Consider the following 144,179-nt stretch of genomic DNA (forward strand, 5'->3'; position numbering starts at 1 on the left):
TTGGACGATTTAGTAACTCTATCTCTCAATTCGGTGCTCTTGGCTGACTCCAGACATATTACAGACAGTTCTAAATATACATCACTGGTAAAATTTCCTTCTATTGCTTCTAAAGTGGGAGACGATATATCCGCGTCCACGGCTTCAATTACTGTTACTGCCTCACCTATTCGTCAACCGACCATTGCCGAACTTAGAGAAGAAATAAGAGCTTATATTGAATTATATATAAAGCAAAACACCCTAGCAACAAGAACCTCAGACTCTGCTCAAGAAAGAATACTGACCCGTGTGATAATGTTCTGATGTTACCTTCAGGAATTAGCAATGTGATACCGGCAGTAGCTCCTAAACCCAAGGTCACTCGCATGACAGTTCCAACCGTCAACTTGGTCCCACAAGATACTAATTACCAGTCCGCGAAAAATACTTGTTCATTGCTGCGAACTCAGTCTCCCCTAGAAACTATTCTAAATGCATTGCTACAAGTGCCATCAACTAGTCAGAGACATGGCCAACAGCAGGAACTCAGAGACGTTATAAAATTATCCATCGACTCATACATTGCACAAACTCGTGATAAGAACCGATTTTGTACGGATGCTCGTAATTCCATCTTTCCTGACGTCAGTTTAAAATCACAAAATTCTGTTAAAGTGTTCAGTTCAGACAGGCCTCATCAGGAGGCCAATACAGTTCATCCTAGCATTTCTAGTCATGCCTATCCTCCACCTATGGATATCCATGAACAACATCTTCTCAATAGTGGCCCTTTAAATCAACGCAAAACTGCCCATTGTTTAGTTTTAAAATGTCGAGATTCACTGTGTAAGAAATATGTTCTGAACAGAGCCAGCATTTTGAACATATGTGGGGAGATACCGACGTTGCGGAATTTAGCTACAACTGATATTGATTTAGTAGAATTTACCAACAAGGATGATCCATCGGAAGCCAAGATATACATGCGTCTCTCATTCGTTTCCTTTAGAAATTAGTGATATTCTACATTGCATTGGCAGCTTAAGTCATTCTCGAGCGACAGGGCCTGATGGGCTGCATAATGGAATGTTAAAAAATCATCCACAAGAATGGGCCCAAATTCTAGTCCAAATATTTAAGCACATATTCACAGTAGGCATGATTCCTGCGTCTTGGAAGCAATCAATAGTATTGCCCATTTTTAAAAAGGTCAACAGGGACGAACCCAAATCATATCACCCCATTGCATTGTCAGACTGCCCTGGGAAGTTATTTGGGCATCTAGTTTTAGCCCAATTTAATTCCTGGTTTTCATCTGAAAAGTTAAACGATCCATTCCAAATGGGTTTCATGCCAGGTCTTGGAACAGCTATTAACATCATCTCTCTTAACAGTATCATACACCAAGCTCGGCAACGTCATCAGGCCTTATATATTGCATTCATTGACTTTCGCATGGCGTTTGACGCTGTGCCTCGCGAATTGCTATATAAGAAACTGATGGACAAAAACTGTCCATGGTTTATCTTGAAATGGATAATTGATTTGCATACTGGGACTACTATTCAAGTGAGATTAAGCAGTGATGGATTACTCACGACCCCATTTCAAACTGCTCGTGGCTTAAAACAAGGCTGCCTTTTGGCATCTGTCTTGTTTATTTTTTTCATTTCTGACATTGGTAATTACTTTGAGAAGCTTTTAACCGATTCACCCAAGGTAAATGGTATACAAGTTAAATATTTACTTTATGCAGATGATATGGTCCTGTCTTCCAAGACCCCCAAACGATTAAGAATCGTATTAGGTACCCTTGAACTTTATACTCAAAAAAATGATATATCAATGAATATTTCAAAGACTAAAGTCATGCAATTCGGGAATATAAAGCAACACACTAGGGCATATAAGTGGCCATTACAGGGATCAATATTGAGATCAATTACATCATACATTTATTTAGGCACCATAGTAACCAATCAAGTAGGTCATAGTTGTCAAGACCATCATCTTAAACTGAAATTACTTACAGCTAAATTTCAGGCCTGTGTAATTAAAGCCAAATTTTGCAAATTTTCTATCATTCCCATTATAGCCTACTACAAGCAAAAATGTACACCAGTAATTCTGTATGGCTCAGAGGCAACACCAGGGAAACCATACGAATACTGGGCGTGACTAGAAGGGATTTATTGGAAACAAGTGTTGAATTTACCAGCATCAGAACTTATATGTTTAGTGAGACATGAACTGGGCCTGTTATCGTTGTATGCCGTTTTCAAGTAGTAGTTGTGTTTGCTTTACCATAAATGTATCTTGGCATTCGGCACAACAGGAATATTATGTCTTATTTCAAATAATCTTTTAAACTCCATGGATTTCTTTGCGGAGACATGGCAAGCGAAAGCGCAAAGAGTCCTTCATAATTCGTCCATTTCATTGAAACTGCTACTGGAGAATCCTGATAAAGCTAAAAAGCAGTTGTGGGACTATGATTGGATAAAAACAAGAACTGCATGTTACACATACTATAACTTTGTGCATTATCCTTTGCCTTGAAACGACATGGCCGGGCTGAAAGCTATTTATACCTGTTTCCTATTTCCCGCCAACGGGGTGACTATTTGCGCATTCGCCGTAATCTATGGCCCACAAAAGAAGTCCTGTATAATCGTAGGCAAGTGACATCTAAAGATTCACGCTGTCGTTTTTGTAAAATAGCTCCCAAAACAATCAAACATCTATTTGTTGAATGTCCCAACTTGTTATCACAAAGAATCAATTGTTTCAAGCTGTTTTTTTTTTTATTATATGAAGTTGTTTTAATCAAGAAACTTGATTTTTCAACAAATACCATAAATAATACTTTTGAAAACAATTAGCAAGAAACAAGATATTAAAACAAAAGGAGAAATCAAGAAATTGTAGTAATAACTTACAAGAATTTCAGAATATTCACAAAGACATTAATAACAATAGGAAATTCAATAGTTGATAACATTTTTAAGAAGAAATCATATCATACACGATTATTACCATGAAATTACAAAAATTGTCAAACTATTAACAAGAACCTAAATTGGTAGTTCGCTAAATATATTCACAATTTACTATGATTTGATCTTTTATCTTGAAGTTTTAAGCTATAAAGATAGTTCAAAATAGCGTACTTGATTAGCTGAGTATTGGAGTGAAACAATAGCTCCCACAATTTTTCAGTTGTTGTTATGACATAATCTTGCAATAGAGGTTTAAAATGCAAAAGTCTCTGCCTGAGGAGTGATGGGCATTCTGCACATAAGTGTTTCATAGATTAAATGGCTACTCTGCAGAACCTACATGGAAGCTCGTCCTCAGTTATTAATTTACGATTATACAATATTTCATGTGTCGGCCATGAATTTAAGCGAAAGCGTAGGAAATCATTTCGCAATCGAGAATCAGGGAAAATCATCAAATATTTTTCAGTAGATCCATAACGTTTAACATTAAAGGGATTATTGGCAAATGAGCGGTATTGATTACACGCTCTTCTGGTTTGTATCCAATCAAACTTCCATAAGCGCACCTTGGCTTTGTTTGGATTAGCTATCAAAAGAGATGTAGAAATGCCTGCATTAGTAATGATTTCCTGCGCCTGCGTTCTCCAAGTAAGAGGAAATACATCTTTTGAGGTTAAGAGATACCTTGCAATGATGTTAGTGAGGCCATTTTTGTTCCAGGCCATCAGGCAATTTCTGTAGAGAGTACACATTTTCCACTTGTGCATGGCATGTAAGGACAATAAACCCAATTCATGCCTTACGATACATATTGGCTGAGATAACGGGAGACCTAGCACTCGTTTCCAATAGCAGCCCTCAAGTAATGACCAATGATGGTATGATTTTTTTAGGGCAGCTTCCGTACCATACATTATAACTGGAACACATTTTTGCTTATAATACGTTATAATGGGACTTATTGAAAATTTGCAATATTTGATGTTAATTAAACGTGCCTGTGACACCGCTGTCAGTACTTTTTGCTTAGTTCTTAATTCATCAGGATTTTAGCTGCAGTTTTGCATGACAAGGGTGCCTAAGTAGATGTAAGATGGCACTATGCTTACAGTTGTTAGTTGAAGGGGCCATTGTTGTTTGATGCAACGTTGTCTAGATGTTCCGAATTATATGACTTTAGTTTTAGATATATTAACAGTTAGACAGTTTGCTACTGTGTATTTATCCAAGATTTGCAATAAGATGCGAAGGCCATTCGCAGTCTTTGAAAGAAGCACCATGGCATCTGCATATAGCAAGTGTTTGACGTGGGTGTTGTTGATTTTTGGCGAATCTGTAATAGCAGTTTCAAAGTCCTCTCTTATGTCCGAGATAAAGAAATTAAATATTGCTGATGCCAATAGACAGCCTTGCTTTAAGCCGCATGCAGTAATTATTGGCTCAGATAGTAGGCCTTTGTGGTTCAATCTAATTTGTATGGATGTACCGGTGTGCAGTTGAATAATCCACTTCAAAACATGGCAGGGGCAACCTCTGTCCATGAGTTTTTTTAATAACATTTCACGAGGTATGGCATCATAGGCCATACGAAAGTCTATGAACGCCATGCTTGTTTTCGCTGGCGAGCTTGATGGATAATTGAGTTCAGAGTGATGACAATAACTGATGTTCCTAAACCTGGTAAAAATCCGGTCTGAAATGGATCATGCAACTTGCACACATCCAACCATATGTTGAATTGTTTCAATACCAAGCGGCGAAAATTTTACCCGGACAATCAAGGAGGGCAATGGGGCGGTATGCTGAAGGGTCCGCTCTATTGCCCTTCTTGAAAATGGGGACTATGATAGAACATTTCCATGAATCTGGTATACTGCTCATTGCAAAAATGTGAGAAAATAAATTGTAATGAGTATGGAGGACCACTCGTAGGGGTGATCCTGAAGCATGCCATTGTGCAAGCCATCTGGGCCAACGGCTCTCGATCGACTTAGATTTTTAATGCATAGAAGAATGTCTGCAAATACAAGTGGGAAGGCATGCGATGTTACCATATTCAGTGGACTCAGATTAAAGTCTGGGAACGGGGATTGGTACAAGGTATTGAAGTGGTCACACCATTTATCATTGGTTACAGCAGATGTAAGTATAGCTGCTTGCGATTTGAAGGTAGCAACGTTCAGACAATTCCAGACACCACTAGTTGATTTAGTATCTGTTTTAGCATTTCTTCTCCGTTCTTTTGATAATGAAGGGCTCTCTCACTTTTTAACCAGCACCTATAAATTGCTTTTAATTGTCTTTTAAGTGCAGATCTATTGCTAAAGATATTTTGGCAGTAAGAAAATACCGCAAAGCCCCAAATATCCACAAAATACCCAACAGTCCCCAGGACATCACGCACCTGTGTGCAGGTCTTGCTACCATTCAAACATGCATGACATTCACCTACTGGGAACCCTTCCAAGAACAAATTTGTCTTGCTGCCCCCCTCCAACCTCACAGCTGCACTGGTTACTCATACCAGCTTGGATTGTTAAACATGTCTGTTTTAGCTACAAGGATACCTCAGCTGGGACACCACCTTACCTGGCAGCTAGATTAATTGTTTCCAGTGGCTCATAACATATACACAGTATGCCTATTGCCACATATGATATTAGACAGGTCGGCAAAGAGAAAACTAGGAAACAGTCCTTCCCCTGATATTCTCAGGTCTTGTGGAATTCCATCCCAGTAGCAATTTGGACCACCCCTTTGTCCTGTTCAAGAAAGAGCTGAAAACCTGTATAATTCACTCACACCTTCACTGTATAATTCACCATTACCTTCACTCTGATGCTACTCACCAGCCACAGGGTGACTATCTGCAACTCAAAACATAGCTACCCTGTAATTGTTTTCTGTGCACACACTGTGATAATTCATCGGAACTTATCGCTTCTCCCCAGATGGGAACCCTTACCTATGAGGCTAGAGAGATGAAGCTGCTGCCCAATAGTCCCACTTGCGGTGTTAAAAAGTGGGAGAACAAAGTTAAGGGACACACTACTTGTTTGTTTTTAACTTCAATTATTAAGAAGAATTAAGTGAGCTTCAGGTGAGCCAGGTAGGTACCCGGCTACAGGGACAAACATAGGTCTTCAATACTCCAAGAAATACCCAGGCACTCCTATGAGGATGCCCCAAAAAGAAAAAGATTCTAATGTGTGTTTTATATTGAATTCTGTGTCTTTTTCTTTGGATTCACTCAACACAATTTTGCAATAAACTCAATACAGTCTAACAATAAGATATTCTAGTAATAGAAAGATTGATAAAATGGTATTTATGTTGTAACTTTATACAATATGACAGTGTATATCATGCAAGAGTGTTGCTTCAACTGAGATGGAGATGGGCTGCCCAATGTCTTCTTGCGAATACTAGGCATCTTGGGATTAATGTTTCCCTTCTTCAGGTAAGTACATCCTTTATTCCTATGAAATATGCTGATTGGTAGCAGAGACTTGTAAAAAAATCTGCAGTTCATTTGTGGATCCACAGAAAGGGCCTCATTACAACCTTGGTGCTAAGTGCACCAACTTTACCACCATGGTGTAAACTACGTTTACACCATGGTGGATGGCGGATTTACCGCCCCATTCCAAGGTGAGTGGGGCGGTAAATCCCCATTTCCCATTTTCCCTTCCCCATTCCCATTTTTGCCCCATAGGGCATAATGGGAGTGGGGAAGGCGCTAATTACGCCGCCGTAAATTACGGCGGCGTAATTAGCACCATGGCGGGTTAGCGCCATGGATTTTATCGCCTGCTAAAAGCAGGCGTTAAAATCAGAATCAGGCGTTAAGGGTAACGGTGGCGTTAACCCTTAACGCCTGAGTTGTAATGAGGCCCAAAGTATCTATCTTCCAAGAAGAGTCACTTATGAATCAATCATGTATGTTGGTAAATTACTGTTTATCTACTGACTTCCTTGGAGTGCCAATCTTCACAAATAATTACTCCTCAATTATCCTGCTGCCATCAAGACCCAGCCTACACCCGGGAGGACCTCATTGGGAGAGACTCCCCTCATGGGGATAAAGACTCCCAGCCTGTGAAAGAATGACCTAAACCCTCATTCACAGAAGCCATGGCCATGGCCCAATTGACTCCTTTTCCCCTCACAACCTGAAACTACTACTGTGTAGTATTGTGATGTCTCTACTATCTAATCTGCAAGCCCAGGTAGGACTGAGACAAAGAAGAACCAAAGAAACACACAGAACAACAGCATATGAGACTACCAAATAACTGTGACAAGGTGGCCACTAGGAGGCATGAAGATAACTTCAAAGGCATTGATGACAAACATTGAAGCTATGCTGGGCAGGGTCCACCAATATAAAATAAAGACAGAAGAAGGTCTAGGGGCGCTCAGGAGTAGGAAGAGCAGCGATGGAAGCTCAGGTCCACCCTGCAGGGCCCAGGAAATTCAAACCTGTGCTGCCCAAAGCATCGAGAGACAGTCGGTCTCAGAAGCAGATGATGAAGGGAACCACGCAAGCAGCATTAAATCGTACTCGCTGCATAAGCAGTAAGAATCCACCGGTGGCATGGCCTCCCAGGGCTTGACCGTGTGGTCCATAAAAGAAGCTGAGACTGCTTTGCAAACAGCTCAATGGAGCCACACCAACCAATGAGGAGGAAAGCAGGAATATGCGCTAAATGCATGCAGAACCAACTGAGATCTGAGATCCTGGGAAGAACCGGTAGAGCTTCCCAATTAGATACTGGTAATGGGAGTTGCAGGAAAGCCGGATGGGGTCCAGGGTTGGACTGGAAACCAAAAGTGGCCCTGGAAATTCTTTTCAAAGTGGCCCCATATTTCACCGAATGAGCGAGCACAGCTTGGAGCTCAACCCTTCTATGAAGGATTGGGAGTATCCCTCAAGAATATGTTGAATACAATTAGTCAAAATGAGTGCATTTAAATCATGCTTTAAACATACATTCATTAAACAGTAATGTTTTAAATAAGTTCATGATCGTTCAAAGTAGATCTTAAATGATAGAGGGACCTGGGATATTACACATTTTGTAGATGAGAAACATTAATTTTTCCTGTATGAAAGGTGCCCAGACAACGTGCATCCCTAGTCCATTTCATCCTATTGTAGTGTTGGGAAGGGCACACAGATAAAAAGCATTCTTAAATGAGCATTGGCAATGCCAACAGTTTGGTCTTTTGTGTAGGCATGGAAAAGACATTTGCCAGCCACTGCCGTAGTGGTATTAACTGGATTGTAGCAGCTGCAAAGTGGTGCGAGTACCACTGTAAATAATAGCAGTGCCTGGTGAATGCCTAATATTGATACACAAGCTTAACCTGTTGGCTTTGCCAATGCTTGTTTTTAACAGGTCTTAAGTGAAGGACATGAATAGTGCTTTTAAATCCAGTGGCTGAAGACAGACCTGGTTAACATTTGTATTACATGAGTAGCGCTTTTACAGTTCCAATTCAGTCATTAACTCTCAGAAGACTGCTTTGAGAAAAAAATGGCAGAGATCATGAGCACAAAGTTTGATGGTATGGCTTAACAAAGCTAGCTCAAAGAGTTCCCAGTAGGACGTGTTTTGGGTGGAGAGGGGCAGAAAGCCGGTGGAAATGTCCAGAAGGATTAGCATGGCCATAGACAGTCAATGAGTGGGCAAATAAACAAACAACACGTAAAAGCTTTGTGTCCCACCTCATATGATATTTCTCCCTAGCTGTACTCAAATGCAATAGTTTGAGCTTATAGGTGGCAGTTTAGCCAAAACTAACAAAAAGGTTGACTTGGTAGGAAATCATTGACTTATGCCAATGAATCACACGCAGTGTCCCGACAAAATGTCTCAGCTCCTGTGCGTTCAACCATTGTGGTGCTTTTATCACTGGCTCCAATTTGCCATTGACAATGTATCTGCATGTTGCACTTTTTGTTAAGGTGAAATCTGTATTCAGAGTTTGGGGCCTCTTTCAGCACAATACATCCAAAATATCAAAACATGGGGTGGGTATGTAGTCACAGTACAGATTCACAGTCCATCTGTGTGCCAGAAAATAAAAGATCAGAATTCTGTGTTCAGAGCTTACCCACATTTCGTATATATCAGAAAACGAAATTGCATATAATTCAGACAGTCCATTTTGACAGCCCTTCCTCTCCAATTCAGAGTACTATTCATTGCCGGCCAAGAAACCTGTTATCAGTGACTATTGACAGGTGGCAGAGAGAGTGCATCCACATGAGTTTTGACTGCTTCACCTCTCTCACCAATGCCTCTAAACTGCAAGGTTGCCAAGGCATACAAGCCAACAAATAAATACACTGACAAAAAAAGTGATGCAGAATGAAGGAAATATGCTTTGGCAAAAGCAAACAAAATAGCTTGGCAGTGCTGGTCCACTTAAAATGACCGTACAGGTTTCAAGAGGACTCAGTGTCAGGTTCCTAGACAAGGCGTTTAACAGCAGTATGAAACTTGCTTAACAGGTAACAAAGTGGACTAATTATGATAACATACAAGTTACAACATGCAGCAGCAGCCGACAATTAAGAATACTAGAGCGTTACCCCCTTGTCAAGGATTATAGATGCTCTTGTGCTGGGGTCATGAACCCTCTTTGCCCTTTTCCCCACAGCGCTGCTGGAGGGGGAGGCTACAGTAGTGTGACAACGCGCAGTGGTTGAAGTGCAGTGCTGAAGTGTAGTGCTGTTTCGCTGGTCTCCGCTGCTCCCTGCTTCTTTCTTGCCACAGCCAACGGATACAGACTTTGACACTAACATTGGGACCTTGCCTGGAAACTTTCTACTGTGTCATTGGCTCGCTTTCATTGGCTACCCCACATTGGTACGGACACGCTTGCTGCTATTAGCTGCAAAACAATGTTTTAAGGGGTGTAGCCCATTACGTAACACCTTCCTTCCCTGTTACGCCTTGGCGAGAGATTCTAATATTTTTCCTTGTCTCCTTGTTTTCTCAGAGGCTTGAGCCCGCCCCTCTTTCCAGTACCCAATATCACCATCAAGCACGCGCATTGGCGCGCGCGCAGTGGTGGAAGTGCAGTGCTGAAGTGTAGTGCTGTTTCGCTGTTTAGCTGACTAGCAGGCGATAAGGACGACCCTAATAGACTGTTATATTTGTTTAGTCTTTTCCCCGATAGTGCTCCAGGCATTTTAATGGTGACTCAAAAGTTCACCCTTAAAACAGGCATGCCAAATGTGCCTCCTGTACAACCGGTATCGATAGCCCAACTCAAGATGGCGGCGTCCAAAGTGGCTTCCAGACCATCTTGTCCTGCCAGTAGAGGCGCCCTGCCCGGCGCCGGTTTTCCCAAGACCAAATCCACTCGATCAGCTTCTGTCTCCCTAGATAATCGTACCTTTTATTCTAAAAAACACACTAACAAGAGCGAAAGCAAAACGGAAGTGCTGCCAGGTGCTTGTTCAAATCATTCCCCCACCCAGGCAACAAACTCCAGTGAGAATCCTACTAACCTTGAAGATCCACAGGTGACAATTACTATGACACTGACCTCACCGAAATCCAGCCATGACATAATGCAAGTAAGTTCCCACCTTAATTTGATACCTAACTCATTGAATGGCGAAGTAACGGATACCACTCTTGAGTCTGCATGTCTGGCTGGGGAACTGCAGTTCACCATTGAGCCGCCTAATATAAGGTCTCCCAATTGAAGTAAACTATTGGAGCCTGTGCGATGTTCAGTACCCGCCCAACAACGACTTCGCAAGGCACACGCTATGTTAACTATGGCTGGAGAAATTGACGATGATGCGAGAGATTTTATGGATATATCCAGCAAATCCGATTCACCGTCTCAGGAGATTCAATACATCTGCTCAAATTCTGGTGACTTAATACAGTTACAGGAACATTACACATTTAATAATGCTTCCACTTAACTTGAGCGGGAGTCAATGAACATTACATTTCATCATATACAAAATTCAGTTGCCCTCACACCCCCAGTACTCCAGAACAAGACCCATATTCATTTTGTCGATGAATCTCCATCATTCATAGCACCTACTCCAAGACATTCCTGTTTTCAGGAAGCAGCTCAAGAACCAGAATATTTCATTCACAAGAACCAATCCAAACGTTTTTCATTTCCAGAAGCCCCTGCACTCAATAATACATTGAGTGCCATGAACACAGCCCTTCCGGCTGTGGCTAAACTCTATGAGATACTGGATACCAAAATGAATCACCAAACCTCACTCTTAGAACATCTTGTTGATCATGTTAATTCCCTGGGGTCATCTATTAACTGCACCAAAAAAAAAATGTGCTGCTCAAGCAACCAGTAGATGTAGAGGTCCCACCTAGTAATGCTCCACTGCCTACTCAGGATAACAGTCTCCTCTTGAAAAATTATCCAGCTATTTCCGTAATGGATCCAATGATATTACAGCCCATCATACGTCGTCCTCATAATTCCTCTAATGTGATCGAGATGAGTGTTCCAGTGGGGCAGGATGTGTCACATGATAATCCCTTAATCCCCAATTTGCCCAACATGATGCGATTACAAAAACAAATGTTTTTGATCTCTTTGCCTCAGTCTCTAATAAGATAGCAGATCAGAGGGTATCACATTCCATATCACACTCAGATTTGAAACAATCACATAAGGCGACAAGAAAAAGTCGCAGTCGACCACTTAAAAGCAAAGCGAAAAAATATGTAAAGATTCATAGTAAGATAGATAAATTACAGGATAATGCATGTGTAAAAGTGAGCTCTCTAGCACCAAAAGCCTATAAGCCATTGGACGATTTAGTAACTCTATCTCTCAATTCGGTGCCCTTGGCTGACTCCAGACATATTACAGACAGTTCTAAATATACATCACTGGTAAAATTTCCTTCTATTGCTTCTAAAGTGGGAGACGATATATCCGCGTCCACGGCTTCAATTACTGTTACTGCCTCACCTATTCGTCAACCGACCATTGCCGAACTTAGAGAAGAAATAAGAGCTTATATTGAATTATATATAAAGCAAAACACCCTAGCAACAAGAACCTCAGACTCTGCTCAAGAAAGAATCACTGACCCGTGTGATAATGTTCTGATGTTACCTTCAGGAATTAGCAATGTGATACCGGCAGTAGCTCCTAAACCCAAGGTCACTCGCATGACAGTTCCAACCGTCAACTTGGTCCCACAAGATACTAATTACCAGTCCGCGAAAAATACTTGTTCATTGCTGCGAACTCAGTCTCCCATAGAAACTATTCTAAATGCATTGCTACAAGTGCCATCAACTAGTCAGAGACATGGCCAACAGCAGGAACTCAGAGACGTTATAAAATTATCCATCGACTCATACATTGCACAAACTCGTGATAAGAACCGATTTTGTACGGATGCTCGTAATTCCATCTTTCCTGACGTCAGTTTAAAATCACAAAATTCTGTTAAAGTGTTCAGTTCAGACAGGCCTCATCAGGAGGCCAATACAGTTCATCCTAGCATTTCTAGTCATGCCTATCGTCCACCTATGGATATCCATGAACAACATCTTCTCAATAGTGGCCCTTTAAATCAACGCAAAACTGCCCATTGTTTAGTTTTAAAATGTCGAGATTCACTGTGTAAGAAATATGTTCTGAACAGAGCCAGCATTTTGAACATATGTGGGGAGATACCGACGTTGCGGAATTTAGCTACAACTGATATTGATTTAGTAGAATTTACCAACAAGGATGATCCATCGGAAGCCAAGATATACATGCGTCTCTCATTCGTTTCCTTTAGAAATTAGTGATATTCTACATTGCATTGGCAGCTTAAGTCATTCGCGAGCGACAGGGCCTGATGGGCTGCATAATGGAATGTTAAAAAATCATCCACAAGAATGGGCCCAAATTCTAGTCCAAATATTTAAGCACATATTCACAGTAGGCATGATTCCTGCGTCTTGGAAGCAATCAATAGTATTGCCCATTTTTAAAAAGGTCAACAGGGACGAACCCAAATCATATCACCCCATTGCATTGTCAGACTGCCCTGGGAAGTTATTTGGGCATCTAGTTTTAGCCCAATTTAATTCCTGGTTTTCATCTGAAAAGTTAAACGATCCATTCCAAATGGGTTTCATGCCAGGTCTTGGAACAGCTATTAACATCATCTCTCTTAACAGTATCATACACCAAGCTCGGCAACGTCATCAGGCCTTATATATTGCATTCATTGACTTTCGCATGGCGTTTGACGCTGTGCCTCGCGAATTGCTATATAAGAAACTGATGGACAAAAACTGTCCATGGTTTATCTTGAAATGGATAATTGATTTGCATACTGGGACTACTATTCAAGTGAGATTAAGCAGTGATGGATTACTCACGACCCCATTTCAAACTGCTCGTGGCTTAAAACAAGGCTGCCTTTTGGCATCTGTCTTGTTTATTTTTTTCATTTCTGACATTGGTAATTACTTTGAGAAGCTTTTAACCGATTCACCCAAGGTAAATGGTATACAAGTTAAATATTTACTTTATGCAGATGATATGGTCCTGTCTTCCAAGACCCCCAAACGATTAAGAATCTTATTAGGTACCCTTGAACTTTATACTCAAAAAAATGATATATCAATGAATATTTCAAAGACTAAAGTCATGCAATTCGGGAATATAAAGCAACGCACTAGGGCATATAAGTGGCCATTACAGGGATCAATATTGAGATCAATTACATCATACATTTATTTAGGCACCATAGTAACCAATCAAGTAGGTCATAGTTGTCAAGACCATCATCTTAAACTGAAATTACTTACAGCTAAATTTCAGGCCTGTGTAATTAAAGCCAAATTTTGCAAATGTTCTATCATTCCCATCATAGCCTACTACAAGCAAAAATGTACACCAGTAATTCTGTATGGCTCGGAGGCAACACCAGGGAAACCATACGAATACTGGGCGTGACTAGAAGGGATTTATTGGAAACAAGTGTTGAATTTACCAGCATCAGAACTTATATGTTTAGTGAGACTTGAACTGGGCCTGTTATCGTTGTATGCCGTTTTCAAGTAGTAGTTGTGTTTGCTTTACCATAAATGTATCTTGGCATTCGGCACAACAGGAATATTATGTCTTATTTCAAATAATCTTTTAAACTCCATGGATTTCTTTGCGGAGACATGGCAAGCGAAAGCGCAAAGAGTCCTTCATAATTCGTCCATTTCATTGAAACTGCTACTGGAGAATCCTGATAAAGCTAAAAAGCAGTTGTGGGACTATGATTGGATAAAAACAAGAACTGCATGTTACGCATACTATAACTTTGTGCATTATCCTTTGCCTTGAAACGACATGGCCGGGCTGAAAGCTATTTATACCTGTTTCCTAATTCACGCCAACGTGGTGACTATTTGCGCTTTCGCCGTAATCTATGGCCCACAAAAGAAGTCCTGTATAATCGTAGGCAAGTGACATCTAAAGATTCACGCTGTCGTTTTTGTAAAATAGCTCCCAAAACAATCAAACATCTATTTGTTGAATGTCCCAACTTGTTATCACAAAGAATCAATTGTTTCAAGCTGTTTTTTTTTTATTATATGAAGTTGTTTTAATCAAGAAACTTGATTTTTCAACAAATACCATAAATAATACTTTTGAAAACAATTAGCAAGAAACAAGATATTAAAACAAAAGGAGAAATCAAGAAATTGTAGTAATAACTTACAAGAATTTCAGAATATTCACAAAGACATTAATAACAATAGGAAATTCAATAGTTGATAACATTTTTAAGAAGAAATCATATCATACACGATTATTACCATGAAATTACAAAAATTGTCAAACTATTAACAAGAACCTAAATTGGTAGTTCGCTAAATATATTCACAATTTACTATGATTTGATCTTTTATCTTGAAGTTTTAAGCTATAAAGATAGTTCAAAATAGCGTACTTGATTAGCTGAGTATTGGAGTGAAACAATAGCTCCCACAATTTTTCAGTTGTTGTTATGACATAATCTTGCAATAGAGGTTTAAAATGCAAAAGTCTCTGCCTGAGGAGTGATGGGCATTCTGCACATAAGTGTTTCATAGATTAAATGGCTACTCTCCAGAACCTACATGGAAGCTCGTCCTCAGTTATTAATTTACGATTATACAATATTTCATGTGTCGGCCATAAATTTAAGCGAAAGCGTAGGAAATCATTTCGCAATCGAGAATCAGGGAATATCATCAAATATTTTTCAGTAGATCCTTAACGTTTAACATTAAAGGGATTATTGGCAAATGAGCGGTATTGATTACACGCTCTTCTGGTTTGTATCCAATCAAACTCCCATAAGCGCACCTTGGCTTTGTTTGGATTAGCTATCAAAAGAGATGTATAAATGCCTGCATTAGTAATGATTTCCTGCGCCTGCGTTCTCCAAATAAGAGGAAATACATCTTTTGAGGTTGAGAGATACCTTGCAATGATGTTAGTGAGGCCATTTTTGTTCCAGGCCATCAGGCAATTTCTGTAGAGAGTACACATTTTCCACTTGTGCATGGCATGTAAGGACAATAAACCCAATTCATGCCTTACGATACATATTGGCTGAGATAACGGGAGACCTAGCACTCGTTTCCAATAGCAGCCCTCAAGTAATGACCAAAGATGGTATGATTTTTTTAGAGCAGCTTCCGTACCATACATTATAATTGGAACACATTTTTGCTTATAATAAGTTATAATGGGACTTATTGAAAATTTGCATTATTTGATTTTAATTAAACGTGCCTGTGACACCGCTGTCAGTACTTTTTGCTTAGTTCTTAATTCATCAGGATTTGAGCTGCAGTTTTGCGTGACAAGGGTGCCTAAGTAGATGTAAGATGGCACTATGCTTACAGTTGTTAGTTGAAGGGGCCATTGTTGTTTGATGCAAAGTTGTCTAGATGTTCCGAATTGTATGACTTTAGTTTTAGATATATTAACAGTTAGTCAGTTTGCTACTGTGTATTTATCCAAGATTTGCAATAAGATGCGAAGGCCATTCGCAGTCTTTGAAAGAAGACCCATGTCATCTGCATATAGCAAGTGTTTGACGTGGGTGTTGTTGATTTTTGGCGAATCTGTAATAGCAGTTTCAAAATCCTCTCTTATGTCCGAGATAAAGAAATTAAATATCGCTGATGCCAATAGACAGCCTTGCTTTAAGCCGCATGCAGTAAATTTTGGCTCAGATAGTAGGCCTTTGTGGTTCAATCTAATTTGTATGGATGTACCGGTGTGCAGTTGAATAATCCACTTCAAAACATGGCAGGGGCAACCTCTGTCCATGAGTTTTTTGAATAACATTTCACGAGGTATGGCATCAAAGGCCATACGAAAGTCTATGAACGCCATATATAATGCTTGTTTTCGCTGTCGAGCTTGATGGATAATTGAGTTCAGAGTGATGACATTGACTGATGTACCTAAACCTGGTAAAAATCCGGTCTGAAATGGATCATGCAACTTGCACACATCCAACCATATGTTGAATTGTTTCAATACCAAGCGGGCAAAAATGTTACCCGGACAATCAAGGAGGGCAATGGGGCGGTATGCTGAAGGGTCCGCTCTATTGCCCTTCTTGAAAATGGGGACTATGATAGAACGTTTCCATGAATCTGGTATACTGCCCATTGCAAAAATGTGAGAAAAAAATTGTAATGAGTATGGAGGACCACTCGTAGGGGTGATCCTTAAGCATGCCATTGTGCAAGCCATCTGGGCCAATGTCTCTCGATCGACTTAGATTTTTAATGCATAGAAGAATGTCTGCAAATACAAGTGGGAAGGCATGCAATGTTACCATATTCAGTGGACTCAGATTAAAGTCTGGGAACGGGGATTGGTACAAGGTATTGAAGTGGTCACACCATTATCATTGGTTACAGCAGATGTAAGTATAGCTGCTTGCGATTTGAAGGTAGCAACGTTCAGACAATTCCAGACACCACTAGTTGATTTAGTATCTGTTTTAACATTTCTTCATCGTTCTTTTGATCATGAAGGGCTCTCTCACTTTTTGACCAGCACCTATAAATTGCTTTTAATTGTCTTTTAAGTGCAGATCTATTGGCCAGAGGTTCAAACTTTAGATTGCGTATATCTTGTCTAAGTTTTTTTTTTTTTTTGCTGAAGAACTGGTTTATATGTGTGTTGATGCTTATATCTGATAGTGTGATCTGGCAATCTGATCTGCTTAAAGAGCTGGATCATGCTAACATAGGACTTGGGGGAATTATCAGTTGAAGAATTGAAACAAGTAGCCAAAAGTAGATTATAGTAGATTAATTTCTCAGGGTTCCATTGTAAGCGAGAGCCACTATTATTCACGTATACGGAGGATAAATGGATGGATTTATAGATGGGACGCTGGCCAGATGGTAATTTGAGCAGCATGATAAGTTTATGATGGTCGCTGGCAGGAGACGGTACTACATGTAGAGATTCAACCTGGGGAAAGTAATTTTTGCTGATATAAATGTAGTCTAAAGTGGCATGACGCAATAAATACGCCCAGGTCGAGCAGCCAGGTACAACACCAGGCACAGAGTTGTTAACCATGATAAGCCCTCTTTCTCGCATGGTGTCAGACCACATTAATTCTTCAGGCATATATTTGTTATTATCAAATGGCAGGATGTGTAAATTTAAGTCACCAAGAATAATGGAGCATGTGATGCTAGCATCGGCAGCTATAATGTCAAGATGAGCTGAAAGGCAGGTAAAAAAGGAATTGACTGATAGGTTTTGTCTACTCCAATATATATTTACAATGGCTAAATTCAACTCACCTCGAGTCAGTTTCACGCTCTGAAAGTAGGGAGATAGAGAGGGATATTGTGTAATGCTGAAGCCACAATCATGCTTAATGGCTATAAGTAGGCCGCCAGAAGGGCGCCCCATTAATTTCTTAAGTGCAGGTGTTGAAACAATTGCATGTGAGGCCCAGCATGGGGTCTCTGTAAGCCATGTTTCTTGTAGGATCAGTAAGTCATATTGGTCCATATTGCCATCTATTGAATTTATAAAATGACCATGACCTCTAGTGTTCCAGCAGAGAAAGGCAATTGTGCCTAAATCATTTTCTAGTTATGAATGTATGCCGTGGTCTTGTGCACTTGGAATTCTTGAGACTTGGGAAAAAGATGTAATTTTAGTTCCATAATTTTGTCGGGACTGATAGATGGGAATTTGCGATTTCTCAATTTTATGAGCACTCGGTTTGGATTCCTGAGATAAAATGAAACCCATATCGAAGAAGGCCATCCTTGCTTGCCAGAGTAGATCAAACACCAGACCTGAGCGGACATATATTCTAACTTCCGCTAGGTCGTTTAAATTCGTGAATTCCACTAAATCGATGTCAGTAGTAGAGAGTTCTTTCAGCTGTGGTACATCAGAACAAATGTTCAAAAAGCTTGTCCTGTTGAGAACATAGCTAGGAAATGGTGATGGGCGACACTTTAAATTAAGGGAGTGAAGTCGCAGTTTATCTGGAGCATGCAAATCTTGCGAGTTTGTCATTCCTTTGCGGGCTTGCGGGTCGCCAGTCCTATTTATATTTTGCTGGTGGACCTGTTGTTTGTTTGTAATACTAAATTCTTGTGGTACAGTGCACATTTTGGGCAAATTAGCCACTAAGGGGACTCTATAGTCTCTATCACAGGATTTAAGTTCATTCATATATTGGTCGATGGATGATTTAATATAATCTTGTACCTCTTGTGACGAGGCTGTAAGTATAGGATTTGGTTCATTTTGGATATGGGTGACGCCATTAAAAGCCGCCTCAGAGGTTACTTGCGCCTGTGGCCGGTCTAAAGAGCTGTTATTTGAGGACCATTATTTTTTTAACAAGTGAGAAACTCTGGGAGTTTCTATATCATACCACTATTAAAGCAGTAAGGTATGGCATTCTTAATTTTTTATACAGCATAGGCATGCCAAGAAAAGCAATGATTGAAAGCAAACTGTAACCATTTTACATAACGACTTGTCATTAGACCCATAATGTAACAAGCTTGGTGTGCTATATTTTAGATATACTGAAATTCAAGCAAATACTCATATCAACAATGCTATGTATTGATTGAAAATTCTGAATATTGTATATCATTATGTAGAATTCCCTTTTATGATGTTTTGATTGTTTTTATTTTTCCTTTTCATCTTTTAATATGGTTTGTAAGTTGAAACAATCAAGCCTAATCTCTTGATTAAAACAATAAAAAAATAAAAAAAATAAAAACGGTTGTGTGACAACCGCACACCCGCACACCCATTGTGCACCAACACTCCAGGAGGCAGATTTCCCCAAGCATGTCTCCAACAGGCCCTAGCAACACCCCCACCCATGTACCACTCCTCAGGCGCCAGGCCTCCACTGCAGCCTCTCCGAGCTCCAGGCTCGTCGCCTCTAACAACCCCACCCACTGAGCAAATGATAACCTATTTGCAGTCGCACCTGCTGAAATCAAACTTGAAGCCTTGAGCTCAGCCTCAGAGGAGGGATATTTAGCATTTGATCATAGAGGGTGGGAGAGCACCTGACCCCGCAATTGAAGGAGGAATGAGGGGCATATTCTCATGGTGAGTGTGTAAGTACCTGTATATGGGCAGAGAAGGGAGGAGGGGGAACCAGAGAAGTGCCTCACAGGCACAGCATCAAGTTGGAGAGAAGCAGGCATGCCTGACCCCGGGGGTGGGGGCTGCTCTTGACTGTCGTCCATGATGTGGGTCACAAAATGCAGTGCCACGGGGAGGGCCATGGCTGGCATGAGAGTGAGAGGATGCCATTGCCAAATAAGGGAAGCAGACCTGTGACAATAACTTACTTGCATGAGAGCAGAAATCTTCAGGCAGCTAGTCCTCTGCTGCTAGTGGCATTGAAAGGGTTGTCAATCTCCACGCCCTAGTAACTCCCCCACCCATAATCTATCCTATTGTAACTTCCACCACCGCAGCCTCTCTGAGCCCCCTCCAGGACCTAACAACCCTGCCCACCGAACAGCAGTCTATTTGAACGCAACTGAAATCGTTATGCTTAGGTGAGCAGTGAGCACCTTGTTCACCTTCTCAGTTTCCACCAGTCACCCGACAGTCGTCGCCATCAGACAGTCGAAGCACTAGGTCTCAGCAGAGTCAGCAGCCAGCAGGTCCCCCGCTGCACAGCCTGCACCTGCGCAATGTGCATCATGTGATGCAAGCAGTCTAGGGCTTCAGGGCACCAACGGTTCCCAGGCAGTGCCCCTCAAAATGCGCACCCACAAGCCTGTCCTGGGCCCAGCCCGTTGCCAGCCTGTGTAGAAAAGAAAGGCAGCTGCTAGTTTGATGCAAACCACTTATGCAGGCCTGGATGTTCATTGATGATGTATGTATCCTTCTGCCAAGACCCCAAAGAGTACCTATGCCCGAGACCTGCCGGGGAAAATTCTAGTGATCTCAGTGGGCCAGTCCAGCACTGCTGGGGTCCAGGGAGTCAACTATTCCTCGGGAGTGATCTCCCTCGTCACAGTAGTGATACCCAAAGAACCAAGAGTCATTGGTGACACGAGAAACCATAAATCTCAGGAGTGAATTTGTCACAGTGGGAAACCCAATATATGTGAAAGATGACAAAAAGACCAAGAACTGTCAGGCAGTAATCTCTCAAATAAGACAAGATATAAAAAGTCCTGACAAAGCGCCAACAATTAGAATAATGGATACAGTCAAGAACGTGTAATGAGGAGGACTGGTGGAACCTCTTAATTGAGGGAGATAACAGCAGTCACGTAATAGCGGTCTCCCAGTTCTTCATGAACTTGAAACTCTAAGAGTACAAGGCGGAATCATTTGGGGGTTGGGACTTGAAAAAGACCTGTCTATGGACTATTTGAAACTATTGATGTAATTTGACAGATGAAGTGATGGGATAGCTGGAGTTGAGAATTGTACTATATTCTCTTTTTCTTTTCTTGTAAATTTTTTTTGTAAATTGTAACAAGTAAAATAAAAAAAATAAAAACATACAGTTTTAACTATGTTGTTCGCAGTGCCTTGGGAGTAAGTAACGAGATTTGTAAAGACTTGTAAAAAGGACTATTAAATAACAGTCTCCAAAACTCTTCCAGACAGACCAGGAGAAGGGAGTCATTCTCCTGGTCTAGATGTATTTGGTAAATCAGACCCTAGAACTATAGACTGCTGTTAAGACAGTCAAAGACTGGATTGTTTCACCAGGAGAAGGGAGCCATTCTCTTGGTTGCTGTTAGGCAAAGTTTGCATGCAGTACCCTTTGGGTGGACTAAACACAACTCTGACTACAGGTATATGAAACCCAACATTTGGTATCAGCTTGTACTACACAGTTTTGGTAGCGTGTTGAGCAGCTAGGCTTATCTCAAGAGGGGTCAATGTGAGATGTATGGGGAGTTACACAGAGATTCACAGTGCCAAGTATTCAAATAAACACTTATACCCAAGGTTTATTGAATAAATATGTATTAATTTATTTATCAGTCAGTTATAATAAGCCTTCTTCAGAAGGGAGCAATTTAAAAGGAACACACAAATACACCTCAATACTGTACACTCTTTCTAAACCAGTAAAGACCCTTTTGGGATGGCCCACAAACACAACCTACACTCTCAGGTGACTTCAATAGCTAGGGTGCTGGGGACATTAATATCTTACTGGTTGCATTTAGAATACTCTTAGCGGTTGGCAAAAGGAAAAGGTTATTAGAACAACAAGAAACCACAAATATTTTTAAGCAGGCAAATACTTTTGGTTCCCCTAAGCAGAGACATTCAGTATAAAAGGCTTAGCCAAAGTCAATGGGTGAAAGTCTTATATAGGATGAAGCACTTCTGATAGGTAAGTAGAAAGGTATTTTCACAATGTTTTAAAAGTCTTTGAAGACAAGAAGAATCAAATGTAGGGCCTCAAGCCGATTAGACTTGTGAGAAGTAGAAGATGCAAGCAACTCTACAATGAGAGGTAAGTTGTCTCAGACTTTACAGTGCCTTTGTATTGAAGAAAAAGTGCAGAAGATGACTTCTGTTCCTGTGCAGCTCTGCAGATCTCACTGCTCCTGAGCCTCAGTCGTGGGGACAAGAGGGAGGAATTCTGAGGTCTCCTGCTCTGTAATGGGACGGTCACCACTCGCAACCGGCAATCTTTCCAACAAGTGGCACTTCAGTGTTTCTGCTCCTCGGGACTACCGCAAATAGCAACACCACGGTTTATGGCTGTCGAGATGGACTTTCCTTGCTTTAGGGGTCCTGCACTCTGTTGAGGGGACTCAGGCTGAGTCAGTCCTGCTACCTGGGAGTCCGGATGATCTTCCTGGAGCTCTTGGCCAACTTAAAAGCAACACACACAATCTAGTGTTCCTCTCCCTGGCTATTCGGTTTCCAGCAGCAACTCTGTGGAAATTCAACTAGCTCCAAGAAGGATGTCCAGGTGGCTTACTTTGGAGTTGATTGATCCCACCAACTCAAGGGGAGAAGTCGTCCTTGCAGGGGCTTCTCTGTTGATACAAATTTAGAGTTTCAGCACAGCATAAGGGCTTCATCGGGCAAACCAATGGTCCAGGAGTTGCAGCAGGCGTCCTCTTCAAGTTCTTCTTCGGTTCCTCCGTACAGTGGTCGACTCTGCCTTCCAAGCCAAAAGCCCTGCCTTTTATTCAGTTCTCCCCCATTCAGTCCAGCCTAGATGTCAGTCACCCAGCAGGGTGGCTGTCCTTGCCGGACAGTCAGCTGGCCAATCACAACAGAGTGCATTTGGGTCTCCTAAGAGACTAAGCACAGGGAGATTTGGGCACCTCCCTCCCTTCCTGCCCACCCCAGACACCCTGCGGCCAGAGGCTGGCTTCACTCGTGAATCCTGCCAAAGGCAAAGTGAACAATGGGACGAAACCTAGTTGGGCATGCAGAGTAAATCTCAAGAAGGACATTTCCACAAAGAAATGCCGAAAAAAGAAGACTGGGGCCATTTTGAAAATGTTTTAACCTTGGGTGCTTTACTGCAGCTGCGAACGCAGCCCGCGGTAAATGCACACCACGGTAGTTAAAACAAAACCACTGCCACCAGCCATTCAGTGAGAAAAGGTTAAGATAAAAATGATACATGAGAAGCTAGACAATGGGCATACTAGGTAACCCCTCCAGCACCCTATTGTAAGATAGTGTAGGCTGGGTCTAGAAAGTTACAAATGTAAGTAAAGTCAATTTCACTTCACTGTTCTGGGGAACAGAAGTTTATGCATAAGAAGGTATTTAATTCTTTGGGAAATCTGAAATACTTCACTGTGCCACTGCACTGAAGGTGCTGTGTGACACAATGTAAAAGATGATGCCTATGGAGTTTGTCAGTCTCCACAACCAAAAAGGAATCACATTTAAATACTTGAGAGAGTGGGAAAAAGAGTCTCACTCTCCCCAGGTTAAAAAAAAATCAAGTCCTTAAAATCCAGCAAAGTTGCTTGGGTTCTCTAATGTGGAGGGAATTATCACATTTCTGAGAGTTCTCCCTAACAGTGGCTTGGATAAGAGGTTCATTGAAACCTTTTCTTCCTTGGTTTATTTGTTACTGGTAGGGATACAGTAGCTGGTTTAGACAGAGGACGGTATGTTGTTTTTCTTTAACTTACATGAGTTGTTCTGTGTTGAGTTAGGAAAAACCCTCCTAGAAAAAGAGAGAAGCAGGTTTGCTTCTTTAGCTGAATAAAAGTCTATAGCCAAAATTATACCACCATGTCAGCCTCCTTAGCCATCATGACACAACAGACACAACCACCATACTGCATCACTTTCTGACCCTGAACAATTTTGATTTCAATGTTACTCAAACCCTGCTGTACAGCAATCTGCTGCTTCCAAGACATGTTTTACAATATAGATGTAATACTACTACTACTATTACTACTAATACTAATACTAATACTAATACTAATACTAATACTAATACTAATACTAATAATAATAATAAGTCATTTCAACAAGCGAAGGTAATGATTATGATGTGACCCTTGTTCTTTTAATGTTAGAGTAAAGCGTCTGACATTATGGGCCTCATTACGACCCAGGCGGTAATCGTCAGTCATTACCGCCATGGCGTAATGAGCGTTTACGCCATGGGCCGATGGCGTAAAGAGCGCCACATTACGACCCATCGCGCACGAGCATTACGCCATGGCGGTAATGCAATTAACGCCATGGCGGAAAAGGCCCCTAACGGCATCGTAAAGCGAGCAAGGTGCACTTCCACCACCGTAAGTAGCGGCCACCGTAAGTAGCGGCCACCGTAATTTGCGGCGGCCGTAAAAAGCAGAACCGGAAATAGCGTCATCGCGCCGGAACGGGAAACAGCCCATCGGCCATCTTTAAAAACACAATCCATTGCCATCCTACCGAACAACACCAGACCCAACCCTGACACCTGTCCCAACCTATCACCCACCCATCCAAGTACCCGAAAATGCCTAAATCTGTGAAAAAGGCATGTGACCGCCAGCGCCAGGAGAGATTCAGCCGGGAGGAACTCTGCATGCTTGCGGAGACCCTGCAAGACAACGCAGGTGTTGTTTTCTCCCCGGAAATGACCAGGACAGCGATAGGGAGGAAGAAGGCCATCTGGGCCCTGGTGGCTGAGCGCGTCAGCGCGGTGGGGACCGTACCCCGCACCCCACAGCAGTGCAGGAAGCGCTGGGATGACCTACGCATACGGGTCAGAGCCGTCATCTCAGCAAACCGCAACCTTGCCCTGGGTACCGGTGGAGGGTCGGAATCCCCCCTAAAACTCCAACCGTGGGAGGAGATCTGTGCAACCACGATTGGCATGGAATCCATTGAAGGCGTCGGAGGGATGGAAAGGGGAGCTCCGACATCAGGCGAAGAAGGTAGGTGCCTCAAACAAGACATGCCATAGTCACTGCAGTCCAATCATGTGTAGCACAAGGTTGCCCTAGAGTGTAAATGCAACACATATCAACACTGCCCATAGCCACATGCAAGCACCACCCTGTATACACTGCTGGCACCCGCATACCTGCATCCACATTCCACACTGAAAGGAGACAACCTGCATGGCACTGCCTGAAATCTGCCTCATCTACTGACCAGAATAATGTCAATATCGTGAGGGATGCCATGCAGGCCATGTCCAGGGACATCTGTGCGGAACTTGCCGCCTTGCGTCGTGCGCTCACTGAGCACACCCACACCTCACAGGACGTGCATGCACAGGGGCAGCCAGGGACATCCTCCACTGCCAGTTCTCTACAGAGCAGCCCCGTGCGACGTTCCGGACGTAACCTGCGCTCCACAGCCAGGGGTGCCCCGGGGTCCGGGAGAGCGGGCTTGTGACAGCCTGTGGCCACTGTCACAGGCATCTGTTGACACCTAGAGGGGGTGTGTTGGGGTGTGCAGGGGGGAGGTGGTAGGGGGTGTGTTGGGGTGTGCAGGGGGGAGGTGGGAGGGGGTGTGTTGGGGTGTGCAGGGGGGAGGTGGTAGGGGGTGTGTTGGGGTGTGCAGGGGGGAGGTGGGAGGGTGTGTGTTGGGGTGTGCAGGGGGGAGGTGGTAGGGGGTGTGTTGGGGTGTGCAGGGGGGAGATGGGAGGGGGTGTGACACGACATTTCATAGTTTCAATACACTTTTTTCTTTCCAAAAAAGTAATGTGTGGACATTTTCATTGTGTATGTGTGCTTTATTGGTCTACAGTCCACAGTGTGCATGTCCCAGAGACACACAGTGCCCCAAGTGCAGTCTCCATGTGATAAACACCAGCCGTGTGTGCTAGAAGCAGTGGTCGATGATGCTTTGGTGCATTGCACGCCCCTCCTGTGCATCGCCTCCTCCATGGGGTGCCGCCCCATCTGCACCCTCCTCATCCTCATCGTCAGGTGGTTGCAGTTCTGCGTCAGGGGGCAGGGGCACATTCCGTCTGATGCACATATTGTGTAGCATGACACATGCCATGACGATCTTTGCCACCTTCTCATGGCCATACAGGAGTGCCCCACCAGACCTGCTGAGGCTTCGGAACCGTGCCTTCAATAGGCCAAATGTCTGCTCTATGACCACACGAGTACGTGTATGTGCACGGTTGAAGTCCTCCTCGTGCTGGTTCTGCGGGTTCCGGACTGGTGTAAGGAGCCACCTCTTCAGGGGATAGCCTGCATCACCTGTATGTAGGCGAGAATGTATGTGTCAGTCATGTCGTCTGATCAGGAACATGATGTTCCACCATGGCTCGCATCCAACTGTTACTTTGGCTCACTTCTACATGCACTGATTGATTCACACAATGCAACCAGTATATGCTCATGGCTCCCATGGCCTGTTTTGCATGCCATCACCCAATGTATGCAGAGGGGTTGTGTGCATTGTGAGTGCCCATCCTCTGTCTCCGTTCTCTGTGTTACTCACAGCCAGGTGGAGTATGCATCACCCCCCCCCCTTTCTGCCAGGTGGAGTATGCATCACCCCCCCCCCCCTTCTGCCAGGTGGAGTATGCATCACCCCCCCCTTTCTGCCAGGTGGAGTATGCATCGGTACGTCATTCACCTGCCCACTTCCATGACATTGGACTCACCGAGTAGCCAGGATCTTGGCCCTGCATGTCGCTCCATGTAGCGTGGTATTGTGGAGTTCCTCAGGACCATAGTATCATGGGTTGATCCGGGGAATCGGGCACAACAATGTGTGATGATCTTGTTGGAGTCACAGACCATTTGCACGTTGATTGAGTGGAACTGTTTCCGGTTGCGGTACGGTACCTCCATGGCACGTGGAACCACCAATTCCACATGGGTGCAGTCGATGGCACCAATGCAACCGGGTATGCCGGCTAGTGCATGGAAACCCACTTTGGTGTTTGCAATCTCCTGGGCAGTCCGTGGTAATGAGATGTGGTCATCTGTGTGCTTGAGGAGGGCATCGAGCACTTGGATGAGTGTTCGTGAGAATAATGGTTGTGAAATGCCATGCAGTTGCCCCACTATGTGCTGGTAGGTGCCTGTGGCCAGGAAGTGGAGTACAGACACTACCTTCAGTAGGGGGGGGTGGCGGTTGGACTTTCTATCATGCTGACAATGTCGTTGTGTGTCATGTCTACGATGGCGGTGATGGTGTCCCGGTCCAAACGGTACAGGGTGTGGATCTGCTCAGCAGTGAGGTTGAATGGATTGGCTCTGATGCGTGGGATTGGGGGCTGCCTGCGTGGTGGCACTGGCTGTGCTGGTGGGGCTTGCTGGGCCTGCCTTGCCCTCCTTCTCCTCTTGCGTCTCCTCTGTGCTGCCTGTTGTTGTTGTTGCTGTTGTAGCACATGCATTGCTATCAGGTCCTCCAGCCCCAACATTGCTAGTCGTATTGGTATCATTGTGGAGTGTGACTGGGTGTGGGAAGGGGTGGGGTGTGCTCTTTTTGTACTTCCTGAGTCTGTATTGCCTTCACCTGTGCTGTTTCTGTGCACCTGTGGCAGCTGCATTCACTTAACATGGCCCTTTACGGTTGGTTCGCGATGGCGTTATTAGCGCCATGGCGGTAAGGTACTTAACAGGCTGGGTGATGGCGTTAGGTGCATGTCCGCTTGGGTCGGCATTTGCGTACCTTTCCGCCATGGTGCTAAGTACGGTGTGGGCAGTCGCATGCGCGCACCCTTAGCGCAGTTAGCGGCAGCGTTAACTACGATGCCGCTAATGGCATCGTAGTTAACGGTCACGGGTCATGATCGGACCTGGCGGAAAACGATGGCCGTAACCATTTACCGCCATCGTTTTTCACTTAGCGCCAGGGTCGTAATGAGGCCCTATATCTCATACATTCCATGTAACATCATTTGTATGATTTCTGATCAGCTCCTGGTTCATCAGTACCTGTTGCCTGGGTGAGGCTGGTTGGGAATGGGACAGATCACCATAGTGAACAAAGGCTATAGACCGGAGGAGAGGTGATTACCTGAACCACCTAGGAGGACAAGCTATCAGACTCACCTCCTCCCCCTGTCCAAAGTGATAAGGAAGAAGCCCTGGTCTTGGGTGGAGAGATACATCTTCATACCCTGGAAGAGCAAAATGAAGAGGTATACATAACAGGGATTCAGGTAACTCCTCCCCTCCCCACCACCCACATCTCCAAACACTGATGGTTCTTCTCACTAGAGGCTGTAGAATGTGACCTTGAATTTAGAAGAGGTGTCATGGAAGAACATAACATGACATGATATTTGAAAAGGTAAAATAACCCAAAGGAGGATAGGCAGTGGAACAATGGGGAAGGGACTACCAAGATAATATAAGTTAGTAAGCTCTCTATGAGAATACAATCTCCTGCTGTCCCTAACTCAGCATAAACTTACTTGATGGGACAGATGGTAGAATCTGCAAAGAATACCTGAAGCAAACGTCTTAAGGACCTAGTGTGTCTGTTGCTCAGACGGTGCACTGTGGGGTCTGTAGCATTTTGAGTATGACTACTGGAAGTGATGCATTTTCACTTCTGGCTTCGTATACTCTACATCATAGTCCCTTGCCTGGCGCTTTCTCGTGTAGGCGCAATCATGGGTACAGGCACCAGGCAACTTGATGACAGAGACGCTGCGGTGGAATTGGGAATATACAAGGAAATCATCAAGATTGATGACTTCAAAATTGTTTAGGAATAATTGAAATGATGATGGGGCATTACAAAGACCAAAAGGCATTACCATATATTAAAAATGCCCACCCCTGGTCCGAAACACTGTCTTCCATTCATTGCCTGGAAACATTCAAACTAAGTTATATGCTCCAGTCAAGTCTAGTTTGGTGTATTATGTGCCCCCTGTACCTGGTCGATAAGCACAGGAATCAGGCAAATGGTGTTGGCTTTTTTCTGTTATTTTGTTCATTTGTTGATAGTTTATGCAGTCTTAATTCCGAATAATCCATGTTTAAGAATAAAAAAAAAATAGGAGCACCGGCTGGGGATGTTGAGGGTCCTATGAACCCTTTTGCTTCAAGGAATTAGGTTTCTTTTGGGGTCAAGGCATACATCTTTCCATAGTGTGATGGGGTGGTAATACATCGGCTTCCTTGGGGTCAAACACAGAATTGTAATCTTTGTATTCTGCAGGTAATCCATTTACCAATGCAATTAGATTATATGGGGTATTGGTTCTGATGTCAGAAATAAGGGATTGCAATTTTTGGCCCAATGGGTGAATTTAAAAGTAGCAACCCCTTGACTCAAATCTATTAGGGTGTTGTGTTTGATCACTGATGACATACCCAAAAATATCTGGAAATGGCGGGTGTCAATCGTATCGAAGGTGATATTCTCATGGTGATAAACTCAAAAGAGCAACCGTGCTTTAATATGTGATAGGCCCTGAGGTTAGTACAAAGCCATTGGTAGAGTGTCTGGCCTCAGTATGCTTTTTTGGGAACTCAGTCACCCCATGCTGTACCGAAAATGGTTTGTCCATGAAGGTCTGTGTGGCTCCACAGTCAATTAATGTCCCAGTTTCAATGGGTGGATCATCTCCGTGTAACAAGGTAATTTCCACATACATTTGGCTGACCACAGTCGTAAATGGGAGGGGGATATCCAATAAAGGTTTAGTGGAGCCTAATAGTCCGCCTTGTTTTCCGGTGGCCCCTGTCGGTTTCCTGGTCTTTTGGGACAGGCTCTGATGAAATTACCCGCTAGTCCACACTAAAAACAGAGGTTGAGTTTACTTCTTTGCTCTCTATCATCAGGGGCTACTGAGCTACTGGTACTCACAATTTGCATCAGTTCTGGTTTATCTCCTACTAGTTTGATGGCTTTTGGGCTCAGGGCCTGCCTAAATTCGAATCTCTTCTTTTCCCCTTTCCTTTCCCCCTGTCTTTGGTCTATTTGCAAAGACAATTTGATTAAATCATCAATAATGGAGGGAGGTGGAATCACTTGAACAATGACATCCTTAATCTCATCTCAGAGTCCATGGTAAAAAACAGTGGCTTAGACATCTTTGTCCCAAACCCCTTCAGAAACTAAACATTTGTACCTGGCTATATAAGAAATACGTTTTTTATTTACTAGCTGGATGTCAAGGAGTTCTTTTCCTAAGGAACTTTTAGAGAGATTCTTTGGAAAACATGTTTTAAATACGGACAAGAATTCATCATAATCATTCAGAATTGAATCCTGATTATTAATCCATGTAAGAAGATTCAATTCAACACTACAGCTAAGTCAATGCCTAGTCTGGTATACTTAATGGAAACCCTTATTGATATATCTTTATGTCCAGTTTATGAGTTCTGGATGACTACCCCTATATAACACCCCTCTCTTAGAATCCCCCTGACGCCACTGAGCCAAGAAGTAGTTCTGTTTTGCAAGTTTAAAAGGTTTATTTGAGAAATAAGACAAAATATAGATACCACGCTTTTATAATAAATTAATAATCGATATCGCCCTTATAAATATAATGTTAATCAACAATGGGTAATCTGACACTTGCACACTTCTTTATAATCAATGAGGAGTTAGTATAGGATGGATCAAGTAGCAAAAATACTTTTATGATTTCAAGGGAAAAGCAATGAGGAATAAAATGCAGTACAGAAATACTTGAGATGATTTTAGCAAAAGATAATATAATCACTTTTTCTCTGGCAATTCACCCCCCTCCCCTATGCAATGTAAGACATGGAAGTAGAGGGAAAGAGGAGCACACAGTTCTCAGGAATGCAATCAAATACAATACGAAATGCAGTTCCCCCCCAGCAAGCTTAGAGAAAACCGGTATGTGTTTTAAAACACAGGCCCAAGTGCTTTGAATGTGGTGGCAATGAAGTGAGAAATATGCTGAAAATGCTTTTAATTCCCTTTAGGAGGTTCAGGGTGAGTGAGAGATACTTGGGATGAGTTCAGGCTCACTTTAGCAATGATACAGAGATGGTGATTAAGAGGCAAACAAATTTTTAGCAAGGAAAGAAATGACTGCTGATGGTTACGCGTGGCTGGATTTTTAACCAAATCACAAATCGCGGTAAAATTCGCGAGTGCGTGAATCGTGATTACGGCAAAAGTATAAGGAGTACCAAGTCGGTTCTAGGTTCGTTGGAAAGCTGGAATTCTAAGCTTCCGTTCCTATCCCAAACGGTTCCAGAGATACGGACGATTAAATAAAGGTCGTTTTTTGGATTTAAAATAAACTCAATAAACTCAAAATGACAGGTGACAGCTTGCAGCTTCAGAATTGACAGGTGACAGTTGTGCAGCTTTACAAATGACAGATGACACGATTTCTAGGAGAATGTTCTACTTAGGTTAAAATAGTTTGGATTAGATTATTTTAACTAAGAGATTGGTTCTGCACAGTTCTGCTAGGTACTCACAAAATAAATTTGAAATAGGCCTTGCCACGGATCTGGTCAGGTTTTGGACTGGACTCCGGTTCTGGTCTCGGCACTTCACAGTGATCTCGGTCAGCTCTCTGGTTCTGCTCACAGCGGTCTGGGTCACTCTGGATCTCTGGTCTGGTCTGTCCGGATACAGCGGTCTCTGCACGGCTCCTGGACCTCTGCACTGGTCCTGGCAAAAGTTCTTGGCAAGGGATTCAAGCAGCTCGCCCGGCTGTGAGTAGCTTGCAATGATTTGAGGCCTGCTGCAGAGAACTCAGTTTATGGTTTTAGGCCTCTGATTTAGGTTCTAAAGTATAAGTTCTAGGTTCTGGAGTATGTAGCTGGAGTCAGTCTGGAACTGGTATCTTCTGGATGTTGTGTGGTCCGGCAAAACGCTCCACAGCAACTGGATTTGAATGTCTCTACCTGTCCCAGCAGTCTCTTTTTATGTGTTTTGAAAATGGGTGTGCGCCTGGGCCTAGCTAAGCCTGCCCCTCTCTACTTGTCATTGGCCCAATTCTCCCCTCTCCCATGATTGGGGGAAGGAAATGTGAATCAGAGTGATGCTGTAGGTTTTATGGGTCAGAGGATCCTCCCCTGGTCAGTTTGCCCACAAATCTATATTTGATTCAAATACATCCTTCCCAGATATACAATTTGTTGAAATTACATGTGCACATTATATATTCCTTATGGTCCATGCTTGTTCGCCTCTGATCTTCCTGGGGTCTTGCATTCACAAATGACAACATTTTGCGCTTTTTAACTGGTTTTGCAATATCGGACATTTACCCAAATTTACACACATGTGCGCAAGGAGTATGGACATTAATTGATGAAGTGTCAGATTTTTAACATGCAGACATTTGGAGTGAGACCCTATTTTCCGCTAGCAACCCCCCCAGAATACACCACAGGGTCCTAACGCATCTCAAAATGTTCACAGAAAAATCTGCACTTTGAGTTATCTATCTTTTTAAAATTATGCCCTGGTCAAAAAGGGGTGTGGCTTCCACATCACAGGGTGAAATAACTGGTTTATCCACTTCCCCCAAGCTCAGCTGCTAGCAGAGGCACTGCCCCTCCCAGTTTCCCCTAAGAGGAAGCCACTTTACGGCCTCTCAATATAACATTTGCCTGAGTCCAGGACAGGCCTTTGTTCAACTCCCTGTAGTCCCCAGCTGCTCCACCCCTAATCTAATCAACAGGGCCATGTGACCTCAGGATGCAGCCAGGCCTGGCAGCCAGGCCTGGGAACACAGCTGTTGATCCAGTATCAACTCCTGTCGAGGGTAGTTGTCAGGCAGAATTCAGTTTCATTAAGCCAGGTTTCAGCTAAATGTCACTTTTTGTTCCCAGTTTTCTACATTCAAATCAAACTGACAATTTTTACATATAAATTAAATAACTACTTCCTTCAAGTAATTTCAGAATATAGTTTTACATTGTATCCACCTCTTAGCAAGTCTTTCCTTGGTCTGGTTTTGTTTCATTTGTTCAGTTTTACACAAAAGTCTGGTGGTTTTAAAACGCCGGCTTTCTGATAGTGGTGAGTACTGGTAATGCAACCATTTTTGGGATTAAGAAAATGAATTCCCCAGAAGAAGGTTGTATCTTTGGAGTGGTCTCGTGCTAACTGCGCAGTTCTCCTATTCTGGCGTGAATGTGGGCGGCGATAGCTCATCCCCACATCCACCCAGTCTATTGATTTAGTTTGTTCTGGGATAGAATAATGGGCGGCGACAGCTCATCCCCACATCTACCCAGTCTATTGATTCAACATGGGTCAAAACCCATGACATCCATGGGGAAGCACGTGTTAAGGCAAGACCATCTAAATTCATAAGAATGAAAGCCACCTTGGCTTTGCCTGTCACATACAGCCAAGGCCGATTTATAAAATGCACTGAACCACGAAATGTTGGACATACTTCGGATTTCCCGTATATTTTTCAGGCATGGGAGGTGCAGGCAGATGGTCACCCACCCCATAGTCTGAACTCATAGGATGGGATTGGGCAAGTTCTGAGTTTTCGTATAGATCGTATGAATGCTGGCAGGAGGCTGGTTTCAAGGTCTCCTGCAGGCCCTATCTCAGCATAAACATACTTGATGGGACAGATAGTAAAATCTGCAAGGACATCTGTTGCCTTTACCAGCAGGAGCTTGAGCTCCCCCTTCCCACTGCAGGAGCAGTGCCCTGCCAGGAGACCTGCCCCCCCCTATAAGGTGGGCAATCTGCCTCACTGCGCCTTCATCTGAATCCCGCAGCGACACGCTGAAATTTTCTCTATTATTCTCCGGATCCCCTCCATAATTCTCCACTACACCTGTAGTGGGCTGCTTGCCACTCGTTTTTGCCCCCTTTTGCACTGGAGCACACCGAAGTGCATCGGCCACCATTGGTGACCATGAGGTCCTCAGCTCTCCGAGATGGCCGCCCGCAGCATTTCTTCTGTTTCCATCTGAGGAAACACACCAGGACCAGTAGCTGCACCTGATTGGCTGTAAGCCTACACTTTCTGGCCAACTGGAAGCCGGCAGGCATCTAAGCCGGCCCACAGCTCAAAGGCACACTCTCAAAGGCACCTCAGCCTGTCGTGAGCCTGCTAGGAGCCGGAGGTGCCGAGTGCCAGGACCCCTGCACCTCCGCTGCGCCGACCGGACCATTCTGAACATACGGCTTCATCCAGTTGGGTAAGCAGCCCCCCCCTACTTCCGCCACCTATTGCCATCAGCCCTAGCCTTAACTGCAATCTTGGCGCGGTGCCTGACTGTGTCTATCGCATAAGAACTCTGTTCACACTGTGGTCCCGAGTACTCTAAAAGACACTATCTTCTGCCTGCCTATTGTTTCAAACATCTTAATAACCCATTATGTTATTTGCCTGTTCACCTCTGCCCTGTTTTCTGTTGTCCTACCTCTCGCTGCTCAAATTATGAAGTGTAACATCGGCAATAAATTTAGTCGACTATCTACGACATCGCCCTGCAGCATCACTTGTACTATGCCTATCTGCCCCGGCCCACAATAGCAAAATCACATCTAGATTGTGTGAAAAACTGTCTCTGCAATTTGCTTGACTGCCTAACATACTGCCTGTGCCATTCTATTCTTGCACACAATAGCAAAATTGCATTTAGACTGCCTGTGAAGCTGCTTTAGCAACTAGCCACTGCCAACCTATTTCTGCCTATAGTACCAAAAGTGCATCTAGATTGTGTGAGAACCTGTTTTGGCAACTAGCCACTGCCAACCTATTTCTGCCTATAGTACCAAAAGTGCATCTAGATTGTGTGAGAACCTGTTTTAGCAACTAGCCACTGCCAACCTATTTTTGCCTATAGCAACCTATCTTTTGCCTATAGTACCTAAACTGTATCTAGATTGTGTGAGAACCTCTTTTAGTAACTAGCTACTGCCAACATATTTTTGCCTATAGCACCAAAGTTGCATCTAGATTGTGTGAGAACCTGTTTTAGTAACTAGCCACTGCCAACTATTTTTGCCTATAGCAACCTATTTTTTGCCTATACTATCAAAGGTAGATTGTGTGAGAACTTACTTTAGTAACTAGACACCTCCAACCCATTCCCGCCCAGCAGCAAAGCCACACTCAGACTGTGCAAACATATGGTATCTGCCTCATAGCTTGCCCTGATTGTCATGATCAGCTTTGCCTAGCCTTACATTCTTAGCACTCTAGCCACCTATACGAACATACTATGTATTTGCAATCACTCTATACTGTTCTGCTCAGAACTATCCTCAATTTGATCACCCTACAAATCCTCAACATGTCACAATCTCAATACCAATTAACACATGTGAGTATACATCCTGAGTCTGCTGGCATGGCCTCTAAACCTTGTAGCCTCCAAAAGAGAAACTTTAAACTTCGTGCCAGACTTCAAAGAATCGACGATCCCCTTACTAATGTCCACCTCACCACTAATCGCCCTAGGGACACCATGTCTACTACTAATATCCAACACCATAAGGACAACAACCGCCACCATCCACTTCAGCTCAACCATCGACTCTTTAGAGATCCTACTTCCTCCTCGAACTGCCAACACAAAGATCAACCGATATCTGCTCTATCCACCCAAACTGGCATAAAAGGTGCATTAATAAATGCCCGCTCCATGGTAGCCCATGCCACAGATATAGCAGACATAATCCAAAATGAAAACATAGACCTCCTGGCCATTACCGAATCCTGGCTTCACCCTGCAGCAGGCCCAGCAATTATGCTAGCCACTCCACACACCATACTCTTATAAGACTGGATCGCATCACCCCCAGAGGTGGAGGCATTGCTATAATTGTTAAGAACAACCTAACGCTAAGACTTTCCACTCCCTATAACACAAATTCCTGTGAATCTCTCACGGCCAAACTCACCATCGCCAACAATCAAACTATCACCATTCATCTGATATACCGACCCCCAGGACTCCAAGGCTCCTTTGAGGAAGACCTCATGAACTTACTATCTGACAACTTAAAAAGTTCTTCACATTGCCTTGTCCTAGGAGACTTCAACCTCGGATTTAGTGACCCACTAGACCTCAATGCCTTACAGATTAATAACTCCCTCGAGGACCTAGGATTCACCAAAAAGATTACAGAACCTACGCATATTAAAGGAAGGACCCTCGACTGGATTGCTGAACACAACTGCCCAACCACTATCACTTCCATAATGCCTCAGCCCTGGTCCGACCACTACCTGATATCCTTCATCCTATAAGCCACACCACCCATGAATACTAGCAACATAGCTCCTGCCGCTCCCATTAGAAACAAAAGAAATATTACTCCTGAAAATCTCATCCCCCTCATCATTCCCACACTAAACTCTATCTCAAACCAGACTGTCCCAGCCACCATGGTAGAAATGTACAACGAAGTGATGCTCGCATCTTTAGATGTCATTGCACCACTGAAGATCAGAAAGAGCAAACCCCGCCAACACTTAAACACCTGGTTTACGCCTCATCTGAAAGCTATCAGACAAGAGAAAGTCTAAGCAAAAAAATCTGGAGATCAGACCCGTCAGACCTCAACAAAAATAACTTGAATAAACTAGCCACCTTCTACAAAAAAGAAATTGTTTTAGCTAAACAAACATCCTATAACTCCCGAATCTCCCAAGCCAAATCAAATACCAAAGAATTGTTCACCATCGTTAAAGAGGTAGAATCCCCCATTCAAGCTCCTGACTCCTGTCTTAAGGATAAGAATTGGTGCACGAGTGTACAAAATGCCTTGGCCAATAAGATAACAACGCTCCAGGTGAAGATTAACAATAAAAAATATACCATTGCTGCTTCCAAGACTGATATCAATGGTACCACCTCTAAGGCTGCCACAAATATCTTACCATTACCACAATCTACCCTAACTCCTCCCATATCACTAACCCCTAGCTTCCACTTTCGCAAAGTATCTACCAAAGAAGTTGAGAAAGTTATCCTCACTCTCAAACCTTCTAATTGTCAAGGCGACCCATGTCCAGCCCAAATTATAAAAGACGCTGCCTGTGAACTCTCCACTTTCATCACAAAACTTATAAACACTTCATTCACATCAGGCACCATACCTAGTAACCTGAAACATTCCTGGGTCCTCCCCCTCCTCAAAAAACAAACCCTCTACCCCTCCAACCCAACTAATTACCGCCCCATAACCACAGTGCCATTCCTACTTAAAATCTTGGATAAAGTAGCATACGTACATATTCAGCACCATCTGAACAAAACCACCTCCTAGGTGTTTGTCAGTCTGGCTTCAGACCTCAGCATGGTACTGAGACTGCACTCTTAGACCTCAAGGCACAAATAGACACTCTAAGAGACAAAGGTAAGGCGGTACTCCTACTACTCCTCGACCTTTGAGCCGCGTTCGATCTGGTGGACCACTCAATACTCTGCAACCATTTGGTCTCTGCGGCCTGCTTCTCTCAGGAGTCAGTTGCTTGGATCCAGTCCTTCCTTGATAACAGGACAATGCGAGTATTCTCTCCCCTAGCAGCCACTGACCCCGCACCCATATCATGCGGTGTACCCCAAGGCTCCTGTGTATTGCCCACTCTGTACAACATCTTCACAAAGCCCCTTTTTGATGATCTAGATGGTATAGGTATCACCTACACAAATTATTCCGATGATACACAGATCCTCATCCCGTTGACGGGAGATTATCACAAGGATTTGGCCTTTGTGAACAGAGTTTACCTCATCATCCAGGCATGGATGGCCTCTCACGGTCTATGCCTGAATGATGACAAAACAGAACTCCTCATTCTAGGTACACCATCCAACATTAAAAAACTAGGTCCTAACTACGCCTCCCTCATAATCGACAACAACAACATTACTGTGGCCAAGGTAGTTAAAACTCTTGGCTTTTACATAGACTCCACGCTCACCTTTGGTAAACAAGTAAATTCTATGCCCTCAGCCGCATCCTACACTTGCAAGCTAATCAGAGCAGCCAAGCCTTTCTTTTCACCCGACAACTGCATCACTTTAGCGAGAGCACTAATCTTATCCAAATTGGATTATTGTAATGCTTTATGTATAGGCAGCAACAAATACATTACATCCAAAATTCAGACTCTTCAAAACAATGCCCTGAGAGCTGCCCTAAATCTCCCCAAAAATGCCCATATATCTGATCTTAGGAGATCCGTCAATTGGCTCTCCACAAAAGATAAAATCCTCCTTAAAACTGCATCTCTGACACATAAATGCCTTAACCACGCAGCCCAACAATACCTCACAGACAGATTCATCAGACAAACAGCCTCTCGCCCCTAAGAAAAGCTAACTCTAACCTCTTCCTAGTACTTTAAGCTCACTAAATCCGGCGGGAGTAGTTTCCCTGTTAAAGCAGCACAATATTGGAACTCCCTTCCCCCTGCTTTAAGGAAAGACCTACCCTACCTACAATTTAGATCTAGTCTCATTCACTGGCTAAAGGAACATGACGTCTGACCTTACCTGACCCGCATCCTTCCTAGGATCTATTGTATATACAAGACATCACTGCTTTTGCTATATTTATGTGCTTAACGCTTATTCCTGTTACGTATTGTATATACCTACTGCCTGTTGTTTCATGCATACAGCATTGTAACCGTAGCTGTATTTTTCATGTCCACTATGTAACTTAAGCTTAACAACCCTCTTTATGCATTCGACCCGAATACCCATGGGTCTGGTGCGCAATATAAATAATAAAACAAACAAACAAACAAACAAAACATTTTGAAGAAAACATCCTTCTTGGAAAGGACCCAGCGTGTCTGTTGCTCAGATGCTGCTCGGTGAGCTCTGTAGTGTTTTGAGCATGACTACTGGAAGTGATGCAGGTTCACTTCCGGTTTTGCGCCATCTTTGTCACAGCCCTTTGCCAAGTGTTGTCCTGTGGAGCCGCCAGCTTGGGTACAGGAGCCAGTCAACGGGACGATTGAGATGCTGCAGTGCGAGTCAGACTCGCCTCAGGGGTTTCCTAACACTGGTCATTCTAATCATGTTCTTTTCAGTTAACTTGCATACCTCCCTGCCATATTCTATTTCACGTTGCTGTCTCTCTCCTAACTATATATACAAATTGAGAGGCCGCTTCAAACCCATTGGCTAAAAATGCATACATATTTGAATGATCCATTAACATCTCAATGCAGACATGACATTTTAGGTTGGATCAGAAGCCATATTTGTTCACATGGAGTCTACATGTTCTGTATTTCAGTAAGCCTGTTTTCCCTATTCCATATTTAAAATGCATGCATTTTTCCCATGTTTTTTTCCCTCTGAACTGATTGCTCCATGAATATAGTGCCGGTTGTCATAGATCTCTTATTTCAAATTGATTATGTCACATTCATTTTTTCAAATGTAGCATTGAAGCTGGATCCCTCCGGCTCTCGGAAATCTAAAAGAAGATTGTTTTATTACCTCTTTTAACGGTTCATAATTTACTGACCTCAGAAGGATTAAGGACTGAGTTTGCCCTGCTGCTGGGTTTGAGACCTTTGTCTGCAGGTTGCACTCAAATGTCAGTCCTTATCTCAACAAGCTATGCCACTGGCATTGATAGATAACTAGCAAAAATACCATGTACGATGTTGTTCATGAGCACCAATAGACTTTGAAAGGAAAAGAGACTTGGGCATGGAAGGCCCTGATGCTAATGCTTGAACTGTATTCTCGTGCTAGAGAAGGCAGAGACCGTGATGAGCTTGAGTGTACCGCCTTGTTCCATGCTGAAAATGTGGGCAAGGGAGGTCAACGGCCTAAACATCGTGACATATTATTTTGTGGACACTTCTTTCTTTTTAGGTTCTTCCCTTTTTCTTTATTTTTCACAACATTGTTTCCCACACTATTTGTATTTAGAGATAGGGATTGGCAATGGGTTTATTAGTATAGGCCCTTTTATTTTGATAATAGACTACGAGGACTGAGTTATTATTATTTGATGGTCGTAGCCTGCTCCCATCTGTAGATTTAGGATTAGGTATGCATTTTTCAAACCCTTTTTGAAGTTCAATAAACACCCTTGAACTGTGTTCACGTGTGTCTATCTTACTGTTGATACTATGTGGTGTCAGTAGTGGGATTTGATTCAATTGATAAAAATAGAGAATCCATGATGATAATCATTTCACCACTAACGGGGAAAATAGAATCATTGAACTCCTTGACGCTGACCGTGTATCCACCCTTAACAAGGTTTTGCTCTCTCAGTTGCACATCCCAACTGGTCAACAAGATTAGTTTTTTTAAACCCAGTGGTTATTAGATACACTCCCACACTTCCATTATAACATCCAACAGTGGGATTGAATAATATTAAAAATATGGCCAGCCCATACCTTCATTAGACCTAGTGCTCTAAATCCCCCTTGTCCCGAACCTTTTTTTTGCTATCAAGTTACTGTCAGTCCCTGGCCTATCAAAGATAGAGACCAATCTATTGAAGTCTCTTCCTTCAGGGAATCAGACTCAGAAGGGTCAGACAACTTCAAAACTTTTTCCGAAGGCGTCGAAACCTGCTTCTTTTGCGATTCAGAAAAAAATACACAAGGAACCCTTACTCCACTGGAAGTAATGGCCGACCTAGCAGTTGTCATGACCCTGTTGGCTACCCATCAAATTCAGGCTGAATCTAGGCTCCAAGAAACTTGACAAAATTGGTTGAGTTACAAGCAGTACCCCTGCTACTGTAAGGGATACTTCAACAATACCGAGAGGGCGAAGATCTAGGAAACCTCTTTCTGAATTTCAAATGATTAGCCGAGCAATTGGGGTGGGAAGAAAATTGTGGGAAGAAAATTGAAACATTTTTTATTCAGGGCCCCTGTTGAAAGGTGAGCTACAGACCGCTTACCAGCTACTTAATCCTTTCCATGGAGCCACATTTATTTCCATAAAAGAAGGGCTGTTGAAAAGAGTAGGCCAAACCTGTAACTTCTATCGGCAAAAACTAAGGGCTATTAGTTTCAATCCGGGAGAGACTCCATGAAATGGGTGAACAAATTAAAAATACAGTCACTCTTTGGATTTATAACAAACCATTTAAATAATTGGTATAAATTATTACTTTAGAACAATTAACCAATTCTTTACCCCTTTTTTTGCAAAAAGCAGTATTACAACTACCTCGACCTACTCTAACCATTGCAATTGGGACTGCCCAAAACCACTCTGATGCAGCCAAACACTTCCACTTGATGCACTGACTTCAGGAACAAAAAGATCACAAACCTACTCACCAACCCCAACCCCAGGTAGTAGATAAGGGAGGAGGATCATATAAAATCAAGGAGTGGATACCTATGGAAAGAATAGGAGTTAAAAGACCTGACCCTAGAAGTAGGGAGGAAAGTAAAAGGGAAGAACCTAAAGGAAGCAGACCACCCTGTCCTATCTGCTTATGAGAACTAGGTGAATGATCAATGGATTCATTTCAGTATAGGGAAAACCTAGATCCTGGTATTGAGCACTACATTTTGCTATTAACCTGAAGATTTATTTCTGGCCTTGTCTAGGAAGTTGGTTGAAGGAAATTTGTGTAAAGTTAAAAGGAATCTGAGTCGGACCAAGGGAGATCTGCGATCTGAGCCTGAATGAGGGGGATCCGATATCTGAGCCCGACTGAGGGGGAATCCGGGGTGAACCGTGAGTCACCTGAGAAAGAATACTTTATGAGAATTCAAATGCATAAATAAAGTATGACAGTGTTGAAAGAATCTAAGCCCGGCTTAGGGGGATCCAAGGTGAATCACAAATTGCCTGAGAAGTTGAGTACTTGTGATAATCTGAAAGTAAAGGAAAAGAAGGTATTGTTTGTCTGTTCGCATCACGCCCTCTGAATGAAGAGACTTTGAAAGGCAAATAGACTTGTGCATGGAAGGCCCTGATGCTTGAACTGTATTCTCGTGCTAGAGAAGGCAGAGACTGTGAGGAGCTTGAGTGTACCGCCTTGTCCCATGCCGAAAATGTGGAGAAGGGATGCCAACAGCCTAAACATCCTGAAATATCATTTTGTGGACACTTGTTTCTTTTGCACAACATTGTTTCCCACACTATTTGTATTTAGAGGTAGGGATTGGCAATAGGTATATTATAGGCCCTTTCATTTTGACAATGCGCTATGAAGACTGCGTTATTAATATTTGATGGTCGTAGCTTGCTCCCATCTGTAGATTTAGCATTAGATCGGCATTTTTCAAACACTTTTTGAAGTTCAATAAACACCTTTGAACTGTGGTCACTTGTGTCTGTATTACTGTTGATACCATGATTTTCTTACACTTTACCTTCAAACCTTCTCTACTCACACATTTCAGTTGTACAGTGTGTTTGTTCCTAGCTCACTCCTTTCTTTCTTTCATGCCCATCCTTCTCCCTCTTATCAATCTCTCTGTCATTGTCTACATCTCCTATAATCACCACTTGGCATTTCAGCTCCTTCCTTGGTCTCTTACTCCTCCTTTTGGATAGCCTTATATTTGTTCCTATCTTACCTGATGCTGTTCCCCACTTTCTGAATCTTCTGCTTACTCCTGATGATATACTTCCTATTTTTTGGCCTTCCAATTGTCCATCCCAATATCCTTCTCCCTTCTCAAAACTACAAATGGTCACTTACTTCTCTTTTTTTCACCCACACTCTTCCTGTATGATTTCTCCCCTCTAGCTGTTCTCTTCCTTCACCTGCTCGCTCCCCCTTCCTAATCTCACCCTCTTCTTTTGTGCAACCTTCTAAGACCTTTTCCTTCCAGCTTCCTTCTCTTTCTCCCTACTCCTCTTACTTCTCTCTACACCTTCTTTGGCTTTCTTTAATCTCCTCCAACTCCTTCCTCATGCTGACACTGCTCTACTGTCTATTCCAAACACTCACACTGCAACAGAGGTTTGCCATATTTCTAGAATTGATAATCGACACCCAGGAGCCTTCACTGTTAGAATGTCTCCTCTTCTGTTGCATTGTACTATAACCATTCTGATTCCACTGAGGAGCTACCTCCGTGGACCGCCTCTGTGATCTTTTCCATCAGGTATATGTCTCTGCCCGTGCAAGACCATTCCTGCGCGGTGGGGAGGAACTCCCTCTTCCAATATCTGGCCCGGCATGCTCGTGCCGCAAGAAGCAGGAAATGCACCAGAGGTGGGGTCGCACTCCACCTATCTTCACACTTCTCCAGCCCAAAAAGGACAAGTAGAGGGCCCAGAGTGTGCGCTCCCCCACCTGCATCTCGAATCCACCCAGGAACTCTGCCTAAAACACCTGTAACTTGGGGCAATCCCATCACATGTGCCAGTAGTCAGCCCTGGCTCTGCATCCATGTCAACAGTGGGGGTCCACCCCTGGGAAACCCTGGACAGTCGCACTTGGTCATACTTCCAATGGTGAAGCAGTTTTATCACATGGAGCTTGTATTGGCATGAGATGGACGTCTTAAAAGCATGCCTGAATATTTGCTGCCACAGATTGTCTCCCATTACCATGCCCAGGTCTCTCTCCCACCATGCTCGGAGTCCCACTGTGATCCCGACCTTGGGTTCCAGCAAAGCGCCACAGAGGCGTGAGATGAGGCATTTCATGTCTGCAATTCCATCTACCATCTTTTTGACTGGGGTTAGGTCCCTCTGGATGTGTTCTTTCCATTTTCCGGACAGAATCCCTTTTAACCTGAGGTATAGCAACACTGATATTTGCCCTATGCCCAGTGCCTCCTCCAGCTTCTGTATGCCTATAAACTCCCCTTTTGTACAAGTTGACCCACCCTGGTCAATCCCCCCTCTAACCCGGTCTGGTAGCGCTCAACCTCTGGGATTTCATCTCTAACCGGCAGTGCCCAAATATGACTCATGGGGGAGGGCCAGGTAGTAATTCTCTCCCCTTTTCCCCCATGCCTAGGACTTCCCAGTTTATCCGCAGGATAGGATGGTTTGTAATCCATCTCGGGAGATTGTTCCTTGGGACCCAGAGCCACTCCCTCATAAAGTTAAATGTTGGTTTTCGATGAACACCCATTGTTAGTCTGGGTCTTCCCATAGGTGGGGAACCAAAGCCCTGAGTTGCGCTGCCCTAAAATATGTTGTCAGGTCTGGCAGGCCTACCCCTCCCCTCTCCTTTGGCAGAATAAGTGTCCCATATCCTACCCTCGGCTTCTGACCCTGCCAAATGAACCTCATGATATGTTGCTTGGCTACTTTCAGGTGTGCATCTGGGGCCTGAACAAGGAGCATTTAAAACAGGTATAGTACCCTCAGGAGGAGGTTCATCTTTACTGCATTAAGCCTCCCCATTCAAGACAGGTGCCGTTTCCCCCATGTTTCCGTCTCAGAGAATGACCTTTCAAACAGTGGAGGTAGTTAACTTGGCCCAGGTCATAACCAGGTCAGACAATGTTGATCCCCAAGTACTTCACCCCTTCCAGATGAATTTGCAGCCCTAGGGGTTCCAGTTCTTCTACCTTTCTAGCTGCATCTGGATAAAACGGGAAGACCACTGATTTCCCAATGTTTACCTTAAACCCCGAGAACCTCCCATATTCTTTGATTACCTCCATGGCCTAGGGGAGGGAGTGGCCAGATTTTTCAGGTGCAGCATGACGTCGTCCGCATACAGCCCAAGCTTAAATTCTCTGTTACCTACCCTGATGCCCTCTACCTGTGGGGTTCTTCTCTGGTGCTCTGCCAGTACTTCCATTGTCAAGGCAGAGAGCAGGGGTGATAGAGGACACCCCTGACTCATCCCCCTTTGTAGTGGGAAGGTCTGAAACAACCTCCCATTGACTGTGACACTGGCCGTCAGATTTGTATATAATGCCTGAATGCCCTGTTGAATCCCCTTACCGAATCTGAATGTTTGGAGCACCCCATAAAGAAATCCCCAGTCCACCTGATCAAAGGCCTTCTCTGTGTCTATGGCAACCAGCACCGGGTTTCCCTCCTCCCCCGTGGAAAATCCCATGAGATGTAGTGTCTTGCGCAGCGTGTCAGCCCCTTGTCTACCCTGAACAAATCCCACTTGATCTGAGTGGATGAGTCTCGTCATGAGGCCCTCCATCTGCATGGCCAGTATTCTCGTAAAGAGTTTGGCATCTACATTAAGTAGGGAGATGGGCTGATAGGATTTGCAGTCCTCGGGGTCTTTGTCCACCTTAGGTATAACTGCGATCAGTGCCTTTCCAAAGGACGGGGGCCTCCCAGTGGCCATGATGTCGGAATAAAGTCCAACCAGATGTCTCGCCAGGGATCCCGCATAGATCTTATAGAGCCCTTCCGTATAGCCGTCTTTCCCCAGTGCCTGAACAAATTTGAAGCCCGCTATAGCTTTCAACACCTCTTGGTGTGTGATGGGCTTGTCTAGTTTGAGGCTCTCCCCTGTATGTAGACTCGGGAGAGGCACCCCCACGAGGTACGCTCCCAATGATTCCACATCGGAGGCACCCTCTTTCCCATACAAGTTTTTATAGAATGTGGCGAACTCACCGGCCACCCCCCTGCTTGCAAGCACCTCTACCCCATCTTCTCCCTTGATCGTGGACACCCATCTCTCTGCTCTCTGGCCTCGGAGTCTCACCGCCAAGAGTGCATCTGCCTTGTCCCCCTTCTCATAGTATTTTTGTTTCAAGTATTTTAAGCTGGAGAGCACCCTCCCATCTCTATGTCCCTTAGCTCCTGACGTTTTCCTCTCACCGACTTAAGGTCTGCCTCCTTCTCCCTTTCCTCCTTGCCTTCCACCCTTTTTAAGAGGTGGATCTCACCCCTGAAGTTGCGGGACAGTAATGTCCTGATTCTCTTTTTGGAGGCACCTTCCCTGATAAGGAGACCCCTCCATGTTGCTTTAGCTGCATCCCATACCATGCCCCTTTCGACTTCCCCTGTATCGTTAAGTCGGAACAACTCTTCTATAGCCTCTTTCATTTCTTCCACAAAAACAGTGACCCTAAGGATGAGGTCATTGCATTGCCAAGGGGATTCCCGGGATTTCAAACCTGACTGGGCCACGCCCATCATCACCATGTCGTGATCTGACCAACTGATTGGAACATTTTCTCAGCTAACCACCCTGTTAATGTGTTGCCCTTGAATGAACACGTAGTCTATTCTGGTTCTAGAACCGTGGACTGGTGAGAAGAAGGTATAGCCCCTCACCGTTGGGTGAGAGTCCCTTCAGACATCGATTAGTTCCTGATCCTTACATGTAATACACCAGTCCCTTGTTTGCAGCTCACAACCTATTCCCTGAGGGCATCTGCCCACCTCTATGATCCTTCTCTCTGACTGCCCACATATTAAAGTCTCCCCCCATAATGAGGAGGCCCTCCGTCCAGTCCAGTATCTCCCTCGAGGCTTCTCTCAAAAACTGCATCTGGCCTACATTAGGGCAGTAAACTGCTTCTATGGTTATCCTAGAGTTCTCTAATGTCCAGGAAATCACTAATGCCCTCCCTCTCTTCGACCCCAGGCCACCGGGTCTACTAGTCTTATCCTCTGATTCAGCATAATCCCCACTTCTCCCTTTTTAAGGGGCCGAAAGCCAAGAAAACTTGGCCAATGTGTGCCCCGGGGGGAGGGGTTCCATTCTTCCCCATGCACTGTATGGGTTTCTTGTACGAGAAGCACATCTAGATCACAATTGCGTATTTCATTTACCAGCAGGTAGTGTTTTGTGGGGGAATTAAGGCCTTTCACATAAAGAGAGCATATCTTGAGAACCTCGACCCAGCCTCCAATCTCAAGCAGCGCCATCTAGTTTCGTGAGGTCCGCTCCGGACCACTCGGTTTTAGACTGTACCATGACTGCTCCACACCTTAAATCTACCGATCTATGCATAGATCACTAGGTTCACCCTGCCCTCCTCCCCCTAAACATTACGCTACTCGAGACGCGCCCCCTAAGGTGTGCCACTAAGGAAGAAAACTCGACTCCACTGTTGTCCCCTTTACCAACTCACCTTCCCCAGGCGGGGGAATCTGCACCTTTAGGTACTTCCCTTCTGCTCACTCGTGGTCCCTTGACCTTCAGTTCTTGTTCCCCCTTCCCGCTTGGGGGGGAGTGTTAAACCTTTTGAATTTGCTGCCGCCCTGCATCTTCTTCTTTGTCTCCAGGGGGCCCCTCGGCGCCCACTGTTCCAACAGAGGAGCGATAGCCCCCTCCATATCTCCAACCTCTTCCTCGCTCTTGATAACCTGGAGTACCTGAAGTGCCACCTGTTCACTGTTTTCTCGATAGTCTGCTGCTCCGCGTTCGAAAGTCAAGGCAAAGGGAAAGGTCCACCGTTACCTGATGTCCTTGTTGGCAAGTCATTGGGTAAGTGCACGGCAGTCTCTCGGCGGGCAAGCGTCAGAACTGACAAGTCCTGAAACACCTTCATTGTGTCTCCTTCGTGAGGTCCTCTGCCCTGTCCAGTAGCTCCCCCGAGTCTTCTCTCAAAAACTGCATCCGGTCTACATCACTGCAGCTTCTATGGTTATCCAGGTGTTCTCTATTGTCCCCGAAATCACTAGTGCCCTCCCATCTCTTTGCCGCAGACCACCGGGTTTACTAGTCTGATCCTCTGATTCAGCATAATCCCCACTCCTCCCTTTTTAAAGGGCCGAAAGCCCTGAAAACTTGCCCTATGGGTACCCCGGGAGGGAGGGCGCCGTTCTTCCCCATGCACCGTACGGGTTTCCTGTACCAGAAGCACATCTAGCACACAATTGCATATTTCATTTCCCAGCAGTGAATTTTTCGTGGGTGAATTAAGGCCTTTCACATTAAGAGAGCCTATCTTGAGAACCTCGATCCGGCCTCCAATCTCAAGCAGTGCCATCTAGTCCCATGATGTCCCCTCCTGACCACTCGGTTTTTAAACTGTACCATGACTTTGCTCCACACCTATCCATGCGTAGATCACTACGTTCACCCTGCCCTCCTCCCTCTAAACATTACGCTACTCGAGATGCGCATCCTAAGGTGTGCCACTAAGGAAGAAAACTCGACTCCACTGTTGTCCCCTTTACCACCTCACCTCCCCCCGGTGGGAGATTCTGCACCTTTAGGCACTTCCCTTCTGCTCACTCGTGGTCCCTTGACCTTCAGTTCTTGTTCCCCCTTCCCGCTTGGGGAGGAGTGTTAAACTTTTTGAATTTTCTGCCACCCTGCATCTTCTTCTTTATCTCCAGGGGGCCCCTCGGCGCCCGCTGTTCCAATGGAGGAGCGAAAGCCCCGTCCATATCTCCAACCTCTTCCTCGCTCTTGATAACCTGGAGTACCCGAAGTGCCTCTTGTCCACTGTTTACTCGATAGTCTACTGCTCTGCCTTTGAAAGTCAAGGCAAAGGGAAAGGTCCATCGATATCTGATGTCCTTGTCGGCAAGCCATTGCATAAGTGGACGGCAGTCTATATGGCGGGCCAGCGTCAGAGCCGACAAGTCCTGAAACCTCTTGATCGTGTCGCCCTCGTGAGGCCTTCCGCCCTGTCCAGTATCTCCCCCGAGGCTTCTCTCAAAAACTGCGTCTGGCCTTTATTAAGGCATTAAACAACTTACATGGTTATCCTGGAGTTCTCTATTGTCCCCGAAATCACTAGTTCCCTCCCATCTGTTCGACCACAGACCACCAGGTCTACTAGTCTGATTCTCTGATTCAGCATAATCCCCACTCCTCCCTTTTTAAAGGGCCCAAAGCCCTAAAAACTTGCACCGACTTTTTTCAGAGGGTGATCTCAGCCGCCCCCCCACCCCCAGCCAAAATTTACAATTATTGAATGTCCTCTTTGAATTTATGAATTAAAGCCGACCTCAGGGATCAAACTGCAGTCACCAGGTTTGCAAGCCACAGACTTCACCACTGTATTATATAACCTAATGAAAAATGACAAACAACTAAAGGTGAAATGCCCCATTTTGGTACTGCAAGTTCCAGGGAAAACATTTGTATTGGTTCTTGGATTTTAAAACATGCATACCTCTAACATTTTCAAAAACACTATTAGGACATATATTCTCTTGGTTTGTGTGTGTGTTGATTTTATAAAAAGCAAATGCCATTCGTCCTGTGCAACATGAAATGTGCATATTTCACCTTGATATGCTAATTTCTGGTGACGTAAAATAACATTCCGTTTGTTGATGAGTCACCCACTTACATTTTTAGAACTTGACCCCTGCTGCTAGTAATGTAAGGAGTCCCCCAAACACTTTCACCCTCTTATCCAAACTAACCACCTGACTCACCTCTCCTGTATTGTGTACTCTGGGCCACTCTATGTAATTTATAAATTGGCAACTACTGGACTCAGTTTGTCAAAGTTAAAAACTATTGTTATGACCACCAGTTCCTCTCCCTGACAAATGTTCCTAATTCACCATTTTGTATAAGTCACTCAATTAAAGGCACCTTACCCTAGGACTGTCACGCTCTTTGTTAATGCATACTTTCAATGTCATTTCTGCTCACATTCAAATAGTGGCATAGCTGCACTTGGAGATATACGAGGCAGAAGATATAGGAGGATGTGCTGAGGGTGCAGAGCTACTTTGCTAAAGGATATTTTGGGAGTTGATGCTATAAGGCATACGTGTTATTTTGTTGTCTGTGTGTCTAGTGGTTCATTGTTCATACCTTGCACTGTGAAAAATTCAATTAAGATGTGATATTGGTGAATACCTCGGAGCAGTCTTGCATTCAGAGGTAAGGCTAGGCTGCACCAGTTCAGAAGACGTAAGTGATATGGGCAGGTTTTGAGGTTCCGTCATGAAGACATCTGTACAGATAAGGAGAACTATCTGCTTGTCTTCTCACCCATAAGCTGATTTTGGGGTTGCAACATTGTCATAAGTGTTGTGGTTGAGAAAACCAGGTTGACTGACCTGGCACACAGCCACAATGCCCCCATTGCATACTGGTTGTGAGTTGGTGCAGCCTAGCCGTACCATTGAATGTAGGACTCCCCCGAGATAGTCAACCACTATCACATCTTAGTTGAATTTTTCTTAATGCAAGGTAGAAACAATATATCACTGCACACTCCAACTACCATATCAAACGTATGCCTTATACCACCACCTCCCAAAATATTCTTTAGCAAAGTAGTTCTGTACTTTCTGTGCATAAATAAATCAAGAAGTCCAAGACACTTTCCAGAGAGGTGCCATCCTTTAACAATGGTGCCAGTAACCCCTATTCTTCCTGAGTGCCTGCATCGATTCACTCTCTGAGTGCGAACACATCAATCGCAATGTGGTGCATATGTCATTTGCCTAACATAGTGGCCAGTACATCAGGGAAGTAATTTCACAAAAATGCCAGGGGTATTGGAAGTGACATCACATGACACTTGACCTCAGATGACATCACAGGAAGTGATGTAATTTGACCCCACCCCGAAGTGATATCACGCGAAGCGATGGAACACAACCTTTCACCGCTTGACAAAACAGGCAGTGGCATCACATAGCACTGTTTCTAAGTACACTACGAAAAATATCTTTACGATATCACTATAATATGATATACATTTCATGCAAGAATGGATCGCTATATGTATTGTTAAGATCAGTGTGTATAGGCCCATATTACCAAGTTACTGTGAATGCAAGCAGACGTCCAAGGACAAATGATAATGATATGCTATTATATAGAACACATACATACAGTATCACCAAACCTGTGTTGGCACTCATTTATCGACCTCAGAAGGATGAAAGGCTAAGTAGAGGGGTTTAAGAGTAGACTAAATTAGTGACTCACCCCCTGAATTGTACCTGAAATAAACCTCTAATGAGTCTAGAAAGGATTGTATAGAATTCCAAATAGACAAATTATCTGTTATTCCTATTCTTTTTTATTTAGGATCACTGCTGAACGTGTTAGACATGTGCCTGCATAGATTCACTCTCTGAGTGCTGATTCATCAATCGCAATACGCAGCATATGTCATTTGCCTCACATAGTGCCCAGTACATCAGAACTTTACACTGTTCTCTGTCCCACCTTCTGCAAAATACAAACACCCCCTTCCAGATCAGATTCATGTTATTTATCGTTATTTTCTCAGGTGCCAGCCGCAAAAGCAGTTGCTTATTAGCAACCCAAAACAGAAATAGACAAATAGGGAGGAAGAGATAGAAGGCAATGTGTGAGTCTGATCAGGTTTTAGGAGGATAGCTTAGCGGCAACGTGCTCGCCTTGGAAGCAAGACGACACAGAGCAGCACAGTTCGGTCTCCGGGTCCACGCTTAGAAACCTCTGGGTATTAAGCGCGTTATAAATAACCTATCATATCCAAAGCCTTAGATTATTCTAGAACAGGAAAGTGCCAGGGAGGGCCAAGGGGGGGGGGGGGGCTAAATGCAATTAATTGAGAGCAAAAAAACGATACACCGAACAAATGCATATTGCAGGAATAGAAAGTGCAAGGGAGAGCAGGGGTCACAGAAAAGGTAGAATCCACATATGTGCAAGTAGTATGGAGATCAACAGAGCAGGACACCCATACATAGATAGGCTAATTAGGGCTCCAAAGTCTAAAAGCTTGGTCCAACAACCCCTAATGCAGATTTTCTTCCAAGAGAGGCTCTGGCATTGTTACACATCCTTCCTCCCCATTTCCTTTTTCCTTGAAAGAATTAAGGAGGAGAAAGATTTTTCAAACTTTCAAGCTTTAGAAAGGCTGAATATGACAATTGTCTGTCTGATGTAGCCCAGGCTAGTTCCCCAATAGTCTTGGCAGATAGTGCACAGAGGTGTAAAAATGATATGCCTCTCCGTAGGGAGCAGGTGAAAAGATTTTAAGACCAGAGCAATATGATCTTTTACTTTAAGACCGAATTAATTTGCAGCTGATGAATTTAGCCTTTGAGGAGGCCCAGATTCAAGCAATAGCAATAGTCAAAGTGAGACGGAGGCAAGGGTCTTGTAACCCCCACTTTGTATGAGAAGTTTAAGAAAGGTAATATGTGTTTCAACATATGGAGATGGTAATTATATGTTGTTGAGATGTGAATATGCAGTGCAACAATAAAGCAGGCTATCAAAATGGAGGTTTTTGGCCGAAGACACATGACAGGGTCCACATTCAGGTTAGAAGGCCAAGTGAACAGCAGGGCATAGGGAATGGGAAACCCAATATAATTAATTGTAATTTTAGAATAGTTCAGGCACAAGGAATTAGTAATCATCCAGTCATTTATATTGGAAAGGTATATAAATATACATGCTACTTATTGCATAAGATTGCCCAGATTGAACCCGATCTGGGCATCATTAGCATGTGACTGGGAGGAAGCATAGTAAGGGGGACTTATGTCTTTGAGTGCCTTGGGGTAGCCAGACCCTGTTGAAAAGAGACTTGAGATTTTCCAGATGTAAATTTTGGTGTACTGAAAAGGAAAGGTACACATCTCACCTGAAGCTCACTATTATGCATTAAATCCATGCCGAAATTCATCCGTCATGTATATTAACTCAGATTCAGTTCCCAAAGTGGATTTGAGGCCAGATTGGTGGGCAAGCAACACACTATTGATTTCACTATATCACAGCATTGATTGTTTTTATTTTTTTATCTATTTATAGCATGTGGGTAAAGGCCAGACCGAGGGTATCACAGCGTTTGCACATAGAGCGGTAAAAAGTACATAAGGAAGCGTCCAGGGTAATAGACATGTTAGTCCTATTGGTTGAATAACCAGGTGTTCACTGGTCTATGAGGGTGGGGTAGGAACATACATTTCTAATGGTGGGGGTAGTGGGTTCCAGAGGGAGGGGGCTGTGACTTGGATGCTAAGTCCACCTGCTCTAGAGGTTTTGTAAAGTGGTGTAAGCAGAGAGATGTAATTGGCGGATCAAAGAGGACACACATGCTGTTTCTAAGTGATGATGTTGCTCAGGTAGAGAGGGGCCCCTTTACAGATGCAGAAGTGAGCCAAGGTTATGGTTTTGAATATGATGCAAGCTTTAATAGGAAGCCAGTGGACAGTGCGCCGGGAGACCGATATGTGGTCAGAGCGACGCAGGCCGAGTGTTGCGTGCAAGGTCTTATTTTGGAGGAGTTGGACCTTGGCAAGGTTGGATTTTGATATTCCCACGAGGAGGGCATTACAATAGTCCAACTTGCTGATGATGAGGGCTCTTGCCAGTGTGATGCAGTTGTTTGGTGAGCGAAATTGTCTACTCCAGAGGATGAATTTAGCTGTGTAGGACATCCACGAGGCCGGGCCGCTAATGTGCTTGGTCATGGATATCAGAGTCGAAATAGACTCACAGGGTTTTGATATGTTTGAAGACAGGGATAGTAGTGCCAATGATGGGGAATGAGACATAGTCTGCATCAAGGTTTGTTGAGTCATGCAGACTTTCTTCAAGTATTGAGTGAAGCAACCAGACTTGAGGGAGCTATTGACTAACAAGGCTGGGCCAAGAAGCCAGAAAAATAACCTTCTCTTTAATCATTGTTGCAGGACAAAGGGTCAGTTGTTCTGATGATGTCACCATTTGCTTCACAGTTTTTATGATGTCTGTAGGAGACACCTGAACAGTGGAGGAGAAGATAGGGTTAGGGGCTAATGCAGGAGTCTGCGAGAACTTGATCATGGATGTCTGGCAATGTAAGATTTGATTAGCCTCACATTGGCTTCAAAGAAGTTGGCTAGATTATCAGCAAACGTTTTTGAATCAGGAGAAGGCTGACAAGCATTCAACGGGAGGTACAATTCAGTGCAAATGCTGAAGAATTCAGCTAACCTGACATGTTGGGCCCCTGCATGACACGATTATGCGCTAAACAGGCTAGAGTGTCTTTCTGTAGATAGTAGTGCTCAAGAGCCACTTTTTAATTTCATGAGTGCCAACTCCGTTATCAAACCAGTTATTCCTTTTTTGTGAAGATTTTTTATTCATTGTGATGGTAAAGACCAAACGTTTGAGGATAAATAATCACCCACATTTTGGGGGATTAGTGTAAGGATATTTGGCGTGTTACAGCACAGAGTACAGCACTACTACACAGGTAGCAAACAGCACAGAGTACAGCACTACTACACAGGTAGCAAACAGCACAGAGTACAGCACTACTGCACAAGTAGCAATTTTTTTTTGCAGCACCACCACAAGGGTGCGGTGCATTGCTATATGTGTTACCAGATTAACAAGAAAAGACAGGCTATTCAGTCAAAAACGATTTTAACATATAAGATGCAAATCTATTTTTACAGTTAAAAGCACACGTGCTCATTTAAAAATGCACACTATTTTTCACCTGAAATGCCTATGGTGCGAGAGACACATTTGAAAATAACAACTAACATAACTTATAACTAACCTAACTAATGAAACATAATCCACTAATAAAAATGTGTCTCCACTGCAGAATTAGGCCTATTCTGAAAGTGAACTTTTAAACGCACATCCATTTTTTTTTCTGTTCTCTCTGCTGCCCTGTCCACATAACTACAGGAAGCAAATGGGCTCGAAAGAACAGGAAATCAGTTGGTTACAAAGTATTACTATAAAAATGAGCCATTGTGTAGAGAAGGAGGAGATGGCGTGATTAATTCTGATTGGAGCAGCGTCATAGCAAGTATCATGCTAGAGGGAGTGATCAGGCTTTTGCTGGGGGGAGTTTGAGGAAGAAGAAAGACAGTCAAGATTTGGCAGAGCTGGGAGAAAGACCTTTTCCTGGTTGGAGCATTCCTATCTGCAAAAGTGGGAATTCCAGGCAATGACCCCGGTTTGAGAAGGCAGGCGTTCCTTTTTACTGGGGTTAATCTTCAAGGGAGCCACATTCAGAAAGAGAACAGCCAAAGAACACTCTGAACAGATAAGGTAATTACATAAGTGTGGGAGCTGAGTGTGTACGAGACGATAATGTTCAGTCAGAGTAGGAAAGGGGATTCCGGTGCCTTAATCACACGTTAATGTTGCAAATGGTGTTCTGTTCTCCGCCAAGTTTTTTTTTCAGAGTATTACAGACAATGCTGTTAATGTGCTGTTTTATTTATTTCTGTAAAGAGTGAGATCGTGTTTAAATGCAACTTTTATAATACAGAAAAATACTTGAAAGCAGACAGGTGGTGCGTCTTCTGTTTACCAATACAGTGCTGATGATGAGGGGAGATTTTTAAACAATACAATTGTCATTTTAAGACAGATGTGTGCATGACATATTCAGTATGGAGAGTTGAGAGTGATTGTTTGTAGCATAGCTCGTTGGAGGTACATGAGCCAATGGGAAGAGAGACTCTCTGAACATAGTTCCCTACCGTATATAAGGTAGTGGAAATTACCACAAAATTACCACATATAGCTCTCTTTCGTAAATAAGTCAGTGAGATCGCCCATGGTGGCACACTAACACTAACACTGAAAATGTGGTATTCCTAAAATGTAGGTCTGAGGTCTCTCTAGTGATTACACGAAAAATCTAAGCAAAGATAAGGGATTCTGGACATTGGGGCCACAAATAAAACAAGGGAATTATGCTCACCAAAATACCACCAACCACGTATACCAAATATGCATGTCTGGGTGCTGAAATAATGCATGTCCACTGTATTATTGTTGCACATGGCCAAATCTGAATACAAAGAGTGATTATTGCTAAGTTACTTTTCGGCGATAATAAAATACCGTCAGGCCCCAAATCTCCACAAAATACCCTACATATTTATGGTGCGTTGCAGGCCGGGAAAGTGATCATAGAGTACCTACTGGGCGTGGCAAGCGTGTCTCACACTGCCATTTGCACATTAAAGGGAACCCATTTTATAATAGCAGTGTGCCACTAAAAACGAATTACAGAATGTCACAAAGAGAAACCACATTCTCAGATCTAGTGCAATATTTAGAGGCAAAGTTGTTTGCACATGGGAATTGGTCATCGAATAGCACGTTGGAATGGAGTAACCGCATTCAGGGTGAGGTGCAGAAAGAAAAATTAGACAATATTTTTGCAGAAGGCAGCATAATTCAGGTCTGCCTTACAAGATTATTGAATGCAGCCGATAAAAGTGCAGAGAAAGACTGTTTAATACGGCTATGCGGCAAAATATGGTTTATTTTAAACAAGTCCCTGCGAATGCAAGAGAATGATACTCAGCTAATTAACAGGTTAAAGACTGAATTAGAGGGGGCAAGTAAAAATCAGGAAATGTTGAGAGCAGAATTGGATGTATGCCAAAAAGACATGCAATTAAAATGCAGAGACTTTGATACTCAGTTATCCAAAAGCAAGAAACAATTTGAAGATAGTGAGCAAGAATTGGCACACTTAAAAGCCTTAGTGGATCACATTAGGCAGGATAAAGATGAGGTTGTTTCAGAAATGCAGATTTTACAAAAAGAACATTGTGAAAAAGAAGGTGATCTCCAGAGTGCAGAACAAGAAATGATTAAAATGATTCAAGAAAGAGACAAGAGAAATAAAGAGTTCAATGAATGCCAAATGCAAATGTGCGACATGCAGGAGGTGATTAATAAAATGAGTGATGAAAATAATTATTTGCAAAATGAAGCAACCAGACTCCTTAAAAAGTGTAAGGACTTAGAACAGCAAATGTGCATTCCCAGGTCCCAGGAGAGGCGGCAGGGTACCACATTCAATGGAGTGGAGGTGAATTCTAGCTCTGCCCAAAGAGCTAGTGCTCCAGTGACTGGGCTGGTGACTGAACTTGGTTGCAGCACCCTTGGGGGATTTGATACTCCCATTGGGGGCAGCCACCAATCTCATACACCTGAAAACAGGATTGAATCACAAAATAGTGCAATTCCATGCATTGCAACAAGTAGCCCCATAAAAATAATGAAATCCATTAAAGCCCTGATCAAACCATTTAAAAAGGGAGGTGAATGCTGCATTGAGGATCACTTAGAAGCAGTGCATGACATTTTTAAAGCACTCCAGATACCTAAGGAACAGTACAGACAATATTTTCATTTAACTTTAGATGCCCCGACGGCCAGCATCATAAGGGGATTAAATGAACAGCAGAATATGACCTGGTTGGAGTTTGAAAAAGAAATTAGGTGTCATTTTTCTCCTTTTCAGTCATTGCAGGAGGCAAAGAAAGTCGCGTACACAATTACTGCTGGACCTAATATATCCCCTCGCCAATTTTTACAAGACTTAAAAAGAGCATTTTCTCGCTTTGATGTATCTTTTGACTCAAATTCCAATGAGTTTAAAACTGCATACTTCTATGGGCTACAGAAAGACATCATATCCCAATTGGTCCGTGAATCTGACCGTGACAAGTCTCTTGAATGGATTGTACATCAAAGCACAAAACTATATGAGGTACTCTATTGTCAGGGTAGAGAAAGTGATAAAATGAAAGATACTAGACCTAAATCTAAAGAACCCTCAGCCACAGTAATGGAAATCAGGTCAGCCAAAATGTCCCTTGAGTCTGCTCAAAGCCAAGGTAAAAATAATGTGACACCTGAACAAAGGGGTAATCAACAAAGATCGCCATTTCCTGTACCAATGTTCCAATCACATGATCCTAGTAATAGAGAGAGCTACATCAGCCCTAGGTATTTAGGGGACAGACCCCGGGTAGGATATCGGCCTGATATGGCAGGTATGAACAATAACCAGAGACAAAATCAAGATCAAAGAAATGATGGTCCCTACCAGTCGTTGGGGACACAGAGCAGATTTGATCCCAGCACCATGATATATGGTAATCAGGATAGGCCCCGATATGTGGATCGATTTACTGATAATGGAAATCAACATAGGGGCCAGTACCCACAATCTGAGAGACAGGACATGAGGCAAAACGTGAACTACAGTCCACGCCAGTACAATGATTCCCCACCAAGGGACTATAATCAAAGGATGGGTGCAACCCGCTCCCCTCCACAAATGAATCAAGAGTTCAGAAACCATCCCAACCGACATCAATCACCTGAGAGGTATCAGAATAGATCCAATCAGGGGGAAAACAACCAATATCGACCTAGGCCACAGAAAGAGGATCCTAGAGAGATGGAAAGGTTCCAGTGCCTTGAGGCCCAAGTGAAAATGTTAGCTGAGCAAATAGGAAAGCTCTATACAGCGCAAAAACAACCTTCCAAAGAGGGGGCTGATGGCCATAACAATGACCGGGGGGCTTCCGAAAAGTGACTAAGTACTCATGATAACTGCAGTGCCAAAATGACAGATTGCTCTGATATAATTTTGCATAACGACTCTGAGATGCCTAATGGATTAAAAATGAAAGTACCAGTAAATGAAATTGTGACAGAAAGTGCAAATACTTCTAAAAAAGAGGTACGGTTTAACTTAGCTAAATAAAACAGTAAAGATTTGCACAAATGAAAAAGAAACATTAGGAATTCCAAAAGAACAAAGGAACAGATTTAAGAAAAATGACTCATGCATGGGGAATACCAGTGAACAGGGAGTAAGTGGGGATGCTATAGCTCCTTCCCTGGGCAAGCAAAACAATGACCAAACACAGACAGAAAAAGGAAATACTCACAAGGAGGGTACAAGTCAATCACCTGAAGAATTCTTTGAGCCACATATTTTTGAAGAGGCTGAAAGGGCTGGTATTACACTAAATGATCACAAATGCACAGAATTAAAAAATGACAAATTGCTGAATGATGTTGTTACACATGTTCAGTTGGAGGATTGTAATGTGGTCTCTGATGTTACCCAGATGGATGGGCGAACAGTGGCCACACTCCAAAAAACCTCTGGACATGGAGAAATGAATAAAATCTCTTGCACAGAAATGGGTAAAAAGGAGGGAAAAATGTCTTTTCATTTACCAATGTGCTTAGCCAAAAGTGAAAAAGACCTGAGAAAGGTGAGCCCTGAAATCAGTAAGAATTCACATTTCTTATGTGTATTAGAGGAAGTTGAGGACAGATATTATGCACCCATCACTGTAGAAGAAAAATGCCACACCTTTGCTATGATTGACACTGGCGCACAGGCCACAATTATGTCCAAGGAGCTGGTAAAGAGTATCAATGAAGGGAGGCCTCCACAGAGTCAGATCACAGTGAAGGAAAATCAAGGCCCAGTGCATAACTTTAATGGGGAGGAGGTGCCCATCATAGGTGTAACTGAGGTTGACATAAAAATAGGAAAGCACAGAATGAAACAAGAGGTATTGATCACATCTATTTGTGAAATTCCATTTCTGATGGGGACAGATTGCCTGAAAAGATTGTCTCCTCTCATAGATGGGGTGAATGGAGTGCTGTGGTCTTTAACCAAAAAATCATTGAGGCCTAAGAAACTAAAATCACAAAACAGCAATATAAATGAATGTCACACCGTTGCCAAAACAAATGATGCTGTGGAGGTATATCTCCAGAATAGCTGCATACCTAGTGTCACCGTCATATTAATGTGTCAAGACAAAATACAGAGCGACAATGAAAAACTACCTGTACAAATATACTTGGACCCAAGGAAAGATTGGCAGACTGCCATAGATGAGCACACATTATGTTTTTATCTAAAAGAGAAAACGTGCAAACAGAATATTGCTCCTAAAACAGATTCAGAAAAACACATTACCACTCTGGCAGAAATACACATGGAAGATGAGCAACCATGGGTTCATGTTGGTATAAATGATTATCTTAAAACAATAAAAGCCACTTTAGCGCTTGAACATGAAAGGAGTTTCATTAATGAGAAATTGTTGCAAAAAATTATGGAGAGGGAAGAAATCCCAAAATTTAGGATTAAAAACCAATATGTTTCTGGGTTGGACAGTCCAGACTTTGAAAACCGAATTGCAGGCAGATGCATGCTTAAAATTAGCATTGGGCAGAAAACAATTTACCATAATGTATGGATAGTGAGTGGGGCACAAAATGAATTTTACATGGGAAATGACATCATGCACAGAATGCGTATGGTGTTAGATTTCCTTAATCAAAAAATATGGTCACGCCTAGGTGGTCCGGCACCTGAGTTTGAAGACAAAAGAAGGGTTTATCATTGTGCACAACTGGTTCCTTATGCAATCGAATTACAAATGAGGAAAAATACTATTATTCCTGCATTTACAAAACAGTTTGCAATAACACTGAAATGCAAAAATGGACAGCAGATGAAAGGCTCTGATGCATTTGTATGCCTGAATGAGTCCATAAAACAGCAAGGCCTGTCTTATGAATACATTCCATTGGTAGACATTGGTGAAGGATCTGTAAAAATCATGGTAAATAATAAAGGTTGTCAGGATATTCATTTAGAGGAAAACTCCCCATTAGGGATGGCCATACAAAAATCACATTATACGGCAGATTTAAATAACATGGTGATTGGGAATATTCCTGAAAAATATGTAGATGCCAAGGGCGAGTTGCCAGAACACCTGGACTCTCAGCCCAAAGGAATATTTAAAATTCATTCTGTGTATCCTTATGATTCAAATGAGACGGTGTGCTGCCATCAAGAGGATTGCATAATATTTAATTTAAATGAAAATGAAACAGGAAATCAGCCCATTGAAGTGGAAGCTGATATGCCAAAATATTTAAAAGTGGCAGCTTTACAAAAAGACAGAGCCACACAGTTAGAGGAAAGCGCCGAGATTCCCTCACCAGAAGATTTTCCAGAATTTTCCAAAATGGTAGAAGAGCAGGTCTCCTTAGCGGATGCATGTGAAAGCGATAAGGATAGGGACAACCTGAGGGAAATATTTATGGAGTTTAAGGATGTATTTGCAAAAGATGCTTATGACTGTGGTTTAACTGATTTACATGTGGCCACACTACCAGAAGGTTGTAGCAGAAATCCAGTGTTTGTACGCCAGTATAGACTACCGCTGGCATGTTTAGAATCATTGGCTGAGATTATTAAAAATTTGGAATCACGGGGAATAATCAGGCCCATTCATAGCACATCCAATACGCCTATTTTAGGTGCGTTAAAGCCAAATGGTCAATGGCGGCTGTGTGCAGACTTGAGAGAGTTGAATAAAAGAGTACCAATATCTAGATGGCCACTGCCATTCATTGATCAGGGCCTAGCTCAGATACATGGTTCAAATGTATTTACCACATTAGATCTCACCTCTGGATATTGGTGCGTTCCATTGGCAGAAGAGATACAATATTTATTTTCCTTTACATTCGACAGGACTCAATATGCCTGGCTTAGAGCTCCGTTCGGGTACATCAATAGTGGGAGTGAATTTGGCATATTTTTGAGAAAGGCAATGCCGGATGCAGCGGAAAGAGGAACAATAGTTTATGTGGATGATGTCCTGATAAAAAATGAAAGCCTGAAAAGCCATTTTGATGAAATAAGACATGTACTTGGCCAATTGCAGAAAGCAGGCGCCAAAGTATCTTTGCAAAAAGCACTATGGTGCAAGAAAAAAGTGAACTTTCTAGGGCATGAAGTGACTGAACATGGGCTAAATCCACAAAAGAAGAAAATAGAGGCCATACAAAGATTAAAAGATCCTAAAAATGTGAAAGGAGTAAAAAGTTTATTAGGGATGACAGGCTATAACAGAAAGTTCATTGAAAATTATGAAGAAATCACTCAACCATTGAATAAACTGCTTAAACTGAATACTCCCTGGAAATGGGAAAGAGGGCAGTCTGATGCAGTGGCTAAATTAAAGGAATGTCTTGTAAAGGCACCATGTTTAGCATACCCCATAAAGGACAGGGATTTCTTTATAGAAATAGGTTTTTCTGAACATTGTATGTCAGCAGTGTTATCACAAAAACACGATTTGAATCACAAAACCATTGCATATGCAAGTAAGGCTTTTTCCCAAGTTGAAATGAAATTTAATGAATGTGAAAAGGCCCTATTAACCACTGTGTGGGCGCTACAACATTTCCGCCCCATTGTTCAGGGAGAAAAGGTGATTATTGAAACAAATCATCAACCTTTGCAATTTTTAGAGAGTAAAAGAATTAGATCAGGCAATCTAGCACAATCCAGAATCACTTCATGGATGCTGGCATTAAAAGGTTTTCCCGTAGAAGTGAGATATGGACAAAATAAAAAGAGCCCAATTGCTCAAGGGTTAGCTGACTTACATGACTGTGCAGCTGAACAAATAACAAATGAAATGGAAGTGGAAACTAGTTTGCAAGAATTTGAACAATCACCACACAAAGCTTTTGATGAAAAAACATGCAAGGATTTGCCAACTGTATATGTGGATGGTTGTGCTTTTCACATTGAAAATGACAGTAATAAACAATTCATGGCAGGAATAGGAAATGTCTGGTTGAAATGTGAAGGCGTTCCCAGTATAGGGATGAGGATTGGAGATAGGAGCAGTCAGGTGGCGGAATTGGCAGCCATTTATAAAGCAATTGCTACTGCAGTTGATAAAAAGTTCAGTGAAATTGTCCTGGTGACTGATTCTGACTATGCACGGAATAGCTTTGTGGAGTATTTGCCTGGTTGGAAAGCAAGAGGCATGGTTACATACAACAAAAAGCCACTTAAACATGGAAAAATGATACAAGCCATAGACAAATTGGTGTCAGAAAATAATTTAACAATATACTGGAGAAAAATTCGTGGGCATTTAAAAACACCAGGAGAGGATAAGGAGGGAAATGATAAGGCAGACCACCTGGCTAAGATTGGGGCTGTGATGGGAGAATTGCTACCTATTGATTATTTAATGGGTGAAATACAAATTGATGCAGTCACACGTTCTAAAGCACCAAAGGAGGTAGATCAACCGGTGGTGCAGTGGAGTCATGACACGCCAGACCAAGATTTGATTGAGGCACAAAAGAATGATCAGATTTTGGGAATCTATTATAATCATTTGATAGACCCCGAACAAAATCCTTTAACAGAAAATGATTGTATGGGAAAAGAAGAGTTGAGGGTGTTATTAAAGAACAAAACACGAATTAGATTACAGGATGGACTCATGATTAGAGAGTCCATAACAGGGCAAATACAGTGGGTAGTACCCCTTTTATTCAGAGGACTAATGCTACACCATGCACATGATGCCATAACTGCAGGCCATAGAGGTTCACAAAAAACATTAGAAATACTAAAAGATTATGCTTACTGGCCACATATGTCCCAAGATGTGGAATTATATACTAGAGGATGTCTAGTATGCGCCCAATTTAAACCTGCTTCACCAATGCATAGAGCACCATTTATGAAAAGAGGCCTAACTCTCCCATGGTCAGATTTGCAAATAGACTATGTAGGTCCTTTAAAAAGGTCGAGCAGGGGACACCGTTATATTTTGAGTGTGGTATGTTTGATCTCGAAGTGGATTGAATGCATTCCTGCACCAGAATGTAGTGCGCAAACAGCAGCCACATTGCTGGTGAACCATGTGTTCTCAAGGTTTGGGTTGCCACAAAGAATTGAGTCAGACAGAGGAAGTCATTTCACAAGTACTCTAATGAGTAAGGTATGGCAAATACTAGGTGTGAAAAGGAAACTACATATCGCATATCGGGCGGCGTCTTCAGGTACAGTTGAAAGAAGCAATAGGTCTGTTGTGGATATTTTAAAGAAATTTGTGGCAGAAGCAGGTTCGAGCTGGGATTTACGTTTACCGTTGGTTTTGATGGCAATCAGGTCGACTCCTGCCAAAGCAACAGGTGTTAGCCCCCATGAGGTCTTAACAGGTAGGAAAATGGTGTTACCACAACACCTACTATACAGAACACATGAGCAAACCCTTGTGAGTGCATCCACAGTTCATGAATATATTGATGAACTGAGGAGGCATTTGCAACATGCATTTGCTTTTGTGCAGAGAAATCTGGAAAGAGCCGCTGACAGTGAAAAGTCTTATTATGACAAAAAGACATCAGTAAAGGAATACAGTGTAGGGGATCAGGTGTACAAGTTTCATTTTGGAAAAAGTAAACAGAAAAATTCTAAATTTCTAGCAGCCTGGCAGGGGCCATTTCGAATTATAGATAAGGTCTCTCCTGTAGTGTATAAAATTTTGAAAAATGAAGGTGAAACAGCAATAGAGCAGTTTGTCCATGTAAATCAAATCAAACCATGCCATCCCAGACATGAGATCAGGCAGCTTGAGCATGTAGAAACAGATAAAGTCCCTTGAACACAAAAAGAGAAAATAAATGGGTGTAATCAGGAGGCAGTGACAAAGAAGTTAAAAAAAGTTGATTGTTATGATGGTACATAAACACTGTAATATATGTAAAAATATATAATATAAATAAATAAATAAATAAATAAATGCACATATAATGGAAGCTCATGGTTGGTGTGCAGAGAGAAAGTGTGTTAAATATTGAATATCTGCTTGCTTTCTTTTAACTTGTGTTTAATTTCAGGAAAAAAAAAAAAAATGAAATATTTTTACCAAGCATGTTTTATTTTTGGCAAAAGGATGAAGTTAGTATTATGCTATGTACTTAATTTGTTTATTTTCTATTTTGATTTAGACAATTAACATTATTTGGTCGGAGGTTCCGGGATCAGAGCCCACGGGAGAGACGATGGAGTCCTGGAGTCCCCTAGATGAAGACCAAAAGATGCCTGCCTCCAGGTGGAGGTGAAGACAAGATAACCAGAATGCTAAAAAGGATGACTCCTATGGATCTAAGATTGCCAAGATGGAAGTGTACTCGAATGAACCGAATAACATCGCTGGTCGGGACATATCAGAAGCGGACAAGAGTCCTGACATATGGAGTTCCACGTATTTATTATTTTAATTATTTATATTAATTTGTTATATTAATTATTTGTTTTAGTTAGTTGTTTAATTCTTTGTTTTTAATTGACTTGGAAAATCTAAACTTAAAGTAATGCCACTTCAACTGAGAAGGCAAATGTAGAACATTTTGTAAACTAATGAACTCAGATGAATACTGTGTTGATTGCAAATTTTTCATTGATGCACATGAATATTCATTTTGTTGGATTGCTATATTGTAAAAGAAAAAAAGAGAGAACAAATTGTTTTTGGGAATTGGCTTGGATTATAGCCAAGTTCTAAAAACAAAAGGAGGGTATGTAAGGATATTTGGCGTGTTACAGCACAGAGTACAGCACTACTACACAGGTAGCAAACAGCACAGAGTACAGCACTACTACACAGGTAGCAAACAGCACAGAGTACAGCACTACTGCACAGGTAGCAATTTTTTTTTGCAGCACCACCACAAGGGTGCGGTGCATTGCTATATGTGTTACCAGATTAACAAGAAAAGACAGGCTATTCAGTCAAAAACGATTTTAACATATAAGATGCAAATCTATTTTTACAGTTAAAAGCACACGTGCTCATTTAAAAATGCACACTATTTTTCACCTGAAATGCCTATGGTGCGAGAGACACATTTGAAAATAACAACTAACATAACTTATAACTAACCTGACTAATGAAACATAATCCACTAATAAAAATGTGTCTCCACTGCAGAATTAGGCCTATTCTGAAAGTGAACTTTTAAACGCACATCCATTTTTTTTTCTGTTCTCTCTGCTGCCCTGTCCACATAACTACAGGAAGCAAATGGGCTCGAAAGAACAGGAAATCAGTTGGTTACAAAGTATTACTATAAAAATGAGCCATTGTGTAGAGAAGGAGGAGATGGCGTGATTAATTCTGATTGGAGCAGCGTCATAGCAGGTATCATGCTAGAGGGAGTGATTAGGCTTTTGCTGGGGGGAGTTTGAGGAAGAAGAAAGACAGTCAAGATTTGGCAGAGCTGGGAGAAAGACATTTTCCTGGTTGGAGCATTCCTATCTGCAAAAGCTGAGAATTCCAGGCAATGACCCCGGTTTGAGAAGGCAGGCGTTCCTTTTTACTGGGGTTAATCTTCAAGGGAGCCACATTCAGAAAGAGAACAGCCAAAGAAAACTCGGAACAGATAAGGTAATTACATAAGTGTGGGAGCTGAGTGTGTACGAGACGATAATGTTCAGTCAGAGTAGGAAAGGGGATTCCGGTGCCTTAATCACACGTTAATGTTGCAAATGGTGTTCTGTTCTCCGCCAAGTTTTTTTTTCAGAGTATTACAGACAATGCTGTTAATGTGCTGTTTTATTTATTTCTGTAAAGAGTGAGATCGTGTTTAAATGCAACTTTTATAATACAGAAAAATACTTGAAAGCAGACAGGTGGTGCGTCTTCTGTTTATCAATACAGTGCTGATGATGAGGGGAGATTTTTAAACAATACAATTGTCATTTTAAGACAGATGTGTGCATGACATATTCAGTATGGAGAGTTGAGAGTGATTGTTTGTAGCATAGCTCATTGGAGGTACATGAGCCAATGGGAAGAGAGACTCTCTGAACATAGTTCCCTACTGTATATAAGGTAGTGGAAATTACCACAAAATTACCACATATAGCTCTCTGTCGTAAATAAGTCAGTGAGATCGCCCATGGTGGCACACTAACACTAACACTGAAAATGTGGTATTCCTAAAATGTAGGTCTGAGGTCTCTCTAGTGATTACACGAAAAATCTAAGCAAAGATAAGGGATTCTGGACATTGGGGCCACAAATAAAACAAGGGAATTATGCTCACCAAAATACCACCAACCACGTATACCAAATATGCATGTCTGGGTGCTGAAATAATGCATGTCCACTGTATTATTGTTGCACATGGCCAAATCTGAATACAAAGAGTGATTATTGCTAAGTTACTTTTCGGCGATAATAAAATACCGTCAGGCCCCAAATCTCCACAAAATACCCTACATTAGTCAAGTACAAACCTTGGATGAACTTTTGGAAATGTGTGTCTGTATGACATGAATGGCGCTCCCATTCAGTGTCAGACGGATTCCAGAAAGTCCGATTTAGGGAGGTGGGTGACACACCGGTCAGTGTTCATCTTTTGAAAGAAGTAGATGAGGCACATGACATTGGGTGACACCCGGGGGATGGAGCGGGAGAAATTAGAATCCTGAGGGCAGCTTGTGTGGGATTCACACTCATCTGATTTGGCTGCAAGGGAGAAACAGAGATTCAGGGAGGTGAGTGGCATACACGTCAGCACCCCTCTTTTGATGTGAATAGGCAAGGCACATACCATTGGATTAAACACGGGAGAAGGAGCAAGAGGAGCTGGAAATCCCTGAGGGAAGCTCATGGGAGAGTCAGACTTGCCTGATTCCTCTCAGAGGGAGCAGCAGAGATTTGAGGAGGTGGCATATGACACATAGTTGGGCATATTTTAAACACCATGCCAGCACCCAAACCCAAAAAAAAGGCAGGGTGGAGACATGTTGCTCATGGTGTTTTCACTTCTGCAGCAGCACATGGTGTGGGCACTGGAAAGGTCCGAATTGTATTTGGTAAAATAAGGTACCATCCAACTCATATTCCACTCCCCCTGTAACAAGTCCCTCAGGGATGCATGTGACAGTAGAACAACTTCAATGTATTGTACCACAATAAGGAACATCCACCAAGACCAAAAGAGGAGGGTGCACTTTTAGTTCCTCCCAGCATTTCTGGGGCAGAAGAAGAGGTTCAAAATACTAGGTCTCTATTGCTGCATCCCCTATACACATGGGTGAGGGTTGAAGGATGATGAAGAGATGGATGATAATCTAGGCCAGGGATCTGCATCATTTGGCTCTCCAGATATTTTGGACAACAATTCTGATTATACCTAGCAATCATAGTCATATTCCCCTACCCCCTCCTACCCAGCTCCAGATATTTTCTGTACTGTTCCGCCACTCCCTTACCACATTTGTTTCTGCTTTCATCTCTTTTTTTCCACAGCCACCTCCAGCCTTTGTGCCGTTCCTTCCTGACTCCCCTTTGCCTTTTTGGGTGTTTTATTAAATCTCTTATTCCCCACACATTTCCATCCCCCTTTAATGTTCATCCCCACTCCCTTCCTGCTTTTAAACTCTCCTCCTTAGGGAGCCTCTCACCACTGAGTTGCGCATAAAAGTCTTATGTACACAAGAGCGTCAAGAAGTATAACACCTGTTTGGGCCTATTGAGGTAATCGAAGGGCTAAGCGCCAGAACCCCTACACAACACTCTCCAGATAACCTTACCACCATGTGATTCACTGCTCCTACACCTCTGCCCATTCCCACCCTACCAAACAAACTCAATTTCTCAGCATGTACCAAGCACCACCACAGTTATAGCACATATAACCTCATCAACACCTCACTAACAACCACTCAGTTCATTCCAACTAAACACACATACAAGTTCAGGCTTATCAATGCTCACTCTACTGTACACCAAGCTCTAGAGATTGCTGACATCATCACCACACACAACCTTGTTGCACTCTTCATTTATGAAACATGGTTTACCCCAACCACATCCCACCTACTGGATTTCTTTGTCTCTGCCGACTGTACCATCCAGCCTGTCAACCATAGAGAGATGTCTGGTGAAGGCATCACGGTCATCCACTAGACTTAATGTACATACACACCCCAGGATACCTCCCCAATCACATTAATGGTGTTGTGACATAATGCTTAACCCTCAACCACACTGCAATGGCTACTTTCCACCTGATCTACCGCCCACCACAGAGTAACAAAGCCTTCCTTGAAGAAATCACCAACCTCAACACTGGTCAACCATGTGTATGAACCAGAAGAAGGAGTCAGACTAAGGTGTAACATGTTCAAGGGTGTTTATTCAAATAATAAGAAAACACCTATGTTGCCCTTCTGCTATGAGTTGAATTCCCTGTCTAACAAACTAAAAGTAAGGGTGCTCGTTAAAGTCCAAAAGAAATAGTCCTAGTCCAAACCCTATTTTCTTTCTTGTCCCACCACTTTGCAGAAAAATAACAAAAACAAGAGGGAAGTCGAAGCAATAGCCTCTGTCCTTGGCTTGGACCTGGCCCAATCACTTGAATCCCTTTGACAGGAAGTTTTGATTTGTGTAAGTTTGTCAATGTCTTGCAGTACAGTCCTCAGCCTCTCTGCAGGTTCTGTATGCCAAAGCCTAATTCCATACGGTTCCCTTAGGAAGGTTTTCTTAATAAAATTCCACTATTTTCGATCTGGTACTTAACAAGGTTCTTGTTTTGTGCTTAAGTACTGGAACATGCCCGTTCTCTCTCTTTCCAGTTCTACTCATCATGTTTAATGTTTCCTGGACGCCCCAAAATAATACTGGCCCTGACAGGCTACTTTAGTGGGGCTTCCGTGGGGCATCTGCCCATTTGGGTTGTCTTGGCTCCTGTAACCTTGTGTCTTTCCCAGCCTTAAATATTAATGGTCCTCGGTTTCGCAGGGCCCTCCAAAGCTCTCTGGCCCTCTGATAGGCTTGCCTTAGGTCAGTTTCGGTAGGGCCCAAGCCCACTTGGGCTTATCTGGATCCTGTAACCTTTGTGGCTTTCCCAGCCTTGAAAATAAATGATTGTCTCTAGGTTTCTTGGGCTCTCCAACACCCTCTGGTCCTCTGATAGGCTTACATTAGATTAGTGTTGGTTGGGGACCTGTCTGCGCAGTTTTTTCCCCCCCTAAACCATGTGGCTTTCCAATCCTCGAATATTAATATCTCGTGATTTCTCAGGGCTCACCAAGGACCTCTGTCCTCTGATAGATTTGTTTTAGATTGGTTTAAGTAGGGTGTTGGTCTGCTTGGGTTTTTCTGTCTCCCTTAACCCTTGTGGCTCTCCCAACCACTAATAACACTGTGCATCCCTCGCAGTGGCGTCACCTCTTTGGGAGCGTTCACTTCCCTTCTGCTGCCCGGCTCAGCAGCTAATACACTTCTTATGCGAAGATCAGGGATACTGCGGTCTGGTCTCAGCGTCAGTTAACGGGTCCCAGGCCCACCACAGCTTCCGTGTGGTCACGCCTCCAGGCGAGAAGGTTGCTTTACAATCTCCATCTCTATCTTGACTGTGGCTTCTTTGGTGGTCGGGATGCCAGCCATCTGACATCTTGCTAGCGATGCATTTGCTCTCCAGAGTGCCGCTGCCTCCTTAGTCTAGCACGACTCTGCCCCTCTAGGACGTCCTGACATCAGAGACTTGCCTCTGCATAGAATTCTCCAATTCCAAGTTCCTTGTGGTTGTTTGCTGTTCATCTTTGACTTTGGAGTTCAGGCGGGATCCAGCATTACCCAATGACGAAGAGTTTTCAGAAAAATCAATACCAGGAGAATCCAAAATAGAAATAAAAACAGTCTTTCTGGTTTCCATGTAGGTAGACAATGTACACTGGACAGGCAGTTCCTCACCCGATTGGGAGCCCTTGACCCCAAGAGGGGAATCTCTCCCAGTGAGGTCTCACTTGCCCAGCCCCCTAGGTAGGGTCTTGCAGGCTCACTTCCCTAGATCCCAAAGGGGGTGGCTCCCTATTTGGAGAAGGGACGAACATTTCATCAATATCTTTCTAGAAATATTCAGTCTGTCAGGAACACAAGCTCCCAAGAAAACCAAATAAGCAATCTTTGACCTCCTGGTGACCCTCCACATCACGCAACTCATCAGTGATTCTACAAACACCAGATGAAGCACTCTCAGCTTAGTACTCACTGCATACCAAGACATCAACCTCCTACCTATACAACTCAACATACCATGCCGTCATACCTATCAAGCGCCAACACTGAAAGCCCACTCATTGAGGGCAACTGAAAACAATATACACCTATGGTCACATTTAAAAACTTCTCTCAGAATGCCCTAGAGAACATGGAAGATGTTCGTAACTCCCTAGGATTGGCATCGCTCCCATGATTTGCACATATCTGTGATACAATTTAGCACTGGATATTGCTTATGTGTGGGATGACCCCAGCAATATTAGTAAAACAGCCCTGTGTCTGATAAAAAAACCACTACAATGATGATTTTGTAACTAATATCATGAAGAAGTCAGGTATAACCAAAAAGCACTATCTATCAAAGAAAAATAGTCTCATCCTAGAGAAATACTTAGAAGAGAAGGAACATTTTACAGTTCTTAATTTGCCAATGAAGGTGAGATTGGAGATTCTGACACTTGCTGAACATACAGCAAAGTGGGAACCAATTAGCAATTGTTGTAGGTTTTGCTCTGATGTTGATGAAGGACTAACACACTTCCTCCTACTTTTCCCAAGGTATAACCTAGTGTCAGGAATCGAGGGTGGAAGTTGTGGGATCGATGGACGCTCTAGTCCTCACCCAATATGGCTGCCTCCACTATAAATTTAGGCCCCGCCTCCAGCTCGGCGCGTTGTATCTGTGTATTGTTTACACTATTCCCAGCGCTCGGAGTTACTCGTAACTTTCTTCCGTATTCCCTCCTCGCTCTTGTTTTCGGCTTGTGCCTGTATTTTTCTCTTGTGTTCCTCTCCCCTTTCTGTCCGCTCTGTGTTATAGTTCTTTGAGGTTTTCCGTAACCATCTATCTGTGTTCAGCCTTTCCCGCGTGCGAATCCCCCTTCGCACTCAGCTCCTCGCTCTGCCTTTCTGAACCCTTTTTCTCCGCTCGCGATCTCTTTCGCGTTCCGCTTCTTGCTACCTGCTTGTTTACTTTCCTCCGCTTGCGAAACCCTTCGCACTCCGCTCCTCGCTCTGCCTTTCTGAACCCTTTTTCTCCGCTCGCGATCTCTTTCGCGTTCCGCTTCTTGCTACCTGCTTGTTTACTTTCCTCCGCTTGCGAAACCCTTCGCACTCAGCTCCTCGCTCGGCCTTTCTGAACCCTTTTTCTCCGCTCGCGATCTCTTTCGCGTTCCGCGTCTTGCTACCTGCTTGTTTACTTTCCTCCGCTTGCGAAACCCTTCGCACTCAGCTCCTCGCTCTGCCTTTCTGAACCCTTTTTCTCCGCTCGCGATCTCTTTCGCGTTCCGCTTCTTGCTACCTGCTTGTTTACTTTCCTCCGCTTGCGAATCCCCTTCGCACTCTGCTCCGGTGTCGTGGCATTTGACACTCCCAGCATTCTGCAGTGTTCCGACTTACAGAAAGCCCTTGTATTTAAGATTCTCATTCCTGAATCTTCTGCATATCAGTCTGGAACAATTTGCCTCATACCTGGCCTTCGGAACCACTCTTCACCTTGCCTGCAGATCTTCATTCAAGGGTTTTTTCTGCCGCTTCGGCTTTTTCCCTTGGGCATAGAGGCTGGCCCACTGGGAGCCCCCCGCGGCAGGTTTCCACTTCTGCCAAGGTGGCCTCCGGAGGGGCCAGACCTTATTTGCACGATAAGAAGGTTAAAACTCCTAAGGATCTTATCTCGACCAAGAAGAAGGAACATCCCCGAATTCGGACTACGGTAAAGGACTCTGTATCAGAAGATTCAGGTGAGGAGAAGGGGGAGGTGGAGCCGAAGTCTGACACCTAGTGGTGCAGATTGTTTCTCACTCCATTATCCTGCAGTTCTAAAATAAGAATGGCCACTGAGGCTATTAGGTTGTGCTGTAGTGACAACAATGGTGCAGCAATGGCAAAAGTTATTTCTCACGTTTTGAAATCTTGGCTCATAAAAGCCAAACGGGATATGAGCCCTATTGATGTATAAATTAAGTTTTGGGATGAACAGGCATAGTACAGCAGATTTTAGAATTATGTTGTTATTCATTTTAGCTTGCAAATCTTTTTAGGGGTGTGCTCAAACATTGTAATACAAGTGTAAACTCTTGTGATATCATCAATGTGTGCCATGTTAAACGTTCCCTGGATCAACCACATTTTGACCTGTACACGTCTAAATATGTATCTGTACATATTTTTTGAGATTTTCTGATTGTTTTTATGTGTTTGGCTTTAATGGCTAACGCCGAAAATGAAGCTGTTCAACAACAATAAGATAGAGAATACTGTCTTGCTCCAACTACATGAAAAGATCATCTAATACAACCTACTTCAAGAATAACAGTCTGGCTTTCTACCAAGATGCATAATCAAGACTGCCAACATCCCATGCCTCATGGTCTTGCTCGACCTCTCTGCCTCATTTGACATGGTTGACCACAAAGTGCTACTCAGCAGCTTGTACTCCTGCATGAGATTTTATGCCACAGTTCATCTCTGGTTTGACTCCTACATCATCAGCAGACACAATCATTTCCAAATTGGTATCTGCAGATCCAAACAACACCCATTGACCTGCAGAGTCCTATCTCTTGTCATCTTCAACCTTTACATGGAGACACGTGGGACACTCATGGCCAGATTCAACACCAACATTCATTAGTGTTCTATTGACACACAACTATATCTGAAGGTCAGATGTCTAGATGACAATCAACAACTGAAACACTGCCTCTCCACCATTCAAGCCTGAATGTCGAGTACCTATGTGACACTGGACCCAAGCATAACAGTTCATCCTCCAAGAGGCACCAATAAATGCACCCACGTTCAGAACTGCTGCTGGAGATGGAGCTTGATTGCTTTTCCAAACAAATTGTCCCAAGTTCAAAGTCCCTCATCTTCACCTGCAACATCTCCTACAGAACATAAATCACCATAAAGACACAAATAGAACAATGCCAGGTCTCAATCCTGCTCCAAATCAAACACTTAATACCCATCTGATAGTTCAGATCCATTGTCCATGGTGTAGTGCTCTCCAACCTGCATACAGCCAACACACTCTTGGCATGTGTCTAAACCCCAACACTCGCACCTCTGAAAGCTATCTAGTAGGCTGCAGTACTCCTCATTGCAGGGCTAAAGAAAATGAGTACATAGCCCTAACTATTAAAGAATTACACTTGTTGCCCCTCGAGCTCACAACACCTTCAAGACAGCCTGAATCACTTTCAATATTTAAATATCCAAGACCCCATAGTACTTTACCAGGAGCCAAGACTTCCCCAAATGGGAATCAAAGAAGTGCACGATGCATAAGACCAAAAAACAGAATTCTTCTGAAATGCTCCCACAATCTGGAACAAACCTCTTCCTCACATCAGGCTGGTTCTGACCCTCATGTGAGTCAGCAAATAACTGAAAACCCTACTCTTCAATGAAACCTTCACTGAGAAATGCTTCACCGAGAAATGAAGACCATAGTCTGTCAAGATGATCCTCATTCGACCCCACACTATGCACTACATCCTCTATTGTATTGTGTTCTGTTGCTTTATAGCTAGATTAAAACTATATACATCATAAACATACATACATTGTGAGGGTCATGAAAGTTGTATTGCAAAACAGCTGAATGTCTGAAGGTTGCAGACCCCTGAACTAACCATAGGTTATGCTTCATCAGAAACCAGACGGGAACATTGCTGTTGGAAAGCAATGATATTGAGGGGGAAGATGAGAATTACATCATCAAAAGGGAAGAGGCTTTGAATTAACAGTAGTTTGCCTCACATGCATACAAACTCTTTGGGAAACAGAGCTTCCATTGCAGAACTGAAAGCACATCATGTCTGTAGCGTATACAACACCACAAGCACTTCTGCCCACATGAGTCAAGGTGGTTTGTGGAGAAGCCACTGCAAATATCAAAAGTGTGGCATAGAATGGCTAGCAGCAAACTTTGGCCACATGCACACTCAGAGGTAACATTGATTTCGGAGGGAACCATGGACTGATTTGGGTACCACATTTACGAGGTCCCATATGTAGCAGCACCCTGTGCAGACATGGGAAGAAGTCAAAAGATCTCAAGTATGTGCACTATTACTCCTAAAAATACTTCAGCTGCATCAGTACTTGGGAATTGAGTAGGGCACAAAGACTTACCTCTGGTTCCCCGGTTGCACATAGTAGTTATCCCCCATTGCACTAAGACAATGCTATGGAAGAGTTTGAGTGTGGGTAGAAATATCAGACTTTCCATGACAAACAGCTCAGGCTCAATGCTAACCTAGCTATAATGTTGGCAGTAGATCTCTTGCTCTACTCATGTGTGGAAAATGTTGAATTATGACACTTAAAGAAAAATGTCTTCACTACTGGGAAGTTCCCAGCCAATGTATTTAGTCTTATAAAGTGGTATCACAATTACACAACAAGATGATGGCTACAGTGAATTGAGCACCACAGTAGTCTGTAGAGCAAAAGGTCCAACAGGTACATGTGGACCATTGGTCAATAATTAACTAAATGGCCATCACAGCACACTGGGTGGTCCTGTCTTCCTCCAACAGCCAAGGGGGGTCCCAGAGTAAATAAAAAAAAATATTTGCCAATACAACACCACATGAACAACATTCACAGTCTGTAAATAACCTTGTAATGTCCTGCGGGATTTCACTTCTCCAGGATTCAGGGTACGTTCTGTTAGTGTTCTTCCAAAGAAAGAATTGTCTCAAATCAGTTCTTGCTTATTCAAAGAAAATGTTATAGTTTGTTAACCAAAGTTCTAGTGATGGCGAATCTCTTCTCCTTGGTGAAATATCCAATTTCCACTTCCTCCTAATAGCACCAATGGTAATCCCAGCCACAATGCTTTGTCACCTCCTCAAGAAGACATGCCACAGTTCAAAAGAAATGCAATATCCACAAAAAAAGTGATACACAGTTCTTGGCTAACAATTAGCATTCTCTTGGTTACCGTTTTTTTAGACTTCTCAATGATATATTTGTCAGGATGACTTCTTAATGCTGCTGCTTCAACATTAATAACTTCACTTCTACTTCATTCACTATGAGAACAGTCACCTTTGTCTCTCAGTACTCCTCTTTGTTTGGACTACTACAACCAGACATACCACCACAGATTCAGTACTTTGGACTGCTAGCACAACTTCAGTGATTTGTATATTCAGACAGGTTTCAACAAGATATACTTCAACGTACTTTAACAACTTTAAGAAGAAAAGGCACTCTTTTTCTGAATCACTCACTTCAAAAGTGACAGCCTCTATGCCTCTCGTGTCTTTCTGCCACAATAACAACCTGGGTTGGCTGTTGAGATTCACTTCTCTCTGTCTTCCACAGTCTCTGGCTCTACAGGTTGCGTCAACTTTAAAATAGTCTGCACAAGCAGCTAGTTTCCTTTCCCCGACTTTACCTGCACAGTACCGACTTTACCTACATTTTACCAGCCCAATTAATTATCCAGAAGCCTTGGTGACACTCCCTTAGCTTCAGGTAATACTTGCACACTTGTAGCTTAGGCTAACAAACTGGTATCAACTTCACTGTGCAGTAAGATTGTTTCTTAACTATGAGAAATGTTTGTTTCAGTGTTAATATTGGGAGACTCTTGGCTTGGATAATGTCAATTTTCTTCTTCAATTGCTATACTTTTTTTGTTTTTGTTTTTGTTTTATTTTGTTTGGCTGATTCAATCAACCTTTCAAAATTACATTTGTTTAAGCATAAAAGATCAATTGCTATACACTTTAACTTCTTTAAATGAAAAGTATGCTGTGTTAGGCTAACAAATAGAATTCAGTCTTTTTTTTTAAAACAAAAATTAGGCACACACAACCCCTCTTGATATAGTTTTCAAGGTTTAGAAATTGTTAAATAATTATATTCCTGTGTGAAAATAAAGGATAGAGTTCAGGCTTCCTTTGGGAATCACAATTAGTCACACGTGACCATTCTCTGATGTAGTTTTCACAAGTTAAGGATTGTAACCCTTGTCTTATCCAGGTTATGTAGATGGTAATGGTTTTAGCAGTGTTCCTTCTCCTTAATTAGGGACACACAACCACTCCTACAAGTAACAGTATTTTAATAATAGTACAATGGGTTCAAGCAATGTTAGCTTCTCATGCAAGTAATATGCTGTTCTGCGGGTCACACTGCTTTCATGACTTTTTCCACAACTTCCACTGCTTCTGACTCACTGGTGACCCAGACCTTTCTCCAGTAAAGGTTTCTCCGGCCTGGCCACACACTTTAACTCTCTCTCTCTCTCTCTCTCTCTCTCTCTCTCTCTCTCTCTCTCTCTCGCTCGCTCTCTCTCTCTCTCTCTCTCTCTCTCTCTCTCTCTCTCTCTCTCTCAGTCTCCCTCTCTCTCTCTGTCAAGTTTCACAGCTTGCCAATTGATTCTGGCCTCAGTCTCCTGTACATCTGCAGCTTGACAACCACAGCAATCAGGTTTACATGGAGAAAGACATCCCTGCTGCATGCCTTCCACTGTGCAGACTCTCCTCTTCAGAGTTTGGAGGAACAGAACCCTCTTCTTTTTCTCCCACTTCTGCTTGGTGTGCCAGCCTTGTGCCTTCTTCCGTTTGCTACTAATGCTACAGCTCGTATTCCAGTCACAGTTCCAGCTCCTTCCACTCCTTCCAATTGCCTGGAACTGAGGGGGCCTTTCATGCCTCCCAGGTTCCTTCATGTGTGGGCTGTTAAGCCTAAATGCCTGACTTCAGCTACAACATGCCTCGTCAGCCCTCTTCCTCCGCTCAGTACTTTTGGGATTATGGGGTTTGTAGTCCCCTTCAATAAAATTGGTTTTTTCAATAATTTAGAATTATTTCCCTTAAGCTCATTAAAAGATGCAGTTTTAGAATAGGTTGTTACAGATGAGTACGTTGATTTTAAGGCATTTTCTCTAGATCCTTTTATGTTATACCTTAGCAAGTAACAAGGGTATTTATTCTTAAATGTCCTTTCTATTGACAAAGTTTTCTCAGATTTAAGAGAGCTTGTACCCCGGGTCACAGATCTTATATGTGGGTCACGGACAATATAACGGCAATATGTAATTACCTATTTTGTCAACCCAGAAAGGCACTTCCTTTCAGAGGACGAATACAGCGTCTCATCGTACAGGATCTGCTCACAACCCTCAGCCCTTTTCTCCTCCCAGTTGATACAACCGCAGTACACCACCGTCAAGGTCAGGATCAGGAATCATCTGCCTTTCCCTGGCCAGTAGACTTTCGGCAGGGGTTCAGTGAGGGATCCATAGGATTATGTACACTACCAAGCAACCTTGTGCCTACGAATGGCTTTATGTATCATAATGAGGATCTTGAAAATGATTCTAGATTTAACAAGTAACCATTGGAATTTTCTCAGCAATGGGGTGATCTGTGCATCCTTAGTTGTGTGTGTTACTATGAGTGCAGCTGTTTTTTTCTAAAAGTTGTAGCATTACATCAATCTGACTTAGAACAGATTATAGCACATGTGATCCTGGCACAGTGTTCTTCATATAGAGCTGAGTACCTTATTTATTTGGAGTATAATAGGCAATGATGAGTCAAGTGAAATACATAGGGTGTGTTGTGTAGCATGCAGTAGATTGATCATGTTCCCAAAAGAACTGTACGTATTTGCCAGCTGATTCAGTGAAGGCACCTGAAATGTGCCTCGATGAGGCTGGCGGCCCTTGTCAATGTTTCCATGAGTTCTTATATGGCCCACATTGTAGATATGATTAATGTGCCTCTGGGATCCCCAATGCATGTCAATATTCAATCCAGCAGTAAACCCTGCATCATGGGCATGAAATGTAGAAGATGCTTGGTCAAAGGTGTTGACAAGGTTCCCTGCCTGATTATAAACATTTCTAGTGGGGTGGCCAAGGGGAATGGTTACCTCCACAAACTAGAGAATGGTGGACCGAGAGGAGCTATGGAGAGAATCCCTTTGTCACCTTCACTTATTCTCCTCCTTATAACATGGCACACTTACAGGCACAATAACAACACTCTCGCCCCCCCTTGAGCAATCAAAGAGATGGCCTGACTCAAGAAATGTTAGGTACCCGCACCTTTCTGGCAGTCATGTGCCAAAGTGCCACATGCCTCCTCGCCTTCCCATATCATCAAAATTGTGACAATGTCCCCTTAAGAAATGTAATCTTCGAGTGGTCCAAGTAAAACTTAACTTGCATTCACCAAAACATGACTGTCCCTTTGGGAGCCCACTCAAAACTCAGAGGCTTTTCATAAATTATTGCCCACAGGCTCACACAAACATCAGGAGATTGTGAAAATATCCCTCATAGCCACGGAGTGAGTTTAATGTAAATGAGCTCCCAATCATACACACCAACCAAAATAAGGACGAAAACCCAGGTGCATGAAGAAACCAGCTTTATTTACTCCATTCGGCCAGTAGAAGGCCCACAGATGTTCTCAATTACTTGCTGTCAAGCCAGGGGTTATAAACTGAACAAATTGCAACATCATTTTCATAAAAAACACAATATTCACAGGCTGCCATTGGTTGCTAAAATAAATCACCTATTTTGTTCTATAAATCATTTCCTATAAATGGATAATCATTATCCTTAAGCCTGCCCGGGTTCCCTCCTATTATGCAAGACATCATGCCTCGGGCATCACTGGACCATGCATTGGCACCACAACATGCTGACATTGATACAATACTGGTGCCTGTTACTGATGTGGCCTTGGGTGCTACGCTTATCCACAACAGTCCAATTAACTTTTGGTGGGAAAGGAGAGATAAAACGTTGCCCTGGCCAAAGAATTATCAAACTTACTCCCATCTCATCTTTCCACTCCAGGCCTCAATCTCGCAAACAGTTTGCTCAACCTTGGACAACTCATCCTGTACTTCCTTCTGATACATACTGCTGCTCGCAGGTGTTTCATCTAATTGGGTCATGACGTGCAGAGCTTATTCATTGTATTCTGAGGCCAGTGTAGGAGACTATTTAGCCTTTTAATATGCTATTCGTGCATGCATTGAACTGCTTACATTGAACTGCTTTCACCATTGGAGGCACTGTGGGTATGCCTTTCTATTGCGTTATTGGCAATGTTACTGCGTGCACCTGGTAATTAAAATGTTTGTATTTCTGTCTGCTAGCAACAAAACTAACCTAATTGTTACTTATCTAAACTGGAACCATGAGAAAGGCCTATTTGTGCAGCTTCAGCTATCCCCCCTTTCTCTCAACTTTCACACTTTCAGTCATCAGGACACCATCATGGACCAACAGAAATCCCTATTAAGCTATTTAAACTGCAATGCTGTGCTTTTTAACCATGTGCTGTGCAGGGCCTTCAAAGGTAAAAATTGTACTTCTCTTGCCATTTATAATGCTGCTTTATTTATATAACCTACATAACTGTGCATACCATGATTTACTACATTCCCACTCTGTGTATTGAGCAACCTAACCCTCCCAATAATGTGTAAAATTAGCTCCCTACAGTGTGGCAAAACTAAATCTATACTGCTTGTGCTGTATTCTACATGGCAGTGGCATACACAAAATGACACCTTATTCTAGTTTTCTTGTTCTGGATGTTCACTCCAATTTGGCAACAGGTGGGGCGTGGCCAAGCACCACTGGTTTTATCTCCACCATCATATTAACAAGAATCACAGACTGCACAGGCAGTGTCAACAGCTTGTGGGAAACTCTTCGAATAACGAGAAAATACAACAGTGCAGGTAGCCATTAAGCTGGAAAGACTGGAAAAGTGGAAAAGGGTGCAGGAAAACATTAAGCCAGAAACTGCGGAGAGTGGTAAAGAAAGCCAAACCCTGAAGTACAAGGTAGGGGAAAAAGAAGATTGCAGGGAAACCAAATCCTGGCTTCTGTTTGCAAAGAGGACGTAGTAAACAGACCATTGAAAAAGAAAACAACATCCAAACTTCCTATACCCAAATCCGGGATACTTGAGGCAGGTATAGAACTCAAATTCCTGAGGTTTATCCACATATATTCCTTACTTTGAGTTACTTTTGCCATTCTGTGTTATATCCCTTACTATGTTATTTATTTCTCATCAATAAGTCAGTCAGAATCTGAGGCCTCTTCTGCAGCATCACTCTGTGATGTGGGCCTTTGAGTTGCTCAGCCCCTTAGAGTGAGGGTGCCCACAAGGCACTCAATTCCCTTTATGATTAACAACACACAGCTGTAGTGCTTTACTTGTTAGTGGCAGTCTTTGTTGTATGTGTCTTCTGTAACTAAAGTGTGTAATATGTATTCATTTATTGATTGATTATTTGTAATGCGCCCATACACAATGTGTTTCAAGGCACAACACAGCAATGGGGGGACAGGGATGACAAGAACAAAAAACCGGTCGTACTAGGCCTTGTGACATTCAGATCACGCAAGTGCAGCAATGAGAAGTGCAGGGGAGAGGGGAGGTGTTAAGTGGAGGTCAGGGCAGAAGGGCCTTTGCGATACACGCCAGGGGAGGCCAGGTGGACAGAGCAAGGGAAAGCAGAGAGCGCTGGGTAAGGAGTCCATGTGCAAGTGTGAGGAAATGGGCTGGAAGTGCTCAAGGTATCCAGTTCCAATAAGGCTAGTACAGGGGGAGGTGCACTATGGGGCAGTCTAGGGAGATCAAGTACAGGGGTAGACTGGCCAAGGAGGGCCTGGTTCTCTGTAAGAATATGAAGCGACCAGGCAGCCAGTCAAGAGACAGAGAGGGACAATTAGCAGGGAAGGGGTAAAGGGTAACTAGGGTCTTCAGGAGCTTCCGGTCGTGAACTTGATCCTTGCAGCAACCGTGATCCAGTAGAGGGACTTTAGGGCTGGAGATATGCAGTCCCTGGGCTTGAGGCTAAGGACAAGACTTGCAGTCCTACTTTGGATTTTTGTAGGGGCAAAGGGAGGACTTAGGCAGATTGAGCAGATGGCTGTTGCACTAGTCCAGCCTGGAGTGGAGAGGACCAGAGCTCTGGAGTCATTTAGTTTCTGTGGGAAGGTGAGGAAAGGGAGAATGCCTCTGAGCAGGTGCAGATGTAAGTGGGCCTTCTTGACAAGGTCCATGATGTGAGGCAAGAAGGAGAGAGAGGAGTTGAAAATGAAACCAAGGTTTTTTGCCTCACCAGAAGGTGTGGGGAGGGGGCCCATTGGAGGGCCTCCAGAGTGTAGGAGGGAAGGAAGGAGCTGGGGTCCCAATTAGAAGGATCTCAATCTTACTGGAATTAAGGCAGAGATAATTTGCAGTGCATTAGCATGCCCCTATATGAAGCTCCTCCCCCATGTTGTCTATATGTTGGGAACCTGAAATTGCGACATGCACAGTACCAGTGAGAATAATTATACAGCAAAGAATTCTTGAGACAAAGTATCCACTGAGAAAACCCTATATGCATTCACGACGAAATAATGGTCTTCTGGAAAGAGTCCCTAAAGAAGTATGCAAATAAATAAGAAGACTGGTGACGTCATATGAAGCAGAATTGACGCAGCCAGAAGAGAAATAAATGAAGAAAGAATATAGATATTCTATAAGATATGAGGATGAAGTACTAAAGTAAAGCAAGATTTCGGGATCGAAATGAAGATGCTTGTGGAAAGAAACACTGAAGAAAATGCAAAGTCATTTTACAGTTGTATAAATGCTGTAACGCAAGTAGGCAAAGTAATCCTGAGGCTTGCTACGTAGTAAATAGATTGCGACAATTCACCAATATATACTCATAAGAATGTATAGAATCTGGATGTTCCACAATGCACTTTAGCAAACTCGAACCTCGTGAATGGAAAGGGCTTGAAGTGTGGCGCAGTTGAAAAAAAATATTTGCGAAGGAGAATTCAAGAAAGGCTGGCTGGTCCAGCACCAAGGGTCGAGGCTACAGAGAGCCTGGTTGTCTGTCAAGAAGCTACATGAATGTGAGAAAGAAACAAACTTCTGTTTCAGGTGTAACTGAAAAGCACTGAAGGTGCCAAGAGTTCATCATTTAATAGTATTTTATACAACAAAGAGCATGAAAACGTGGTCTCCAATCACATGGTCAGATAGAATTAGACTGTGGGTTGAGCTACACCGAAACCAGAAGATAAGACCATGCCATACTCCCTTGTATTCTCAGGCACAGTGAGCCTCTACAAGGCCGAGTTCAAAGCTTAATTGAATGACAGACCGCAGGAGTGATGATAGATTTTGGGCTAACTGGGTGGGGAGGCATGACCAGGCCAACCGTCCAAGCACCTGGGGTAACCAGCTTGCATGCTTCTAGTTAGTGGAATATTGCAGAAGTAAACAAGCGTGCCAACTAATTATAGAGGGACACCTACCAAAGAGCCTTATAGCTTGTGTAACCAATAGGGTGCCAAGTGTTAGTATGACACGGAAGATAACTTGCACTTGGGATGGGCATAGCTGTCCACCTGATCATAGAGACCTAATCACAACCCCCGTCAGTATGGAATGTATACTTTGATTTTCCCTTTAAGCCTATCACATCCCCTAGTATGTTTTTTTAATTTGCCACATAGGATGGCATCAGTAGTGACAAATGTTTAGTATACAAATCTTGTTTTTTCATTTAATGCTTTGAGAGACATTGAGTGAACGTCTGTTGATGTCCGTTGTAACTCCCTGTTTTAGATAATTGTTAATAAAACAGTACTAAGTTTTGCCTACTTCCTGATTCGGTTTGATTATTGATGTATAAATAAGTTCTGCATCCCCATCCATCTCTAAGTATTGCTACTTCATCTTAAAGGGCCCCAGGCCCCGGGGTTCAAGTGGTAGCAGAGGTAGGATGGTTAAAGGTCTGTTGACCCAGTAGGCTTTTATGGGTCTCAGAATATCAGACGTCCTCTGCCATTTAGCTGGTGGACCGCAAGGCTCCCTGTGGATAGCGGCCGAAAGGCCAAAAAAGTTTGTGCAAGACATTAGAGATAGTTGACACAAGTCCCTCTTTCATAAAATCCCCTCCTGGTTTCCACAAGGAGCTGAGCGGACCGAAAGCGACGGTGGCCAGTTGAGGAGGAGACGATCCTGCGGGTCAGGAGCTGAAAAGCGAATGGTGAGCAGATTGAGAAAGGTGGCAAAAATGAATGAATATTAATTGGGGAAAGTGATCATGTGGAATAAGTAATGGAGGTTTGGTGTGGTATTTAGTTAATGTCCCCTCCCCTGCACTTGCACCATCTCAATGTCACCTGGCCTAGTAAGATCATTGTCTCTGTCTTCCCTTTGTTCCTCCTCCCTTGCCTTGTTGCGCCTTGAAACACTTGTGTATAAGCACGTTATAAATTCCATATAATATCATCTCAATAACGAACAACGCCACAAAGAGGTATATGATGAGGAGTGTCACAGATAAGTCCAGAGTCCTACATTCAAGGAATGTCTACAAGAAATTATTTCAAAATCGAAGTGGATAAATCGGCGACAAGCAGACAAGGTGCTAAAGGAAATAATTTACACTCCCATAGGAGTAAATTTAGGGGCAACAATAGCAGCGAAGAGCGCTGAGAAGAGATATATGTTGGGGCTGGCCAGTTTGTTTGTACACTGTATGTATTTTATGTATAGAGGAAAAAGTGAGATGTCAAAGACCGACAAACAATAAGTTGTGTTAAGAGGTTGAGAGTACATTATTTATTTATTTATTTAATCATTGATGGCATTCATTGAAAAGATAGATTGAAGTAAAGTGAGACATAGAGGTTTGGAGAGGCGACAATTGGTGCACGCTAACACTTATTGTTTTTCTGAAAAGCATTTATGTGTAAAATAACTGTAAGTATCGACAGTCGATTGAGACTTGTCGCAGTGGGGGATGTTACTCCACCTATGCACCATTGTGAGCAACTGCCGAAACACACACCCAAGCTTAAGCAATATAGCGCAGAATGGGTTAAGGCACGGCAGATAAAATGTTCATGCCATGGCCACAAGGGGGATCATTGTCAAAAGCAGTTTTGCAACACATGACCACATACTTGAACGCTAGTACAAGGGAAAGAAATTGGAGAAAAGATTAGCCAGCTTAGAGCTTTCACAGATGCACCAGGAGGAACGGGAAGACCCACCTCCTGAAGACTGGATGCTTAACCAGTGTAAAGAGGGGGTTGTTGAGCCTTCTGCTTCTGCTATCTCACATGAAGTAAACGGTGATAGTGCAAAAGAAGAAGGATTGTATCCATTAAGGGAATTAAAAGCAAGAGAAATGATTGAAAGAAAACAAGTATAAAAGAAAGAGTAGACAAAGGCGAGAACAGATGTATCAGGAAAAACTGTTATATAAGAAAGAAAGAGCAGAATAGCAAAGAAGACACGACAATAGATAAAGAGCAATCGAGGAATGGGATAAATTAGAAAAGAAGAGAGAAGAGGAGGAAGAACAGAAGTTAAGAGATAAAAGAATGCAAAGTTAAAGAGACAAAGAGGTGCGCAGGGTAAATGAAAGGAGAGAAGCGAAAAAACAGGAAGAAGAAACGGTTAGAGGGGAAGCAAAGAAACTGAGGGAATTTGAGAGGAAATGGAACGAAAGAGAAGGCAAAGGGCACACAATATTGATTGCATCGAGAAAGAACTAAGTCCAGAAGTATTGTGGGGAGACATAGGGGAGTTTTTCCCATCACAAGAAGCAATGTCAGGACCCGCCAGGGTAAACCTAGAGGAGAATTTTCAGATAGGAGATATCAGAGACAGAATTGAAAAAGCTTATCAGGAGATGAGGACAGAAAGTGAATTGAGGAACAGAGGGAAAGAATACAGATCAGAAATTGTCAAGTCATTAGGCAACAAGGGAATCCTGTTTAGTCTCGAGCATAGAGCTTTGTCTTTGGACAGGTTGACTCTAAACAGAGACGAGAAAGATGATAGCCATACTAGTTGGGGACAAGATATGTCAGACGAAGACAGGGAAAACTTCAGCGAGGGGGACGGTGTTAGTGCATGCAGTCCTGAGGGATGTTTCCAGACAGATAAGGAAGTAAGATGGTCAGATTTGGACCATACTAAAGAAAGCATGCCAGAGCCTATGGTGTACCCAAAGCGACCTAATAGGCGATCTCATAGTGAGGGGGGGGAATCGCCAGCATATGTGAACAGACTGAGGCCATTACCAGGAAGAAGGCGATCAGGAATCATTGTCCCAACTATGGATAGGCAGATGATGGGAGCCAATTGCTTTTTTGGGATTTCGTAATCCCCTTTATAAGAGAAAGGATGGGTCAGACCACAGATGGATAAAGATAATTTAAGATGCAAATTGCCCAGCTTAATGGCCGGGGCGGGGAATTGGATTTATGGATTGCAAAAAATGACAGCCCGAAATACCGTAGATATAGGAGACATACAGGGTCTTCTAGCAGCTATCCTTGGGGAAAGGGCTAACAACATTTGGACGAGAGCAGGATACTCAATTGTCAAGGCACAGAATACAGTGCATGAGGGAGCGCTGTTTAATAATTGCAGAGCAGCAGTCTGGAAAGCGCTTAGAGTGCAATATCCCAATAAGTCAGATATGGGCGCAAATATGACACGTAAAATGCCAGAAGGTGAAGATCCACTTGCTTACATTAAACATTTTCAAGAACAGTCGTATTTGGAAACTCGAGAGCCTTGGGGGAAGTCAATAACTGTATTATATCATATTTTGTGTCAGGGATTGCCAGACCAGTTACAGAGACAGCTCAAGAAGCTGGTGGGAATGGAAGCAAAGCCATGGGCAGAAATAGAGTTGACCATTGTGCACCATTGCCAATTATTGCAAGAGAAAAATCAGAAGAGGCAAGATGCTAGAAAACTTGAGGAAGCCAAATTAGATCCGAAGAAATTGTCGAAATACGCTATAGAATGAGCAGTACTGACAAACGGAGAGGGGTTGGGGACACAGCAAGCAATAGGTATGTCACAAGTGACAATCAACAACAATCAGATCAAGGAGGGAACAGGTTCATGCCGGGAGGCAGGGGAACATGTTTCAGAGGAATAGGAGGCATTCAGAATAATCAAGGAAGCTTCCAGAGCAACCAAGTAGGTTTCCAGAATGTGCAGAATGATAATCAAGGCATGCAGGGAGGGCAGATTAGAAGACTCCCTCCTGTGTTTTGGGCATGTGGAATGACAGGGCATATTTATGCATACATGTGGGAGCCAAGGGTATGTGCAAAATGGGTTATTCTCAAGAGGGGGGCAGCTTGTCATCCAGTAGATAGCCATCAAAGTAGGGATGGGTTCGCCCAAGATCAGACAGTGCATCAAGCACAAGTACCACAAATACAACATGCTTTACAACCACAGTAAGCACCAATGAATCTGCCACAAGGGCAGTCAAAGCACACAACCATGCAGATACAGCAGAGTGCAAATAGAGGACAGTTATTGACTACTAGAGTAGAGAGTGTCACTGTTATGGGAGGGAATCCTTTTACAGGTAAGGGAATAAGTATGTACCCACAATAGGACAGCTCATAGGGTGACTTGATGTGTTCAGTACTGTCACTGACACCGAATCATCAAGAGGAACCAAGGGTTGATGTTACCATAGGAGGCAAATCCTTTTCCTTTTTAGTATAGCCTGGGGCAACTCTCTCATGTATACGAGAGAGAACATTTTAAATATCAGGAAATGCCATGAATGCTCGAGGGTTCTCTGGAGCTACAAGTAGAGTTCCTTTCACAGAAAAATGACCAGTCTCAGCATGAGAGTGTGATATGTCTGTCCCGTTATTGTTTTCGAGACAGACGCAAGTTAATATTTTGGGCCGAGATTTGATGACAAAGCTAAATATGACGAGTTCCTTCATTGACAAAGGCATAGTGTGTTCCACGCCAGGAATACATCATTTGAATGTGGGTGAATTTATCATGGCATTTACAGGACAAATAGCTCTGCGAGGAACTCTGTTAGAGCCATAGGTTTTTCACTATGGGGTACGCATTTTGTTAACATGGCTACACGGTTTAGTGGGCAAGATTATGAGAGTACCTGACAAATTTCTGTTCAGGCCACAAATACCTATGGATGAAGAGGGGAGAGGTCTTTCCACTAGAATTGCACACAGCCATAGTGCAAGGGGAATTGGCAATGCTCGAAGGATTTCATGATGAGGGCATGCCATAGAGAACAGTGATTGCCACTGGGGATGGGTACAGATTGACTGACGTCACTGACGAGGATATATCTAAAGACGACCCATCAGATGACGAAATGGTGTTCAAAATGAGCATTACTTCTTGGATCAGGATACAAAAAAGAGAACTCCCACAGTGAATGGTGATAGTGCGGCAGTGTCCCGCATTTTTTTATGAAGACATGGAAAAGTTGTCAACCTCTTTATGGACTACGTGCCCCTGTGACGTAGGCTTGTTGAAGGGGGTGGGAGAAGTTAAGATTAAGTTGAAACCAGGAGCAATTTTACCTCGACCAAGGCAGTATCCTATGTCTCAAGAGGCAGATAAGGGCATTTTTAAGACTATTTCGGCTATGATGGAAAAGGGCATCCTGGTGACGTCAGAGTCACCATGTAATAGCACATGTATCTGGTTAAAAAAAATAAAGTGGGGTTGTGGCAATTAATTCATGACATGAGGCCAATTGATCAGATTGTAGAGGCAGAGTTTCCTCTTGTTCAAAATCCTGCAACGATTTTATACAGTATTCCCCCAGAGGTGCAATATTTTATGGGGATTGACTTAAAAAATGCTTTTTTCTCAATCCCGTTGAACAAGGATTCCCACAATCTCACGTCATTTACATTCCGACAGACTAAGCTGAAAAGCACACGTTTGCCCCAGGGATAATGTGAGTCGCCATCGATCTTTAATAGGGTCCTGCAGATGGCCCTAAGCAATATTAATTTGACAAGCATTGTGCTACAGTACGTAGATCATATTTTAGTTTGTAGCACAAAAGAGGAAGAGTGCAGACAAGACTCGATTCAGCTGATGATTATTCTAGCAGACAAAGGATACAAGGTGGACGAGGAGAAATTTCAATATTGTCAGGAAGAGGTGTTATAAATAGGTCAGTTAATTTTGCATGAAGGAAAGAAATTTGCACCTGAAAGAGCTGAGGCAATTATGAAAACATCAAAACCGCACACAATAAAGCAAATGCAACAGTTTTTGGGACTATGTTATTATGTCAGAGCATGGGTCTTTGAATTTAGTTCATACACAAGACCCCTTTTGTAGTCTCTGAAGAAAGCACAGGTGAATAAGGGAAACATTGAATGGACTGAGGAGATGGAGGAATGGTTTGATGGATTGAAAAAAGCAGTTGGCACAGCGCCAGTTTTAGGGATTCCTAATCATTCGGAGGAATTTTACTTATTTTCAAATACAAATGAAACAGTTATGACAGCAGTCCTCACACAGAGAACCACATTGGGATACACACCTGAAGCTTATTATAGTGGGATTTTAGACCCAGTTATGAGAGGTCAATTCCCTTGCGAACAATCACTGGCAGCAGCCGTGTTTTCTATTGAGAAGTCTTAATGCACAGTGATGGGGCGTTGCATGACTTTATTTGTTTAAGCATGCTTTGTTTGCTGTTTTGGAGAAACCTAAGTGTGCGCTGACATCTCAGAGAGCTTCTGCTTATGAGGTGGTCATATCAAAACCAGTGATCAAAATAGCCAGGAGCACAATAGTGAATCCTGCCACATTTGTAGCCGAACCATTGGCAGAGGATGAACAAGTGCATGATTGCTCTATGAGGAATTTTATGATGGGACCCAAAGGGTAAAATAAAATGCTTTAGCAGTGGGGGAGATTCTCTTTATTGATGGGTCTTCGAAGATCGATCAAACTGATGGAGAAAGGCATGCAGGTTCAGCTGTGCTAAGACACAAAGCTACTGGGGAATGTGGAGTTGTAGCAAGTGCAAGACTCTCGTCTCATTTTTCAGCACAGGCTGCAGAATTTGTCACGCTTATTGACGCACTTCAAAATTACACAGGGTAGAAAGTAACGGTATACAGTGACTTTGTCTACAAGACATCAACCATGCACGCAGGGCTAGCACGTTGGAAAAGGAGGGGCTACCTCCAAGTGGACGGCACTCTAGTGCAACACGCAGCATTATTGGACAGGATCTTTAAAGCACTACAATTCCCAGTAGCCATTGCAATAGTTAAGTGCGCAGCACATACTAACAGACCTGAATTTATCTCACACAGAAAGTAAGCCGCAGATGAAGAGGCCAAATGGGTTGTATATTCATCTGATATTTTTAGTTTTGATACTCCTGATGAGAAAGAAAGAAAGAATGGTTGTAATTATGGTTGTGAACAAAGAGTATAATCATTTGTCAAGAACGCAATTGATGGAAATTCAAGGTGGAACTACACAGGAAGAAAAAGAACTGTGGACACGGAGTGAGTGTTCTCTATCCCCTTCCGAAGCATTGTGGCGGCAAGACAGCAGTGATGCCTATAGCTATATTAAGGGTGGCGTTAGAACAGCTACACTACCCTGCCCATGTAACTAGGGAGTGGTTTGTACCGAACCTGTTAGAACATGTTGCTTTTTATGTAGTAAATTGCATCATATGTCAATGGTTTACTGCTGGGTACACACTGTGAAGGTCAGCAGAGTAATTCCTCGACCAAATAGTCCTTTTCAGCATTTACATATTGACTAGGTTGACATGCAGCAAGTATGTGATGGATACAAGCAGATAATAGTGGTAGTGTGCCCCTTTTCAAGATGAATTGAAGCTGGCCCATGCCCACATCCTGATGCCACTTGTGCTGCAAAGTTTTTAGTTTGAGAAGTATTTCCTAGTTGGGGAGTATGTGAGATGCTGAGATTAGACAATGCAACTCATTTTGTGAACGAGGTATTCAAACAGATTAGCCTATTGCTTAGTATTAAACACAAGTTTTCTTCTGCTTATCACCCACAAGTGTATTGGATATGCACAAAACTCAATGGTCTTCTCAAGGAAAGGATAGCAAAGTTGAAATTGACACTGAAGAAAGGGTGGCTACATTGTCTGCCCCTTGCATTATATGCATTAAGAAATCAGCCTGGTTCAGACCACCACCTCACACCCCACAAGCTAGTTACTGGTAGGTGGATGAGAATGCCTCTGATTCCTCCATCGAGGCCTAGGAGTGATGCCCAGCCAACTGCAGAACTGTTATGAAATGTGCTACATGCATACTTAACATGTATGAAGGCTAGTATCTCTGTCATTTCAGATCAACTCAAGCGGAAGGGGTGTCGGTCTCAGGACGCAGATGAAGACAATACAACATTCCGACTTGAAAAGATATGCACACACCAGATTTAAAGGCCCTTATGTAGTGGAAGACATTACTCCCTAAGCAGTTAAAGTCCATGGGAGGCAAGCTTGGATTCACTTAGGAGATGTGAAACTCTACGCTGGTGAGGCCACCATATGCCCACCCCATTCGGAAGCAAGTCAAGAAGAAGAATTTCAGCATGTGCAGATTCGATCAATGATGAGGAAGAAGGACAAAAGGACTATCCAGTAGATAGACGAAAGTGCACATTTGGACTGTGGCTCCCCTGAACCACTCATTATAGAAATTATAGCAGGAATTGATAAAGTTACTGTTCTTGAGCCTCAGGAGTTTGTTGATATTGGACCTTAGGAGTGCTGAAGCAGATGAAAGATGCCTGATTCAGACTTTGTTTTCGACAACTGGAAAAGGGAGCAGATCCCGACTTGTTTCTCACTGAATTTCTCTTTGGACGCATACATGGTCATGTCTAATTACGATGCCCACAGACTACTTCTCATGATCTTTTACTATATACTTCAAGTTCATCCTTATCTTGTTTGGCGCAACCCCAACACTTATGTGCTTCAACGAGATCACATAAATCATCCTGCAATCAGTTGGTTACTTGTGGCGATTACAGAACAAATCAGACAGCTCCTTGAGCATTTAACGAGATTGCCTGATTAAAAAGAATGTTTCCTTCCTTAAAAGTAATTGCAGGCAAAATGTGGTCTATTGAACATATTGCAATACCAGAGAGTGAGCAGAGTCAGCAATGTATGGAGATACACCGATGGTGGGGCCTAAAGTATTGGTGCATAATATATGTCTGTTCAGCATCTATTATTGTTTTTTGTTTCTATTGATCTACACTGTTTACTTTGTTGGCCCCAAAAGGGAATGATTTCCGTTATTCATTCCCACTCCGGTCACCTTTGCAGAACTAGACACTGTAAGAAGGTCAAGGCCATATGTCATAGCTCCTACCCAAGTAGCACATGTGAAGGCACCAATTTCTCTGACAAGTGTCCCTATGATTCCCCCAGTAGGAATAATGTATGCTGATGTATTTCATGAGTTGCTTATACAAGCTCATGTGGCAAGAAAAAGACCTAAGAGAAGTGCAAGGGAGGATGATTACAAATTAAATGACTATTTAGACAGTACAGCACATTTGGGGAATAACATGTGGTATCAGCACACGAAAGAAGTGGGAAAAAGGCCTTTTAAGGAGGATTGCTATGTATGTGCTCTTCTGCCTTATGCTATGGGAAAGTCTGAGATATTAATAGCTATTGAGATAGATGTCCAAACAGCTCATTGCCTGACTCACCTTGCACTCTGCCATACAAGATGTCAATTACAGGGTCAAATGGCATCCTTGGTATGGGTGACAGAATGGTCAGCTCCAAAAGAAGATGACTATGTCCAAGATTTGAAAGAAAGAAAAAGAGCACACGCCAAAAATCATGTGATAAGATATGAACAGCCTGGCATGAAGGGAGCTGAAATTAGATGGGAGATAAACAGGAAACTCAACTGCCAAGGAAAGACTGATGAAGAAGTTCAAAGCTGCCATGAATGAGGCCAGATGCGGATTTGGGGAACAGTACTGTCTCCAGTTGGCTGGGAAGAAGGCATAGTTGTATGCAGAGCTGTGGCAGTAACTGGTCATCACAAGCCAATTATTGAACAAGTACAAAAAAGATGCAAACCTCTCTGGCCAAGGCTTGCAACACTTCTGATGTGGGTTGAAGACAAAGGAGGCCCTTTGCAGATAGTGCCTTTGGCTAGTGCAGAGCTAAGCTTCAGAAGAAATGGCACGAGAAAAGTTGGAGAGAATCGGCAGTGTGGTCGAATCTTTGATGTGCCAGGAATGAAAGATGGGACAGTGGTAATAATGAATCACTACTGGGCCTGTGGTCCCAGAGCTTATATAAAGCTACCCAGAGATTGGGGAGGACTATGTTCTATAGTGATTGTTCATGTTCCAGAGTTGGTGATTCCAAAGTGTGACCTGAACATTGGCGAGTTTCCAAAAGCAGATGCTCTCCTGAGAAAGAAGAGATCTACTGAACTAATCGAATGAAGAGAGAGGACTATTTCTCAGCCAAATCGATAGAGGCTTTTGATGCTATTCCATATGAACAAAGATAGTTCAGCAAGACTGCTTCAGTTTTCACTGTTATCTTTATTCCTGGGATCCAGATGATGGCAAATGCCAAGTGGTTGCAGATCACCAGATGGGAGCTTCTGCAGACGATTACCACCACCTTAAAGGGATTCAATGTTATCAAGGAGGAGCTAAGAGCCATACGCCTGATGACTCTTCAGAACAGATATTTCTTGGTTATGAATACAGCTATGGATGGAGGTGTTTTGCCAAAATCAGAGAATCATGTTGCACATTCAAACCTTCTCACAATGACGAGAACAGCACCTTGACAGAGGCCATAATGATGCTGACAAACTTGCACATCAAGATGGAAGATGAAGTCAAAAACATTACTGATGAGAGCTGGTTTGCGTCAATCTTTTCATAGGTTCCACAATGGATTGCGAACATTTTCAAGTTCCCTGGAGCCCTGTTGGTGATGATCATGTTCGGATTCTGTGTGTTCAGGATTATAATCACACAATGTAAGAAGACTGCAAAGAAAGCAGTAGTAATGAAGATCGTGATTGATGTTGAATCAGGAATCGAACCTAAAGAGTTGACAAATGAAGAAATCAGAGACTACGTAAAGGCCAGTATTCATGCACCTAAAGGAACAAAGTTCCTGTGTCTGAAGAACCACAAGAAGTATGTGGGACGATGGATCCACTGCAGTCCGAATGGACAATGTAGTCTTTTGACATGGATTGTTGAGGAACATGTGAAATCAGCAGGATGCCTGAAAAGAATCATAAAGTTAAGGACTCCAAAGATGCACTTCTTCAGCAAGGATGTCTTGATGTGAAGATTGATGAGGGAGTGGTCAATTAATCACCCAGAAGGAGGAGTTTAGAGGAGGATTTAAATGCCCCTATCAGAAGCTCCTCCCCCATGTTGCCTATTTGTTGGGAACCGGAAATTGCGACATGCACAGTACCAGTGAGAATGCCTATGCCACAAAGAATTTTTGAGACAAATTATCCACTGAGAAAACCCTATATGCATTCACAGAGAAATAATGGTCTTCTGGAAAGAGTCCCGGAAGAAGTATGAAAATTAATGAGAAAGAAGACTGGTGAGGTCATATGAAGCAGCATTGACGCACCCATTAGAGACACACAAATGAAGAAAGAATATAGACATTCTATAAGATCTGAGGATGAAGTACTAAAGAAAAGCAACTTTTTGGGATCGAAATGAAGATGCTTGTGCAAAGAAGCACTGAAGAAAATGCAAAGTCATTTTACAACTGTGCAGATGCTTTAATGCAAGTAGACGGAATAATCCTGAGTCTGGCTATGTAGTTAATATATTGCAGCGATTCGCCAATGTATACTCATAGGAATGAATAGAATCTGGATGTTCCAATATGCACTTTAGCAAGCTTGAACCCTGTGAATGGAAAGGGCTTGAAGTGTGGCATAGTTGAAAATAACTAATGGTGAAGGAGAATTCAAGAAAGGCTGGTTGGTCCAGCACCAAGAGTCAAGGCCACCGTGAACCTGAATGTGTCAAGAAGCTACATGAACGTGAGGAAGAAACAAAATTCTGTTTGAGTTGTAATGGAAAAACACTGAAGGTGCCAAGAGTTCATCATTTAATAGTATTTTATGCAACAAAGAGCTTGAAAATGTGGCCTCCAGTCACATGGTCAGATAGAATTAGACTGTGGGTTGAGCTACAATGAAACCAGAAGATAAGACCATGACATACTCCCTTTTATTCTCAGGCACATTAAGCCTCTACAAGGCCGAGTTCAAAGCTTAATTGAATGACAGACCGAAGGAGTGATGATAGATTTTGGGCTAATTGGGTGGGGAGGCATGACCAGCCAACCTTCCCAGCTCCTGGGGTAACCAGCTTGCATGCTGCTAGCAAGTGGAATATTCCAGAAGGATACAAGCGTGCCAACCAATTATAGAGGGCCACGTTCCAAAGAGCCCTATAGCTTGTGTAACCAATAGGGTGTCGAGTGTTAGTATGACATGGAAGATGACTTGCACTTGGTATGGGCTTTGATGTCAACCTGATCATAGAGACCCAATCACAACCCCATCAGTATGGAATGTAAACTTAGATATTGCCTTTAATCCTATCACAACCCCTAGCAGGTTTTCTTAATTTGTCACGTAGGATGACGTCAGTAGTGACACATTTTTAGTATAAGAATTTTGTTTTTATATGTAATGCCTTGAGAGTAATCGAGCGAATGTTCATTGATGTCCGTTGTAACTCCCTGCTTTAGTTAATTGTCAATTAAACAGTACTGAGTTTTGCCAACTTCCTGAGTCGTTTTTGATTTTTGATGTATGAGTACGTTGTGCATCTCCATCCATCTCTAAGTATTGCTACCTCGTCTTAAAGGGTCCCAGGGTTCAGCACCATGCCTGAATAGCAGACGGAGAGCTGAGTGTTGTCCGCAAAACACTGGAAGTGAGGAGCGAAGCCAGAGATCAAATGGGCTAGAGTGACAAGGTAGATGTTGAAAAGCCAAGTCGAGAGGATAGTGCCCTGAGGGACACAACCGGTGGAGAGTGAGATGGACGAGAGAAAAGAGCCAATTTATAAGGGTGGCATGATTGACTGTATCAAAGGCAGAGGAAATGTCAAGAAGGATGAAAACGGAAGAAGAGTTGGTATCGAGATTAGAGAGCAAGTCTTCACAGGTGTTCAGGAGTGCATTTTCCTTGCCTCTGGCTGCTCTGAAGCCAGAATGGTGGTCATGAGGGCAACCAACAGATTCAGTGTGCTGGATAAACTGGATAAGCTGGGAGGGGATGATGGAGATAGGGCGATATTTAGCCAGACAGGAAGGGTTGGCAGAAGGCTTTTTGAGGAGAGGATGCACCAGGAAGTTCTTGAGGAGTAACCAGAAGAATCCAGTGGTGAAGGAGTGAGTGCACAAATCAGCCTATATGGAGCAAGGGAGCACTGTATCAGGAACATCTGTAAAAAGTCAAGCACCAGGCCATTGGCTAACCTATTTTTGTAGGAAAGGGAATGGAACACTGATGTGGGCATATATGGACATTACTTCTGCCTGCTTTGGGAGAGTGAGGGTTTCAGATCCAACACCCTCTATGGCCAAATACTTGAAAGGTGTCAGGATGTCTGACCAGAATGTACATCTCAATGAACAATTGCGAGCTTTTTGATCACTCAGCTCCTAAATTCCCTATTCAGTGGAAAATGGATCCATACCTATTCAAACAAAGGATGATGACCTTGATGTTAGATCTGTTTAAGAAGAAGTCAGAAAGCTGAAGAAGATCTTGATAAGCTCTGCCTGAGGGCATCTTGCTAAAGCCAAACTGGCAGAGAGGTGCTGCCAGTGTCTCCATGCACCCGATTTAGCAAGTTAGAAGAAGGAATTGAAGAATCAGCACTGCCTCTCCTTGGTGTAGTGTGCACCATTGGGATGGATCACAAGCATTGAGCAAAATACAATTTCTAGCTGTTCATCCCTGGGTGGACCCGATAGAAAGACATGGGACCACAATATAAGCAGAACAACAGAACTAGACAGAGTTTGAAGGTTAGTCGTACAAAAAGCAACAAACAAGCAAAGTACTGTTAACACACTCTTTTCACTCTGAACTTTAACCACTGGACTCTGACAGCACTTTCTGGACAAGCAATACATCTCACCACCACTAGCAGTTCACATTTATCCTGACTCAGCACTTTTCACCCTGGGGCCTTCCACACACCAGCATGCCTGCAGAACCTCATTATCACCACAGGCATTGGTGCTGCAACGATGAAGACCAATAACTGCCTCTGTTAATCTCCCAGCTGGCAAGGACCTGAAACTTTGATATCTAGCATTCGAAAATTCCAAAGACGTTGGGTCTCGAGATTCCTCTGCATTCCAATCCTTCTGGAAACTTAGCTAGATGATTATGATTATAAACATTAGCTTTAAAGTGTGGCCTATTCAGCATTGGGGGTGCTGTGACATCAGTGCATGCATCCTGCTTAACCATTCTGAAGCCAGTCAATCATTCCCACTGAGTTTGTGTGAAGGTCTAACTCCCGGTTGAGTCAAAACAGGTCTAATGGTGCAGGTCTAATTGTGCTGCTGGGGAGCTACCAGGCAAACTGTGAACTGAAGCTCCTGGATGACTGTGGGTATTGAATAGGACACTAATGGGTACGGTTTAAATCTAAGCTCTGAAAAAACTCTTTCTAAACAACGCTTTCTTACATGTATCCTGTACATCATTTTCTTCAAATCCCAGAAGTTCATCTATTGGGCTGTTGACATCACCACATGGACGTTCTTTTCTTTAAAGTAATTTACGTCTATCTTGAAGCCACCCTTGAGTTGTCCTTGACTGCTCATACATCATGGTCACTAGATGTGCCAGGGAACACTTGCAGGAAACCCTGGTGTTTAGCTGTGGGCCAATGACTCTCACCCCTGAACAAAGGGATGAGGGAAACCTTCCTAAACAAAAAGATCTTCCAGAGGAAAAAGAGGAGAAATTCCATTTTGCACCATTTTGTATATATATATATATATTTTAACCAAATTGCAAAACGTTATTGAATACATTTGTGAGCATCATGACTAGACGTGTTTACTCCAGATTCCTAGAGTGTGCGAATAAGGAAACTAAAAACGTCCAAACCTTGTCTTCGATTTAAGTCTTAGAAAGGGCCTGAAATGGTATATTGGGATGGCTGCAATGGATGGTGATATGGTGAGTAAGATTTCTTTCCCCGAAGCAATGATGTATGCTGTGCATTTTGTATGTGCCCTATAGGTTTGCTATACAGCACAATATTATATGTTAAAAAAATGCAATAACCCAGCATTCTGCAAACCCACTGCAAATATGTTGTAATCACTTTGACATTGCATAAAGTAGAACACACTACATGTAACATAAAGGTAACCTGCCCTTACGAAAAAGATGAAAGAACCGCTCAAATCAGTGTAAACATGAATTGTGCTTCAGGGCACAGCAAGTTAATTTGCAACAACCGTTTCCAGAACTCAGCAAGTAAAAAATAAAATAATAATAAGGTGAGATTGCAATGTGTATACAATGGAATAATACATTATGTACTGGCGATGTTCTACAGTAATAACTCGCTGCTGTTCTTTAGCAGAAATAATTAGTGAGTGAAGTTTGAAAACAATATACAAACACAGCAATTCATGTTTCAATTCATAGCGAGGAAACTCGATACTGAGGTCAAATCTATTATGCTTTGTAATCCCTGCACCCACTTACCTCTTAATTTCTTTTTATTCTTGTTGTACATTGTTTTAATTAAGCAGCGTTTTCATTTAATCAAATGAAGGAGTCTTAATTGTTGTAACTTGTTTTCATTCGTTTCTATGATTACATGGAAAAGGCAAAGGAAAGTGGAAGTATCCTGCAAAGTTAGGGCTAGGATCAGGTCGCCCATGACTCTTTTGTCAATGCAAAACCGCCTAATTATGTATGAGCGACGGACTGCAGCTTTAGAGGGCAAGATGTTGTTGAGAGCGTCACTTTCCCAGTGGTAATACCACATTGCCCCTGTGCACTGCTGTCATAGTACACTCGTGAGCTCCTCTTATTCAGTAAACTGGGACAGTAGCCAATGCACTTCCACTGCCAACCCACCAACTCAAGCCAAGGCATTCAAATGTTTGCCCTCACTGCTTCTCTCCCATGTGATCCTGAAGCTTGGAAGATTCGCAGATGGTATTGTGCACTGACCCTCCCCTCTTTTGTGGACTGCTGTGCAGATTTACTTGGGTTTGCCTTAGGCTGAATTATATGCAGTACCCTTTGGGAACACTACACACAATTAAGACTAGAAGCGACAGTACAATTTCACCTTTAGTACAAGCCTGTACTACACAGTTATAGTGGTAGCAGTAGCGGAGCAGCCAGACTTATCTCAAGAGTAAGTGAGCAGTACAAATAGTTACACAAAGGACAGCAATTACTATGATTCTGGCAAACACTGACTCAAGGTTTCTAAGTAAAAGAATATATATTTATTTACTCAACAGTTGTGGAACAGTTCATCTTTCTAAGCAAGTTAAAAATCACAATCATAAATACACCACACCACTTCCCTTACATTCCAGACAAGTTGAGCTCACAAAATGAAATGGAAGCAAAATGGCACTACAGCAATTTAAAAGCGAGGGAAAGGCAAAGTTATCAGAAATTAGGCAAAACCAACAGGTAAGTACTCAGGGCAATTGAACAAGAGAGACTACAGTGAGGAGATCAGCTAGAAAAGGCTAAGGGCCCAAGACAATGGGTCAAAAGCATTTTGCTCAAGATCACACAGTTCAGGGTAGTTTGCGGTAAAGTTTGTGGCACAGATTCCGGACGAGGTTGGTTGGTAGAAAAGTAAGTTCAAAGAGAAGAGAAGGACCAGCCCTCGGTTTGAGAAAAATTTCAAACACTTTCACCGTGGCTGACCGAAACGGACAATCGGATTTGCACAGTACCTTAAAACGGAGAGGGAGTGTAACGCTCACCTGATTCTCGCAGAGGCGCCGGTCTTGACTGGGCAACTACCGTATCTTCAAAGGTGATGTGTAGCACCCGGTTGGCTCTTTGGGCTGGACCTCTGTGCACTGTATGCCTGACTTCAAGAGTGAGATGTCTGCAGATAGAAAATATGGGATTAACGAACTGGGGTTATTGGGGTGTCCCTATCTCTTCCCTTTTTGCTCTCCTGTAGACCCCCAAAGGTTAACGCTCTCACCTTAGGTAAGTGAATGCCGAGCTCTCCATCTGCCTCGGGGCAGGGTGCTGTAACCAGTTTCTTCACTGGGTAGGTAGCGCAGGCCTCTTGACTTCAGAGGACTGCTGTCCGTCGTTTACTGCACGAACGGTAAGTTTCGAGTAATTCTATTGTCTTTAAAGTCTTTAGTAATGATGTCTCTTGTTTTGCAGGGTTCCGGCGAAGGCGGATGACGGGCTGAAGTGAGTTGAAGATGGAGTCCGTGTGATGAATAGAAGCGCCTGGAAGCACGTAAGTAAGCGCTTGTTGCCTGCTTCACGATGCGCTCTAACTGTCTTTTTATTTTGCAGGTACGAGTTCGGAGCGGCTGCAGGGTGCCGGAATACCCACTGGGTTTGATTTGAAAAGGAGTTTTGGCACGTGAGTATTAAAGTTCCCCAATGTCTTTAAACGCACCTTGTTTTGTCTTTCAGATGCCGGAATGCAGTGTGAAGACCTCCGGAGCGCACAAAGAGTAGGTAAGCCTTTGTCTTTCAGATGCCGGAATGCTAACCTGTTCTTTCTTGTCTTTATAGGTGTTGCTGAAGACTGGATTCAGGATGGTAAGCCTTTTTTCCTTAGGCCCAGGATCCGATGCAGAAGACACGATGAGCGTTCTGCTGCAGAGGATGCAGAATAACGCAAAGCAAGATTCATCCACCGGGTGTGGTTTAAATAGCCTCCTGTAGTGCTTAGGTGTCTCCTTCCACAGCCACGCCTAGGTAAGAAAAGAGTTCCTGCCTTCCAGAAGAGTTCCAGTGTTCTGAATCTAGGGAGTGGCTCCTGCCCCACCCAACAGGAAAAGTAGTTCCAAACAGAAGAGGATCAGAGGCTCAACTGGCAGGCAAGTAAGCAGCATGGTCTGCTGCAGGTAAGTTCACCCAAGCATTATGAGCCCGGCGCTTCCAGCGCTGGGACTGGGCATATTTATGAGCCTGGTGCCACTGGCGCCAGGACTGGGTCCGAAAGGTCCCAATTGGGACTGGTTGGCACTCGGAACCTGGGTTATGGATCTGCTTCCAAGGGAGTTGGGAAAACCCTGACCTTTTGGAAGCAGAGATCATGACAGTACCCCCCCTCAAGGCCCCTCCCAAACCGGGCTTCTCCGGGGGTTTTGGCTTGTCAGGAAATGTTCGGTGAAATCTTTTGATTAGGCGAGGAGCGTGGACATATTCAGCAGGTTCCCAGGATCTCTCTTGGGGGCCGTAGCCTTTCCAGTCAATTAGGTAAAATAGTTTAGATTTGGAGATCTTGGAGTCCAGAATGCTTTTGACTTCAAACTCGAGTTCTCCATCAACTAGGATGGGTTTTGGAGATTTAGTTAGTCGGGTTTGAGGTTGCACGGGTTTTAATAGAGAGACGTGGAAGACCGGATGTATCTTCATGTGCGGGGGCAAGTCCAACTTGACCGCTACTGGGTTTACTATGGTAGTGATGGAATAGGGACCAAGGTATCTTGGGTTGAATGTGCGTGGCCCTTTTAGAGGTAGATATTTGGTGGATAACCAGACTTGGTCCCCTACTTGATATTGAGGGGCTTCCTTCCGATGTTGATCTGCTCCTTTCTTGTATTGTTCTTTAGCCCTTTGAAGGTGAGAAACAGCTTCCTTAAAGGCTTGGGTGATTGTAGAATGCAGGTAGTCTACTGCTGGTGTTTCAAGATCTTGGAGGGGATCCAACTCCGAGGTTCGAGGGTGACTGCCGTACAAAAGAAAAAACGGTGTTTTCCCATTTCCCGAATGGACAGAGTTATTGTAGGCATATTCGGCTATCCAAAGGATGTCTTTCCAAGTTTTTTCAGTTTGTTGCAGCATGCAGCGTAAATACTGTTCCAGAGTTTGATTGGTCCTCTCGGTTTGTCCGTCGGTCTGAGGGTGGTGACTGGTCGATAGTCTCACATCAATTTGAGCCGACCGACAGCAACTTCGCCAAAAATGAGAAATAAATTGACTACCTCGATCCGAAATTAGAACCGAAGGAAAACCGTGTAGTCGGACGATGTTTTCGAGAAATTCTCGGGCCAGAGTTGCTGCTGTTGGCAAGCCTTTGAGCGGAATGAAATGCGCCATCTTGGAGAATAAGTCCACGATTACTAGAATCGTATTGTATCCGGAGCATGGAGGTAGATCGGTGATGAAGTCCATAGAAAGCGTATGCCAAGGGCGAGGTGGGATGTCAATAGGGCGTAAGAGGCCTGCTGGACTTTCCTTTTGACTCTTGTTTTGGGCGCATACTCCACAGGACATTATAAAGTCTCTGATATCTTTTTTCCAAGACGGCCACCAGAAGTAGCGCTTGATCTTTTCTGAGGTCTTGGCCATACCGGGATGACCTTCCATTAAAGAATCGTGATAACAAGAGATTACTTTTTTCTGTAAATCTGTGGTGGGTAGGTATAATCGTTCTTGGAAATACAATAAGTTGTCCTTTACTGCAAAGTCCTTTCCCTGCAGATGCCACTTCTGTATGTCTGCTGGAGTTACAAGTTGCCTGGCTTTATCCTTAACTTCCTCTATGGATTCTGTGGCGATTACACCCAGAATTCTTTGTTCGGGAATGATTGGTACAGGTTTAGGGTTGATCAAGTGTTCTTCCACTCCCATCCGAGAAAGGGCATCAGCTTTACCGTTCTTTGTACCAGGTCGATAGGTAATTATGAAGTCAAACTCGGCAAAGAATAATGCCAAACGGAGTTGTCTAGAGGATTGGGCTTTTGCGGTTTTCAAATATTGCAGGTTTCGGTGATCCGTAATCACAGTAACGGTGTGTCGGGCCCCCAGCAGATAATGCCGCCAAGCCTTAAAGGCAGACTTGATAGCCAGAAGTTCCTTGTCAGTAATCGTGTAATTGATTTCAGGAGGCGAGAATTTGTGGGACCAAAATGCCACGGGATGCAACTGATTGGTTACCGGGTCCTTTTGTGATAGAACTGCCCCCATGGCAAGGCTTGAAGCATCAGTTTCCACGATGTAGGGGAGTTCGGGGCGAGGGTGTTTTAAGATTGGTGCAGAGATAAATTTAGTCTTCAAATCCTGGAAAGCTTGTTCCTCCTCGGTAGACCATTCAAAACGTTTGTTTTTCTTTAACAAGGCAGTGATGGGCTGGACTATTCGAGAGAATTCGGGGATAAACCTGCGGTAAAAGTTAGCGAAGCCTAACATGCTTTGCACACCTTTCACGGAGGATGGTGATGGCCATTTGAGAACTGCATCGACCTTCTTTGAATCCATACGTACTCCGCCAGGTGATAATATGAATCCCAAGAGTTCAACTTCAGTCACGTTGAAAACACATTTTTCCAACTTAGCGAAAACTTTGTGTTGACGCAATCTTTCGAGGACCATTTTCACGTGTTTCCGATGTTCAGATTCCGATGAAGAATAAACGAGGATGTCGTCAATGTAAACAACAACACACACATCTATGAGCTCTCTGAGGACATCATTCATAAAATATTGAAAGGCGGCCGGGGCATTTCAAAGTCCGAAGGGCATGACCTGATATTCAAATAGCCCATACTTGGTGCGGAAGGCCGTCTTCCATTCATCGCCCTCTTTTACTCGTACCAAGTGGTAAGCTCCTCTAAGATCCAGCTTTGTATATATGCATGCTTTTCTGACTTGGTCCAGGAGTTCACGGATCAAAGGTAACGGATATCTATTCTTAACAGTGATCTGGTTCAGGGAGCGATAATCGATACAAGTTCTAAGGTCTCCTTCCTTTTTTGGAACGAAGAACAAAGCTGAAGAAGCAGGGGACTTGGAAGGACGAATAAACCCATTCGCCAGGTATTGATCCAGGTATTGTCGAAGGTGAAGGTTCTCAGGCTCGGTGAGGGCATAAATTCTACTACAAGGAGGAGTAGATCCAGGTATCAGGTCTATCTGGCAGTCATAAGACCTATGAGGAGGTAGAGAGTTAGCCTGATCCTTCCGGAAAACATCTTGGTATTCTAGGTATTCGGGAGGTAACTGGGGAGTCTCTGAAGAAATTGCTGCCAGTGCAACACCAGGTGGAGGGTGACAAGTAGGGACACATTCTGGAAACTGGACCGTTCTTGCTCGCCAATCGATCAGAGGATTGTGTTTCTCTAACCAAGGTATTCCTAGAATAATCTGAAACTGAGGTGCCTTGATCACATCGAACACGATCTTCTCATGGTGTCCATCTTGACTTACTAGCGTCACCTCTTGAGTGGTATGCGTTACTGGCCCGGAGGCTATCTCCGTACCATCCACTGTAGTAATGACGTCCTTTACAGCCTTGGGACAAAGAGTTAGATTCAACCTCAAAACCATTTCATGATCCACATAATTGCCGATGGCACCGCTGTCGACGTAAGCTTCAATTGCATGTAATCGATCCGGATTATCAGGGCTAATGAGGACCGTAGGTATCACGAAATGCGAGGTCACGGAACTGGTTTTCACGCTCGGCAAGAGGACCTCTATTCTTGTCGGGCGAGGTCGTTTCCCTGCTCAGAGTTTGTAACTTTGGTAACTGCAGCTCCTACTGCCTTCTTGGCAGGTTTCACCGGACAGTCTCGAAGAAAGTGCCCTGAGTTTCCGCAATATAGGCATAATTGCAACTGTTTTCTCCTTTCCCGCTCCTTTTGTGTTAGAGGACCTTTCAGACCCCCTATTTGCATGGGTTCCCCGGAGTCTACTCCTTTGGAAGGAGTTGGCGACTTGGAAAATACTCGAGCATCAAACTTGGAACGGTCTGCCTTCCTGTTCTGCAGTCTATGATCTATTTGAACGACCAAGTCTATATAATCCGAACAGTCTTGCGGGGGATTCACTACTTGGGCTAAAACGTCTTTGAGCTCTCCACGTAGACCTCTATAAAACAGCGTAATCCTTTTGTCCTCAGGCCATTGAGTTTCCACTATTAGTCTATTGAAAGATGCAATATAAGCCAAAAGGTCTTGATTACCCTGTCACAACGAAAGAAGCTCATTGTCCAAGGCCTGCCCCTGTGAATGTCTTGCGAACAGTTTTTCCATACTAAGCTGAAAGGCTTGAAAATCATGGAGAACCGGATCATCTTGATTAACTAGAGGGATCGACCAGTCTGCCGCATTGCCACTAAGGTACGAAAGTACAAAAGCTACTTTAGCTTGATCAGTTGGAAAGGCTGCTGGCCGGCATAAGAAGTGCAACCGGCACTGATTGATAAATACTGCAAACCTCTTTGGGTCACCAGAAAATCGTTCGGGCGGAGCCAGAGGTACATTCCCAGGTAGGTTCATCTGCACTGGATTCATAGAGGATGTTGAAGGAAGATTTGCCCCTGATGCGGGTAACGGGGTCTGCCCGGCTTGTGACTGTAGCAATTGTCTAGCAAGACCGTCTGTTCTCTCCTTGGAAATAATTAGTTCCCTTCTTAGAGCATTCGTTTCCTGACGAGCTGCATGCACTTCTGCCCTTAGTTCCCCAAGTAACCGGGCTAGGTGGTCAGTATCCGAGGTTTCCATAGCGCCTGGGTGAGAGTTTTGCGGTAGGCTTTGCGTTCTGTAACGCTCACCTGATTCTCGCAGAGGCGCCGGTCTTGACTGGGCAACTACCGTATCTTCAAAGGTGATGTGTAGCACCCGGTTGGCTCTTTGGGCTGGACCTCTGTGCACTGTATGCCTGACTTCAAGAGTGAGATGTCTGCAGATAGAAAATATGGGATTAACGAACTGGGGTTATTGGGGTGTCCCTATCTCTTCCCTTTTTACTCTCCTGTAGACCCCCAAAGGTTAACGCTCTCATCTTAGGTAAGTGAATGCCGAGCTCTCCATCTGCCTCGGGGCAGGGTGCTATAACCAGTTTCTTCACTGGGTAGGTAGCGCAGGCCTCTTGACTTCAGAGGACTGCTGTCCGTCGTTTACTGCACGAACGGTAAGTTTCGAGTAATTCTGTTGTCTTTAAAGTCTTTAGTAATGATGTCTCTTGTTTTGCAGGGTTCCGGCGAAGGCGGATGACGGGCTGAAGTGAGTTGAAGATGGAGTCCGTGTGATGAATAGAAGCGCCTGGAAGCACGTAAGTAAGCGCTTGTTGCCTGCTTCACGATGCGCTCTAACTGTCTTTTTATTTTGCAGGTACGAGTTCGGAGCGGCTGCAGGGTGCCGGAATACCCACTGGGTTTGATTTGAAAAGGAGTTTTGGCACGTGAGTATTAAAGTTCCCCAATGTCTTTAAACGCACCTTGTTTTGTCTTTCAGATGCGGGATGCAGCGCCGAAGGCCTCCGGAGCGTGCGAAGAGTTGGTAAGCTTTTGTCTTTCAGATGCCGGAATGCAGTTTGAAGACCTCCGGAGCGCACGAAGAGTAGGTAAGCCTTTGTCTTTCAGATGCCGGAATGCTAACCTGTTCTTTCTTGTCTTTATAGGTGTTGCTGAAGACTGGATTCAGGATGGTAAGCCTTTTTTCCTTAGGCCCAGGATCCGATGCAGAAGACACGATGAGCGTTCTGCTGCAGAGGATGCAGAATAACGCAAAGCAAGATTCATCCACCGGGTGTGGTTTAAATAGCCTCCTGTAGTGCTTAGGTGTCTCCTTCCACAGCCACGCCTAGGTAAGAAAAGAGTTCCTGCCTTCCAGAAGAGTTCCAGTGTTCTGAATCTAGGGAGTGGCTCCTGCCCCACCCAACAGGAAAAGTAGTTCCAAACAGAAGAGGATCAGAGGCTCAACTGGCAGGCAAGTAAGCAGCATGGTCTGCTGCAGGTAAGTTCACCCAAGCATTATGAGCCCGGCGCTTCCAGCGCTGGGACTGGGCATATTTATGAGCCTGGTGCCACTGGCGCCAGGACTGGGTCCGAAAGGTCCCAATTGGGACTGGTTGGCACTCGGAACCTGGGTTATGGAGCTGCTTCCAAGGGAGTTGGGAAAACCCTGACCTTTTGGAAGCAGAGATCATGACAGGGAGCTGTAGCTGAGATGGACGTTTCTGGTGATTCCTGCAGGCTCACGGTTCCTGAACCGACTGTCGGACTGACACGAAGTAGGAAGATTGGAGGGTCCTGCGCCACCCAGGGAAGAAACCAGCAGCAGAGCAAAACAATGAATAAAATGTGCGCTCCTTAAACCCCAAGCAGGGTCCGACCTTCTTGGCTATCTGGCCCACTGTAGCTCTGTACAGCGAATTCGACCAGAGGAGGGGTTCTGGCTTGTAGCTGGGCAAATTGATTGGTCCCACCAGCTCAAGAGAAGAAGTTTCCTGGAGGATCTTCTTTGTCATCGGATTCTGGCAATTCGGACCTGCAGCAGGGCTTCACTGGGCAGTTCAGTCGTTGTAGGGATTCTCTTCTTCCAGTTCCTCATTGGTTCTTTCGTTCCAGTGGCGACACCGTCTTTCCAGTCCCAGAGACCTGCCTTTTATGCAGTTTTCCCCCATTCATACAGCCTGGCTGTCAATCACACAGCAGGGTGGCTGGCCTGGCAAGGCCATTCCCCTTAGCCAGTCAGACAAGAGTGTGGCTTGGGTTACCAAGGAAACCCATGGCAGGGGTCCGAAGATCACTCCCTCACATCCTGCCTACCTAGACTATCAGGCGCCTTAAGGAGGGCTTCTGGGCAGAAGCCCGCGAAAAGACAGTGAACAAAGGAGTCATCCCCAGTTTGGCGCACAGAGAGAAACATGAGAAAGACTTTAACAAAAAGAAATGGTGAATAAACCCAGCCGGAACCAAAATAAGATGTACTTGGTCAAGAGCGTATATGTTCAAGGCTAATATTATAGCCTGAAACACTACCATGTTTATATAAGCTAATCGCAGTAGAAACGTTAGGGTAGATACCACTGCCACCAGCCAAGTCTTAATGTTAAGGGAGGAAACAAGGCTCCAAGAGGCTCAGACAAAAAGGGATAAGAGTTAACCCTTTCCAATACTCCATGTAAGATGGTGTGTACTGGGTCTGTGGTTTAAAGGGACTATATAAAGTTAATGGCAACTTTACCTGTTTCTGGGGGACAGTAGTCAGCCCCAGAAAAATTGAGTCAGTGGGAAGTCTCAAAGGCAATCCTGTGTCACTGCACTGAAGGTGCTGTGTAACACACATAAAAAGTGGTGCACATGGAGTAGGTGAGGCTCCAGTGCCCAAGATCACACAGATAGTAGAAAAACACATCGCAAAACACATGTAAGAGTGGGAAAAAAGGCTCACACTCTTACCAGGTGAAAAAAATAAATCCTAGAAATTCAGCAAAGCTGCATAGGGACTTAGTAGGTAAGGGAAATCAACTATTTATGAGAATTCTCCCTAACACTCGCCCCCTCAGACTAATCCCCACCAGGATGGATCTCCTGTTGCAAGTCAGTTAAATGGCCTGCTGAGTACACCAGCAACCTTTTGTAACCCCTGCTAGGAATTTCTTTTACAATGTTTTTCATTCGTAGACTATATGACCTACAAACCTGTTGTGGTACATCTCTCGTTTTAACTGTATAGGGGATCTGTTCTAACAGTCCCTCAGAAGTTGTAACAACCTCTGAACCTACAATAGGCTTTTTCAAGGGGTCTTTGGAAAGGGATCCCTTAGATCTAGATGGGCCTCCATGGTTCCTCACCACCTCTCTCACCCGAGCAGGTTGGGTCTCAGGTATCTTGGTTGAAGAGGATGTGGTCAAGCAAGGTACATGCTGCCACTTCCTCTGAGATCTGACCTTACCTATTTTAGAAGTTTCCCTCCTAACATCAGGATTTACACTGGAGTCTTCAGTAGAAACTCCAACAGTCTTAAGGTTTTTAGCCTTAGATCTATATTTCCTGGTTTTCCACCAGCTTTGAGAATTACCAGATCTCCTAGGCCTAGAGAGGGGTCCAATTTTCTATCCACCTCTTCCTCAGAAGCAGGGAGAGTCAAGGACTTTACAATTAGATGGGCAATGATGGAGCTTGGTTGGGGCTCCCATTTCCCTACTATAATAGCCTCAGATTTGCCTGGGTCAGAGGTCAATTTACTAACACCATGACTTGTAGTGGGGTTCTCAGTAGAGGTTCCCAAAGGCTCAGCATGGTTTCTTAAGGTTGCCACTCTAGCCAATTTGGTTTGGTTCTGTTTCTCCTTACTGGGAGACCTGGGTGTACTGGATACTACTCCTAGAGCTTTTAGATCATTCCCCAACAGGACCCTCCCAGGTACCTCATTCCGGTCACTGACAGGGATCCTCACTGTCATATTATTACACTAAATGAGAGCTGGCAGAATTGGAACCAATTGGACAGGGCCTCCAGAAAATTTAGTGGGACCTTTGGGTGCCTTAGCAACATCCTCAGGCGTGAAAAAGAAAGCTTTCATCCACTACCGTTCTGCTGGCCCCAGTGTCTCTCCTGGCAGGAGAACCCTGACCATTGACAAGAACACTGTCCATATAATAATCCCTAGAGCTTTCTGGTATGGAGTTGTACACATCCATATTCTGTTTCTTACCCAGACCCATGGACTCTAAGGATACAGTTGCCTAAAGACCCAAGGGTGCTTCAGCAGATAGTTCAAAGTGAGCACTAGCCATTTGTACTATTTCCTCTGGGGAGAAGGCTAAGGAGGGAGTGCTGATCCCTGCAGGTTTACCCTTGCATCTGGGTTCTCCTTTGACATGGTCAGTTGACCCACAAACATAGCATTTACCAAATGCTCTCTGGAATGGGGGCTTCTTCCGACCTCCCTCTGGTGGAGCACAAGATGATTCACTTGCTCTATTTGGTTTCCCATGTGGCTTACCCTGGTTATGTTTGGGGGCCTCTTCTGGATGGAAGGTATTAGAATTCTCCTTTTTATCTTTCTTTGGCTGCTTTCCCTCATCCTTCTTCTGAGTTGCCCCAGAATCCTTGTGAGTAGCCTTGTTGGCAAACCACATGTCAGCAGCCTTAGCCAACTTCCTAGGATCTATCTCCTTAGAATCAGCCAAGTGCTGTCTGAGCTCAGGAGAGCAGGCGTCAAAAATAGACTCCAGCATAACAGGATTTCTCATTCCTTCATAAGTGTTTACTCTGTAACCCTTAATCCAACCATCTAAGTTTTTCAAACACTCACATACCCAGGTAGCCCAAGGGGTACCATCATGCTTTTTTTTGAGGGTTCTAAACCTCTTAAGGCACTGGGAAGGGGTCTTCCCTAATCTAGCAATTAAAGCTAGCTTCACACACTAATAATCCATCCTATCCAACTCCCCAAACTCCATTACAACATCAGATGCAACAGTGGGTAGCATAGAAAAGAGCCAGGGAAGCAATTGATTCCCTGTGAGACCTTGAATCCCATGGTTATATTCAAACATTGCCAACCAATCTAAAATATCAAGCTTAACCTCATACATACCCACAATTTCTTTAGGCATACAGGGTCTCTTTGGACTGGAAGACCTAGAAGACTCTGGGAGAGAAGCATTTTCTAGAGACAATATTTTCATTTCAAGTTCATGATTTAACTCCATTTGTCTGAGCTTAAGTTTGTGGTGTTTTTGTTCAGTTTGAGCATTTAACTGTTTGAATTCCAGTTCAAGCCTCATTTTCTCTAGAGCAATGAATGCAGGACTGAGTGTAGGACCTGTGGGGGTCCCAGTGGACAAGGTTTGAGGTTGCTGAGCCGGCAAGGGGCCAGGGAGACCTACATTAAGAGACACATCTACCTCTTCCAACTCATCATTAATAGACATAGTATCATCCTCAATACATTCCACATTTGCTAGAGAGTCAGGTATTTCAGACCCACTCCCTAGACTTTGGTTCTTTAACAACTTTTCAACTAATTCAATCTTTTTGCCTTTGGCAGAGAGTTTCCTTTATTTACACATGTTTCTTAAATAATCAGCAGTGTAACTCAGGAGGTTCTTCTGACTGTGGCTTACCATATCAGATATGATTAATATTGCTTTTTAGTGATGTTAGCTTTGTGGTTAGTTGATTCAAGGTACTAGCAGCACTCTAAGTGTAATTACTATACTTTTATCCTCACCGCTGTACACCAGTGTTAGGCAGAATTATATGCAGTACCCTTTGGGAACACTACACACAATTAAGACTACAAGTGACAGTACAATTTCACCTTTGGTAGAAGCCTGTACTACATAGTCATAGTGGTAGTGGTAGCAGTAGCGGAGCAGGCAGACTTATCTCAAGAGTAAGTGAGCAGTACAAATAGTTACACAAAGGACAGCAATTACTATTATTCAGGCAGACACTGACTCACGGTTTCTAAGTAAAAGAATATATATTTATTTACTCAACATTTGTATAACAGTTCACCTTTCTAAGCAAGTGAAAAATCACAATCATAAATATACCACACCACTTCCCTTAAATTCCAGACAAGTTGAGCTCACAAAATGAAATGGGAGCAAAATGGCACTCCAGCAATTTAAAAGGGAGGGAAAGACAAAGTTATCAGAAATTAGGCAAAATCAACAGATAAGTACTCAGTGCAATTGAACAAGAGAGACTAAAGTGAGGAGATCAGCTAGAAAAGGCTAAGGGCCAAAGTCAATGGGTCAAAAGTCTTTTGCTCAAGATCACACAGTTCAGGGTAGTTTGTGGTAAAGTTTGTGGCACAGATTCTGGACGAGGTTGATTGGTAGAAAAGTTAGTTCAAAGAGTAGAGAAGGACCAGCCCTCTGTTTGGAGAAAGATTTCAAACACTTTCACTGCGGCTGACCGAAACGGACAACCGGATTTGCACAGTACCTTGAAACGGAGAGGGAGCAGTAGCTGAGGCGAACGTTCCTGGTGGTTCCTGCAAGTTCACGGTTCCTGAAGCGACTGTCGGATTGTCACAAAGTAGGAAGACTGGAGGGTCCTGCGCCACCCAGGGAAGAAACCAGAAACAGGGCAAAGCAACAGATTAAAAATGTGCTCTCCTTAAAACCCAACAGGGTCCGACCTTCCTGGCTATCCGGCCCACTGTAGCTTTGTAGAGCGAATTCGACCAGAGGAGGGGTCCTGGCTTGTAGTTTGGGTGAACTGGTTGGTCCCACCAGCTCAAGGGAAGAAGTTTCCTGGAGGATCTTCTCTGTCGTCGGATTCTGGCGATTCGGACCTGTAGCAGGGCTTCACCGGGCGGTTCAGTCGTTGTAGGGGTCCTCTTCTTCCAGTTCCTCGTTCGTTCTTTCGTTATAGTGGTGACTCAGTCTTTCCAGTCCCACAGACCTGCTTTTTATGCACTTTTCCCCCTTTCATACAGCCTGGCTCTGAATCACACAGCAGGGTGGCTGGCCTGGCAAGGCCAGTCGCCTTAGCCAGTCAGACAAGAGTGCGACTTGGGTTACCAAGGGAACCCATGTTAGGGGTCCGAAGATCCCTCCCTCACATCCTGCCTACCTAGACTATCAGGAGCCTTAAGGAGGGCTTCTGTGCAGAAGCCTGCGAAAAGACAGCGAACAAAGGAGTCATCCCCGATTTGGCATGCAGAGAGAAACACAAGAAAGACTTTAACAAAAAGAAATGGTGAATAAACCCAGCCGGAACCAAAATAAAATGTATTTGGTCAGGCGGGTTTATGTTCGAGGCTAATATAATAGCCTGAAACACTACCACGTTTATATAAGATAATCGCGGTAGAAAAGTTAGGATAGATACCACTGCCACCAGCCAAGTCTTAATGTTAAGACAGCGGAACAAGGCTCCAACAGGCTCAGACAAATAGGGATAAGAGTTAACCCTTTCCAATACTCCATGAAAGATGGGGTGTACTGGGTCTCTGGTTTAAAGTGATTATATAAAGTTAATGGCAACTTTACCCATTTCTGGGGGACAGTAGTCAGCCCCAGAAAAATTGAGTCAGATGGAAGTCTCAAAGACAACCCCTGTGTCACTGCACTGAAGTGGTGCACATGGAGTAGGTGAGGCTCCAGTGCCAGAGATCACACAGACAGTAGAAATACACATAGCAAAATACATGTAAGAGTGGGAAAAAATGCTCACACTCTTACCAGGTGAAAACAGAAAATCCTAGAAATTCAGCAAAGCTGCTGAGGGACTCAGTAGGTAAGGGAAATCAACCATTTATGAGAATTCTCCCTAACAGTTTGTAGTATACCAAAAGCAGAATCCCCAAGAACAGATGCTCCAACTGAGGGATGGCTCCATAGCTCAGGGCTTCCATTATTCCACCGACACACTGCAACTTTGTAGGATGCATGTAGGAAATGTAAGTTGTGTACACCCTATAGGGACTGGGACACTCCCTGCATCCAATGACGAAAACAATTAATAAAGCAGTGAGAGGACACACATATGCCCTCCACCCCACATCACCCTCTCAGCTCCACTGGGAGATTTAAAGCCCCACCCCATGTCTACATCCCATGCCTCCTGTAGCCAATATGCACACATATATCAAACCACTGTGAAAATGCAAGGAGCAGACAGAGGCGTGGCATAGAGCCGTACCCCAGTGCTACCCACCCATCTTTCCTCTTTCAGCTCCTGTGTAGGCAAAATAGCGAACCCTATAAAATGGTAAACCCAGGTCAGATTGGAGTGGAGAGAATCCCTGCAGAAGAAAGAGATCAAACTGAGTGAAGATATCTTCTGGAGACTGGCACATAATACGTACCACGTGATTCATTTGGTGGTTTGCCGCTGTCTGTCCTTGAAGGAAAGAGTTTATGGAGGTTACAACATTTCATTGATGATTGCAGTGAAAGGCTTTGCTGTTTTTGAAAGGCTCAGAGAGCATCGAAAGAGAGCTATACATCTAAACAATGTGCAGCTTTCTTGGATCGAAAATAACAATCTGTCCAGGTTTGTGTCTGTGGAGGTGAAATCCCACTACTTGGGATTATTTTAGAACCTGTATTTCTTGGCACCAAGGGCCTCATTACCAGGGACATCATTTGGGGGTCGCAAGGGGTCGCACCTGCGACCCCTTTAGGTCTCCCTTGCTATCACTGTGGTCTCCCTTGCTTCCCCTTTTTTCATATTGCAGCTCCTAGGCTGCGGCCAGTGCCATGTGGCTCTTTGTTTCTGGAGTGGCTGGAATTTTTATTGTGGCCTCTTGAATAAAACAGGGGGTTCCCCAAGTGTAACACTTTGAGCAGTGACCCTAAATAAGAAAGAATAGGAATAACAAATAATGTGTCTTTCTGGAATTCTATACAATAATTGCCAGACTCATTAAAGGAGTGAAAGGTCATGTTCCATCGCTTCCCATGATGTCACTTAGGGGTGGGGTCAAATGCCATCACTTCATTCAAAGGAGGTAGGAAATGACATTCAGGGCTGGACACGTGGAAGGGTTGACTATAAATTGACAAATTCTGCAACTAGATGTTCCACATGTAGCATTAAGTCAAATGGGTGCATCAATTATGTGGAACATCCTGCGGAACCTCCTCAAATCACATAACCACCATCTCACTTACAAAAAGAGCCATTCTGCAAAGATTTTACATTGATGCAAATTTGATCAAATTTGACTCTCTATATGCCTTAGTCTAGAAGGAGGACAATTATCACCAATCAGAAGCCTACACCCTAAAAAGACACAAGTGCAGTCTGTAGAATGAACATGCAGAGGAAAAATGTACACACAATGTGAAACCACACCACAGGACGCAATGCTAGGATATGGAGTGTTGGAACTACACGTGTGGGAGGCAGTTACACTTCTTAAGGAGATAGGCAGCTGCAGATATAGAAGGAGAAGGAGGAGGAGAAGGGGGATTTGGAAGCCTGACAGCCCCAGTCCCAGACCAACAACTTTGAGTCTCAATGACCAGAAAACGTTTACACAGTACCACCTTGCTTCATGTTGGCACCAGTCCCACAATTCCCCAAGAAATCGTTGGTTGTCCCCAATAATGATTGGCCTGTTGCTGTCCTCCCCTGCTAATATAAAATCATTGAATGTTTTGCCTTTGTCAGGATCTCCTACTACCTGGAGTCTACTGACCTTGTTGACCATCACCAATATGAATTGCGCAGCTCTCATTCAACTGAATCGGAACATATCTGAAACTTTCAAACTTCTACTCACTCTGCCAAACACTACTCCAAACTAATGCTGCTTGACTTCTTAGCTACCTTTCACATGGGTAGCCACTCCTATTTTCTTGAGAACTTTGCTGACCCTGGTTTCAAAATAGTCCTCTTGCATGGATCATGTGAGTTGTTTTTCCCTGATCTTCAGTAGATATGATCTCTGCCTCTACCCCTTCTGCCCCTGAGATGGTAGAATGAATGAAAGGTGAAACCCATTCTGTTGAGCATGCTGGCTATTCATCATCGTGGTGCAATACCTATTAATGTACTTGTACTGGTGCATTTACTTCAGTGCAACTTGTGATAGGGGTGTGCCAAGTGAGTCTGATTATATATTCAATTGATCATGTGCATTTGTGACATCCACAGAGCACAAAGCAGGTGCTGCTGCAGATGTGAAAAGACTACAAGCAGCACATTTCCCCCTGCTTCTGGATCCTTACTGTCCCAGTTTGTCATTCGCTCACTAAAACATATATCTCCAGCCTCCACAAATCTCGTTTGTTTGCTCCCACCAAAATCATGTGAGAATGAGCATCCCACAAGCTGCCCTCAGGGATTCACAGAATTTCCAGCTTTTCTTCCCAAGTGTTGTCACATCTGTCCCTGCTGGGCTTTTACCTGAACTTTTGAGGCTCTTCCCTTACTGGAGTGATGCTTGGTGTCTTGGGCAGCAGTCCACTGGCAACAAAGCACACCATGGCAGGTAAGAACAAAGACACACTGCATCCCGACGCAGTGGCGTGGGGGTCACCATATTATTATAGCATTCCATTTCTGGACATGCACAATAAACAATGGCAAGCATCACTTTCATACCGGCACCTATTCCTGTGCCGCAGGAAGGGACAGACATGTCCAGTTCTTTAAAGTAAATCTTGTATACTTTTCTGTGATGCTTCGACCTAGTGTATGTTCTTCTGCATCTGTGTGGTGATAACACACAAGGGCGAAGGGATCATTAGAAATTCCACTCTGTATCATAATACCTAATACCACATGACCATACATTATCTATCAATGTTCTGTAATTTGGAGCAAATGCCTGCAAAATGACTGCACTGGTAAGACGTTCCGTGTTCTGCCCCCTTGTACTCAAGAGTTGGGGCACCATTTCGAGTTTGGCGGAGTGGCAAAAAAGTGGTGGCAATAGAATTATCACCACTTTTACCACTCTGCCAAGTCGGTAATTCTTGCTGGAGGTGAATCACCACTTTACTGTGGAAGACATCTGCAAAATCAGCAAAATTACTGCCGGCGGAATTACCTCTGGTGATAATTCCACCAATATCCCCATGGAGTTCTATAGACTCCAAAATGGGGGACTTACACCACCTACTACCACTTGTAATCCCACCATAAATCTGTGGGACCGTGTGGCGATGTTGGTAATTCCATTTGAATTACTGTCAAACTACTACCAAACCTGTAACGTGGGCCTTGGAAGTGTTCCCAATGCTGATTGAGGGTGCAGGGTTATGAAATCGACTAATCCTGAAGGATGATGATGCCCCCTGCTATGGTGCCATCCTACTGTTAGCTAGGTCATCTGCCATTCTTAAACATCATTGGGTAGCAGAATATTTCTTGGTTGTAATAATTGTCCTTGAAGTGGGTAGTGCAATTTCCTTTCTCGAAATGCCTACTTGGCCAATTAATCACGTTTTTTGCAAAAGTGAATCTCTCGTTGAAAGTGCATGTCTAGGACCACATTGTTTTTGTTTAGGCTGTGTCAGTATTCCAATCTCTCATATGAATGCTTCACTACTGAAGCACTGCCTTTAAGTGCTGCTGTGGCAATGGTTTCGATGGCCCTATCCAACTTCAGCTGGACCTGTTTTCTGACAAGGACAGCATTTCTGAACAAACTGCTACCTTATCCATCTATGAATACACAGCTACATGTTTGATCTGCCTAACTACATGAAATACATGAAGTATATGAAATAAATGCTTTATTAGAATGGATGGAATCAGCATATTGTTTAACAATGGCAACATCCATATTTGGGTGTCTTGCATCTTTTTGTGTCATGTCGTTTTCTGCCGTTGATGTCTTGCAGGTGACATTGGGGAATATTGAGACTAAATTCACCTTCTCTGATAGACTAGTGGCTGACCACTGTACGTCTGTACATGGTAAAATTTGGACACACATTTTGGAAACAGTACCTTTTCAGGGTTCCGTCATTTTCTGTTCATTACCTTTTATAGTGATTTCAGCAAAGGAAATGCACTACTCGAAATAGTGTCATAGCGACTCAGGCAGACTCTCTGTTTCTCCTCCTCTGGAATGTAGGAAGAAAACTCCAAGCTCTCCCAAGTCTTTGTCTTTTCTTAGAAAAATATCAAACTTGGTTCTTCATCCTCTTCAGTGTTCTGACCTGTGAAATTCCTCTCCCTCTTAAAATTCAAATTAAGGACACAGCCTATTGTATTACTGTGAGGAAATGCCATCTGGCAAGGGTCCAAAACCCTGGATTTTTTTATTTTTATGAAAACATAAAATGGTGTGGATAATTCCACCCCCAAAAGGGTAATCTGCTAGCCAGATCCCCCATTTCATCAACTGAATACCAAAATTGTAGTGTACTTGTGCCCCGCTGCATAAGTAGCCTGATCCAAAGCACCTGCTCTACTTGTGGCGTAGAGCAGCGTCAAATATCACAAGATGCCCAATCGACAGCCGCAGCTACAGCCAAGTCCCTCCAGTGCAGGGGTGGCATTGAAGATATGCCCCTTGTACCACAACTACAATGATCATAAGTAACCCATGCTGATTGCAGGGTAAATTCTAAGATAAAGCTATGCCTAATTTAGAAATAGTGCACAGCATTACATAGGATAATAGCCACCACATCCCAATTGATATCGCAACCGTGTCAGCTCCTGTGAGTCAGCTCTGCTGTGAAAGTTGATGTGTATTCTGGTCATCCGGATGGAGACTGCCGAATGGCAGGACTTGGATCTCTTTTTTGATATCTTTGTGAGGGAAGGTTACACCCTCTGCCAGAGACAGCCACACACCAGGCATCTGTCCTTGGCCTCTGCCTCAAGGGAGCACACTCATTCCGAAGGAGTAGCCACACACATGAGTGCTACATCTTTTAGGCCTTTGTTCTTAGCGAGAAGGGAAGAGGGTGGGGTTAGAATAGGCAGGCGTGCCCTGGTCAATGGAAGGAGACTTCCACCATCTTGTTTCTTTCTACCTACTTTTATCTTTCCTGTTCCCTCCACTTCCTCTGGAGCAAAGCACTTTGAGTGTGACGTCAGAAGGGCAAATTCTATTCTGTCCGCGAGCAGGGACTGGACCACTAAGGCAGACTAGCTTTAGTCCAATCACCTGGGGGCTTTTGCCTTTGAAGAAGGGGTCTCCCAACCCTTCTCCAGATTCTTCCAGATCCTCTTGGATCCCCAAAATACCCACATATTTTCCCTGGAAAAACCCTATGGACTTTCTTTTGGAAAGTTGCACTTTCCAAATCCCTCAGCCTTAGGTAAGAAGTTGCTGTCCAATGCAGAAGTAAGATCTGTACCCTACCCACTCCCAGGGCACATCAGGAGTTGCCTGTGGTGTGGACCAAGACCTACCACTCTGCACTGGAATCGTAAGAAGCTGGGATAGCAGACCCTGAATGGAATTATCCAGTTCTCGAGTCCCTCTAAGTCAGCCTCACAACAACCAAAGGGTCAGACCAGCCTAAGCTCCCTGTTCTACCGCACAAAACCAGTCGCTCCATGTTCACCACTCCTTTAATGAGAGAGGAAGGCATTGGTGCTGGTGTTTGCATTCCAACACCACTTCAAACTTCTTGTATTTAAAACCAGCTTGACGTTGCTTTGTGACCTAGCTAAGCTGGCCATGTGCCATGCCTGAATTGATTGCTCAATGGCGGGACCCTATCCAAGTCACTTGCGAGTCATACACTAACTTTGACAAGGGGTAAAAACCTTGGCAGGGCCGGTCTTTGCGTCAGGCAGCCCAGGCGGCTGCCTGACTTCAGTCAGCCTCTAGGGGGCGCTGCACCAGCAGTCCACAGTGCTAGAATACACGTGTAACACGTTTGTTTCCTAACATTATAAAAATGAATGTGCCTGTTCATCATTTTTATAATGTTAGGAAACAAACGTGTTACACATATATTCTACCACTGGCACTGCTGCAGGCTGTGGCCTCGGCCAGGGCAGTTTCTAGTCCATTTAGTGCCCAGGGCGAAACACTAGGAATGAGCCCCCGCGCACCACATCCCATGCGCCACTCCCACCGCACCCCACGCTCCACTCCCACCGCACCCCGTGCACCACTCCAACCGCACCCTGCGCACCACTCCCACTGCACCCTGTTTGCCATTCCCAAACTACACTGTTAAGGAACTCCTACCCAAAGTCAAACAGTCCGCAACACAAGGAATGAATTGCCATTTGCAACGGTGGCCACTTTTTCACTGGTGCCCAAGACAATTTTATGCCCCAGTCCCACTTAGGCTACAGATAATGAGGACTGGGCACACCAACCAAGAGACCATGAATATGGCACAGGATGCAGAATATACAACCAACAAAGGACACAAGATGCTGAAGGGGGTTTGGAGGCAACCTACGCCAAAAGGGCAATGACAAGGAGACACCTGAACCCAATAAACAATCACTTTAAAATTCTCTGAATGGGAATCAAGCGTATGCTGTGATACAGTAAAGTTTGACTGCTGACTTGTTATAAGGATACATGGACCCGGATTATTTATTTATTCATGCAATGTTTGTCGGGAACCTGCATATTTATTTATTTATGCAATGTGTGTCAGATACAGGTATCCGACAAACATTGCATAAATAAATAAATTATCCGTCTCCATGTATCCGACAAACCTTGCAAAAATAAAAAAATAAACCGTTCCTAGCTTAAAGAATACTTACTCAGCAACACTGGTCAAAACTAATATCCGCATAGTGAAGTAGCTCATCACCAGTACCATGGAAGTGGTTTAAAGTGTAATTAATGTATAGTTTGGAAAAGAAGCGGCATGAAATAAATAGCGCTGCTTTAAACTATTATTTTGGCCATTTTCTGGGCTTGCAGGGACGCACCATGGGCCCAAACGGGTCTCGGTTTGTACTGTGTCGGGGCCCACGGTGCGTCCCTGCAAGGCACGCCCACTCCCCAGAGCTCACTGCACCTCCCCTCCCATCTCAATGCCAGCACGAAACCATTTAGTGACTAATGGGCCACCATTAGCATTTTACTGCCGGCATCGTGATGGAAGGGGCTGGTCTTAGCAGCAGGGGGACCTAAAGTGTTTTTATTGGTGTGCTTATGCCCCACACCACAAGTGGCGCAAAGTGGTCAGAGGGAGCCTCTGCTTCTGTAATGTCACGTAGTACTTTTGTAATATGTGGCATTACAGTCGGAAGGGGCTGCGCCAGCACCTGACCCGCGTAACTTTCCCCACGTCAATGCACTGCACCACAAACTGGGGAATTCCATCCCCTCCAGAGGCTCCGGGGACCGGGGTAATTGCACCCCCCAGGGCTATTACGCCCCGGGCAGTTGCCTGCCCCGTCCGGGCCAAGAAACAGACCTGGCCTCGGCCCTCAGGCAGGGCAGGGCAATTGGTAAATAAATTAGCAACATTTGTTGCTTTATTACCTTCCCCCAGCCCCAGGTGGTGCCAGCGCTGCTGGCGCCAGCCAGACCCATGGGTGCACGTGCAGTGTGCCCTCCTCCAGGCTATGGGCGCGCACTGACACTGAAGTGTGGATCGATTGGGGCTGGCTGGTGTTGTCGGCCCCAGCCATTACAGAAAAGAAGAGCGAGTGGGTCACTAAATCCTGAAGTTGTTCCCATCACAAGCACACACTGCCAAGCAGCAGCAGAATCAGCAAATACAAATAGTTGCTGATCCTGCCCTCGCTGATTGGCCTTGTTTGAGGAAACCCGGCAGTACCTACAGCCTGCCAAGGCAAACACACTTCTTTCCTCTTGCTCCCGTCCTCGCAGGTGAGGCCTATTGCTGCATAGGCATTTTATTTATTTTAAAATGGTATTGCAGAGATGACTGGGCCATCCAAGAACAGCTCTGGAGCCACAAAGCTAGACACTTTTGTCAAGGCTCAAGTAGTCATGAAAAAGGAAGTGAGCACTGGTGGCGGACTCTCCTCGGGCAGAGTGTCACCATCAGCAGATCTTAGACAGTTGCACGTTCCAGTGGGGTTGGATTGGTCGGTCCATTTGCTGGGCCAAAATCACTTTGAGGGTGAGGCCTTGGGGGCCAGTACCACGCTTGGGCTGGTTTGGGGGTTACTATGCCCCCCTAGTTCCCGCTCCCGAGCATATTGTTCGTCGTTCCCTCTTTCCTGGTCATGCACTGCTGACTTTATTTTAGTGCAAGAGTTTCATACATTTCACTGTTCGCTCAGACTTGTTTTATACTCTTCTTTGTCGTTGTGCTTCTTTTGTTTGGAATAGCAATCACGCTAGTCTAACGAGATAAACAAACACCTACACAAACTCGCCTTGTGAATGATGGTGTGAAGGATGGATGCAGGCGCTGGACCAAAAGCTGAGCGAAGTCTGCACAGCAGCTGGCTTGGGAAAGCGACTCAGCAACTACAGTAGAAACCGTCTCCGTGGACGGTTGGCCCGTCTTCTGTATAATGCAAATACCCAGACTTGCAGGATGCACGCTTCGCTTTCTTTGTTCCATTGGGGGCAACATGCTGTAGCATCAATTCATGGCCTTTAAAATACCCTGAACGGTGCAGCTTCCGATCTCCTTTAACACAAATGCTGGGAAATGGCCATGACTAGCTAACGCCACATTAATCAAAGCCAGGTCTCTAAAGAATGGTTCAAGTGTTGGGGAATCACCTGCTCACACTTTCTGTCGTGTGACCAACCAGTGCGCAAAAGATGTTTCAGAGCGTGGGGCTCTTGATGACACCCATTTCTGCATTTGATACACCAGCAGCTTAACACACCCTGGGGAGGCAGCTCCTTCTGCATAGTCCATTGCTCTCCCAAGCTCGGGACAATGTTCTTTACCATAATGGAGAATGTGAAAAAGCGCATGGCTGCAAGGCTGGGTGGTGAGGGTGGAGGGCAAAGCGCACTACGCTTGGGGTACACTGGAGATGCTTCCCCTGATACGCGCAGTACTCCAAGTCCCTTGAAATGAAATTGGTCTATACACTGCACAATGTGCAAGGACCGCTGTTATTCAAGCAGCACGCGACTAGTAATTTGCAAAAAGTAAACTTAACGAGTCCCAAGTAAAGGTCATCTTCCACCCTTTAAGAATTTGATTGTTTTTGTTTTTATGATGGGATGGTAGACATTGTTTTTCTTTGTGATCTTACAGTTTCATGGTGCTGTGGGGAGCTAAAATGAGTGATCACGAAGGAAACATTTAAGAATTTTGAGAGTTCACAAGCATGAGCGAAACAAACCCCCATACTCAAACTGCCATTTCTCTGCCGCGGTAATGCACTGCTGTGTGTTTCAATGTAAAGTCCATATTGTAATGTCATGATTTTAGAATGCTACCTCTCCAACATTAACATTGGGAGCTATGTTGAATTGTGCCTTGCATGTTAACTCTCGGGATATGTTTAAAGTAGACTTTACCACTCACATGGAGTAGTGATATTGTTTACATGTGTCCCTCCTAAATATATTTAACTTCCCGTGAAATATTTGATGCAATACATATTGCATAAATGCATGCATTTTAATGCTGAGATAGACGGGCTTGTACAGCTATCGGTGGATATGTTGCTGGTGCTTGTTCTTGGAGGTTCGAGTAACACTCTTCAAGACCAGTTCATCACCTTTTAAGAGTGGCTAAATGTTTTAGGTCATACGAACGACATTAGTGTAGATCTGAAATTGTCGATTCTCTGACCTGAGTCACAGCAGCAAACTGGTCATTGTTACTAAAAATGAAGAGCAAAAGCAGACTAACATAACCAGGCCTGTTCAGGTTTGACCCTTTTATTGCTGTTTTCTGAGGTTCATGAAATTCAGCAGATGCCAGCATTGACAATTGTGTTAACTCATAGTCCCCACTCCTGCTGCTCAGCCCATGACACATGCATGAGATCACAGGTCGGGGGAGGGGGGCGCCAATGATGCTTCCCGCCTGGGGTGCAATCTGTTTTAAGACCGGCCCTGAACCTTGGCTCGACCCAGCTGGTCCTTGAATTGCTGCTTCATCGACCGGCACATCAATGCCCCACAAGGTCACCACTTCAACGACCATTGACTGCTGACTTGAACCACTGGAGAGTCACTCATCGACCCCTCCCAGCAGCAAAAGCCCAACTCCACTTGGACGAAGTGCAAAACGATCCTGCGCTTGCCCCACCCTGCATCCCTGAGAGCCCCCTTCTATCACACACAACAACCACATTCCCCCCCTACTCGACGCCTGCTTTCTGCTTGGGCTTACACCATCCAACATGCCTGAACATAGCTTGATCTGCTTGTATCAATACTCAATATTGGGTCTGACTCTGTCAGCCCACCAAGAACTGAACACGGTACTGTTGACCCTGAACTACCCCTCAGTCCTCTTGGGCCATAGATACTGGTTAGATCACAATTAAATCGGTTTTCACATATGACATATCCTTTTCAAGGCTACTAACATACCTACCACTCCCGGAACCACGCTCAGAGCGCTACATTCCTCAGTCTGATGCATCCTCTCTGTTCTTCCTTCCAGGTGGGTTTTTGTGCAGTATTCTCTATTTGTTCTATTGCAGATGTTGTGTTTAATTAAAGTATATATATTTTTATAGAACCTTGAGTGGAGATTCCCTTTTTTTTGGACTGTGCTACTGTGTTGTTTGGGTCACTACTGGTCCACCTTCACACCCCTCTTAAGAGCATAGCCTTTCCTTGGCCCAGGTTACCATAAAAGGCAAAGGAGTTATATCTCTTAACTGTCCCTGTTTTACCTTTATGATTGCATTGGGTTTGGCTGTGTAGAGGTGTGAAGGCTTAGTGGGACATTTTACACCTGCTCACCCTTATACTCCTTTGGATCAGAATCCAATTTGTCACAATCACCTTGTGGAGTTGCTGCTTGCTTTTGGGACATTCCGGTGAAGGCAGTCTTTGCCTAGTTTGGCTGTCATCTGTCTGTTGCTGAAGAGGGAGATCCATTCTTTTACAAATATTTTGTAAGGAAAGAATTGCGTGGATCTCCTGGTAGACATGGGGTGACACAGAAACCCACACTTTTCTGGCTATTAAAGGGGTGAGAGAGGATATGTGCAGGGTAAGGTAAAAATCATTTGGAAAAATGTTTCTGTCAAGACGGCAAACCCTTAAAAGAGTGAGATGTGTGATGAGGGAGGCAGTCCAAGAGGTAATATGTGCCAATTATATTCCATGGTTGCACTTTATTGGAAAATACATACATGTCTTGAAACATGCTCGAATGTTATATATTCTATTGTTGACTGAAAACATGTATTACATTTTTCAACTTGTTTTACCAATCATTTATCCATATATATTGTAAAGCCTTTCTAAGATTATCTCGATTAATGCACTTCTGAGTATTACATTCATCTTCAACATTTTTAGTCACAGAAACTATTGACAGTGTGCACTAATTTCATTCTTTACCCTTATATACCGGATGATGACAGGGCATTAATGCAATGCACCCTTCTCCACCCGTCTCCGACCATCTCTATATACCCCTAGCCTACCGCCTGCTTTACACAAGCATTTTACAATGGCACAATCCCAGTGAAAAACGCTTTGTAAATCAGACCCCTGTGGCTAGATTATCTAACATTTGTACCAGTGCAAAAAAGCGAGCAAATGCTTTGATAATACAAAATGGAGAAAACCGGTTTTGTCACATTCCATATTATCTAAAAAAAACATTTGCATGAGGCCAAACATGAATCACGCTGTTTTTTTGTACCAGGTGTGTTGCATACCAGAAAACAAAAGGTGTTTAGCTCAATTTATTGTATGCTATACAGCAAATTTAGTTAATGAAAATCCTGCTCCAATTGTGCCATGGTAAATATTTTTGGGGATTATACCAATTTGAGCTAAACAAGTTTGCTCCATTGCATATTATCTAAACAGCAAAGATGGTGCTAAATACTTTTGCTCCACTTTTTGCACAAGTGCACAACTTTGATAATCTGGCTCCCAAGTATCCTGGACAGCAGCATTCTGCTGCTTTTGAGCCTGGTTTTCACTATATAAATCACCTATATAGACACTCTCATGTAAAAAAAGCATTTCTTTTTCAGTGCTTAAGCTGTATAATTGTTTATTCAACTAACCTATAAATCAATACTGTAAATGAAAAAGAACGATTGCATGCAAACACGTCCTTATTTATGTTCATAAAACTGTAGAAGAAACCAGCGGTGCACAATAGTTTGCAGACAATAAACATCAGCAGGTTGGACAAACATCTTAGTCATGTGCCATCCTTTATCCACCTGTTGTTTATTGAGACAGCCAATTACTGCACACCACTGCATACCTCTTATTTCACAAGACAAAGAGACTAACTGCTTCAGTCACGCCTCGGGCTCTGCAAAAGTTGTGTTAATGCAATCAAGGTTTAATGTGTTACACTGCCATTCCTTGCATTCTTCATTATATCATGTTTTTCTGCCGCCTCCTTTGTTCACTCCATACGTTTATTGTACGACAGACCCCACTATAGCTCTCTACTCAAAAACAGGTGCTTCATATGTTTTGGGGATAACATACGTTCAACAAAAGCTTATTCTCTTCTTGTCATGTGCACACGTGTGTAATATGTTGCGCCTACGTCCACGTATCCAAACCCTTAAGAACCAAGGATTGGACCTTCTGTGTCAAAGCACTTGCAGAATAAGGCTGTGGTGTTGTGTAATGCAGGTACGCAGAAGAAGCTGCCCGCCTATACATAAAGCAGGGGTGAAAGGGCGCGGGTGTTTTTGCCGTGAATTGCCACAAATTTGAGTCCCTGGAGTCTGCCCTTGCTGTTTGTCCTCCAAGCCCACCCCCCCTGGATGTTACTGCTGCTGGAGCCCGCCATGGTGGAAGCCCACGGGGTGAAAGGGCGCGGGTGTTTTTGCCGCAAATTGACACGAATTGGAGTCCCTGGAGTCTGCCCATGCTGTTTGTCGTCCAAGCCCCGCCCCCACTGGATATTACTGCTGCTGGAGCCCACCAGGGTGGAAGCCCGCAGGGGTGAAAGGGCGCGGGTGTTTTTGCAGTGAATTGCCACAAATTGGAGTCCCTGGAGTTTGCTCCCACCTGGGTGTTCGTGCCCCGCAGGGATGGATTTCCAATAGGCACATGAGGTCTGTGCCCGCAGAACAACCCCCCATGAGGTGAGCTTTATCTTCTGAGCTTTGAACTTTCTGGATTTCTCTCGCGACCATAGCTGTTGACAGAGGGGATCCGGTCTGTGAGGGAGTGGGCGAAGGAAAGCTGGCTAGCCCCCCTTCAAGTTCCTAGAGCAAGCTCATGCCAGATGGTCCCTCGGGGGCTAGCTCTTTCCTACACCTTAGCCCCCTTAGGGTTCCTAAACCTCATACAGAGGGTGATACCCACCTGCCAGCTCTACCCTCCATAGTATCAGCCAACTTGCCAACTTGCTCTTGTCAAGATTTGCTTTCTGAGTTGGTTGTGATTAAACATATGCTAATGACACTGATTAAGGGGGTTTTGGGAGCTAGAGGGCTGGTAGGAGGGGGCTTGTTAGGGGACAGGTTTGAGGGGCCAAATTCAGCCAGTACCATAGGGCCAAATCCTTCTTGCCCCTGTCCCCCCCTGTCCCCACGCTTTTGATTTCCCCACCCACGAAGAGCCGCACAACAGTGGTTCAACACCCAATGTTACTCCCACGGAGGAAGCCCATAGGGAGCCAAGCCATGGGGGGTGAGTCACTACCACTGCAGAACCCTGTTGTGATGATTGAGGGCAGGGCACATTCAGTGGGGCGGGAGGCCAATGCATTAAACCCCGGCCACGGGAGGTCTTTGTCTAGGCATCGTCTATGTGAAGGACATGGTAATAATACAGTGTTCCTCCATGGGGTCCCTAAACTTTCTCCTGTTTCAAGAGAACCAAGGGATGCTCTTCTGAATAAATGCCTTCACTAGATGCGGGATGTGGCAGACTGTGGGTTTGTGCCCAAGGGACGCTCATGTGGTCAGGGATGTTATGGAAAAATGCAACCATCATGGGCGGACGAGACAAAGTGGGATTACAGTCAGTTCCTCCCTCGATACTGGACACCTGTTCCCTTTGGGCGACATCATTGGTAATCAACCCCTCTCAGGGGAAAATCTTATCCCTTTGGGCCCAAGGGGCGTTGGGCGCAATAAGAGACATGGGGGAGGTGGCTGTTGACCATGGGTCAAAAGCTTTGTTTGGTGGCATTTTTTGTGTTCTGATGTTTATGTTGTTATTTTGCACAAGAAATGTATTTTTAGGCTGTACTTTGATGGCCTTTTTGGCCAAATAAAGTTGTAAAGTGGAGTAATACCTTGCACCAACGTCCACGCATCCAAATCTTTAAAAACCGAGGATCGGCCCCTCTGCAGCAAAGCCTTTGCAGGCAAGGCCATTGTGTTGTGCGACACATGTGTTTGGCGACGAAGGGGTAGCAACCACTACTGCTCTCTACTAAACTTCAAGGCCTTTGCATGTACTTCCACCTAACAGTCCGACATAATGTACTCTGTCTCTGTGCACCCCTAGGCTCTCCCCTCCAGTGGTCAGCCATACTTTGTGTTTAGTGTCCCTTCTCTGGGTCCCCTCAATTTTGGTTACTGTTGCACTGTGCATGTGTCCCTGTGGGCACTCCTCCACTCTCTAGGTCCCCCCTCCACTGTGGTTATTGTTGTACTGTGATCGGTTGTCCCATCAGGCTCACTCCTTCTCTATAGGTCCCCATTCAGCTTGGTTACTATTATACCGTAAACTGGTCCCACTAGGCTCTCTCCCAATCTCTAGGTCCCCATCCCATTGGGGCTAATGTCTGTACTGTTTTGTGTACCTGTCTGCTCCTTCTGTGTGTTCCCTACTGTGTGACCCCCCTCCCCGTGCATCCTGCCTTGTGTGGCACTGGGCTGTGCATCTCTCCTCTCTCTTTTGCTCTCTCCTCCCACTATGGTGCTTTCATTCTTCCCCATCTTCCCTAACTGCTATTCTATCTCCAATCCTATCCCTCTAACTAAATCTGGAAGTAAGAAGTACAAGAGGGATATCCTGGTCTCCAACAAAGGCCTCCCTATTGCTGCTACCTACATTAGTGCTTCCTCCAGACAGACTCTCACTGACATCCTCTTTTTTTTGTTCCCTTACCAGACCAATGGACCCCTCACAGGGTCTCAGCTCTCTCTCCTATCTCTTCCTCTACCTATTAATGGTGGCACTCCGTGGGAGGTCCTTTTGGCCTCCTTCCTCTCCTCCAAGACCATCATTAATGTCTATCTGAATGGTACCATCTTGGTCCACAGCCCTCAGCCCAATACCCTCCTTTTCAATAGGTGTCTCCTGTGTTTTATCAACTTCCTTCCTTCTCCTGCTTCTCCTACTAGCACCTCTCTGGCTCTTTGACCACCTCCTTTTCTGCCACCTTTGTGGCTCTTATGCAACCTCCTTCTACCACATCTGTCCACTCTCAGGCCCCTCTACCACTTCTGCTGGTAGTACCTCAAGCCTGTACCCCATTCCGGAAGTCATTCAAATGTGGCAACCTGCTCCATGCCACTACTCTCAACTCTCACTCTGCTGTCAAGCACTTCTCTGACATGTGCCACCTCCTCAAAAAAGTCACCTGTATGTCCTCGCTCTCACCAAGGCATGGTTCATGGCCAGTTCTGTCATGAGTTTGAACACTCTCCTCCCTGATGGCTACAAGATCCTCTGCAAAGCCAGAACCAACTGACCCAGAGGTGGAGTAGCTCTGATCTTTCAGGGGTGGGTCCCTGCTTCTGTCATTCCTACACAGGCCTACTCCTCCTTTGAATTCCTGGTCTGCAAGCTCTCTATCTCTCTCTGACTGTGGCCACCATCTAAAGACCACCTGACCAGGTCGCCCTCTTCCTCTCAGCGTGGGCTGACCTCTCCTCTTATCCCCTTGAATCTACCTCTCAACTTCTCCTCCTTGGAGACCTCAACATCCACCTTGATTCTTCTAATCTCTCCTCTGGGCTCTTCTGCAACCTCTGCAACACTCTCCATTGTACCCTCTAGTCTGAAAAACTCTGACAGACATACCATGGATGTTCTCCTCTCCTCCGACATCCCCTGCTTGAACCCTCTCACCACTCCTCTCTCTTGGGCTGACCACTTTCTGCTCTCCTCTCACCTAAAACTCTCTGTCTCCCAGGCTAAGACCCCCCGAGCACTGCCACCTACGTTCTCGGTCATTCGGCCCATCAAGCGTGTGTCAGTGGATGCCTTTGCTGCTACTTTCTCTGCTCCTCCTATACCTGTGGCTGACTCACACTCTGACACAGCCCGAACTAACCTGCATCTTTCTATCTCCAACACACTGGATTTCCTTGCCCCTGTCCTGCAAATCTGTCTGAAGCCTACATCCTATTGCAACTCTTGGTAGGACCCCAACCTCGCCTCCCTGAAATGCAAGTGCAGGGTGGCTGAGAGGAAGTGGGGGGCATTGGGCGCATCCTCTGACAAACTGACCTGTCAGAGGATGTGCCTGCTCCAAAAGCAATACAAAGTCTCTGGCCTGTCCAACATCCAAGCCAGCATCTCTTAAGTCTCTAACAACACAGCCAAACTCTTTAAAATCTGGAAGGAGCTGGTCAATCCTGCTGCAGTCTCAACCTCTCTTTTTCCCTTGAAGGCCCTCTGTATGGCTCAGGCTTCCCACTTCCCTACTTAAACTCAGGACATCTCTCTCCTTTTCCTCACCCTGTCCCTCTCTCTGCTCCCTTCTGACTGCCCCTCCCTCTCATCCTCCTCTCTCCCCCTTTCTCTCCGACTTCACCTGACAACCTGACAATGACTCTACACACGCCTGATCCATGAAAGTGTTGTCCAAACAGGTGTTCCCCTGCTCCTCCAGAACCACCAAGGACCACATTGACACACTCGCTGCAGTCTTGGATGATTTCTGCTATTACTCTTTTGCCACTGGAACTTTCCCCCCTCTCCTCAAGCACTCCCTTGTGCACCCCCTCCTTATAAAGCCTTCTGCCTATCCTACCTGTCCGGGAAACTATTGCCCAATCTATATACCTCCTTTCTGGGCAAACTCCTGGGAAAGCTGGCCATCTCCCAGCTTACTCTCCACACTGAATCTGTTGGTTGTCTCATGACCATGAGTCTGGCTTCAGAGCATCCAGAGGCATGGAAACTGCTCTCCTGAAAACCCATGAAGATCTGCTCACTAATCTTTATTCAAGCCTTCCTTCTTTCCTTATCCTGCTTGACCTTTTCTCTGCTTTCGAAAGAGTCAATCACACCATCCTCATCAATCAACTCTGTGAGAACCTCGGCATCACGGATCAGGCCCTGGAGTTGTTGACCTCCTTCCTCCTGGCTGACCCTCCAGGACACACTTGCGTCCTTTCTCTCCACCACCTCTCTCTCCACGTGTGGTGTTCCCAGGGGCTCTAAGCTCTCACTCTTGCTCTTCAATGTCTACTTGGCCCTCCTGATCTCTGTTGTAGCTGAATGGAATGTGCAATGTAGGTAAGGGAGCCTGGATAATGGAATGTGGAAGGTAGGGCTGAGGACAGCTGTGAGGCAGTTAATATGAGATATTAAAAGAAGTAAGACCAAATCCATGTCTCAGCGTCATCATTAATGTTATGAAAGATGTGCATGAAATCAAGATCACAACAATCTCTACCTTTCAGTGTTATGCAGATGAGACTCAGCTCTCTTTCATGCTTCCCTCAGCCTCCTCTCCTCTCTCCCTCATTCCTGACTGTCTATCCGTGAATCAGGATTGGTGCGCCTTCAAATATCTGTGCCTTAGTGCCAGTAAGACTGCGATCCTTCTCATTGGGACCCCTGCTCCCGCTTTCCCTCTCTCACTCTGGCCGGCCTCCTCGGGTCCTCCTCACCATCCTGTGAGGCATAAAAACTTGGTGTCAGCTTCGACTCCACTCTCTCCTTCTCTCCTCACATCACAGACCTTACCAGAAGGCCCACTACCAGCTGCAGCTCCTCACAGGTATTATTCATTTTCTCACTTCCCCCCAGAAGCTCCTGTCTCCAGAGCCCTGGTTCTCTCTAGGCTGGACTACTGCAACAGCCTCTTTCTCAATCTGCCTTCCTGTACTCTCCGCCCTCTGCAATGAATCCAGAACAAGACTGGGAGACTTGTCCATGGCCTCAAACCCAGCGACTGTATCTGTCCAGCCCTGGAATCTCTCCACTGTCTCCTGGTGACTGCAAGGATCAAATGTAAGACCCTCTGCATTGTCCACAAGGCTTTCTGGGGCTGGGGCCCGCACTACATCCAACTCTCTCTTATAAAAACACCTTCCTTCTCAAGCCCTTACCTCAGTCACCTCAAACCTTCTGAGGGTTAGACGCTTTTTATGGCAGAGTGTGGGATAGATCTCTCTGCTCTGCAGGTACCTCCCTCTGGAATAACCACCCTGCCCCTCTCAAATTTGAGCCGGACCACCTGAAGTTCTGGGAGCAGCTTGAGACTTTCCTTTTTGCCTCTGCTTTCTCTCTCTCTCTCTCCCCTGCTAACCTGTCTGCTGCACTGACTGGTTGCCTGGCTACCCTCAGAATCTCACTGGGCACCATGCTCCTCCATGATCAGTCTCCCCTGCACTGCCTCCGGGCCGACCGCGCACTTAGGTCCAGTAACTGTAAGCATACAGTCCCCTGCCCCTTGCACTTACCAGAGTCATGTTGCCCTGGGAGCACATACTCACAGCAATGCTGCCCTGGTTACACTTCCCTCTTTACTCTCCCTGGCACTTCCCCCTTCTCCTTCATCCTGCACTTTGCGTTGTTTCACTTGCACAATCTGAATGACACTAAGGCCTAGTAATGTCGTATGTTTTGTCCTCCCTCACTTGTCTTGTCACGCCTAGAAACACTTATTTACTGGTACGTTATAAATTACTTATCATATTATAATCATACAAAAGCCATTGAAAACGGCTGAGCCTTATGGGACAATCCAGGTCTTGTTAGCTCAATTGACAGTTTTGTCATTTAAGAAGAAAAGAAGGAACCGTGCATGTTTCTCTTTCCAAATTGAAAGTTACGATCGAATTTACAAACATACATCTGGATCTTTTATGTATCTTTTATGTAACAGAATATTTAAACGTTTACAAAAAATCTGCTTTAGTTAAAGTATAAGAATAAAGCAAAACATAGCATCCACCTATTTAGTGACCTAGACACCCCATGGCAGATTCTCAAAAAACAGTACAAATGGAAGGAGCACTGAGAATGCACCTTTTTCATTTGTGCTGCTAACATAAATGCTCAGGTCACATTATCCTCAAAGGTCATCTGAGCATTTCAGGACGGGCTGGACAATAGCTTAGAGGTGTTCTATCAAGCCCCCTTACATGCATTACTGCCGGGAGTGCACTGTCAACACTAATGTATGACAGTCTCACAGATTCCATGTGGGTCCTGGGATTGCATTTCACTAGGACGGCCATTAAAGCGCCCATCTCTGTGAAATGACAGTAAAAAAGCATTTCCATCCCCATTCGCGAGATTAAAATGTAAGTGTGACAACCGCGATTTAAAGTGATGATGTCACACTTTTAAAAAATCATGACAGGGTCAGACATGGCCCTGTCATTATTTGAGCTTTGCCCTGCACAAGTTTCAAAGGGTGCAGGTGGATAACCCTCATTTCAGCTCAGTTTAAAACACATCCCATCCATGAATTTGGGGGGACTTTTTAAATGTCCTGAAACTCCACCTTATTTGCGCAAATGGGCAAAGAAAGGAAAAAGGCATCTGAATTAGCTCATCTAGGATGCGCTCCTCCAGATGCCCTCTAGGAATGTGGCTGCTCCTTGTTGTGGTGCAAGGAAGATGTGCTAGTTTATCTACTCACTTGCCCTGAAATTTGTTTTGAGAATCTGGAGCATTTTGTCTACCAAGACATCCACCATAGCTCTCATTAGACCTATTGGACATCAGGGGATAGATTATCAAAACGTTGTGCTTGTTAAAATAAAAGGAGCACATTAATTTAGCACCGATGCTGCTGCCTTTGGCTACCTCCATTCTCGTAATGAGGCCCACAGTATCCTAACAGAAAACAATAGTACAGAACAATGCTGGAAGAGTTATATGTCAGCGGAAGAATACACAAGAAACATGCAATGCCACCTATTTATCTGTAGGCAGGGTGACCAAAGCTCTAGCAGCACCCCGGGCGAAACAAAATGCGACTAACCCCTTAAAACGTTGAGGCCGGCTCCGACCCTTACTCTGCTACCGCGCCAGCTCGGGAAAGGTTTTCAAAGGTTCCCCCATTCTAGCACAGCAGCAGTTCCCTATTTAATTAAAAAACTCCATGCTCTAGTGGTGTTGCCTCCTCCAGGTCACAAGTCGGGGGACTGCATGAGTGTTATTTTTTTTGTTGAGAGGGCGGATGCCGTCTGCCCTGTGTGTTTAAGGAACTCAAACTCAGATTGTGCAACAAGGACACAGCATTTACTTAACACAGAGCAGTAACATTTCTCATTGACATTCTGCTATACAGGCAATGCTTCGTTAAATATGTTTAGATCTAAAGGGTGCATACCTTTTATAATTAGCCAGCAGCATTTTGTTAATGTTAAAGGTATTTGTACCGCGCACCGTCACCACAAGAGTGGTCCCCAGGCGCTATAATAGGAACATCTGTTCTCTAGGCAAATACGTATTTGTCTTGTGCTCTTTCTTTCATTGTGATAGACAAGTTGCATAAAATGTGCACATGTCACTTTAGGCTGTTCTCACTTCCTGTGACGCCGAGGTGTTCCCGGCCTCACATGTGGTGTTAAATTCAAACCCTATTCGTAATCAGTCCCTGTTCCTCCAGGAATAGCCTGTACAATCCAAACAAATGCTTAACCACAATGGGCAACATAAATATTCAAAAAAACTACTTTTAAGCAGTCCTGTTTGCTCCCAAGCAAATCCGTCTATGCAACAGGCACTCCAAAGTTTCGGCCAACCAAATTATCTGCAACCTATCACTATAGTACCCATCCCTGTACTCCAAAACAATTCACCAAAATGTGTGACTTTGTGTTCCCTTTAGTACTATTAATATGAGAGCACAATGAGGGGATAGGCCTGGGCAAGGATAGTATAAAATCAAAAAGTTGTTATTATTCATATATTAAATCACAAAACAAATATTGATGAATCCATGATAAAACAGCATAAACACAGACAATACATATGGAATATATACAGGTAAAGTGCCTGACAGTTAACTGAGATCCCTGTATTGCAGGATGAGTATAAAGTGCAGTCGTCCCCCTAAAAATTGGAAGGAAAAAACAGTCTTACGGAAAAGTCAAAACAAGTTGGGAGAGAAGAGAGACAAGGGGAGGGAAGGCACAGGAACTGAAAGAAAACAGGGTGGGGGGGATACCTTGTTAGGGTCCTGATACTAACCCCGGTCTCAAACTGCATGCACAGTCCAAAGGTCAATTCTCAGTCTGGTTGTAACTATTCCATTAATTAAGCAATAGAACTCGAGCAGCGGGGGCATTACCGACTTAGGTTATGCCCATGGGTCCATAGGTAAGGACCCGAGCGAAGCTTTTTGGGGAATTTGTATTTTCTAATTACGACTCTGTCACTGCAAGCAGGGACCGTTCACGAGCCCAGCCATGCACTACATAAAGCCAGGAACATAAGGGCCTACTTGCTACATTTAAATTAACATGTGCTCTACCGCGTATGTTGCGCCACATACACCGTGTGCCTCACATTTACTGTCTATATTGCGCCAGTGCAGCGAGAGGCCAAGTGTCCTATTATAAAAACAGACTCATATAAAGTGTGCAGTCACTATGTCAGAGGATGAGGCTGTCAGCAGTTAATCCATACAAACCTCTCCACCCCCGTCCCTGCATCACATGGCAGGGCAAACGGGGCAGTGATTCCCTACAACTAGAGGTGGTCCCGCCTTTTGACATCACAGACACCAGCAATTTAGCGCCACGGTGGAACTGATGGCTCCAAGAACTTCAGATATACATTGATGCAACTGGAGTGAAGGAAGAGTGTCGCCTCAGAGAAATATTCGCTAATCCCAGTAGTGTGCGACATCGTCTTTGAAATGCCAGAAAGAACGACCACCACTTTCCAAGGCATCATCGACTCCCTGAACAACTACTTCACGCCACTACGAAATGTCGACTATGAACGCCACATCTTCCATACATCCAAGCAAGAGAGGGGAGAAACGCTAGTCAATTTCGTTATGAGACTCGAAAAAGAGTGAAATATTGTGACTTTGAACACTACTCAAATGAAGAAGCAATTAAATCACAAATAATTGCAGGCTGCGAGTCACCTGAGTTTCACAAGAAATTACTGCAGAGGACTAGATCCCTAGAAAATATATTTTAGCTATCCAGAGCAGGCATGGCACTCTCAATGCAGACTCAATCCTTGGCAAACATTAAAATCATGCAGACATCATTCACTGCACCCCTATGCCAGGTTCGAGCTTGGGAATGGGAGAGCAGCAAAGATCAAAATAATTGCTACAGGTGCGGCTACAACTTCCATCACATTAGACCATGCCCAGCCGTTGGCCATACCTGTGACAAATACGGGGGTGAAAATCAATTTCAATCAGTTTGGAAGAACGTCAGATATTTTCAAAGGTCTACAAATTACAGTCAGCAGACAGCGGTCACCAAGCAGAAAGAGAGAATGGGCCCCATTACAAGTATGGCAGTAAGGCAACAACGACCCCGGTATTGCTACGGGCACCGTTGCTACCCTACCACCATACTACGAGTTCTGCTCGTGGGTTTCCTTGCAGCCACCAGGTCTGACCTGGTGGCCGTGCCAGCATGCGCGAGCAGAACATAATGGTATCACCGGTACCGTTATTAATGGTACCGGTGCTACAACCCTCCCCATTTCCATTGAGCCCTATTGGGCTCAAATGGGAATGGGGATGTACCAAGCCCGGCACCCACGAAAGAGCAATTACAGGGTCCGGCTTGGCCGGAATAGCCCAGTAATTGCCCATTCGCAGGTGCCAGACCCGGATGCGAGTTTGGAGGTAGCCTTCCTCCAACCTCGTAATAAGGCCCAATCTCTACACTGATCGGACTCCAGCAAATGATACTTGTAATGTGAGCACCGCAAAGCTCACATTTAAAGCCCCACAACGAACATAATATAGAATGGAATCCATTTCTGCATTAAAGGACTGCTTACTGGAAACATGGGAGCAGTTGATGAGAGCCCCTCTGAGGCTCGAGGCCCCTTTCATTTGAAAAGGTTGAAAGGCCCTGATGCTGTCCCTGTATGCATGCATGTGTGTGTGCAGCACCGGCTGAAGTCATTGATCAATGGGGGCTGGCCAGTGCTTTAAAGTGTGATTTGAAAACAAACAGGGACTCTGAAAAGGGGGCATGGCAAAACTGTGCTGGGCAAGGTAAAGGATGGGAGGGCTTGGGCATGGCCACCACAAACTCTCATGCATACATTATAATGGTTCCAGTCAGGAACCGGGGGTTGGTAGCTGCAGATTATCGCGAAATGGACAGCCAGCAGAGAGCTGAAACAGCAAATGTCCACTGAAATGCAATTAATCAGTCTTTGTCATCAAGGGGCTAATGAACACGAAAGCAGAGATAAAAGACAACGTGGTGATAAAAGAGTTGCTGCATACCAAGTGAGTTGATGGCCCCTTAAGGCCTATAGCAAATGCAGCTGGTAGCGTGTGCACTGCCAAGTGCTCATTTAAAGTCCTGAATTAATGGATTATCTTGATGTCTCATATGACTGATGACTGCCAACATGAGGGCAGATGCATGGGTCCCCCTGAGTATTGAACCCATTTCAACTGGAAGGGTTAAAAGGCCCAGATGCCTTTCCTGCATGCAAGCAAGTCCGGCGGCCGATGCATGCATTAAATAATAACAAAAAACAAGAAAGTACACCTGTAATACCTGTGCCACTCCTTCATTCAGTTCATTTGTGTAGGATTTGAATGTGTGTAATAAACATAAGGAGGGGGTTTCGCATTTGTTCTTAATGCAGCGCTTCATCCGCAGAACCTAGGTTCTCAATTTCCTGGGTGGAAGGTCTAGCAGCTTGTACCTGTCACGTGTTTCACAATTTCTGTAAACAATTAGTATCTAAATTAACATCAGCATAACAATATGTTTCTGGAACTAGAAGGCTATGCATGTGGCTATATACTAATATGAGTGTGTGCGTGCCTGTGCCACGGCGTATAGGGCTTTCTTTCTTTTTCTTTATACATTAGAATGGTCCCTATTGTTAAAGCAAGCCTCTGCAGACTTGAGAGGGGCTTTAGTGATGCTGCTTCTTCGCAGTATGTATTGATGGCCTCAGACCTGAATTGCATTCTCTCTCATATCAGGTCCACAAATCAGGAAACAACTGTTTGGCCCTGTTCACAATTTTATCAGGGTTTGAATTTTAGTGGCCTATCTGTAAACTGCATCAAAACTTTGGGGACCCCTACCCTGCAGCTGGAAATAATCCAATGCACCTGTGAGGTGCTTATTGTAATGGGGTGAAAAGAATGAAGCAAGGGAGTTAATTGTGGCAGATTATAAAGGGAATGACAGCAAGCGAGGAGCTGAAATACTAAATGTTCACTGAAAAAGGTTTTAATCACTTGTTTTTACAGATAGGTCTTGGGCTCCATATTGGAAAACATGGCTGACCCGATTTTTAGCTACCGGTGTTCGTGGTCGGGAAAAATCATGGTAGTTTGTTTGAAACCACTGCCACCACCCATTTCAAGAAGAAAAGCGTACAATTTGACTGTTACATGAGTGTTTAGACTCAGGGGAAGCTAGGCAACCCCTCCAACACTGTATTGGAAGATAGTGTGTGCTGGGTCTGTACATTTAAAAAGACTAGAAAAGTAAATTTAACTTTACATGCTCTGGGAGACAGTAGTCAGTCCCAGAGAAAGTATTTAAACCAGGAGGAGTCTGAAAGACACCCCTGTGCCACTGCACTGAAGGTGCTGTGTGACACACACAAAAAATATGATGCCTATGGAATTGTTTTAAAACTCCATATCCAAAGAACATAAAAGTAAAACACACATCAAAATACATGAAAGAATGGGAAAAAAGGCTCACACTCTTTCCAGGTAAACATTTAAATCCTAGAAATCCAGCAACGTTGCTGGGTGGCTCAAATGGTAAGGGAAATTAGCACATTCTTGAGAATTCTCCCTAAAACTTAGTCTGGAGGGGACTGCCTGGGGGGGTGTCCGGTATGCATGGGGGCTGCCTGGGGGGGTGTCTGGTCTGGATGGGGGCTGTTTGTGTGGTGTGTCCAGTCAGGAGGGAGCTGTCCAGTCTGGAGGGGGTTGCCTGTGAGGGGTGACCAATCTGGACAGGGGCTGCCTGTGGGGGCTGCCCAGTCTGGAGTGGGCTGCCTGGAGGGGTTTCACAGGTGACGGGGTCTGGGGGTGATGTCCAGTCTGCAGGGTGCAGTTTGTAGTTACGAGGGAGGACACGGGTTTTTGCTGGAGTGCTGCCTGGGCTGGCGAGAGAGGACCTGCGTTTTTGCTGGGGTGTAGCCTGTGCTTACGAGGAAGGACCCATGTTTTCGCTGGGGTGCAACCAGGGCTTGCGAGGTGAGGTACGCGATTTCACTGGGGTGCCGTCTGGCCTTGCGAGGGAGGACCTATGTTTTCGCTGAAGGGCAGCCTGGGCTTTTGAGGTGAGGCACACGATTTCGCTGGGGTGAAATCTGGCCTTGTAAGGGAGGCCCTGCGCTTTCACTGAGGTGCAGCTTGGGCTTGCGGGTTGAGGCACACCATTTCGCTGGGGTGAAGCCTGACCTTGCAAGGGAGGACCCGTGCTTTTGCTGAGGTGCAGACTGGGCTTGCGAGGTGAAGCACGCAATTTCGCTGGGGTGCTGTCTTGGCTTGCGAGGGAGGAACCGTGTTTTAGCTGGGGTACAGCCTGGTTTTAGAGAGACCACAACCTTTACCTCTTACATTACTAGGTGTCCCTCGTTATGCTTGATGGCTCAGACCAATTCATGGGAGACGTTAATTAAACTCCACTAAAAATATTCACCTGCCACCACCGACCTCGAATTGTTTACAAGGCTAGTGCACCCCCAGGATCCACCCAGCCTCCTGGCACCAAAAAGCTGACTAGTAGCATGTGCATCATTATTTTACTTGTTTGTGCACAGTGGTGGTTGGTACTTTTGGATGGTAGGGGACAGACGCCATGCCACTCCTTTCTTCTTAAACTGGGTGAATGATGTAGGGTTTGACTAAAAGAAATATCCATCTTTCATCACGTGCAGTGCTCAATGTCTCCCGTTAGCAGCATAGTCATCTTTGCTTTACCATACCTGGTGACCGAGGCTGGCCCCTGAAGTAAGTGACACGCCTTTTGCTTCTTTCACAAGCTTGACAGTGGGGGGTCTCAGCAGGGCTTGCAAGGAGCCTCAAAATGTTGTGTTTTGCCACTGATTGGCAGAAGGTACTATAGATTCACAATAATACACCTCAATACAAATACACTGTTTCACTTTTCCTAATTGCTCTGTGGCTATAGGACCATTAATCCCTGCCAATATGTGATCATTAAATGAAGTCTAGGATTGGATATTCCAGAAATCGGTGTCTCTGAAGACTTTGTTTCCCTGTTTGTGAGGGTTTCAAGATGTGCACGACCCTCTGCATCATCCTCAAATCTCTTTGGTCTCCTCTGCTGAAGCTTTTTGGCATTCTGTGGTCACTGGCTGTCTTCCGGTGTATGGTACTTGTGGTTTCTAAAGTTCAAGCGTTGAGTGAACAAATTATTTCATTTTCCTCTGGAAAACCTGTATGGTGTTGTCTCTGACATGTCTTACGCATTTTGAATTCCACCCCGTTCATACTGCAAGAACCCAAGAATATTGAGCCCATTTTAAATGACTTGTAGCCGTGGTCTCAAAACAGGGTTTGAGGCTCTACGTCTTTGGTGGCATTCCGAATGCAATGAATCCAGCGGTGTCCACCCTCCACTGGGCAGCAGCTGGACCTCCCAAGTCCCAAATGAGTTGGTTTCCCCCATATAAAGGGAGGTGAGAGCATCTGACTCATCACATTGATCAGTAAAGATGCCTGTTTTTCATTGGATATTCATAAGGCAGCAAAAGGAATTTCTGATTAAATATAGCTTCTCATTGGGAAAGCACTACAATAAAATCACTACTTTTATTTTAGGGATGCTGTTTTTTCTGAGCAAAACAAAATGTTGTTATATTATCAAAATCCAAGTAACAGCATGATCAGTTGTAATTTTTGCAAGGTTCATGTAATATGGACAAATTAACCATTTTAAAATGTATTCGTTTTATGCTAATAAGGTCGGTTATTTGCAGACAGTTTTTACTTTTCTGGCCAAAGACTTCTCTGATACGATTATTCGAATAGTGGATGTTAATCTTCTCTCGAACCCAGCACAAGTCTGTCAATCAGTGGATGGTTGTGGATTATGGAAGATTATCAAAACTTGCAAGCAGTCTATCAATTTCATGGTCTGGTAAATCTGCAGAGATTGACATATATATTTTTCGTCAAAGGTATGTATTCTTCTCTTGTTAGTGTTTCCTAATGTAATGGTTCTCAATTCATAAACCTCAAAAGATGAAAATGTGATACATGTTTGCATGGATACAAACCTGTGCCTTTTAGTTTAGAGGAAAATCTCAACAGCGAGTGCTGACCTTACCAAGTTCAATGTTGTGCCCCTTTTAATATTCTATAGTAGAAGTAAGGAGGAAGCTAGATTAAAGAATTGCCAGATTATAATGCAGTATGTCAGGATAAATGGTGAAAAGTGAAAAGAGTACCTTGATATGAGAAAACAATGAAAGGGGCTGTGTTACATGGAAATGCATGCTTGTCGTGATGTGGACTGTAGTGTCCTAGTACACTGTACATAGCTCGTGCAACCGCACGAGGGGACGCACGTGGAAGAGAGCGAGGTGAAGAAGCCTGGAACGTTGGCTCGGAGGTCAGTTGGAAGAGGAGAGAAGGAGAGAAGACGTCCATTTCATGTCCCCTTCTTATTTAATAATAATACTTAATAATACCAGTTGTAACTCCATAATAAATATATATATACACTCCTACCCTGTCTCCCCATACTTCATGGACACTTTGCTATGTAAATACAAAAACATAACAGGAAATGCATCTGTGCTATTAACACAATTAACTCAGTAACATTTGTTGTGCTATGCTGGTGGAATTAACTGTGAAAAGATGCATTTGCTAAAACACTTTAGAAATCAATGTGTCCCATTACTGAACCCAGAGAATGGCCTAGCCATGGACATGTTAAACTGTAGGACGTTGAAAAATACAGAATCAAATGTAGAATGAATGAGGCTGGTGTGAGCTGCGAGCTGGAACACAACGGCGCGTGAGCCGGGCTAGGGTGAGTTTGCAACATGTTGCAGTAGAAGAATGGCATTGCATGAAGCGGTGAAATGAATGATAACAAGGTTATTATGGCATTTGGCAGCAGAAAGGAAGTAGGAACGCGTTTGGATGAACATATTCTAGTTGAACTAAGAGTTATTGTGCTGGAAAGAAATAACCCATCAAACAATGTAATTTAATGTTGTAGGTTATATAAGAAATGGCACAGTGATTGGGTGAATACATACAAGTCCGAATGGAAAGTGAAGTGGAAGCCAGAGTCACTATAAAGGATCAAGTAGGAGAAAAGAAAGAGAAAAGTGAAGGACAAAGAATGCTGAGGGAAGTCTGTGTTTTAACTGTCTTTATGACATTTATGGGACAGCATTGAAAAATGGAGGAGCTGTTTTGTAATTCAAAAAGTGGACGACCAGTGCTATCCAAGAATCCAAGCTAATCCTGCCTGTAAGTATGTTGCAATGCACAAGGATTGGATGAGACCGTTCTGAAAGAGGTTTCCCACGCACAGCTGGGATTTATTGAACTGCAAACGGCGATCAGCAAAGTCTTAAAGCTGAACATTAAACACATATTCCTGGCTGATTCATGGGTACTGGTCATGCCATAATTCAGATTTTATGGCCAGCACAATTCAGAACAGTTCATATGACATGAATCTTATCACCTCTACCTCACAGAGCTTTTCGTCTACCCCAAGAAGAGTGAGCTTGTCCCCCCTCCACTAGGGGGCTGTGGTAGGAATAAGCTTGTACCTGTCACTATGCATCAAAGAGAGACTAAGAAACAAGCCCCTGCAGTGAGTTAGCCATCCTCACACAACACAGGGATGATTGACTAATGTCATGTAATTGTATTGAGGGTCTACTGTTCAAACCCCTACTAACACATTCCTTATCAAAAGATGCACCATATAAGTAAGACAATATACAATACTTTAAATAGATACCCCACTCTTAATACAAATGTATCAATGCTTCTAACTTGATTACCAACAATGAACACTAAACTAATGCTGTCACAGTCTCCTTTGAAGTGAGATTATTTTTATTATGAGAAATATGTAATACATAAGCATGTGATATTAAAAATTGGTAAAATGGACTCTCGTACTCACCACAGTCCTCTGATAGTAGGGATGAGAATGCTGAAGGCTGTATGCTGGAGACTGGAGGAAGGCATGTTGCCTGTACAATCCAAAAAAAATGCCCCAGAAATTACAAATCTATCAAATCCAGTTGAAAAGAACACCTATCAAACCACGATGGTCTCTTGCAGCTAAACAGGTAAAAATGCCTTAGAAGAATTAGTGTCAATTGGAATTGACCATAATGCAAACATAAGCCAAATCTGAATAAAATAGTTCCATGGGTAGTGAGCAGATGTCCATATGTATGATTGCTTCCTTATGCAGCTCAGCAGCTCAATCAAAAATAGTAATTCTCTCAAAACGCAAAAAATACATGTTTTCTAAATTTCTGGAGCCCAAAAATGAAATTTCAATTGCTTCAAAATCCAAGTAGAAAAAAGGAGTGCCCCGCTCCTCTCCCCATGGTCCTTAGAGAAGAAAGTATTTCCAGATTACTTCTGATCCTCATCCAGGATTGTAAACAGCACTGCCTGCCCCCTACCAGAAACTGTCCTTTTATAGCTTAAGCACAGTTGTTTACCAGAACCATGAAGCTTTTTTATCTCTAAAAGCATGCCACCTTTTTTAGCTATAAACGGCCAAAGCTTTTTTTTTATCTCCAAGCTCATCAGTCAACAATTTCCGTCACATCTACCCTAACCTGAAAGCCTCTTAGTCCATTGCAGTCTTTCATGACTTAGTTATTGTTTATTAGAACATTGGGTACTATTTACAAAGACAAAAAGAACTATTGGAACACATCCCAGACCACTGGATTTCAGCCCAGTAGTTATGTTAGCTATAGTGTACACAGGTGTTCCAAAGCAACTGATTAGCCTGATTCGAAGGCCAGACTTTAACAGCAAATGGTATATGTTCATACATGTTGATTTGTGCTCACTGCATCAATACAATTCAATGCATTTTACTATTGACATGATGTTGTCTAAAATGACCACATGGCTTGAGATAATGATCGATATCATGCATGGCTAGTATACAAAACACCCCCCCACCCCCATGAGTAATAGAACAAGCTGTGGAGGATGTTGCAGTCAAAGGTCAACCACTCAGCGAGTCCTGAAAATAGATCTTGATAATTTTTATTTGTCAGCAAGGTGGATGTCCCTAAATTGTGACTGCCCAATATAACATGAATTGTTTTACTTATATGGGTCATCCAGTATGCACCAGCTAATAATTTTATAAAAATAAACACTTGCATTCTTTTTGGGCGGTTATAGATAGTTTTAATTTGCCTTTTCTTAATGTTCAATCATAAATTGATCAAGAATGCACTTGATTTCCAGTGTGGTATGCCCAAGTCTTAGTTTCACCTGACCAGAACAAAGGTGAAACTAAGACTTGGACATACCGCACTGGAATCAAGTGCATTTTTTATATTATTTGATTGAACATTAAGAAAGCTCAAATGAAAACTACTGATCGAGGGACTAGAGCAAAGGGTAGAGAAACCCTGAAGATTCTTGCAGAAGGTTATTACTTCCGGTAAACCGTGAAGGAGACGCAGAGAAATCAAATTGCAGACAAAAAGAAACCCATATTGTCAAGGACGCCAGCGACCCTCCCAGGTGAATTACAGAGTTGGTGAGGGAAATCCCCAGGAAATATGCTCTTTAGAGTGTGTCTCTATGTTCCGCCTTTTATCCATGTGGGGAGAGCTAATGGGTATCAGATGTATGTGATAAAAGTCAAGTGCCAGATTTTGTCTTATCTGATAAGCGGGATATGTCCAATGAGTTATGTAAGGGTTATCCTCTTTACTCTCAGTCACCCTTTTCCTCTACCCAGTGTTTGTTTAGAATGAGGGGAGTTGGTATGTTGGAGGATCCTATACAATAGGATGGGGCATGGGTATGGGAAATGGGGAATACCGCGT

Source organism: Ambystoma mexicanum, chromosome 14 (genome assembly GCF_040938575.1).
Source record: "Ambystoma mexicanum isolate Mex_15411 chromosome 14, UKY_AmexF1_1, whole genome shotgun sequence".
Lineage (NCBI taxonomy): Eukaryota > Metazoa > Chordata > Amphibia > Caudata > Ambystomatidae > Ambystoma > Ambystoma mexicanum.